Here is a 124,821-nt window from a genome sequence, read left to right as displayed (position 1 = left end):
TGCTTGTCGTCCTCCTGCCTCTGTCCCAGTTTGGCAGCTCGCCCTGTCGGCCGGCCGGCCGGGCCAGCAGTGCGAGAGCCTGGAGCGGGAGGCCGAGACTAAAGCCGCTCAGCCTCCGGCTCCTTTTTTGTGCCCGCCCCGGCTCACCTGTAGCCTGTAGTTGCTGGAAAGTGAACTCAGGAGGATGTCCCCGCCCCCAGTGCCGTACAGCTACGCAGTGACGCTCACATCACGCTCCCAGAATTCAAGGGCCGGCGTTACTACATCCTGACGCCGGCTCTAGAGCGTGACATGCGCGGTGCGCATAGCAACAGTGCAAGCAAGGTTCTGCCCTGATTCAGCCCCAGAATTCCTCCCGGCAACTGCAGCAGCAGAGCAGACACCAGCCGGGGCCCCCGGGGGGTTTAATGATAACCTAGGGGTGCTACTACCTTCCTACTGGAGGGGGGGGGGGATAATCTGGGGCCCCCAGATTAACCCCCCCCAGTAAGAAGGTGGTACCCCCAGATTAACCCCCCCAGTAGGAAGGTGGTACCCCCAGATTAACCCCCTCCTGGGGTACTAACTGCCTACTGGGGGGGTTGATCTGGGGGTACTACCTGCCTACTGGGGGGAGGGGGTTAATCTGGGGGTACTACCTGCACACTGAGGGAGGGGGTTAATCTGGGGGTACTACCTGCATACTGGGGGGGGGGTTAATTGGGGGTACTACATGCCTACTGGGGGAGGGGGTTAATCTGGGGGTAATACTTGCCTACTGGGGGGAGGGGGTTAATCCGGGGGTACTACCTTCCTACTGGGGGGGGATAACCTGGGGCCCCCAGTTTAACCCCCCCAGTTGGAAGGTTGTACCCCCAGATTAACCCCCTCCCCCCCCCGTAGGTAGATGGTACCCCCAGATTAACCCCCTCCTGGGGTACTGGAGGTACTACCTGCCTACTGGGGAGGGTTGATTTGGGGGTACTACCTGCCTACTAGGGGGAGGGGTTAATCTGGGGGTACTACCTGCACACTGAGGGAGGGGGTTAATCTGGGAGTACTACCTGCATACTGGGGGGGAGTTGGTTAATTGGGGGTACTACATGCCTACTGGGGGGAGGGGGTTAATCTGGGGGTAATACTTGCCTACTGGGGGGAGGGGTTAATCTGGGGGTACTACCTGCCTACTGGGGGAAGAGGGTTAATCTGGGGGTGCTTCATGCCTACTGGGGGGAGGGGGTTAATCTGGGGGTACTACCTGCCTAATGGGGGGAGGGGGTTTATCTGGGGGTATTACCTGCCTACTGGGGGAAGGGGATTAATCTGGGGGTGCTTCATGCCTACTGAGGGGGAGGGGGTTAATCTCGGGGTACTACCTGCCTACCAAGGGGGTGGGGTCTAATATGGAGCTACTACCTGTCTACTGGGGGGGGGGGGAGGGGATAATCTGGGGGTACTACCTGCCTACTGTGGGTTAATCTGGCGGTACTACCTGCATACTGGGGATCTAATTTGGGGGTACTACTTGTCTACTGGAACGGGGGGGGGGGGGGTGTTAACATGGGGGGAGAATGTCACATGGGGGGAGAATGTCACATGGGGGAACATGAGACAGGGGGTAGGGATGGGAAGGGGAGAATGTGACATGGGGGGGATAGAAATGAAATGGGGAGAATGTGATTAGGGGGATAGAAATGAAACAGGGAAGATGTGAAATGGGTGGTGGATATAAAATGAGGGAATAGATGTAAAATGGGGGACATTGGACATGAAATGGGAGGATTTCACTATTTGTTTATGATATTGAAATTGCAATATTTAGGTCCATAATCGCAATCGCACAGTTTGCCCATATCGTGCAGCCCTACTAGCTATGTACCTGGCTACCTAACTACCTACATCAGTGTTTCCCAACCAGGGTGCAAAACTATGACTCCCAGCATGCCCGGAAAGCCAGAGGTCGTCTGGGCGCTGTAGTTTTGCAACAGCTGAAGGCACCATGGTTGGGGTCTGTTGGGCACCATGCTCTGTTACTGAGTGGGAAACCAAGGGCAGCATTATTACAGGCCTATAGATGAGGAGATTGTGTAGTGTTAAGGAGAGCACTGGAAAAATGCAGAGTCTAAGATGTTTGTTCTGCAGATGAAGAGAGATGAAGTTTTGGCTGGAAGAAGACATCATGGCGGTCTGCGCCGGACGGGGAAGAAAAGGAAAGAGGACGACGCTGATCAGAAAAGACATGAGCTGTGAGTTCCTTCATGTAGCTGCAATCACTTATATGGGGTATATATCCTGTGTACAGCTGGTATATATCTCTATATGGTCCTGTATATAATCTTTTATGCGTGCGTAACGTGTGGAGGGGGTAGGGGGGGGGCCTCCATGTCTATTTTGCTTGGGGCCCCCAAATTCCTTCAAATGGCCCTGCCAGTGATCAGCTCATAGGCCGCAGTATACCAGTGATCAGCTCGTAGGCTGCAGTATACCAGTGATCAGCTTGTAGGCTGCAGTATATCAGTGATCAGCTCGTAGGCTACAGTATACCAGTGGTCAGCTGGTAGATACAGTATACCAGTGATCAGCTCGTAGGCTGCAGTATACCAGTAATCAGCTCATAGGCTGCAGTATACCAGTGGTCAACTCGTAGGTGCAGTATACCAGTGATCAGCTCGCAGGCTGCAGTATACCAGTGGTCAGCTCATAGGCTGCAGTATACCAGTGGTCAGCTGGTAGATACAGTATACCAGTGATCAGCTCGTAGGCTGCAGTATACCAGTAATAAGCTCATAGGCTGCAGTATACCAGTGATCAGCTCGTAGGCTGCAGTATACCAGTGATCAGCTCGTAGGTCGCAGTATACCAGTGATCAGCTCATAGGCTGCAGTATACCAGTGATCAGCTCGTAGGCTGCAGTATACCAGTAATCAGCTCATAGGCCGCAGTATACCAGTGGTCAGCTCGTAGGCTGCAGTATACCAGTAATAAGCTCATAGGCTGCAGTATACCAGTGATCAGCTCGTAGGCCGCAGTATACCAGTGATCAGCTCGTAGGCTGCAGTATACCAGTAATAAGCTCATAGGCTGCAGTATACCAGTGATCAGCTCGTAGGCTGCAGTATACCAGTGATCAGCTCGTAGGCCGCAGTATACCAGTGATCAGCTTGTAGGCCGCAGTATACCAGTGATCAGCTCATAGGCTGCAGTATACCAGTGATCAGCTCGTAGGCTGCAGTATACCAGTAATCAGCTCATAGGCTGCAGTATACCAGTGGTCAGCTCGTAGGTGCAGTATACCAGTGATCAGCTCGTAGGCTGTGCTGATGGTTATTGACTTATTTTTATGCGACAGTTGCACTTTAAACCCTAAAGCACTCAGGTATTGTGGCCATGTAAGAGCAGCTCTCACCTGATCAGAAGCAGTTACATAGTTACATAGTTAGTACGGTCGAAAAAAGACATATGTCCATCAAGTTCAACCAGGGAATTAAGGGGTACAGCATACAGGACTATTAAATCCAGTGACCACAGGGGGCGTCTTCTCTGATTGTATATGTTCTCCTCTCCATGCAGCCCGGGCAAATATGATGATGTTTCCTGATGACTGAAGACTATACCAAGACATCTGTGGCCCCTTCTGAAATCTACTCAAACCTCTATAGTAACACAACTCCCAGCCTTTACACTGCCACCCTACTTCGCTAATGCTTTGCTTGCTGCTGCTCCATTACCATGTCTACAGCATACCTAGGAGACAGTGTAAAAATCTCTCACAGGATCCGACACTGTCACAGGATCCGACCACTGGAACCCCTGGGTGATTGGAGCAACAGCACATGATCCCATGTCACTCCATTCATTTTCTTTGGGGTCTCCATACATGTGAGTGCAACGATCAGCAACGTTTATAAGTCCCATAGAGAACAAATGGAGCTGCAGGTGATCATGTGCTGCTGCTCCATTCATTTGGGGGACAAGAGACCTCTCTTCTCATGATCGGTGGTGGTCCCAGGGGTCAGGTCTCACCGATCAGATATTCTGTGTATTGGTGATGACCTTTGGTGTACAGACCCCAGACTGTATGACCCCATATCTCACATATACTGCTCCGTATGTCCCCTATCTCACATATACTGTTCTGTATAACCCTGTATTTCACATATATACTGCTCCCTATGACCTTCTATCACATATATACTGCTCCCTATGACATATATACCGCTCTCTCTGACCTCCTATCACATATATACTGCTCCCCACAACCTCCTATCACATATATACTGCTCTCTATGACCCCCTATCACATATACTGCGCCCTATGGCCCCCTTCTCCCATTATACACTGCTTCCTATGCTCCCCATATACTGCCACCTGTACCCCCATATATTGCTAACTTTACACCCTATATACAGTTTATATGCCCCTCATCACATATACTGGTCTCCCCACCTTCCTCACAGCCCCCTCCCCCCCATGCTTTTCCCTATAACCTCCTCCTCCTCTTTTTTGTAAAGGACCTGCGATGACATCATCAGGAAGGTCCTTTACCATAAAGTGTGAGTGTCTATTCTGCTCTGTGGGCTCTTTGAAGCCCGAGCTCCCACAGGGCCACTCTCACATTACTGCAAATTACGCAAGTCGTGGCAAAAGGCAGTAATGTTCCTCTAGAGTTCAGGGGGCCCTTTTGGACATGGGGGCCCTGGGCAATTGCCCAGGTTGCCCCCCCCCCCCCCCCCCCCCCCAAAACCGGCTCTGGCCATATATATACCTATTATTCAGATTTCCCGCAGAGAGCTATGATTGGCTGAAACCATCTAACCAATCACAGCTCTCTGCGGGAAATATGAATATGTGATGTGAATTCTATTCACATCACTGGCCGGCCGGAGTATAATGCAGAGATACGAGCTCAGGAGAAAGCCGCTCCATCTCTGCAGTCGAAAAGACAATCGCATCAGGTGTCAGGAGTGATACCTGCTGTGATCTGTCTATTAGTGCAGGCACTACAGTTCCCATCATGGAACAGTTTGTTCCATGCTGGGAGTATTAGTACTACCTAAAAAAAAAAAAAAATAGTGGGAAAAAAATAAAAGTAAAACACACATACACACACACTTTATTAAACACAATAATAAAATAGACACAGTTCGTAGATAGCCGGCACGGCACTGCTTCCCTATTTGAGTGTAGAACAACGATGAAATGTCAGACTTGGACTAGGAATGCTGGAGGTGGTGCTCTGATTGACAATAGTACATGAAAACGTTTCAAAGAAGCAGGAAAATAATCGGCAACTCACCGCAACCAGCTGAATAAATCTTTTATTTCATACTCACAAATATTTTACATGGGAAGAGGGTAGTGGGGGGACACAGGATGGCGACCAAGCTCCGTTTCGCACGGTGATCGTGCTGTCTCCGGCCATCCTGTGTCCCCCCACTACCCTCTTCCCATTTAACATATTTGTGAGTATGAAATAAAAGAAGATTTATTCAGCTGGTTGCGGTGAGTTGCCGATTATTTCCCTGCTTCTTTGAAACAATATTAAAATACATTACCAATAATAAATTAAAAAAAATGTATTATAAAAAATACATTATTTTTTCATTTAACCCCTTAAGGACGCAGGACGTAAATGTACGTCCTGGTGCGGTGGTACTTAACGCACCAGGACGTACATTTACGTCCTGTGCATAACCGCGGGCATCGGAGCGATGCCCGTGTCATGCACGGCTGATCCCGGCTGCTAATCGCAGCCAGGGACCCGCCGGCAATGGCCGACGCCCGCGATCTCGCAGGAGTCTGCCATTAACCCCTCAGGTGCCGGGATCAATACAGATCCCGGCATCTGCGGCAGTGCACGATTTAAATGAACGATCGGATCGCCCGCAGCACTGCTGCGGGGATCCGATCATTCAGAACGCCGCACGGAGGTCCCCTCACCTTCCTGCTTCCGGCTCCCGGCGTCTTCTGCTCTGGTCTGAGATCGAGCAGAACAGAAGATAGCCGATAACACTGATCTGTTCTATGTCCTATACATAGAACAGATCAGTATTAGCAATCATGGTATTGCTATGAATAGTCCCCTATGTAAAAAAAAATTAAAAAAAAATGTAAAAGTAAAAAAAAAGTGAAAAATCCCCTCCCCAATAAAAAAAGTAAAACGTCCGTTTTTTTCCTATTTTCCCCCCAAAAAGAGTAAAAAATAAATTTTATAGACCTATTTCATATCGCCGCGTGCGTAAATGTCCGAACTATTAAAATAAAATGTTAATGATCCCATACGGTGAACGGCGTGAACGTAAAAAAAAAAAAAAAGTCCAAAATTGCTACTTTAAGACATTTTATAAAAAAAAAATTCTAAAAAATGTATTAAAAGTTTTTTATATGCAAATGTGGTATCAAAAAAAAGTACAAATCATGGCGCAAAAAATGAGCCCTCACACCGCCGCTTATACGGAAAAATAAAAAAGTTATAGGTCATCAAAATAAAGGGATTATAAACGTACTAATTTGGTTAAAAAGTTTGTGATTTTTTTTAAGCACAACAATAATATAAAAGTATGTAATAATGGGTATCATTTTAATCGTATTGACCCTCAGAATAAAGAACACACATCATTTTTACCGTAAATTGTACGACGTGAAAACCAAACCTTCCAAAATTAGCAAAATTGCGTTTTTCTTTTTCATTTCCCCACAAAAAGTGTTTTTTGGTTGCACCATACATTTTATGATATAATGAGTTATGTCATTACAAAGGACAACTGGTCATGCAAAAAACAAGCCCTCATACTAGTCTGTGGATGAAGATATAAATGAGTTATGATTTTTAGAAGGCGAGGAGGAAAAAATTAAAACGTAAAAAGTCCTTAAGGGGTTAAATGGCCCCTTTCTACATTTTTATTATTGTCGGCTACATTTTTATTATTGCCCGCCTACATAAATTGATCTCTGTTTAAAAATTAACATTGAAATTTTTTTTAATTTTTTTTTGTCTTTCAATTTTAGGGAGCGGGCAGGGACCAGAAAATTCAGCGCTCAATATTAAAAATGGGGCTAAAAAAAGTAAAGTGAAAGTAAAAAAAATTATGATTTAGAACAAAACTAGAAAAAAAAATGAAATACACTCCTTATTCATTTTTAATATTGAGCGCTGAATTTTCTGGTCCCTGTCCGCTCCCGAAAATTGAAAGACAAAAAAATTGTTAATGTTAATTTTGAAACAGGAATCAATTAATGTGTGTCGGCAGGGACCTAAAAAAGTAGCCGACAATAATATAAATGTAGTGTGTGTGTGTGTGTGTGTTTTTAACTTTTTTTTTAAAATATTTTTTAGGTAGTACTACTACTCACATGATGGGAGTAGTAGTTCCTGTACTAATTGACAGATCGCCAGTGTCACTCCTGACACCCGATGCAATCGTCCATAATATAGCAGAGATGCAGATCGGCTCTATACAACGCTCGCATCTCTGCACTATACTCCGGGCCGGCCAGTGATGTGAATAGAAATTCACATCACTCATTCATATTTTCCACCCAGAGTGGGGACTATGAATGGTGAGTGGCCGGCTGGAGTACAGAGCAGAGATGCGAGCGCAGGAGAAAGCCACTCCTTATCTCAGGGATGAAGGATGATCGCAGCGGGTGTCAGGAGTGACACCCGCTGTGATCTGTCCTTAACTGCAGGCCCTACTGCTCCCAACATGGAGCACACTCTGCTCCATGCTGGGAGCTATAGTACCTGCATTAATAGACAGATTGCAGCTAGTGTCACTCCTGACACAAATTGCGATCCTCCTGTATAATGTATAGATGAGGCCGGCTGTTCTTCTATGGTCCCCTGCGCTGACATACATATACACCTATTCATATTTCCCGCAGAGAGTTGTGATTGACTGGAACCATCTGGCTAATCACAGCTCTGTGCGGGAAATATGAATAATAGGTATATATATACAGCAAATAGTCATACTACAGTGGACCAGAGAAGAGCGGTCGGCCGCCAGCATCTATACATTATACAGGACGAACGCATCGGGTGTCAGAAGTCGCTGCGATCTGTCTATTAATGCAGGTACTACAGCTCTCAGCATGGAGCAGAGTGTGCTCCATGTTGGGAGTAGTAGTACCTGCAGTTGAGGACAGATCACATTCCTGACACCCGCTGCAATTGTCCTAACTATTGCAGAGATGCGAGCGCAGGAGAAAGCCGCTCACATCTATACATTATACACGATGGTCGCAGGGGTGTCGCTAATGAAGAAATTTGTTATTTAGAATCGAGTTGAAGTTCGTTGTTTCTATTTTCTGATTGTAATTTTTATATTTTACTTTATGCACATGATTATGAGGAAAGCCATCTTGTCTGAGATTTTTTAACAGCATTTAGAGACATGTATTGTGTCCCGGTACAGTATTGCATACCGTACCTAGTGTGGAGGTCTCCAAAGTCAGAGTAACTACGTTCAGGTAGGGTTCCTCAGGTGGGACAACCCCTAGTCGCCTCTCCTTAAGTATATCTTTAATAATAATATATGTATATATTTAATAATTATATATATTCTATAGTAATGTATAGTGCTTACCTTGTCCAGCGTCGCAGGACCTTCGGTCATGTGACCATGCTAAAAACCTCTATGGTATGTTGGAGGACCTTTGGAGGTCCTTGGGTCACGTGTTACCCACAAATCTTTGTAATGGTGATTGACATCAGTATGGACCAATTAGCATTAGTCCAGCCCCTGCCCATATAAGGGAGCTGCGTCCAATTATCGCTCTCTTGGGTTGCTGCTCTCGTGGATGCCGGACTAACAGGACGGTGCTACGCAACTTTGAAAGCCACGCTAGGCCTCAAAAACCTGCCGGCCTCAGCGGAATCAAAACCGTAAGTTCAAATCTGAATCCCCACTAATGCTAGCTTGACTACTGGACCGCAACTTATCCCCTAAATCCCATGGAACAACGCACAGTACTAAAAGACTCTAAATGCTAAAGTCCCAACCTTTGTCAATCTCCAAGGAAAGCCGTTGTTATGCTGAGAGACTGTTATGTTATTGAAGCTTGCAGAAAACCTTCAGTAAAAGTTAATACTGTTTCAGAAACTGTCCGGTTGTGGACAATCTATTCTTATTATCTACCTCCCTATCGCTCTTGGGAAGGGTGGCGGTAGGAAAAGCATTATTGAGGAGCCCTCACCCTGGCGTCACGAATAGCAAGGGTTAACAAGCACCCTATGATTACCGCACAGCTACACTCCCCATACTCTACATCCCCCAGGCTATCGCACATGCTTTATTGGAAGCCTCATGGGCATATGCAACAATAGACTGAAGCTGTCCCATTCAGATGAATTGAAGACATTATTGAGCATTATCTGTGAACTTTTCAGAGGTCATTCAACTGTGAGGTGGGATACTGAGCAGCGCTGTGAATGGTGGTGGTTCCAGTGTTCTCTTTCTACTGGTGTCACCATTCACTATACTCCTGTTTGTACTTAGAAGGAAGGCGTTGCTGGGAAATGATCTGCAATGAGCAGGGAGTTTCAGTTTAGTTTTAGTTCTAGTGGCCAGATTGGAAAGATTTCGGGATTATCATAAAATAGAGATAGTAGAATGTAAAATTTGAAAAAATAAAAATAAAATTACAAAAAAATCTTTAAAAAAAAATATGGTTAACATAAAAACCTGATTTAAACTTAAGTTATTTTCTGATGACACATCCCCTTTATCACAATCTCTCCCAAAATTATTGCACAGGTTGGATTGACACCTGCTGGGCATTATTGGAGCACAGGCAGATATGTTTCCGACAGTACCCCCTGCTAAGAGGGGCAACCAGTCTTTCTATGAAAACTAACTAAACTGTATGATAATCCACACATTTTTGTTCTATAAACTCTAGGAGCTATCGGCAGCTGACACCAGCCAGCAATGACCGACTTCGGAGATCACTATGATGGCGGTAATTTAAAGCATACCTCTAATGACCATCCTGGTGCAAGGATTTCTGTTTTAATTTTCCAGCAACTTCAGATCCCATCACTAGCTCGTTCTGGAGACACATTTGCTGGTAGTGCCATTCAAGTCTATCTCCACTTATACTGCCAAAGCTGCATCAGAAGAAATATAAAAAGTCATGGGAATGTAGAAAAACTATTTAAATTTGTTAACGCCCCAGAAAATAAAGCTATAATGTTATGATATTAAAGAAAATGAACAGAACACTCACCACTTGATGACTTCTGCTTTACTTTATTTCACCTGAAACATAAAGATACAAGGAATGTAGGGCAGGGAAGTGAACAGGAGATCGGGGCCAGATGAATCACTGAAAAGTGCGAAAAAGCCATCATCCGATGCATTCTGCTGTTCACATCCCTGCCCTACCTTCCTTGTGTCTATATGTTTCAGCTGAAATACAGTAAAGCAGAACTCATAAAGTGGGAGTGTTTTGTTCATTTTCCTTACTATCAGAACATTTTAGCTTTATACTCTGATGACTGAAGGTGCTCTGTTCATTTTCTCTTTGAAAATTGTATGTACACTATTGAATCTCTCTACATGTAGCACCACCGAAGACTGGCCATTATGGTTCATTATGGCTGTGTATTTTTGGGCTGTGCCAGGTGGGCTCTCTCTCTTGCCAAGTGAAAGCCAAGTGATATTGCAAAAGGTCTCGATGGTAAGGTATGTCTTTTTGCTGATGACACAAAGATATGTAACAGGGTTGATGTTTCTGGAGGTATCCACCAAATGGAAAAGGATTTAGGCAAACTAGAAGAATGGTCAAAACTCTGGCAACTGAAATCTAATGTGGATAAGTGCAAGATAATGCACCTGGGGCGTAAAAACCCTCGGGAAGAATATAGAATATGTGAAACAGTCCTGACCTCAGTATCTGAGGAGAGGGATTTAGGAGTAATTATTTCAGAAGACTTAAAGCTAGGAAGACAATGTAATAGAGCAGCAGGAAATGCTAGCAGAATGCTTGGATGTATAGGGAGAGGTATAAGCAGTAGAAAGAGAGAAGTGCTCATGGCGCTGTACAGAACACTGGTGAGACCTCACTTGGAGTATTGTGCGCAGTACTGGAGGCCGTATCTCAAGAAGGATATAGATACGATAGAGAGAGTTCAGAGAAGAGCTACTAAACTAGTACATGGATTGCAGGATAAAACTTACCAGGAAAGGTTAAAGGACCTTAACATGTATAGCTTGGAAGAAAGAAGAGACAGAGGAGATATGATAGAGACTTTTAAATACATAAAGGGAATTAACACAGTAAAGGAGGAGAGCATATTTAAAAGAAGAAAAACTACCACAAGAGGACATCGTTTTAAACTGGAAGGGCAAAGGTTTAAAAATAATATGAGGAAGTATTACTTTACTGAGAGAATAGTGGATGCATGGAAAAGCCTTCCTGCAGAAGTGGTCACTGCAAATACAGTGAAGGAGTTTAAACATGCATGGGATAGGCATAAGGCTATCCTTCATATAAGATAGGGCCAGGGACTATTAATAGGATACAGATTATTAGGCAAACTGGATGGGCCAAATGGTTCTTATCTGCCGACACATTCTATGTTTCTATGAAAGCTATAAAGTTATTTTTTACTGTACACTGAACAGAATAATTTTAAAATGAAAAAGATAAATGACAAAATCACATTTTCCCATTTCCCACCAAAAAGTGTTAATAAAGTTAATCAAATTATATAACCATTAAATGGTGACACTTACCCATTCTCTCCTCATAGCGATCACAGGACCTTAAGCCAGTACTTTCCTACAGCTGATCGAGACCAACTCAGGGCAACAGCAGGGTCCAGATAAGCTGGCATGACGGCCAGAGGGTTCCTACTTGTATCAGTGCCTGCTTTGGAAGGTTGGAGAATCAGAGCTTTGATAACAATGATCAATGCTGTGCTACAACATAGCATGGAAATAGTGTTACCAATCTAACGATTGCAGGTTATAGACCCCTATGGGGAACCTTCCCCTAATAGAGGTTTGAATCACCCCTCATATTTTTTTATCCCCCTAAAGCGCACAATAATATGGTAGATAAAGGCTCACTCCATTATCACCAACCTTGATCTAAGCACAACAATGAGCGAACAACAAGTGAGACATCTTTATCCAGCTTGCCTGTCTAGCCGGTCTGCGATCATATCAGGCAGTGGCAGTGAACAGCGCTGGTGTGGAGGTTGGCATATCTCAAACCGAGGCCTTCAAGAGCGCTCCAGAGAGGTGGGTGGTACTGTGTACCATCCATTTTCTAGGCAGGACAGCATCAATTTAGTTGGTGAACTATATTAATGTGGCATACTGCAAACTTTTATTTATAGGATCTGATATACACTTTTTGTGCTTGCATTATTTCCACAGGAGCAGAATAGTGGAGATTTCTATACCTTGCTGACTGTTTTACTTTACTCTGTGTATGATTGCTACAAGATACCGAGTATCAGCATGCTAGTTACCAAGAGGAACGGAACTAAGTGTTTGATTAATAGTATTTATCCTATTTACTGAGACATTGGGGGTTGGATACATTGTAGTACTGTATTATATTGAATATTTCACCATAGGATTGAGATGTGCATATATATATATATATATATATATATATATATATATATATATTGTGGCATTGAGGCAAGTTTGAGGGCAATGAAAGGGTGTTTTTAGAAGACCTTGATCCTAGGTGAGCTAGCAAAGATGCTCATCAGGTGCTTAATTAATGAGGCCAGCAGAAGTGCGGGAAGTCTGCATAGGAAAGGCCACATAATAGTCTAGGCTCTCCCCAGAAGACAGCAAGGTGGCTGTGAGGGAGGTAGGGTCCTTTGTGAGGAGCACACAGCCAGGTGCTGTGAGTGACTCCAACAGTGAAGTGCACAGACAAAGAGTCTTAGTACATGCAGCAAGAGGCTGCAAACGCTGTGTGTGAACAGGGCGTAAAAGGTTGCAGGAAACTTGTGTTTTAGTTGGCAGGGAAAAGCCCTCCAGTTGATAGTCAGGGCATGCTGACACATGTAGTTAGTGACTGGACGGTCTAGGATTTTGTTTGTTCCTGTGTTATGTTTTTATCCTGCAACCTGTGTAATAAAGCTGGCGAAGAGCCAGACTTGCATAAAGAACTGTTGTTTGCCTGCTGAATTAAGTAGAAAGGTGTCCTGTGGCTGTGTCAAGGCTGGTCCCAGAGATAACCCAGGGTGAAATCCCTACAATTGGTGAAGGATGCGGGCAGCACGTTGCTAGGAGCAACCAGCGGTCGAGTACAGTGAAGTTGTTGCCAGGAACAACCAACCATGCGCGTTGTCCAGCTGTGGAGTACAAGAGCAGGACTGAGCCTGTGGTGAAGGTGTTGCTAGGGGCAACGGATCACATCAAGCGAGTGAGCGCTCTCTCAGGTGAGGAGACAGGTGGACAGGCCACCTGCGCAGCACAACAGCAGTAAGCCGTGTGGGATTTTTTTTGGGCAAAGATGGGTCGACATCGAAACGCCATTGCTAGGAGCAACCAAGGTGGACAGCAACCGGTTGTCGCATAGATGGATGCTATGGTGAGCACCTTGATGAAATTGGCTGCAGCTCATAGTTAGTTAGTAAGGTCGAAAAAAGACATATGTCCATCAAGCTCAGCCAGAGGACATCTTCACACCTGATTATCCTCTGGTCAGGAGGCCAGAAAAGATGGACGTGAGGACCCGTGAGTTGGTGGTGGGGGGTATCCCGCTGTTCGTGGAACTGGACTGTAACCAGGCTTTATTCAGAGTCATGCTGGGCAGTGTATCGCTAGTTGACTGTGTGAACTCTGTCCAAGGTGGCTCCAATCTATGTCCAAGTGCGAAATCATGTGAGGGTGAGGGTCACACACTGCAGATTGAACTGAAAAAAGTCTGGTGAACAGAAAATTTTGAATGCAGGACTGGGAGAAAAGTTTACAAAAGGCACTTTGCACGAGTTAGGTCATAGTGCTATGAACTGTCCTGTCCTTTTGAACCTATGCAATGTGATAATGTTTTTGTGAAAAATGCATGCCTATGTTTTCTGAAGTAATGTGTACTGCTGCCAACTCTGACAGGACAAAAGAAAACCTGTGTGAGCTGGAAGTAGATGGTAAAAGATGATTGCTTTGCTAGAGCCTAGGGGTATAATAAATCTGGTAAAGACCAGTTGCAGAAAGCCGGACCCTGTCATAGTGTCTATACAGGCAGATATTTGAGTTTATAAAAATGTTAATGTCTGTTTTTCTACTATCTATGGTACCGTGAGTCACAAAGTTGCAATAGAGCCCTCCTTGGAGTATGAAGTAGTTCTGGGGACAGGTTTTCCATTTTTTCAGCTGTTATGGGAAAACTGTCAGGTGACTAGAGCAGGTACACCTGATAGGCCCACAAGACCTGACTTGCACCACACACTAGTTGAGAGTTACTCAGCACAGGCTGAGGACGGGGAGTGTCAGCAGTCACTAGATATATGTCAGATAGGGGTCTGCCAGACTGCTGGGGGAGCTGAAGAACAGACCACGAGTCAAGTCCAAGAGGATCTAGAAACTCAAGTGACAAGTGTGCCTCTGACAAACTGAGTCTTCAGTAAAACCAGAAAAGGAGCAGGTGCCAGAACATGGGTTTCATCCGCCAGTTAAAGATGAGCCCAAGGGGGGGAGGGGGGGCTGAAATTGCAGTCATCTAGAAGAGGTGATGTTGACCGAAAAAGAATGGCTGTGGATAATGCAGAAGTACTGAATAGAGTACATGTGGACCTGGGTGCTGCGCTTACTGTCACAGACAAAGTCCTGAGTGAAGGAGATGTGACATCTGGACCAGAGATGGATCATGACCAGGAAGGTCAAACCACTGAACCAGATGTTGTTGCAGACCCTGGAACCCTAGAAGTCTCTGCTGGGCAGCGGAGAGACGGTGGTGAAGTGAAAGAGAAGTCTGCGAGTGAGCAGAGAGACAGCGAGAAACTGTCCGGGAACAACCCTGAGGCCCAAGGGGCCAATATCCTTGCAAAGGGGACGACAATCCTTAAAGGAGGAGAAGAGACAGAACTTGTCGGCTTGAAGGAAGAAACAGGCCAAGGACAAAAGAATGTCTCAAGGTCCAGCAGCGAGAGTGAGGAGACCGTGGTAAGTAAGAGATCTCGGAAAAACGAGCTGGTCTTGGTAAGAAAAGGGAGCAACTCCAGAATCTTGAAGAAACCTTACTAATTGTTTCTGCTAAATTGGTGCAAAAGGAAGAAGAGGTTCATCACCTGACAGAGGAGAAAGAAAAAAAACGTGGCAGACTTGAAGAAAGAACAAGAAGCAAAGCTTCAGCTGCAGAAAGATATGGAGCTCCACAAACGTGAGTGTGTGGCTCTGCAGGATAAACTGTCCCGCTCCCAGGATCTTGTGACCAGCAAGGAGGGCGAATTGGAGAGTCTGGCCAAGCAGATCTAATTTAAGGAGGAAGAAGTGAATATTCTGTGTGAGGCATATAAGGCTCTACAAAGTGATCACAAGGCTAGGTTAATAGCCATGGAAGAGATCGAGAAGGAGAAAGTGGTAATGGCTCATAAGGTGCAGAGCCTGGAGGCGCAGAAAAAAATGCACATTAAGTCTCACGCAATTACCTTGGATTCACTGGGACTGCGGCTCTTCGAACAAGAGACTTAGCTAAAAGTCTATGGGGGGTATTCATCAAGAGTGGTGGAGCTGAACGTCTTTTTACTCCATTAATTTATGTGGTGGTAATGGTGTACCTGCACCAGATTTATTACATGGTACAGGGCATGTGAGAAATCTGGTGCTGATCACATTTCTTACTTCAGTACACCACTTTGTGTGGTGATTCCCCTGCGACTTTTTATGCAACTTTTTATCCTGTGCGAGAAAACATGTGACTTTTTAATCATGCTGTCAACAGTTTTGTAAGCCAAGTTAAGGCTGGTGTAGATTTGCGCCTAATTGAGCGCAGTTGCGACAAAAGATGCAACAAACTGAAAAGTCTCATTTCATGAATTCCTGACCACTGCATGATACCAACTGAAATCATGACTTGGTATATTTTTTTTAGAGGAACCTTCTAAAGCAAAAGTCACAATGAAAAGTCTCAAAACAGTATCTGAGACAAACTGTGAGACAAATGTACACCACAAAACTAGGGTAAAACCAATGATAAATTCTCCTCTATGAGCAGAAAGTGTCCAAGATGGCGCAGCTGAGTAAAGACAATGAGCAGATGAGAGAACAACTTCTGTCCCTGTCCAAAACTTTACAGAACTGCTGGAAAGAGAAAATGAGAACTCTGCTAAGCTCAAGAGTGAGCAGAAAAATGTTAACCTTGAAGGGGACATGAATGTCCTAAAAGAAAGCAGAGACCAAGGTGTAGTAGAACTGGCTAAAGGGTGGTTAAAAGTGTCTCAGATGGAAACTGAGGCCAAAGCCACAGCTGTCCGTGTTGAAGAAGAAAAACTGCTTGTGGGGAAAAAGCTGCTGGAGATGGCTATGATTACTCTGAAAGTGGCAGAATCTGAGCAATGGACTCAAGAAACAGAAGAGTCTGAAGACCATGAGGTAAAACCGTATGAGAAGTCCTCTGAAGTGGAGACTGAGGTAAAACCCTATGAGAAGTCCTCTGAAGCTGAAACTGAGGTGAAACCCTATGAGAGGTCCTCTGAAGCTACAGAAATATTGACATTTGATGGTGAAAATGCTGAGGCAGAGAAGTTCTCTGAGGCAGAAGCTAAATCAGAGATACAGTAACTGCAGAAGCTGCAAGTAAAGTCAGTGAGACACCCGAAGGTGCGGGTGAGGAAAGGCCTGAAGGAGCCAAGAATTCTCAGCCGGCAGATGAGCCTGTGACGGTTGGAGTCCCAAGAGAAAAGGCTAATGAGAAAGCAGAGTCCTTAAAAAGAGGACACAGTGATAGAAGACAGGGTCGTGGTAGAAACCCTGAGAGGTTCTTGTTCCAGAAAACACCAGAAGAAAGTCTGCAGAAGTAGAAGAGTCCGTCTCAAGGAGAAGATGGACAGGTGCATTAACGGAAAGCCTCCTGAAATTGTGGAGAATGTCTTAGAAGTCCTGCAAATGGGTGATACAGGCTTGATTGGCCACCAGCAAAGTTCAGGCGCTGGTCATACCATTGACGGAAGAAGACAAAGGCCTGGTGAATCTGCCTTGTCCACACCTAGTGTCCAGAGCACTGCACAGACCATGATGAAGAACCTGGCTTTGGAAAGGCGTGACATGAATGGAGCCTTCTACAAGGGATTCGCCAAGGTGACCAAAAGTCTTGTGCTCGGTGGCTCGTGAAAGTGCGAATGAAAGAAGGGTGCGCCATTGAAGCGGTGCATATAGAATCTGCTGAAGAAGTAAGCAAAGTGGCTCAAAACCTGTTGGACGAAGTTGGTCAAGTAAAAGGAAAGGCTCTTGTAAACTGTCTCTTGAAGTCAAGTGCTCCTTCCCGGTGGTCTGAGCTGGGGGGGGGGGGGGGGGGCGGATATGTGGCATTGAGCCAGGTTTGAGGGCAATGAAAGTGTTTTTCCAAGACCTTTATCCTAGGTGAGCTAGCAGAGATGCTTATCAGGTCCCTAATTCATGAGGCCAGCAGAAGTGCGGGAAGTCGGCATATAAGGGAAGGAAATATAATAGTCTGGGCTCTCCCCAGAAGACAGCAAGGTGGCTATGGGGGGAGGCAGGGTCCTTTGTGAGGAGCACACAGCTAGGCGCTGTGAGTGACTCCAACATTGAAGTGCAAAGACAAGGAGTCTTAGTACACACAGCAAGAGGCTGCAAATGCTGTGTGTGAACAGTGAGTAAAAGGTTGCAGGAAACTTGTTTTAATTGGCAGGGAAAAGCCCTCCAGTTGATAGTCAGGGCATGCTGACACGTGAAGTTAGTGACTGGATGGTCTAGGATTTTGTTTGTTCCTGTGTTATGTTTTTATTTATCCTGCAACCTGTGTAATAAAGCTGGCGAGGAGCCAGACTTGCATAAAGAACTGTTGTTTGCCTGCTGAATGAAGTAGTGCTGAATGAACATGTCCTGTGGCTGTGTTAAGGACGATCCCAGAGCTATCCCCAGGGTGGAATCCTTACAATATACACTGCTCAAAAAAATAAATAAAAGGGATAACACATCCTAGATCTGAATGAATGAACTAATCATATGAAATACTTTCGTCTTTACATAGTTGAATGTGCTGACAACAAAATCACACAAAAATTATCAATGGAAATCAACCCATGGAGGTCTGGATATGGAGTCACACTCAAAATCAAAGTGGAAAACCACACTATAGGCTTGTCCAACTTTGATGTAATGTCCTTAAAACAAGTCAAAATGAGGCTCAATAATGCCTCTTGCAGGAACTGCTGACACACTCAGGCCACATGAGATCTAGCATTGTCTTGCATTAGGAGGAACCCAGGGCCAACCGCACCAGCATATGGTCTCACAAGGGGTCTGAGAATCTCATCTCTGCACCTAATGGCAGTCAGGCTACCTCTAGCAAGCACATGGAGGCCTGTGCAGCCCCCCAAAGAAATGCCATCCAACACCATTACTGACCAACTGCCAAACCGGTCATGCTGGAGGATTTTGCAGGCAGCAGAATGTTCTCCACTGTGTCTCCAGACTCTGTCTAGTCTGTCACATGTGCTCAGTGTGAACCTGCTTTTATATGTGAAGAGCAAAGGGCGCCAGTGGCAAATTTGCCAATCTTGGTGTTCTCTGGCAAATGCCAAACGCCCTGCACGGTGTTGGGCTGTAGGCACAACCCCCACCTGTGGACGTCAGGCCCTCATACCACCCTCAAGAAGTCTGTTTCTGACGGTTTGAGTGGACACATGCACATTTGTGGCCTATTGGAGGTCATTTTGCAGGGCTTCTCCATGCATAAAGGCGGAGGTAGCGGTCCTGCTGCTGGGTTGTTGCCCTCCTACGGCCTCCTGGTAGTGCCTCCATGCTCTGGACACTACGCTGACAGACACAGCAAACCTTCTTGCGACAGCTCGCATTGATGTGCCATCCTGGATGAGCTCTACTACCTGAGCCACTTGTGTGGGTTGTAGATTCCATCTCATGCTACCACTAGAGTGAAAGCACCGCCAACATTCAAAAGTGACCAAAACATCAGCCAGGAAGCATAGGAACTGAGAAGTGGTCTGTTGTCACCATCTGCAGAACCACTCCTTTATTGGGGGTGCTAACTGCCTATCATTTCCACCTGTTGTCTGTTCCATTTGCACAACAGCATGTGAAATTGATTGTCAATCAGTGTTGCTTCCTGAGTGGAAAGTGTGATTTCACAGAAGTGTGATTGACTTAAGAGTTACATTGTGTTGTTTAAGGCTAAGTTTCCACTTGTTTTTTTCTCTGGCAGTTTTTGGAATACTACCACTGCAGTGTTTGAGCCAAAGCCAGAAGTGTATTCAAAAGGAATAGGACATATAAAGGAAGGACTTACACTTCTCCTCCCTTATGGATCCACTTCGGACTTTGGCTCAAAAACTGCAGTGGCAGTATTCCAAAAACTGCCAGAAAAAAAAAGTGGAAACTTAGCCTAAGTGTTCCCTTTATTTTTTTGAGCAGTGTGTGTGTGTGTGTGTGTGTGTGTGTATATTTGTGTTAATTGTGATAGTTTCTTAATCAGTGCATTATATTGATATAATAAACTGCATGTGATTGCGAATAGGAATTGTGCTTAAATATTTTGTTTTATCATTGGGCTTATAGGACAAGCCATAAGTGGGGGATATTTATGTTTTATTATCGTATGTATATTTTATAATGTTTATGTATTAGTTGGGGCCTGTGTTGTGTTACACCTCTACATTACATAGTATATAGACTAATAAATTTACAGGAATTGCTAATTCTTTTGTAATTTTGGGCACTAATTTGGGATTTTAGTTATGTCTATTTGAATATTTGAGCCACAATTTCAGTGTTTGTCCTTAAGGACGCAGCCTGTTTTTACCTAAAATGACCAAGCCCAATTTTTCAAATCTGACCTTTGTATCTTTATTTGGTAATACAGTAACTTTGGAATGCTTTTACTGGGCAAAGAGATTCTGAAATTGTCTTTTTGTGACACATTGTACTTTATATGAGTGGAAGATTTTTGTTGATTTATAGAAAAAAATAATCTAAAATATTGCAAAAAAATTCAAATTTTTCTAGGTTTGAAATTATCTACTTGTAAGAGAAAAATATATGCCAGATAAATCTAGTAATTCATTCACATCTACAATATGTCTACTTTATGTTGGCATCATTTGTTAAACATTCTTTTACTTTTTTAGGGCATTAGAAAGCTTATACTATTATGAGCAATTTTTCACATTTCTTTTAAGGACCACATTAGTTCTTGAGTGGATTTGAGAGTTTTGTATGCTAGAAACCCCAATAAATCACCCCATTTTAAAACTGCCCCCCTCAAAGTATTAAGAATGATATTAACAAGTGCACAGCCAGTTTTTTTGTATCACGTCCTTGTTTTATGCATGGCGCTGTATGACCTAAGCACCTGGTCGGACAAGCCCACCCCTCCCATCAATTTATTCTAGTCCAGGATCAGAGGCGTAGCTTGTAGCTTCTGGGCCCTGATGCAAAATCTGCAACAGGGCCCCATATGCCAATTAAAATACCTGTCTCTTATGGGGCAGATGTGTTTTGGGGCCCCCTTAGGTACCAGGGCCCTGGGGTAACTGCTACCTTTATAGCTATGCTCCTGTTCAGGATGTACTCTGGCTTTAGGACTACAGTAACTGGGGTGGTGGCATGGCCATGTATTGTGCTCAGTACAAGGACGTCTTTCTTGTTCTTGACCGGTTACACAATCTGTAATTGCTGCATAGTGCCCTGCTGTCATGTTTTCGCATGGGGTGCCCAAGCTTTGAACTCTATGGTTTTTACATACAGCCACTCTACTGCTGGCAGCGAGGCATTAAAACAGGGGGACACTGGTGTAAAAATTGTCCAGTTACAAATGGTATCCCTGGTCCAGCAAGGGGTGCACTAACTCCCACACGATTTTCCTAGGAATTCCCAGGACAGGGGGCATTCTGGGGGTTCAGTTGATGAGTCCTTCCCCTTATACACACGAAAATGGATGAATCCTGTATCCTGACACACTCATGTATAGCTTGTACATTTTCACGCCATACTTTGCTCTTTTGCTTGAGCACCAGGGACTCCTCAATTTAAATTTCTTTCGGGATATATGTCTATTCAAATGTGGCATTGAAGTGCTGGGGTAGTCACTGGGTAGAAATGCGGCATTATGATTATAGTGAAGAAACTGCAATTTGCACTGAAAGTGGGTTTGGCTTATAGGCATGCAATACATAGGCGTATGGTACAGTACGTGTGTGCTCCAATAAGCACGAATGCTCGGCTTTTTCATGAGGCCCATGCACAACATAATGCCCCAAAATGTGACCATTTCTTATGGGGTTACAGGAGTCTACCTGTTCAGATGAGCATAACTAGAGATGGGGTACAATTGGGGGGCATAGTGTGGTCTGCCCCACTATGTACTCTAACAGCTCATCCGGAAGAAAAAAAAAAAAACTTGTGAGCCCTGCATATGGGAATTGTATCCCTGCATTCCAAGTGAATCCAAGGATTTGGGGTGTATAATCCACTGGGTCTGTCCATATGGGTCAGAGGGTGCAGAGGGCTCAGACAGGCGAGAAGGGCCAGGTGTGGCACATCAAAGTCTGAGTCGCTAGATGTCAAGCATGATGACAGGAGGAATGTGGGGTCCTCCTCATCTTCATTGGAAATCTTTTTTTTACCTGATGTCATATGCCTCCTCTAGGGAATACACATGTTGGGACATTTTATTGTTATATAATGCTTTAGCATGTCTAATGTTTTTTCTTTGTAACAACAGGGTGACAAGGAAAGAGCGACTATCTCAGGGCCGACTGACCTACACAACACTAACAGGGAAGGTGAGAATAGGGACGATGAACACAAGGAAGGAAGGCAACAACAAGGGAGACAATCTCAGGATGGCTGACCTACAGTTCTAATTGCCAGTCAGCAAGTCTACAGAAAAGGTGGCAAAGGGCAGCGGTCTCAGGTGACATCTGAATTACAGTGAGAACTGCTAATCAGCACACTACAGCTATTACAGGTGACAGATGGGGCAATGGGGCTCTAAAGAGGGGATGGGAAGGGTGATCAAAGGATGGGTGATGGATTTTAGGGAGATGGCAGGGGAAGTAGCAACAGGGGGATGATTTTAACACTGTGGGGGACTTGCATACATCCAGTTGCTCTAACATGTTCACAGCTGGGACATATACATGCGGCCAATGGTGGGAAGGGGTTAAATAAAATAATGTAAATATATAAACAAACATATTTGGCATCCCACGTGCATGAATGTAAGAACAATTAAAATCTAACATTAATAAATCTGAATGGTAATCCCTGCTGCCTCGCTATGCCCAGAAGTCAGCCCGATCCATTTGCATATTTATTACAGAGATGGGCCAAGCAGGAAATATTGAGGAGGCAGGGGAGCTTGGCAAGCCAGCTCCCAGCCTCCATTGCGCAATAGAAAAGAAGATATAAATGGCAATAACTCTGCAAATACTTCACCAATAAAAGTAACCCGTCTTTTTAAAGAGTACCCGTCACCTAACAATATTTTCTAAACTAACTCAGGCTATGTCCCCTAACTACTCCTAACACTCCTCCCACCCTAGAAAAAAAAAATCAGAGCTTTAAAAAGCCCTGTATCATACCTTTCTTCTTGCTCACATAGTGAAATTTCCCAGCAGGAGAAAGTGGGTGTTTCTCAGCAAGCATGACATCACTGAAGCCTGCTGGGGGACAACTTCCACCCTCACATTGTTGCAGCGCTGTGATGAATAAAAGACCTCAGGCTCTGTGTAACAGCTTTCAGTCTGTGTATCTTTCAGTGAGGCTCTGTGCAGCTGTCAATCAAGCTCTTAAACAGATTTTGACTAGATTGAATGTGTTCTGGCCAAGAAGGGATACCCCTGTTGACCAGAAGAATACAGCAGGAAAAACTAACATAAAAAGTTTTGTTTAATGGAAGCCAATTACAAAAGTTAATTATTTAGCATAAGGAATCAAAATTAAAAATCAGGTTTAATGGCAGTGCCCAAAGCTGGTTGTCTGCACTACAATATACTACAACATATTGGGTTTAGTATGGGTAAACAACCTGTCCGTTTCTCTTTAAGAGGTTACCACTTTCAATTCCAGAAAGAAAAGAAACCATTAAATCCTTACATGACATAAAATCAAAGAACTGGGTAAAGTAAGTTTTCCCCCTCATTTAAACTTTTTTTTTCATATCCCCAAACGTCAGAACACACTGAACCACTGCCAAGGAAAAGGGAAAGTTTTCACTGAAGATATTTTTGTTTACACTCAAATTTCTACTGTCTGTTTCTACACTCTGTATGCCGTGGATTGCCATAAATTAGATGCCAAAACACAGAAACTCTGTTAATAAGGAACATGTCCTTTTTTCTGCAACCCAGATTTTAAATTCGCTTAAAAAAACTTAACACATTTTTGGCAAAAATAAATCTGCACTGTATGAACTATAAGGTAGATATTTATGGAAATAACAGAATTCCACAGCAGGCTGAATTTACAGATTTTGTCATGGAATATGCATCTAATGCACCAAAATCTGCCATATAAAAACATACTGTTAAAGGGGTACTCCACTGGAAAAAAAAAAATTTAAATCAACTTGTGCCAGAAAGTTAAACAGATTTGTAAATTACTTCTATAAAAAAATTCATAATTCTTCTAGCTGCTTTACAATCCACAGGAAGTTCTTTTATTTTTGAATTTCCTTTCTGTCTGACCACAGTGCTCTCTGCTGACACCTCTGTCTATATCAGGAACTGTCCCGAGCAGGATAGGTTTTCTATGGGGATTTGCTCCTATATGGGCAGAGGTGTCAGCAGAGAGCACTGTGGTCAGAGAAAGGAAATTCAAAAAGAAAAGAACTTCCTCCATATTACACAGCAGCTGATAAGTACTGGAAGGATTAAGATTTTTTGATAGAAGTAATTTACAAATCTGTTTAACTTTCTGGCAGATTGGTTGATTTAAAAAAAAAATGTTTTCCAGTGGAGTATCCCTTTAAGTGCTCCAGAACCACAAGATGTTCAAATTCCTGGGCAAAACATATGTAAAATTAGCTGATTACCAATAAATGCTTAATTTTTTTTACCCAAGCCAACATATACCTTCAAACCTTGTATTTGCTGCAAACATTTAAGCCAGTACTAAACTTGTTTTTCTGGGTCATAAATTACAACAAAACTAAAAGGATTTCAGATGTCAGGCATACGCGATCTGAGGAGGATGTCAGTCATCCAAAGACACTGGTATAGGAATATGCCTTAGGTGGTATTTTAGACAGTGGAGGTAAAGTGTATTGTGTTTGCAGACACAGTAAGAGCATTTCACTGTCAGCTTTGTCATGTGAAGAATTTTAAAACTAAATTTCTGAATGCCATAGAAAGCCTCAGGAATTTTTTTTTACATCTGTTTAGAATATCGTGCCTCAGCATAAATGGGTACAATGCAAGTTGATCAGTACCCTGTCCAGTACAGTCATATTTTGAAGGCAGCATCAACATATGACGCTGCTGTGTGTCGGGGCCATCACTAAAATGGCTATCCGGCAGCGCTGACTGCTTTAGCCGCCACTGGATAGCCAGGGCCGGTAGGCCGCATGTCCTGTGGGCTGGCACAACAGTACTGTATTAAGAAGACTGGGCCCGCTTACCTTGTTTCCTGGGGCCGTTCATGCAGGAGCCAGGCAGATGACCTGTAAACTATGCGGACGCTGTACAGATACGTTGGCCGAGTAATGATGTTCCCAGAATCACAGGGCCAGAGTCACTGCATCTGCATCAGTTTGTGGAATGGCCTTTTCCAACCGGTAAATGAAGTTATCCCAGGGAAGTGAGCTGTGCAGAAGCCGCCGGACCTGTGCAGCACCATCATCATCATCTGAGGGTGGTGGGGGTGATCTAATCTAAGGGGACTACAAACCTACTGAAGGGGGGGGGGTCCAAGCCTATCCCAACCAGTGTGCCTCCAGCAGTGGAAAAACTACAACTCCCAGCATGCTCAGTCAACGGCTGCACAGGCATGCTGGGAATTGTAGTTATGCAACAGCTGGAGGCACACTGGTTTGTTAAATAATCCCCTACACTCAACATACAATGGTCGTCCAGGAACCAATTACCAGTTTTCCATAGAGATATGTACTCGACATACGATGGTTTCAACATACAATGGTCCTCCTGGAACCAATTAATATTGTAACTTGAGGGACCACTGTACAGGGAAATATGCTGACCAACAAAAAAAAAAATGTAATAAAAATAACACATTCAGACAGAAAACTTTGTTTTCTGCAACATTCTGCATGCAGCTATGCCTCTGGCAGATATGTAAATGATTACAGCTGTGGTCTGATTACACACTGTGTCTTGCCACAAGAGGGCATAAATATGCTCGTTCTGCTACCTTTTTTTTTTTTAAGTTTCAGAAGCTACTTTTGGGTAGTGTAGCTGTTGGTGAGATTGTTGACTGCTAGACATGCCTCTGTGGTAGCCTAGGGGGTATGTAGGGTAATTGGGGTGTTGCGGTTCTGTATAATAAAGGGCCACTGTTAATCCTCGTCACTCGTGATGCCAGGGTGAGGGTTAAAACTCTGTAATGATGCTGGGCCTATCACCACCCTTCCCAAGAGCGATAGGTGAGTGTAAAATAAATGGATTGTCCACAGCAGTGCTGAACTTAAAACTTGCAGGAACTTTACTGAAGATTTTCTGTACATGCAGTATCGGTAACAGTCCAGATAACAGAGTCCATATAGACAGCACAGTAGTGACTGACAGTTTCTTAGGACCGGAAAGTTCTCTTAAGATTAGGAGGATTGTACTTGCATAGATCCGCTGGATTTAGGGGTTAGATTTGGTCCAGAGGTCTTGTGGAGATAGCGGGGAATTGTAAGAACTATCCGTCTCTAGCGCAGGCCTAGGCCGCAAGGCTTTGGCCTAGTAATTGTCTTGAAAGCTGCGGAGGTCCTACCTTGTTCAGAGTCAGCAACCCAAGAGAGAGATAAAATGGCGCAGCTCCCTTATATGGGCAGGGGCTGGCCGTTTTGGATTGGTCCATATCAGCTGTAACTCACCGTTACAATGGATTGTGGGAGATCACCTGACTAGAACCACCAAAGGTCCTTTAGCAAAACCCTAGAGTTCTGTGAACCGTGTCACATGACCCGCAGGTCCTGTGACGCTAAAACCAGTGAGTAACACCATATACATATATTTACATAGATAATACTTACAAATATGAAGTTACTAAGGGGTGACTAGGGGTTAATTAGGGAAGCAAACCCAGAAAGTCCTAGGGACTCTAACTTTGGGGACGATAACTAAGGCACAGTATGAAATACGGTGCCGGGACACCACACCTCTATGACACACTTACAGATATTTTGCCCAGTTGACAGACTTTGAGACTGTTTGACCATTTAGACTGTTTTGACTAAGCTGTTAGGATTAGAGAGAACAGGCTCTGGATGGCCCAGAGAGACCACAAGAGGATCGAATGATCCGTCAACAAGCATGGGCAGCTCTCAGTTTTTAAAGTGATCTACTGAACGGGCTCTGGCTCTCAGAGGAGCGTATGCTCCAGACGGCACATGCTCCATTAATTTCTAAGGGAGTGCCAGAGATGCCCGAGTTCAGCACTTGGGTCTCTTCAGTGCTCCCATAGAGAATGAATGAAGGACATGCAGTATGTAGCTAAAGCTCCTTGCAGAGAGCCAGGGCCCCTTCAGGAGATTGCGGAGGGTCCCAGCGGTCAGACCCCCGCAATCAGACATCTTCTATCCTGCCCACCCCTTTAATATTTTAATGGTGCTGGCATTGTATGCAAAATAGCCTTTTGTAGTCACAAAAGGTGCAGGCTCTCTCAGTTGTAGTCGCACTGGCGATACCCAAGATTGGCCCATCACAGCTTGAGTGAAATCCCTAAGTGCTGGAGATAGAAAGCAATGGTGCAGCACACAGGGATTTATGGGAGGCAAATTCGGGTGTGTGACAACTGAGTAAGCCTTCATCTCAGGGACTGGAAAATACTAATTTACATATGATGTAGGAACAAGATTCATTTCTACAAAATGTGCCATCACTTTCTATATATATATATATATATATATATATATATATATATATATATATATATATATATATATATATATATAAACGTATTATGAGGAAGCCATTTACCTGCACTATGTGGTACAGGAGGCTCTGTAAGTGACAGCTATGTGCTGACAGGTTTTCTTTAAAACCTAATATCGTGTAGCCCCCCCCCCCCCTTTCAGCCAAAACAGCTCTGACCCACTGAAACGTGGGCCCCACAAGGTGTCTAAAAGTGTCCTGTGGTATCTAGCAACAAGACATTTGCTGGTTGGTAACCACTGCATACTGGGACCACCACACAAGACCTACTGTTTTAGATATCCAGTTGTTTAACCATCACAGTTTGGCCATTGCTAAAATCTTTACACTTTTCCTGCTTCCAACATAACTTCAAGCAGCATGTGCCTAGTATTTCCCACCCCTTTGATAAACATTGTCACAATATAATCAATGTTACTTTCAGCGGTTACATTTCCAGAGGAAATAATCTTCTGGTAAATGTGTGTGGTTTATGATGCTAGCTAAACTTAATATATAGCATACCGTGACATGTATTTGCAGGCGACCTGTTAAAGGGGTAGTCCATTGGAAAACTTTTTCTTTTTAAATCAACTGGTGCCAGAAACAAACAGATTTGTACATTACTTCTATTAAAAAAATATTAATCCTTCTAGTACTTATCAGCTGCTGTTATGATCCACAGGAAGTTCTCTTCGTTTTTAATTCCTATCTCCCTGTCCACATTGCTCTCTGCTGACACCTCTATCCATGTCAGGAACTGTTCAGAGCAGGAGAGGTTTTCTATGGGAACTTGCTCCTACTATGGACAGTTCCTAAAATGGACAAAGCAGACCCTATTAAAGATGGCCATGATGTCAATATATACTTATTATTTTAATAATTCACTTACATGATCTCCATGGATATATTCCATATCTAAAACAGCATTCGGACCAATGTGTGCGAACAACCAGTCTACCAAGTAATACCATGGTTTGCCCCATTTTACCTTGTTCTCTAAGCTTGTAGCCTGGGGTCCCTTAATTTTTTTTTGTAGCTCTCAACAGTGGAAAGAATGAGTATCAATGACGAACATTAAAATGGTGAAAAACAAGAGAGACAAGAGATGTTGCGATAAAATTATTTTATATACATAAATGCATATTTACATTATAATACTGATCTGAAAAGAATGATATACAATAAACATTGCAAGATATGCTTAGTATGCTAAAACAAACAATTAAGAATGATGAACCACAACAACAGATTAGACACCAATATTCTTCCATAGGTAAACCCTCCCATACCCCGGTTCTGAGAACTCAGAAACAGGTGCTTAATAGCCTACCTATAAGTCTGATGATAAATAACTTTGAGAATATCAACAAAAAAAGTGGATTTGCTGCCAATGTGATATCATTTAGTAAGTGCATTTGTACATAGTCATGCCAGGAATGGGACTTAAGCACCTACGTTCACAATGAATATGAACCCTACACATCACACAGATTGTTTCCACATGTATAGTGTGCCTTCAAAGTGCAGGTATGAGTAGATAATGTGAAACCCTTGTGGGCCAGGTTAAGTAAAACTATTCTCATTATGAGATGCCAAGTCACGTCAACAATTAGAAGTGGTAAACTACTCCATACTTTGAGTTAGCATCTAAAATGCGAGGTATAGCCCTCCAAATACATGGCTGGCTGATACACAGGAAACAATTAGAGAATGCCTTAAAGGGGTACTCTAGGTGGAAAGCAAATTTTTTATTAAATCAACTGGTGGCAGAAAGTTATACAGATTTGTAAATTATTTATATTTAAAAATCTTAATCCTTCCAGTACTTATCAGCTGCTGTATGATCCACAGGAAGTTCTTTTCTTTTTTTCTTTCTTTTCTGTTTGACCACAGTGCTCTCTGCTGACACCTCTGTCCATGTCAGGTACAGTCCAGAGCAGGATAGGTTTGCTATGGGGATTTGTTCCTTCTCTGGACAGTTCCTGACATGGACAGAGGTGTCAGCAGAGAGCACTGTGGTCAGACTGAAAGGAAATTCAAAAAGAAAATAATTTCCTGTGGATTATACAGCAGCTGATAAGTACTGGAAGGATTAAGATTTTTAAAATAGAAGTAATTTACAAACCTGTTTAACTTACTGGCACCAGTTGATTTAAAACATTTGTTTTCCACCGGAGTACCCCTTTAAATGTACATTAGTGCTCTATAGGGTAGTGTACAAGGCAGGAATTTCATTACCTCTTACCAATAAAATTACAGTGACAAATTTCAAGTGAAAATTAAACTGTGGTACAAGAAGAGTGTATTAGTAGAAGTAAACTTTCAAGTTCTGTGGCAGTGACACTTAAGATGGTTTATCTACAATATCTTAAATTCCAACTGGTTTTAACCACTTAAGGACACGGCCCATTTTGGCCTTACACGGGCACTGTCAGATACAACTTTTGATATATTGTAAAGCATGCAAAATAGGTTTTGCAATTGCTTTCATTAGAAATTTTTCAGTATTTCATACTGAAAAAGCCAGTCAAACAACTGCCCCCCCCCGCCTGCTTGGACACATACTAGTCCTGCTGTGTCCATGCATCATCATCTATGTCATGGACACACTTCCTTGATTGACAGCTGTGAGTGCAGGGCTCATAGCTGGAGGAAAAATCCTCCCACTGTCAGCTTGTGTCCCGCTACTGTGAGTGAGGACAAGCTGGGAGTTGTAGTTTTGCTAATGCTAGGGAAGATGTGAGCAGACAGCATACTGAGGGAGGGGGCGGAGACCTGCACAGTGAGGCCACACCCCCTCCCTTTGAGAGGAATTCAGACTAGTGAGCTAAATTAAAAGTGTAATAATAAAATAAATAAAGGTGCTAGACACAAAAATTAGATGTACATGGTCAGGATCACATATTGAGTGATATATTTAAAAAAAAAAAACATTTTTGGCATCTGACGGGTATGCTTTTAGGACACAGACAATTTTATTTTCGCTTTTTACTGTCATTGATGACATGATACTGTGGAGTTTTATCCTTTATGGAAAAAAAAAATAAAAAAATTATATATATATATATATATATATGGTATATTTCATTTTCGCTGACTGTGTTAAGCAGTTTAACCAGCATGCTGTATATTTTTATTGTCTATGAGTGGACCATACCTACAAAAAAACATTTTTTTTTTGTAGAAATGTGGTTGTGACAAGGTTTCACTGTAATATGGAATTCATACCTCCGAGTGTGGGAACTTTCCAAAAATATCTGTCTGGTGAATTAATATTTCCAATAATTCCTCTTTTTCTGTCTATAGGTTTAGACAATGCTGCCATACTGGAAATATAGACAACAGATTTGTGTAAGTTAGGCTATTGTTTAGTCAGATGAAGGATTTTTTTTCTGTCACAACCAATATGATGTTAAGGCGGTTCCACAGCCTAAATAAATGACTCCTCCTGCAACGATATATGCAAAATATTATATACACAATTAACTAAATGAGCAAAAAATCAATCACTCAAGAGTAACTGTGAAAGTGGGAGCTCTACTCTGTAATGTTGTGAATACAATGAGCACCTAATGGATAGGGGAACACAAAGTATTCACACATGCTAAAATGTGTAAAGGACAGTCGTGTGGACATATTTTCTTTAAAGCACCACCATACATGTCTAATGGGATAGAGAAAAGAAGAACAGACCCACATAGCTCCAGTAGTAAATGCAACCAAGCAACATTTTTTCATCTGAAGAGGGTAAACAATTCTTTGGCTGTACTCCGGTATGAACAAGAGCAACCAACTTGGATTTGCTGTAATCAATATATCTTTTAAAGAAAAATAACTAACCGCCAAGACCAAACAAAAGCAACGTACACAAATTGTCAACTTCACAAGTAAAAAAACTCTTCTAGACTAAACTTTGTATGTGAAAAATCCAGCCTTTCTCAGAGCTTTATGTCTGCTGTATAGAATGGAAAGACAAACGATGGATGGGGTCAGTAAGGGTAATGCAGAAATTACATAGTTTGAGGCGAGGAATTTTCTTTCGCGGTGATGCTCCAAATGTTGCTGAATTGTACATAGATTTCAAATGTAGACTGAATTCTGGATTCAGCACCATGAAACCAAAGCCATGTAATAATACAAAAATGAAACCTCATGAATGAGTGACAAACTACATCCTTCATGACTGGGGTCAAAGATTGGAATCAGTTCACTCAATGCTTAGGTGAAGCTCACAATTACATTGTGGCTGTATTTTGGGCCAGAAAACAAAGCTTAAAAGGGCTATTCCAGGAACAGTTTTTACTTGACTATGCTAAAGGGGCTTTAAAGTTAGTGTAGTACATAATATAGTGTCTGTACCTGTGCGTGATGGTTTTCTCACAATTCTTCTGTGATTTTCACCCCAATATTTATTTTTATCAGCATACAAAATGACTGTTGTCTCAGATTTTTCCCAGGTTGCAATGCGGTAAAGACCTGACTCACTAGTCAGCTGATGACAGGGCGCCTGCCTGCTTCAATGGGTGGAGGGATTGCTTAGTGGGAGAGAGATCAATCTGCAACTAATACAACAGCTGTAGGCACCCTGACTGAAAACCACAGGTCTTTTGAATGGATGCAGCTCATTTATGTTTCAATGGGTGGGGTGGCTGATGTGTGGGAGGGAGGAAAATGGAATTATGGGATTTGTAGTCAAAAAAAGAAAAGTCAAACAGGAAATCAAATCAGTTCACAAAAAGCTAGCCACGGTAATATGGTAATCTTACAACAAAGCGATTTAGCCCAAGACAAGTGCAGATCCTTCCTAAGCATGTCCATTACTGTCTGCCTATAGCAACCATTTAGTGCTGGGGTATAGCAGGCCTACTTTGGACAACATAATTTATAAATTATCCCGTTTTATCTGGTTTTTCTGATACCTGCACAAACTACATCATAAATTATGCTAAGCATAAAAGTATACCCAAAAAATTCAGGGAAGGAAGTTTCTAAAAGTGGTTGCTTTGGGTAAAAAGTCCAACAAACTTGGAATCAACCAATGACAGACTGAAAAACAGACAGAGGGGGAGATTTATGCAAACCTTTGCAGAGGAAAAGTTGACCAGTTGCCTAGAACAATCAGATCTTTAAAGGGGAACTCCGCTGCCCTGCTTCCCGAGCTCCGCTCCAGCGTCCGGAAGTTTATTGTTCCAAACGCTGTGAGCAGGTTTCTGTGTTCAGTGCCACCCCTCGTGACATCACGCCCGCCCCTCAATGAAAGTCTATGGGAAAGGGGCGTGACGGCCGACACTGGGGAGAGGAGCTCCGGAAGCAAGGCAGCAGAGTACCCCTTTAATTTTTGAAAAAGGCTTCTAAAAAAATAAAAGAAGAAATCCGATTGGTTTGCTATGAGCAGCTTAGGAAAGAAGAAGAGAAAGGCTGACAATTATGTACACCTGCGCACCATGACATTTTACAAAATCAAATACATTGTATTAATTGCACAGATTCCACAGACATTTAAAACCACTTAAAAACTTTAACATAGAGTAAAGGATACAATAAAGAAAAAAAAAAAAAAAAAAAAAAAAAAAAAAGATATACTCACCCCTAAAGGAATGCATAATAGTCAAAGATGGTCCCCAATCACATATTAATAGTCCTGAAAAAGCAGTCTTGGTGGGCGGTGGAATGCGTGGGGCCATTCCCCTATGGGTGGTTGGTGATGTCCCTGCATATAAGAGTTAATTTTCATTCATAGCTCACATATTTCTCTGTTGTATTGCACTGTGCCTGTTGTCACAGTATTTGCAAGAGAGACATTTGCACTTTATTACATTTATAGGAGGTCATATTTTTCTGCTATAAATGTAAGGTAGATATATATTTGTGTGTATTCTTTTTTTGTATTGGCTTTTATGCATTCCCATAGGGGTGAGTGTAGTAAGTTTTTTTTATTGTATCCTCCACTTTGATATGTTATTGTTTTTAAGTTGTTTTAATGTCAGTGCATTCTAGGTTATTAAAATGGACCACTGGGACCCATCTCCAGTGTTTCCATAGACAATACATAGAGGGCAGGGCAATACACGCTCAATACAGTGGGGAGAACCGGGGCTCCATTATAGAGATTGTGAGGTACCAGCGGTCAGACCCCTGTTATCAGACACCTATCCACTATCATTTGAATGGGAGCATACTCCTTTAAGGCAGTGGTTCTCAAGCTTTTTTCCCTGAGTACGCCTTGACAGCCCATTCCCAAAAAATTGTACCCCCATAGAGACATTTTGTAGTGATTATAGTATAATTCATATGCTTTACTTTCTCTATAATAGGCCCCCTTTTCCTCTCCCTATGTCCCCAGTCCAGATTTACAGGTGACATCTTCTCTAACCGGAGTTGTTTACTTTTCTTCCCTATCTGGCCTAGACCACCATTAAGATTTCTCCCATACAAGACATCTCCACAGAACCCGCCAAGCAAACATTTAAGGCTCCTTTCTGTAGTACAATACTAACCTCTTTACAAACTCCCCATGTTTATTGTCACACAGTAATAGTACCTGCTTTGAATCCCCATAAAGTTGTTAGGCCCCCTTTGTGCCCCCAAATATAGCTGTAGGCCCCCAAACTGCCCCCATAAATAGTTGTAGGCCACCATACTGTCCTGCTTTGGTGCTCCACTGCTCCATGGAACTTTTGCTATGGCTCATAGCAGTAGGTCTCCGGTCTGCAGGGGTAGTGGAGCAACAAAGCTGATAGTAGTTACTGCCCACAGCAGCCCAGTGCCCGCGCTTCCCCTTTGCTGTTCTCCTGCTCCACTCCTCGGTGCAGTGACATCAGCCAACAATTTCTTTCAACGTGGTCCAGACCAGTAACCAGTGGCTGCCATTACTGATTTTCAAGTACCCCCTGGAGAACTGCTAAGTACCCCTGGGGGTACTTGTACCCCAGGTTGAGAAACACTGCTTTAAGGGGTTCATCAGCATTTTACATCTAATGCTTTATCCACAGGGTAGGGGATAAGTGTCTGATTGCGGTGGATACAACAGTTGTGCTCCCCCAAGAGCACCTGCACAACGCCTGGCTCTCCATGTGCAAGGAGCGGGGTCCACATGAGTCTGTGGGTCTCTTTCTATGTCAGATACTCACGGTTTCTTAGCACACTTTCTAGAATGTAATGGTTTCCCTCAGCTCTTCCTTACAGCTACCCCAGCTTGCTCACTCCCCTCCCACATCACTCCTGCCAACTGCCCACCAAGAGCTGCTGCAGAACATTTCAGTACACAGCAGACTATTACTCTGCAGTGAGAAAATCCGCACCATCCATTGCATACTTTCCCTGTCTCCTCCTCTGCCTGTGGCATTGCTAAGCACAAGGCAGCACGGCATGAACTCACCTTCATTTCTTCAATGTCCCAATAAGGGTATATTCACACTGAGGAATTGTGTGTCATAATTCGGTGGTGTGAACCGCTAACAGTGTGAAAGGGTCTTCCGCAGACCTGTTCACACTGCAGAATTTCAGTGGTGGAATAGTCCACCGCTGATCAATGCAAAGAAAGAACATGCTCATTCTTTGCGCAGACATCCGCAAGCCCTGCATTGCTGTCAATAGTGATGGCCCGCGGCTGCACGGTGCTACCGCCAAAGTATTTAGTCGGTGGCAGCCAGATGAATACTATGCTCATGGAATTCTGTGAGCGGATATTCCGTTCACATTACTCAATGTGAACACACCTTTAAGATATATGTGTATATATATGACAGGGAGATGGTGATGAAATCACTCAGGGGGCGGGGCTAGAGTTCAGAGACAAAATTTCGCAAAGCTTCCATAAACAGCGGAGAATAAGGAGTTGTCTTGTGAGAGAAGAGCTGGGACGCTTGAGACTGAAAATAAAATAGTTACACAACTTTCTGTCAGGGGTAAATCAAGCAAAAACATGCTGAAGTCAGCACAATTTTTGATAGACTATATTAGTATGTTATATATATCTTGGGGTGCTAGTTTTGTTTAAAATAGATTTTCTCATATTGGAATACTCCTTAAATATCTACTATTGTACCTTTTGTTCCTAGTGGTTTATCTCTGTGGCACACTGGAACTATTACTAAGTGGGATTTTCCCCTTGGCCTGCTAAGAAGCTGTATCCAGAAAAGAGCAACTTAGTGCACTATTGACAGCAACTAGCGATATACTCAATACAGACATGCCTAAATTAACCCCACAAGGTAATAATATGCAATGGAAACTATTTGTTTTCACATTCGATAAGTGCAAAATTATATATGAAGGTCACCCTGAATTTAAGAAACCCAACAATGATTCATATCAGCATTATATATCGGATTATCATGTGTAAAAGTAGAACTGTCATTTAATAATGTAGGCAATTTGAAGTCTTAAGTTTTACTTAATTACAGTGTCCATCATTTCAAAAACTTTTAGGGCTGCAACTAAATATGATAAATTAAATAGTAACAAAAAAAGCGGAGAACAGGAAAAAAGAGAATATATATGTAAACAATGCTCATTATACAGTGTTAAAAAAAAAAAAATCTACTCACTACCAGCACTGTGATGATTGGGCCTGGTATGTTATACTGCTGCTCACAGCCAATCACTAGCTGAGCCGAACAGCACTGTGGCCAGTGACTGTAAAAAAGAAAACAAAAAAACACAACAACTCACTCCCAACAGATAACCCCTATAATGGGAGACAGTGGGAACAGCATTGTGAAGAATTAACAGGTGGAAAAGGAATAGCACCTGTAGGGTTAACCGGGAGGAAAGAGAGGGGACAGCACCTAAAGAGTTAAAAGAAGGGAAAGAGAGGGGACAGCACCTGAAGCTTTAACAGGAGTGAGAGAGAGGAGACAGCACCTGAAGGATGAACTGAGGGAAAGAGAGAGGTGACAGGACCTGAAGCGTTAACAGGGAATAAATAGAGGGAAGACCACGGAAGGGTGAACCAATAAGCTGGATCTTCGCTGCAGGGGAGAAGGAGCAGTTCACAGACCTTGGCCGTCCTCCCTGCATCAGGACACTGCAGGAAAGATGGAGAAAGGAGCTTCTGGCAGGTGTCGGGAGAGAAGGCTTCTCCTGACAGGAGGCGGTGTTCACTGATGATGCTTCCAGACTGCACTCCAGGCCACGGTCTCCGTGCTACAGATAGGCCGCACATGCCATATCTATTGGTTGCTAGGCCATGCCCCTAACATCCCAGGAAACAACCCTAATGGCTACGACAAATTGATAATGGAAATTGTTGACAGCACTGAGACCCTGACCAACCAAAACTTTTGATGTATCTGTGATATATCTAGTTTTTTTTTACATGAAGTTACAAGCTTTTCACAACCCTTCTATACCAACTTCATCTAACTCATCCTAAAGAGCCAATGCTATGTTGTGTATCTCTAAATAGCGACACTCAGGTGCTGTAACCAATGTCAGGGGGCATTGGGTAAAGCAGTAGAATGGGATGACTGAGCTGCGTCTGTACCTCGTGCTCTGCTGTTCCTGGCACTGTGTATTTACTGGATGGAGTGACCAAGGCTTTCTTTCTCTGGTATTGGGAACAGCATCTTCTATTGGCATTTAGAGATACACAGCACAGGGAGCAGCAGAGTGCGCAGTGCAGCCATGCTGCTGACCTTACACAGCACAGTAATGGCTCTTTAGATGTAGTTTTAACATAAAAGGGTTGTGAAAAGCTTAAGTCTTCAAATCTCCTACATTTTTAAATAAAAAAATAAGGACGACAGTTACACAACAGAAAACAACAGGTTCTGTAGTTCTAAAAAGCTACTCCAGTGAATAGGATTAAAACCTTGGTCTACATGATGCTGAGAATTAGTTGTTCTCTTCCTCCACCCACATGGCAGTCTTTATCACATAGTTGGCAGCAATTTCTTAAATTAAGTCTTTAATATTCCACAAGCCCAACTTCACGTAATTTTCATACACATTTTTTAATGGTATCATTAAAGGTAACTTTTGAAAAGCCAAACATTAGGCAGCATAGCAAGAAATCCAAACAATGCCATGTACCATTGTGGTATATTTAAGATATAAAAAGCCTGTAGAAAAAGTGTAGAAAACTGATTTCCTGCTGTGAGAGCTGTGCCACACAGGGTCCTTGAAGGCTATGGCTATTTCAGAGAAAAGCTGCAATATTTTATATATTTGTTAGGCAGCAAAGAGTTTTAGCAACATCAGGGATGTGGAAATCCTATCGCCTGACGCCTGGGACATGAAGTTTCAGGCGCCGGGTAGGGGAATTTTTCCTGCATTTACCCTGTATCGGGCAAGCAGGGCCGGACCGACTTCCCCCTTTATTTTTATAATGCCGTGGTGATGTGCAGACTGACAGGAGGAGGAGTGAATGCAGACTTGCATGGGATGCAAGTCTGCACCTCACACCGACACTCAGGGTATATGGTGCGGGCTCCCAAGTCGGGAGCCTGCTCCATACCCCGTGGCCCCCAGCTGATTTCAGTAGCTGGGGGCCGCCGCTAATTGCCTGGCCCACGACCGCTACTAGCCCTATAGATCGCCGATGTCAATTTTTAATTAGTAAAGCATGGCGGAAACTAAACAAATTTGTTATTGGTGTAATCAGGCTGACCTAAAGTATTAAAATAACATTTGACCATAGGGTGAACGGCGAAAACTAAATTTCACCTCACAAATAATTTTTTTTTGTTTTAGTGCATAAGTTATGGAAAAATGAAAGGTGTCATCATAACGTATAATTGGTCCCGCAACAAACAAGCGTCATATGGGTCTGTAGATGGAAAAATAAGAGTTATGGCTATTATAGGGTCGGGGAGGAAAAAACAAAAGTGCAGAAACTAATAAAGACCTTATTTATGAACTATTTTGGTTGAAATTATATTGTTTACCAGGACAAGTAGATTTTCATGAGGGACGTAGATTGTGTTCTGTTTTAGTCCCTTGGACAAGTAGTTTAAAAAAAAAAAAAAAATGTATTTCCACACCCCTGAACAGGATATATGATCTGCTATATGCTCAACATTGGCATCTCTTACATGGAGAACAAATGTAATCAAATAAAATTATTCATAGAAATACCCCTTAAGGGTCAGTTCACACATCCTTAAATTTGCTGCAGCAGATTTTGCTGCCCAATGACTTTATTGGGTGGTAAAATCTGCTGCAGCAAAAAATAAGGATGTGTAAACTGACCAAAAGGGTGTATTCATATATCCAGCACATGTTTCATGCTGCAGATTGCAATGTAATATAATTGACTAAACACAGCATGAAATATGCACAGGAAACTGGACGTATGAATATAACCTCAAAGTGTTTTTTTCATTTGTCACAGGAGATTCCATGTATACATGACAAGTGGGGGTCCTTGAAAGTTAGAAGATTTGGACACAATATCAATGCAGTATGCTGCCAGGGGGTTCATCTATCTTGATGGTGGCACATGCAGCTGTAGAAAGCGGTAGCCTTTAAAGCCTCTGTCTGACAGCGCCCTAAACGGACCAAAGAAGATGCAACAACTAACTTTTGTAGCAGTTATTCTACATGTTTTACAATTCACATTCTGATATATACAATAACATTTAAATAGTTACAGACTATGAACTCTTGCTATACATGTCCTTAATTCCAGCATGGCAGAAAAAAAAGAATGAAGATATTCATTAGGTGGATGGGTTTAATACAACATTGGTTGTCTATTTAAACTCTTATAGGACACGGTTGTTGATCAGGTAAAATTCCACCAGTTGGTCAATACACTGAAGCAGCTTACAGACACCAAATTGAAACAATATGTAGACTTTGATATAATAAACTAATACAGACACAAATAAAAAACACATGTTCTGGAAGAGTGCTCCAAATATATACCAATGCACATTCAGCTGAGAAGATGAAGCAAGGGAGATGCCCCTGGCAAAGAAAGAGGCAGGTGACTTGAACTGTGCCACAAGACACCAACACTGTTGCTTAGTAGTATGTTTTTAGAGAACCCTAGAATTGGCACTTAATTCTGCAGTTCATCACTGCATGTTCAGGCACACTGAGTTTATGCCACATATGCATATTTGATATTAAGAAAAATGTTAAAATAGAATATCAAGTTATCTACAACACAATGTATTAAAGCTTAGAACTGCGCAGTTAAAAAGTGGAAAATAATATTTAAAAAATAAATAAAATAACCACGCAAAACTAAAAGTGATAAAAAAATAAGCTAAAAGATTTAAACAGATCTTAAAACATGGAGACGTCTGTATTACCATATTCTAGTGCAGCAGCGCCACCTACTGGAAATTAACTGTAAAAAAACAAACACAAAAAAAAACTGACAATTCCAGGGCTGAGAATTTCTTGAACATTCTGTCCATTTACAAGGACAGTCTTTACAGATTTCTAAAGAATTAGTAGTATTTGAAAGTCATATTTCATTCTGAATGATACTGGCACGTATGCAGAGCAGCTGGTGAACAATTCAAAGGCATGTGCTCTATCCCATTATTCCTGAGGAAACTGCTAGCCAGTGTAACCTAGTCAGTTACATTCCACAAAGCTATCTTCAAGTATGTTAATGTATTGACTACCATCCAAGCCTGCAACGTTTTGCTCAGCAGCAGGTTATGGTCTTATCTGGTAGTAAAAGGAGTGAGCAGCTTGTGTATACAGCAGTCTTCTATCTAGGGGCAAAGAAATGGAGAGGGCTCATACCTTTATAGAGTACTACAACGCCATTATTGGCTATGTATTCCCTGCTAGGATTGTACCTATTAACAGTACAGTAGTGTGAAAAATAACATTGAAATAATTATTCTAAATAAATTACAGTACCAATGATTTTTCTTAAATGTCTATCTACATTTATGTTGTATGTTCAAGCACTGTGGAAATTCAGTGATATAATTTACATAAAACTATTTTACAGTTATTTAAGATGCAAGATTTTTCTTCTAAAAAAAATAAAAATAAAAAAAGGGGGGGGGGAACCAAGTTAGCTACTGCGAGTCTTCTTGAGAGTTTGTTTGCTCCTCGATAATTTGTTTGACTATTTCTGCCAGTTTGAGGCGATCGACTTTATCTGTAAATCCTTGACCTAAGAAAAAAGACAGATAAAAAGTTACTGTGAAAGGGTCCTGCATTCAAATAGAAAAATTAAAAGGTTGAGCCCTTTCCATTCCTTTGACTGGCCAAGAGGAGAAGCATATCAGCTTACAAGAGGTGCAAACACAAGCTGCTTAAACAAGTAATGCACCCCCCATAGACTCTTTTTCTATGCATTTTTATAGATGCCTTAACCTGTTAAGGACCAAGGACGTACCGGTACTGAGTCCTTTATAGCGCGCGACAATGATCGCGGTGCCGTGCGCTATTAACCCTTTAGACGCAGCGTTCAAAGTTGAACGCTGCGACTAAAGTGAAAGTAAAACAATGCCGTTAGCTTAAGGGGCTGTTCGGGATAGCTGTGGCGAAATCGCGGCATCCCGAACAGCTGTAGGACACGAAGAGGGTCTCCTACCTTGCCTCCTGGTGTCCGATCGCCGAATGACTGCTCAGTGCCTGACATCCAGGCATGAGCAGTCAAGCGGCAGAATCATTGATCAATGTTTTCCTATCAGAAACCATTGATCAATGTAAAAGATCAGTGAGTGCAGTGTTATAGCCCCCTATGGGAGCTATAACACTTCAAATTAAAAGTGAAAAAAAAAGTGAAGATCATTTAACCCCTTCTCTAATAAAAGTCTGAATCACCCCATTAAAAAAAAAACCTGTGTAAATAAAAACAAATATATGTGGTATCACCGCGTGCGGAAATGTCCGACTTAAAAAAATATATCATTAAATAAACCGTGCGCGAAAAAGAATTCCAAAGTCCAAAATAATGTATTTTTGGTCACTTTTTATAAAATGAAAAAATGAATAAAAAGCGATCAACAAGTCCGATCAATACAAAAATGGTACCGCGGAAAACTTCAGATCACGGCGCAAAACATGAGCCCTCATACTGCCACATATGCGGAAAAATAAAAAAGTTATAGGGGTCAGAAGATGAAATTTTAAACGTTTAAATTTCCCTGCATGTAGTTATGATTTTTTCCAGAAGTACGACAAAATCAAACCTACATAAGTAGGGTATCATTTCATTCGTATGGACCTACAGGATAAAGAGAAGGTGTAATTTTTCCGAAAAATTGGCTGCGTAGAAAAAGTTAAAAAATTGCGTTTTTTAAAATTTTGTCTCACAATGATTTTTTTTTCCGTTTTGACGTAGATTTTTGGGTAAAATGACTGACGTCATTACAAAGTAGAATTGGTGGCGCAACAAATAAGCCATCATATGGATATTTAGGTGCAAAATTTAAAGGGTTATGATTTTTTAAAGGTAAGGAGGAAAAAACGAAAGTGCAAAAACAGAAAACCCCCTGGTCCTTAAGGGGTTAACCCCTTAAGGACCCGGGGTTTTTCCATTTTCGTTTTTTCCTCATTACCTTTAAAAAATCATAACTCTCAATTTTTCACCTAAAATCCATATGATGGCTTATGTTTTGCACCACCAATTCTACTTTGTAATAACGTCAGTCATTTTACTCAAAAATCTACGGCAAAATGGAAAAAAATCATTGAGACAAAATTGAAAAAAAAAAACCCATTTTGTAACTTTTGGGGGCTTCCGTTTCTACGCAGTGCATTTTTCAGTAAAAATGACACCTTATCTTTATTCTGTAGGTCCATACAATTAAAATGATACCCTACTTATATAGGTTTGATTTTGTCGTATTTGTGGAAAAATCATAACTACATGCAGGAAAATCTATACGTTTCAAATTGTCATCTTCTGACCCCTATAACTTTTTCATTTTTTCATTTTACCATATATGGGGCGGTATGGGGGCTTATTTCTTGCGCCATGATATGAAGTTTTTAGCGGTACCATTTTTGTATTGATCAGACTTTTTGATCGCTTTTTATTCATTTTTTCATTACATAAAAAGTGACCAAAAATACGTTATTTTGGACTTTTTTTGCGCGTATGCCATTGACCGTGCGGTTTAATTAATGATATATTTTTATAGTTCGGGCATTTACGCACGTGGCGATACCACACGTTTATATTTTTTTATTTACATGTGTTTTTTTTTTTATGGGAAAAGGGGGGTGGACTTTTGGACTTTTATTAGGGAAAGGGTTAAATCACTTTTTTTGACACTTTTTTTTTGCAGTGTTATACCTCCCATAGGGGGCTATAACACCTCACACACTGATCTTTTACACTGATCACTGCAAAGCCATAGCGCCGAACGGACACACCGGAGGAAAGTAAGAGGACCCCCGCTCACATCCTAGCTGATCGGGACACCGCATTTTCACTGCGGTAGTCCTGATCAGCCCCACTGAGCAGCCGGGAAGCTTTTACGTTCGTTTTAGATGCAGCGTTCAAAGTTCGACCCGATATGATATGGGGTCACCGCGTGTTATATTGCGGGAGCCGCCCAAGGACGTAAATATATGTCCTTGGTCATTAAGGTGTTAAAAACAGGGGTGTTCTTGTAACTTTACATCAGGATATATTTCACTAACCCTTAAAAATATGATGTACGTGTGCCATACATTAACAGCTACTTTATATTAACCACCCAAAACATACGGCCAAGCAGATCAGTGCACATATCAATGCCCTGTGCACAAAGACTGTACAGCTCATTAATGTGCAGCCACAAAGCACTACTGTACAGGTTCTTTATCTATGCATGCATGCAGTGCTTCTAGAATATCTCTGGTCTAAAGGTTTCCCTATTTTTTTCTGTTGGCTTCACACACACACTTCACACAAAAAAATCTCATGTTAAACTAGAAGCATAAGAGAAGTGCAGTAGAGGGCTCATTCCCCTCTATGGCAGCCTCTCTGCAATAGGGTGATAGGTGTTGTCTGATTTCCCTTTGGTCAGCAGTCATCCAATGTCTCAAAGATTTTCCTATATGATTTTTAGGATCTTACCATTCCAACTGAAACTTTGTAATGTGTCTCGCAGCAATTTACAGTCTCTATTGAATTCCCAGGCTTCCAGCACAACTTCATTCAATTTTTCATCTTCATTTTCTCCTGATAAAAATTCAAAATAATAAAGGTTAACAAAATGTTCAAAACATTGTGTGTATCTTGTTTGCTTTAATGGGCCTTAATGTGGAATAACTGACACTACAATTTATTGTCATAAGGTTTGAGAGACAGGGACAGGAATGGTCATCAGGGATCAATACAGTGGTCCCTCAAGTTACAATATTAACTGGTTCTGGGACGACTATTGTATGTTGAAACCATTGTATGTTGAGACCATAACTCTATGAAAACCTTGTAATTGGTTCTGAACCCCCCAAAATGTCATCCAAAAAATAGGTAAAAGGTAGGATTAAAGAAAAATAAGTAGATAACTAATACAGATAAAGCAAATCCTTACATATAAAAGTAAGAAAGATCTGCTGGGAGCTGTAATCACTGTAATCACAGGAGCTTCTTCAGGGTCCTATACAGTGTCCCAAATGGAGCCACCCTTACTTGGTGTCCAAAAGGAGCAGCTAACCCTGGCACAGGTAAGGAGTAGTACAGAACTTGTTGTTCCTCCCTGTACTGTAGGGGGCGCTACCAGTAATAGAGGCGATTTACCAGTAAAATGCCCATTCTGATTGGTCAGTTCCTCCAGTTGTGACACGTTTCACAGATCTAGACTGTCTGTAGTATTGTATGTTGAGTCTGGTTTCAAGTTACAATGGTCCAGAAAAAAACATTGTATGTTGAAACTATTGTATGTTGAGGCCATTGTAAGTTGAGGGATCACTGTATATTGTCCCAAGGTTTCAGGAAGTGAATATCCCATCCAGATAAAGCTGGATGAGATATGGGGAATCTAGAAAACAGTTAAAGTCCCTAGCAAGCTTAATGGGATGCATACAAGGCCACGATCAGGGGTGCCTTTATAGCAGGTTTAGCGGGTCAAAGAAAAAATCAGGTCAGCTATGGAGAATGGGTTGCTGCAGGAGGCGAGTGCTTTGAAGGTGGCATATATTAGGGATCCTTCTCCTGATACTGAAAGGGCGTGGGCCAAGACTCAGAGGTCTCTTTTGGTTGTTCAGAAGGATAGGGTCCAGTTGCAGTTGGCGGACAGGGAGGCTGCTCTTTTTGAGTTTGGGGACAAGAACGGGAAGCTGTTGGCCTACTTTAGCGAGGGCTTGTCGTCCTGCTGCCTCTATCGCTTGTATTAGGGGTAGGGATCGTTCTGTGGTGTCTGACCCCCAGTTGATTAATTCTGCTCTTTTTTGCTATGCTAATTTTTTTAATGAAAAAAATCCAAACACACTACATGAGCCAAAAAAATAAAAGCAAAGCTCTGAATGAAACTTACCGGCCTGCGGTAGTATACACTGCGCAATAACATCCCGCAGTTTTTCTATAGCAACATTACAATCTTCAGTTTCGTTTTCTGGGTCTTGAATGTAAACACTATCCTTTGGCTTTGTCCTAAAACAAGTAGAAAAAATAAAAATAAAAAAATAAACAATATTGTATAGACAGCCAATAAATAAATAAAGAAAAAATGAATTCAATAACAATACATGCAAACATTATGTAGGACAAACACAGCAGCAGCTCACTTATTTCTCCTTTCCTAGGCTTAGACTGCCTACAATGATCCACTGTAACAAGGCCAAAAGTTGTGCAGCAGGAGAGCAAGCACAGCTTTTTGGTCTCTGAATATAAATCATCAAGTTACAAATGATTTGTATGTATATTAAAATCCCTGTCACTTGTAACATGTTCACAGACATGTCAAACGTTGAGAACCCAGATGGGTAAAGTGACCAGCAGTGTGCACATCATTTAATTTGCAAAACTATTCATGACAGTTTTATTTACCGTATATACTCGAGTATAAGCAGAGTTTTTGAGCACGATTTTTTTGTGATGAAAACGCCCCCCTCGGCTTATACTCGAGTGAACTCTCCGCCTGTCAATCCCTTCTCAGTGGTCTTCAACCTGCGAACCTCCAGATGTTGCAAAACTACAACTCGGCTGTCCGGGCATGCTGGGAGTTGTAGTTTTGAAACCTCTGGAGGTCCGCAGGTTGAAGACCACTGTGGCCTTCGTCATCATCCAGACCCCCACCCCCCTTTAGTTTTCTACTCACCTCCCCTCGGCACGGAGAAGAGGGGCCCCCCTGGTGAAAATGGACAGCCCGGAACGACTAACCCTCCCCACCGGACGGTCCCTGCAGCACAGATGGCCCGGACCAGCTCACCATTCCTTCCCACCGAGGGGAGGTGAGTAGAAAACTAAAAGGAGGGGGGGGGGGGGGTCTGGATGATGACAAAGGCCACAGTGGTCTTCAAACTGCAGACCTCCAGAGGTTTCAAAACTACAACTCCCAGCATGCCCGGACAGCCGAAGGCTGTCCGGGCATGCTGGGAGTTATAGTTTTGCAACAACTGGAGGTCCTCAGGTTGAAGACCACTGATGAGGTGATGAAAAAGGGGGGGGGATGATGATGGGGGTCTGGATGAGGACATGGGGGGGGGGATGATGTATTTTCCACCCTAGGCTTATAGTCGAGTCAATAACTTTTCCTGGGTTTTTGGGGTAAAATTAGGGGCCTCGGCTTATATTCGGGTCGGCTTATACTCAAGTATATACACGGTACCTAAAACTGTGCAAACCCTTTTAAAAACCACAAGGGCAAGAAGCAGAATGCAGAGTGCTGCTTATGTAGGCTATAAGGATTTCAACATGAACATATACAATGTATTTGGAAAGTTGTCAGACCATTTAACTTTTTTCACATTTTGTTATGTTGAAGCCTTATGCTAAAAATATTTATATATATCCCCCCAATCACTCTGCGCTCAATACCCCAAAATGAGGAAATTATATTAGAATTTTAGAGATTTTTGAGAGTTTATAAAAATGAAACAAAAATTTCACATGGACATAAGTATTCAGACCATTTGCTATGACACTTTTAGCTCTGGGGACCTCTGATTTGTCTTGATCATCTTTAAGGTGTTGCTGTCACCTGTGGTAAATTCAGGTGATTGGACATGATTTGGAAAGATACAGCTCTGTTTATATAAGGTCTCACAGCTGACAATGCATATCAGAGAAAAAGCCATGAGGCGGAAATAACTGCTTGTAGAGCTCAGATACTGGATTGTGAAGTTCTCAAGTGGCCTTAATTCTTAAATGTAAGAAGTTTGGAACAATCGTGACTCTTTCTAGAGCAGGTCGCCCCACCAAACTAAGTTCTCATTGGAGAAGGGCCTTGGTAAGAAAGGTGACCAAGAACACAATGGTCACTCTGGTTGAGATTCTGTGTGCAGATGGGAGAAACTTCCAGAAGGTCAACAACCACTGCAGCACTCTACCAATCTGGGCTTTATGGTAGAGTGGTCAGAAAAAAGCTTTTTCTCACTAAGAGACAAATGAAAGCCTGTCCCGAGTTTGCAAAAAAAAAGCTCCTAAAAGGACTGTGAGAAACAAGATTCTCTGGTCTGATGAAAAAAATATTGAGCCTTTTGGCCTCAATTTTAAGCTTCATATTTGAAGGAAACCAGACACTGCTGATCACCTGCCCAAAACAATCCCTACACGCCACTGAGAGGCCCAGTCAAAGCCCTGACTTGAACCCAATTGAATGCCCGTATCCAACTTTACAGGGCTTTAGAGGATCTGTAGAGAAGAATGGCAGGAAATATCCAAATGTAGGTGTTACAGCCTTGTGACATCATACCAAAGAAGACTGGAGGCAGTAATTGTCAATGGTGCTTCAACTAAGTACTGAGTAAATTGTCGGAAAACTTTCTGAATGTATTTATCAAAGATGAACTCAAATAAGCTGGAAATGGGAGCAAAAACTGATATGAACCAACAATGATTGAATAGTTTCTTTTACAAGGCAATGCAATAGAGGCCATTTTAGTGTATTCATATTGCGTTTTTATTTTGTGAAAAACAATGTGCAATATATATGTGCAATATACATCTAAGGTGTAGACTTTAAAACAAATCACCTGGATGCCTAATAAAAAAGAGGTTACCCTAGAATAATAATCCACTGAAACATGACCTGTGGTCAGGTTTTATAGCTTTTAATATGTAGCCACGGGGTGTTTCCCTGATTTCACAGCTGTATTTATTTTCTTTAAATCTTTTAGAGGTGTCAAAAAAGTTGGGGCACTTAAAGGAGTAGTCCAGTGGTGAGCAACTTATCCCCTATCCTAAGGATAGGGGATAAGTTGCAGATCGCGGGGGTCCGACCGCTGGGGCCCCCTGCGATCTCCTGTACGTGGCCCCGACAGCCCACGGGAAGGGGGCGTGTCGACCTCCGCACGAGGCGGCGGCCGACACGCCCCTCAATACAACTCTATGGCAGAGCCGAAGCGCTGCCTTCGGCAATCTCCGGCTCTGCCATTGAGATGTATTGAGGGGGCGTGTCGGCCGCCGCTTCGTGCGGGGGTCGACACCCGCTATCTGGGCGGAGAGTCGGGGCCCCGTACAGAGAGATCGCAGGGGGCCCCAGCGGTCGGACCCCCTGCGATCTCAAACTTATCCCCTATCCTTAGGATAGGGGATAAGTTTTTCACCACTGGACTACCCCTTTAAGAGTGTTGCTGTGAAGGTTGTGACAGTGGGCATTAAAAGGAACTAGACAGGCCCCATGCACTTTAAACTGAGTCTGTCGGGGTTCCATTAGATGCCCGTTATTTTAGGATTTTAGCTGAGAAGAAAACCAGATATGCAGTTTTTTTTCCCCCCTGCTAAAGCTCAGTCAAACTAACGGAACAAGCAAACCGAGCTTCAGAACACTGATATGAACCAAACCTGGGCTGGATTTAAATGGGCACTGTCAGATACAAAAAACTTTTATATGTTGTACATCTTTGCAAAACATTTTTCTAATATACTTCATAAGAAAATGTTATTTCCTTTTTATAGAAATCATGGCTTGTAAAATCATGGCTTTGTCCAAGCTGAAGCACAGGCATGGACATAGTCTATGGGCTAGTACTCCTCTGTGCTCTCTCCTGTCTGACAGAACTCCTCTGTGCTCTCTCCTGTCTGATAGCAACCCTCTGTGCTCTCTCCTGTCTGATAGGACTCCTCTGTGCTCTCTCCTGTCTGAAAGTACTCCTCTGTGCTCTCTCCTGTCTGAAAGTACTCTGTGCTCTCTCCTGTCTGATAGGACTCCTCTGTGCTCTCTCCTGTCTGATAGGACTCCTCTGTGCTCTCTCCTGTCTGAAAGTACTGCTCTGTACTCTCTCCTGTCTGAAAGTACTGCTCTGTACTCTCTCCTGTCCCATCAGACACAGAGAAGTGCTAGCCCACCCTCACATAGTGGACTTTGTCCATGCCTGTGCTTCAGCTTGGACAAAGCCATGATTTTATAAGCCATGATGTCACGGCCATGGACAAAGCCATGATTTTATAAGCCGTGACGTCACGGCCATGTCCCCTTAATGCAAGTCTATGGGAGGGAACGTGATGGCCGTCACGCCCTCTCCCATAGGCTTGCATTGAGGGGGCGTGGCTGTGACATCACAAGCAGGGGCGCGGCCGTGACATCACGAGCCTCCAGTGCTACACCCGACATTCTAAACCTTTGGATATGATGTCTAGGGGCGGAGTTCCCCTTTAAACTTTAATTTAACAAAATAAGGTAGGACAATATTTACCCCAACAGTTTTCTTTTCCGCAAAATAGGATTATTGACAATATTTAATGGTTTCAAGTTAACATTAAGATCTTGAATTCTCATGTTGGCAAGCTGCTCAGCATGGGCTTGTTGTATCCCGGCAACCACGGCCTGCAATGGAAAACAGTACACATTTTAATGAGTTCCTTTGAAGCTCCCCAAAGACACAGCCGCCTCACAAGTGAGGACAGAGGATGAGTGTTTAATGGGATACTGTGCTGACAAGTGAAGAACACTTGTCCTTTACTATACACCCACAACAAGGAGATACCATCCCTTAGAACTGAGTAACAAGCTGCAAGTCATGTCTAAGTGAGACTAAAAGTCAAGGAAAGTATATGTATAGATATACAACCCCTGGCAAAAATTATGACATCACAACACTTAGAGGATGGTCAGCTTCATAAAAAAAAAAAAATCACAAATATGATACAAACCACTGTCTAATAGCTGGACATTCTCACTGCATGCAACATACCTACCACAGGGTTAAAAAGAGTATCTGTCACCAAACTTTTTAATATATTGTTACTTTGTAATTATAAAGACACTTTGCTATTTACTTGCTGTTAACCCCTTCAGGACCAGGCCAATTTTGGCATTAAAGGGTAGCTCCCACCATCTTTCTTTTTTTTCTTCTGTCCCTGCCTATTGCCCATCTCTCCCTAACCCCCTCCCTGCTTTAAAATTTATTTTTTACTATATAAAAAATGTCTTTTCGTCTGCCTGGTAGTGTGCTCACAACTTCACCGATGCCTGCTGTGGGGCCGACTTCCGCCCTTCGTTTATCTGCACAGGGTGCCTCCAGCTGTTTCACCACTACAACTCCCAGCTTGCCCTGACCTCTATCGGCTGTCAGGGCATGCTGGGAGTTGTAGCGGTGAAACAGCTGGGTGCAGCTGCCCCCATCGTATCGTTATCGGGACAGCCCTAGTAAAAACAATAACAATATAGGAAGTATTATAATCTTGTTGTGCAAAATATGCAATGGTCCTACAGATATATGTCCGTGTTGTAATAAATATTTCTGTAAGGGGGAAAAAAAATTGGTTAACATAAAATTATAAATAAATAAATATATAAAATATATAGTGATAATGGTGAGCATTAAGAAAAAGGAAAGGAAAAGGGGTAATAAAGAGATAAAGGACATGGGGAGAGACAAGAGGGGCAGGGTAAGGAAGGAGAAGGGTAAAGAGTAAAACAGTAAATAGAGTAGGGAAAAATGATCTGACCACTACTAAATAAATAGCTGATAAAATATGCAATATATTAATAGTGATTAGGGATGTTGCAGGGCCCTTGCGATTCCCTTCTACACATAGTGATAAAAAAATGGTATATAAGCAGTAAAAACAATAACAATATAGGAAGTATTACAATCCCCTGTTGTGCAAAATATGCAATGGTCCTACAGATATATGTCCGTGTTGTAATATTCCTGTAAGGGAAAAAAAAATGGCAAAAGCAATATGTTCAATCCTATGAAAAGGTGTATACCACTATCTTGTAATAGTTGGCAAATGCACTGTTCCTTTATGCTGGGTGGAGAAAGATGTGATCACAGTATTATTGTTATAACAAAAGTTCACAGTGCACGTTCACAGTGTTGGCTGCTATGCAGCTTGCGTTCCTGTTAAGAAAGATGTTGGGACTGTGTCCCACTCACCCGTCCGGCTGGGCACTGGTGTTGCATGTTGTCCCCTCTGCTCATACTGCTTGCGGCACCTCCAGCTTCTGTATAGGTAAGCAGCCCCAGGCAGAGAGCGCTTGAGAGCAGGAGCGGTGTCCTCGTAAGCAGAAGCAGTGTCCTCGTATTGGGGCTCAGGAGCAGTGTCCTCGTGTGTGCTGTCAGTTGCTCCAGATGATGCTGAGCGCGCTCAGGTGGTGGAAAAGGCGCTGGGTTTGAATAATGGCCAAGAAACAAGTGATGATGTACTTGTAAATGATGATCTCTGTAGGGGAGAAGTCACTTGGTATAGGATAGGTGTTGTAATACACGGCTAGACGCGTTTCAGGAGGCTCCGCCTTTCCTCAGTAGCTGTACTATACTGGTAGTTGTGGTTCTCATATACCGTTAAATCAGTAAGTGGTCTGATCAAAGAAAGGTAGTAATTCAAGGAATGGGGTAAGAAAGTAGAAGAGTAAGGGTAAAAGGAAAACCGTGAAAAAGAATCCAAAAACAGTAGAGTGTTTGTTACAATGTGTATAGAAGGTGAAAATATATGGAAATATTCTGAGGAAAAAAAATTTGAACTATACAAGTAGATTTGGATAGAGGGTGATGGTGGCATGTGATAAACAGCATAGGAGTCAGAAAATAAAGAGAAAAATATAAAAGTTAAAATAAGATAAAATGAAAATAAAAATAGATATGAAGATGGAATGGATGGGATAAATTGTGATCCATTAAGACTTGGGCAATTACGCCGCATCATTTTTTTTTTTTTTTTTTATAGTCTCTACATACTGACACTGACTTTCACCCTCCACCTCAGGAAGATTATGACAAAATATCATCTATTTTGCACTACAGTGGGGATCAAAAATTGGGGCACCCCAGGTAAAAATTTGTATTAATGTGCATAAAGAAGCCAAGGAAAGATGGAAAAATCTCCCAAAGGCATCAAATTACAGATTAGACATTCTTATAATATGTCAACAAAAGTTAGATTTTATTTCCATCATTTACACTTTCAAAATAACAGAAAACAAAAAAATGGCATCTGCAAAAGTTTGGGCACCCTGCAGAGTTAATATCTTGTACTGCCCCCTTTGGCAAGTATCACAGCTTGTAAACGCTTTTTGTAGCCAGCCAAGAGTCTTTCAATTCTTGTTTGAGGTATCTTTGCCCATTCTTCCTTACAAAAGTCTTCCAGTTCTTTGAGATTTCGGGGCTGTCTGTCACGCACTGCTCTTTTAAGGTCTATCCATAGATTTTCAATTATGTTGAGGTCAGGAGATTGTGAAAGCCATGGCAAAACCTTCAGTTTACGCCTCTTGATGTAAACCTCTGTGGATTTTGAGGTGTGTTTAGGATCATTATCCATTTGTAGAAGCAATCCGCTCTGTAACTTCAACTTTTTCACAGATGGCATCAAGTTAGCATCCAAAATTTGCTGTAATTTTATTGAATCCATTTTTCCTTCTACTCGTGAGATGTTCCCTGTGCCACTGGCTGCAATACAACCCAAAAGCATGATTGATCCACCCCCATGCTTAACAGTTGGACAGAGGTTCTTTTCATTAAATTCTGTCCCCCTTCTTCTTCAAACGTACCTTTGCTCATCCGGCCAAAAAGTTCAATTATAACCTCATCAGTCCACAGAACTTGTTTCCAAAATGCATCAGGCTTGTCCATATGTTCATTTGCAAAGTTCAAATGCTGATTTTTGTGGTCAGGACGTAGAAGAGGTTTTCTTCTGATGACTCTTCCATGAAGACCATATTTGTACAAGTATCTCTATATAGTGGAATAGTGTACCACAACTCCAGTGTCTGCCAGATCTTTCTGGAGGGATTGTGCACTCAAACGTGGGTTTTGAATTGTTTTTCTCACAATCCTGCGAGCTGTTCTGTCTGATATTTTTCTTGGTCTTCAAGATCTTGCTTTAACTTCCACTGTTCCTGATGACTGCCATTTCTTAATTGCATTCCGAACAGAGGATATTGACATCTGAAAACGTTTTGCCATCTTCTTATAGCCTTCTCCAGTTTTGTGAGCGTCAACTATTTTCAGTTTCAGATTTCTAGACAACTGCTTAGAAGAACCCATGGTGCTGATTGTTGGGGCAAGGTCAGATGAGTCTGGGCATTTAAAACCTTTGAGATTGACATCACCTGGTCTTCCCAGAAGATGATTGAGAACAATCCATGACACTGGCAGGTCTCAGCTTTGCAAAGGGGGAAGTGCATGCTATAAATTCTGCAGGGTGCCCAAACTTTTGCAGACGCCATTTTTCTGTTTTCTGTTATTTTGAAAGTGTAAATGATGGAAATAAAATCAAACTTTTGTTGACATGTTATAAGAATGTCTAATTTGTAATTTGATGCCTTTTGGAGATTTTTCCATCTTTCCTTGGCTTCTTTATGCACATTAATACAAATTTTTACCTGGGGTGCCCAAACTTTTGATCCCCACTGTATATATATTGCATTTGAACCACGCACTATTGCACAATTTTTCGGTTATAATGCCTTAGTGGAGTAAAATATTACCCCCACTTTTCCACTGCGGCGTAATTGCCCAAGTCTTAGTGAGATCACAATTTATCCCATCTTCATATCTATTTTTATTCTCCTTTTATCTTAATTTTTACTATTATATTTCTCTCTAATTCTCTTTATTTTCTGACTCATATGCTGTTTTTACATGCCACCCTCACCCTCTATCCACATCTACTTTTGTATAGTTCATATATTTTCTTTTTTCTCTGAATATGTCCATATATTTTCACCTTCTAGACACATTGTAACAAACCCTCTACTGTTTTTGGATTCTTTTTCCGGGTTTCCCTTTTACCCTTACTCTTCTACTTTCTTACCCTACCTTTCTTTGATCAGACCACTTACTGATTTAATGGCATATAAAGGACCACAACTACCAGTAAAGTACAGCTACTGAGTTAAGGAGGAGCCTCCTGAAACGCGTCTAACCATGTATTACAACATCTATCCTATACCAAGTGACTTCTCCCCGTCGCGAGCAGTACGAGCAGAGGGGACAGTGGCGTAATTGCCCAAGTCTTCGCGAGATCACAATTCATCCCATCTTCATATCTATTTTTATTCTCCTTTTATCTTATTTTTACTTTTATATTTCTCTCTTATTCTCTTTATTTTCTGACTCATATGCTGTTTTTACATGCCACCATCACCCTCTATCCACATCTACTTTTGTATAGTTCATATATTTTCTTTTTTCTCTGAATATGTCCATATGCTTTCATCTTCTATACACATTGTAACAAACCTTCTACTGTTTTTGGATTCTTTTTCCGGGTTTCCCTTTTACCCTTACTCTTCTACTTTCTTACCCTACCTTTCATTGATCAGACCACTTACTGATTTAATGGCATATAAAGGACCACAACTACCAGTATTGTACAGCTACTGAGGAAAGGAGGAGCCTCCTGAAATGCATCTAGCCATGTATTACAATATCTATCCTATACCAAGTGACTTCTCCCAGACAGAGATCATCATTTACAAGTACATCTTCACTTGTTTTTTGGCCATTATTCAAACCAAGTGCCTTTTCCACCACCTGAGCGCGCTCAGCATCATCTGGTGCAACTGACAGCGCACACGGGGATGCCGCACCCGAGCCCCGATACAAGGACACCGCTTCTGCTCACAAGGACACCGCTCCTGCTCTCTCGCTGAGCGGGGCTGCTTGCCTATACAGCAACTGCCCCGCACAGCTGGAGTTGCCGCGAGCAGTACGAGCAGAGAGGACAGCGTGCCACGCCAGTGCCCAGCCGGATGGGTGAGTGGGACACAGTCTTAACAGGAATGCAAGCTGCATAGCAGCCAATACTGTGAACGTACACTGTGAACTTTTGTTATGACAATAATACTGTGATCACATCTTTCTCCACCCAGCATAAAGGAACAGTGCATTTGCCAACCATTACAAGATAGTGGTATACACCTTTTCATAGGATTGCCCGATTTACAGGATTGGACATATTGCTTTCCTTTTTTTTTTTCCCTTACAGGAATATTACAACACGGACATATATCTGTAGGACCATTGCATATTTTGCACAACAGGGGATTGTAATACTTCCTATATTGTTATTACTGCTTATATACCATTTTTTTATCACTATGTGTAGAAGGGAATCGCAAGGGCCCTGCGACATCCTTAATAACTATTAATATATTGAATATTTTATCAGCTATTTATTTAGTAGTGGTCAGATCATTTCTCCCTACTCTATTTACTGTTTTACTCTCTACCCTTCTCCTTCCTTACCCTGCCCCTCTTGTCTCTCCCCCTTGTCCTTTATCTCTTTATTACCCCTTTTCCTTTCCTTTTTCTTAATTCTCACCATTATCACTATATATTTGATATATTTTTTATTTATTTATATATTTATTTATAATTTTATGTTAACCAATTTTTACTACCATACCATTATTACTACCATCATAACACTACCACCAGTCCCAGCTTTTCCCTGTAGAGACCATTGAGGGCTGTTTCCTTTTTACAATGAATTCACATTTACAATATGGCTACTTTATGTTGGCATCATTTGTTAAATGTCCTTTTACTTTATAAGGACGTTATGGGGCTTAGAAGTTTGGCATCAATTTTCAACATTTATGATAACATTTCAAAATCAGATATTTTCATGGACCAGTTCAGTTCTGAAGTAGATTTGATACACCCATAAATCACCCCATTATAAAAAATGCCCTCTTAAAATAATCAAAATGACATATGGGAAGTTTAATTACCCTTTAGGTGTTTCATGTAAATGAAAGCAAAGTGGAAATTTAAAAAATTCTATTTTTCTTGCCAATATATTATTTTGCAATTTTTTTTTCTTTAAAACAGCAGGTGCTGATTGAGAAATGCAACTTTTTATTCCCCTAATTCTGATGTATTTAGGAACATCCCTATGTGGCCCAAGAGTGCTCCATGACTCCCACACAGGCCTCAGATATGAAGGAGCACCATGTGAATTTTGGGTCTTCCTACTTTTTAATTAGTTAGTTAGTGTCACCCTATTCTAAAATCTGTAAGGGTGGGTTCACACCATGTTTGTGCAATACAGTTTTTTTTTCAGGTTTTTGATAAAAAAACGAACGGATTCCTCAAAACCTGACTAAACTGTATCAAAACGTGTGTACAAAGTTTTTTCTGTATATGGTTGAAAACCGTATACGGTTTGAAAAGTGATGTCCGGTTGTATCCGTTTTTTAAGAAAAAAAACGTATACGTTTTGAACTTTTCACTCCATTATTGATAAAGTTTAACTTGTTTGATTGAAATTCCAAGAAAAAAAACTGTTCAAAGTCGAAAACCGTATGGTAAATACTGGTTGGAACCATACACACATACAGTTCTGTACAGTTCCCATTGACTCCCATGTTAAAAAAAAAAAAAAAAAAAAAAAAAAAAAACACGTATGTGGGTCAATACCTGGACCAAAAACCACGTGGTAGGCCACGGTTTTCTGTCCATAAAAACGGTTGCATACGTTTTTTTTTTTTTTTTTTTTTTTTTTTTTTTTTTTAAACGTATCTAAAAACTGTATAGAAAATCGTGGTGTGAACCCACCCTAACGTTTTTATATTTTCACCAATGGAGCTTTGGGAGTGCTTGTTTTTTGCGTGACAACTTGCAGTTTTCAATTGTACTATTTTGGAATACATCTGAGATTTTGATCACTTTTTATAAAATTTTTAGTTAGACAGGATTTACAAAAAAAAAAAAAGTAATTTTGGCAAGATTACCCCTACTTTTAATTTTTTTTGGTGTTCAGTGTGCGGTATAAATGACATGATAATTTGATTCTGCAGATCGGTAAGATTATGGCGATACCTCATTTATGTACTTGATTTTTTCTTATCAAGAAGAGTTTTTATAGTATAAATATGATGAACCAAAAAATAATGTTTATATGTTGCCACGTAATTTTGTTCTTTTATACTGAAAACGTTTTGTGAGGGCACATTATTTTCGGGATGAGTTGGCATTTTTAGTAGTACGTACAAAATATGGGGGGGGGGGAATAAAAAAAAATGTACTTTTTAATTTTTTATTTTATTTATATCTGTACTGCAGTGTATCATGCCTGACAGTGAACGCTGACAGTGTTTCACTGAGGCGCATAGCAGATCTCTGGCATAGCCTGATCGGCTTCCGTAGCAAGGTAACCAGGGGCCGTTCGAAAGTCCCTGGTTGCCATGGCTACCAATGAGACCCTGTGATCGCATCATGGGGTCTCATTGGAGAACAGAGGGAGCTCACTCCCTCTGTCACCGTCAACCGCTGCTGCGGACACATTGAGCGAAGCACTGAATGGGTTAACTGTCAGAATCGGAGAGCAGCTCAGCTCCTGACAGTTGCAGCGGGTGCCCGGTGATATGTCATCGCCGGCCCCGCCTGCAAATGTATGTTTTTAATGTGATTTAAAAAAACGGCCACTAGGTGGTTCTGTTCTGTTCCCTACCGCAAGTCAAACAGTTAGTATGTTCTTCTCCCGGGCTAGCAGGAGACTAAACTCCCCTGCTAGGGAACGCCGACTTTATCCTGGCAGGAGCTCACTCAATGTGAGCAAGGGGAAAGATATGATACAAAGCTTTTTTTTAAGGGCAGGAGGGTTGTTAGAAGTAATTAGGGAATATAATCTGAGTTAGTTTAGAAAATATAGTTTGATGACAGGTACTCTAGTTATCTCCTATCCACAACATAGGGAATAACTAGCTGATCAGTGAGGGGCAAAAAACAACTGGTACCTCCACCGATCAGGAGACCAAAGGTCTATTGTTCCCCAAGAGAATGTAGTGGTAGCACATGTAGAGAATGTAGTGGCAGCACATGTAGAGAATGTAGTGGCAGTGGTTTACTGCGTGGCAAGTTTGGAAGTCCCATAGAGAATTAAAGGGGTACTCCAGTGGAAAACTATTTTTTTTTAAATCAACTGGTGCTAGAAAGTTAAAACAGGTTTGTAAATTACTTCTAAATAAAAATCTTAATCCTTCCAGTACTTGCCAGCTGCTGAATGCTCTACAGGAAGTCATTTTCTTTTCGAATTTGTTTTCAGTCTGACCACAGAGCTCTCTGCTGACACGTCTGTCCATGTCAGGCACTGTCCATAGCAGAATAGGTTTGCTATGAAGATTTTCTCCTACTCTGGACAGTTCCTGACACGCATAGAGGTGTCAGCACAGAGCACTGTGGTCAGACAGAAAATAACAACTAAACTTCCTCTGTAGCATACAGCAGCTGATAAGTACTGGAAGGATTAAAACATTTTAACAGAATTTACAAATCTGTAACTTTCTAGCACCAGTTGATTTAAAAAAAAAAAATAATAATAATGTTTTTCCACTGGAGTACCCCTTTAATGGAGCAGTGGCTTAACATGTGCACTGCTCTTCCCTTCAATCACAGAACAAGGGATGCATGATCTTTTTATTGATTGAGGTCATGATAGTCAGACTCCCACTTATCCCATATCACAATTTTTTATTCCGCTCCTGGGGTTGGTCATATTTGAGTCATGTCCTTTCTGTATTGTCTGTATAGAAAGTGCAACTGGGTGGATGTGCTTTATGTGAACTGTCAGAAGAGTTCATTGACAATGATATAGCCTAGTCTGGGTGTACAATGATCCTGGCTTATCTAGACCTTCACCGATAAAATAGTGTAGTGCAGTGTGCCATTTTCTGATTTTGCATTCCCTTTAGGAGTAGATTTAAACTGTCCAGCTAGTGCTGTCTTATGGATGCACAGAAGCTCTGTAAAAAGTGGTCTGGGATTTACTGTTTAACTCTGGTGACTATACGAAAGCAATGCATCATATTAAGGCTAAGTTCACATGAACGTAAGGAGATTTGTTCGCCGATTCTGTGAAAATGAGAATTTATCGAAGAAAAATAATCCTGCACACCAGTTTTTTTCCCCGTAAAAATCCTGCAAAATAACGGACACCTAACAGAAAAATGAAGAACCCAATTCAATGTGAAGGGGAGCTGTCTGAATCTGAAGGGTGTCCGGTTTCACACCCTCCACCCAGCCCCGTTATTAGTGTGTGAAACCAAGTTAGCAAACAAAGTTTCATGACGATGATGAGAAAGAGGCCTAAGAACTTACAGACAATGTATCACTTAAATTTTTTTCTTTACTGATTAAAGCCAAATAGTGAAACATGTTTTTTCCAATTATTTCCCTTTTTTTCCTGACTGTAATTTTTATATTTAATCTTTAGCCCATTATTACGGGGGCAGCCATTTTGCCGGAGCTGTCCTTTTAGAGATATGCTATACAGCTAGTCCTATGGACACAGAAGAAATGTTCTGGGGATGACCCCCTGACATAATTGGAGCGTGTCTGTGAATAAGTTATTCTACAGGGAGGGGGAGGCTGAGCTCTGAGCTTCAGCTATTGTGAATGATGTCACAGTACTCCTGTCTTTGTTAACCCCTTAAGGACCAAGGGCGTACAGGTACGCCTTTGCTCCCTGGTACTTAAGGATCAAGGGCGTACCTGTACACCCGTGGGAATTTCGGTCCCCGTCGCGCAGGGACTGGACCGGGGTGACTGCTGATATCAGCAAACACCCCGCGCAAATGCCCAGGGGGGGTCATCAGACCCCCCCATGTCGGCGATCGGCGCAAATCGCAAGTGAATTCACACTTGCGATTTGTGCAATTCCGGGTCATTACGGGTCTATGGTGACCCGGAATATAAGGGGGATCGCGGGTGTCTAAGACACCCACAATCCCCCCTGAAGGCACAGGAGTGAGGTGGCAGGGGTGCCACCCTTCCTATCCCTGCTATTGGTGGTCTAGACGCGACCACCAATAGCAGATCGGGGGCGGGGGGGGTTAACTTTCGTTTTCCCTGTCCTGCCCACCCACAATAGGCGGGGCAGAACGGGGAACCAACAGAGGACCGGCACCGGAGTCCACTTACCGATCTGCGGAGGCTGCGGGTGACGATCGGCGTTAAAGATCGGCGATGTCGTGCAGCAAGCTCCCTGGATCCGATGGAAGCCGGTAAGTTGCCTAGCAACATCTGGAGGGCTGCAGTCAGAGACCACTATATAGTGGTCTCTATACTGTAGCACTCCAGATGTTGCAAAACTACAACTCCCAGCATGCCCAGAAAGCTGTTTGGGCATGCTGGGAGTTGTAGTTTTGAAACAGCTGGAGGGCTACAGTTTGAGACCACTATATGGTAGTCTCTGAACTATAGCCCTCCAGATCTTGCAAAACTACAACTCCTAGCATGCTCACACAACTGTTTGCTGTCTGGGCATGCTGGGATTTGTAGTTTTGCAGATTCTGGAGGGCCACAGTTTGCAGTGGTCTCTATACTGTAGCTCTCCAGATGTTGCAAAACTGCAAATCCCAGCATGCTGGGAGTTGTAGTTGTGATCCCTCCAGCTGTTGCATAACTACATCTCCCAGCATGCCCTTCGATGATCAGTACATGCTGGGAGTTGTAGTTTTGCAACAGCTGGAGGCACACTGGTTGGAAAATATTAAGTTAGGTTCTAACTGAAGGTTTTCCAACCAGTGTGCCTCCAGCTGTTGCAAAAGTACAACTCCCAGCCTGCATAGTCTGTCAGTACATGCTGGGAGTTGTAGTTTTGAAACAGCTGGAGGTTTGCCCCCCCCCCCCCCCCATGTGAACGTATATGGTACATTCACACGGGCAGGCTTACAGTAAGTCTTCTGCTTCAAGTATGAGCTGCAGCAAATTTTTCGCCGCAGCGCAAACTCCTAGCGGTAAGCTTCCTGTAAACCGCCGCCAGTGTGAATGTACCCTAAAAACACTACACTAACACATAATAAAGGGTAAAACACAACATATACACCCCCTTACACTGTCCCCCCCCCCCCCCCAATAAAAATTGAAAACGTATTGTGCAGCAGTGTTTCCAAAACGGAGCCTTCAGCTGTTGCAAAACAATAACTCCCAGCATTTCCACTGACTGACTGTCACTGACTGTCCAGGCATGCTGGGAGTTTAGCAACAGCTGGAGGCACCCTGTTTGGGAATCACTGGCGTAGAATACCCATATGTCCACCCCTATGCAATCCCTAATTTAGTCCTCAAATGCGCATGGCGCTCTCTCACTTCGGAGCCCTGTCGTATTTCAAGGCAACAGTTTAGGGCCACATATGGGGTATCTCCGTACTCAGGAGAAATTACACTACAAATTTTGGGGGGCTTTTTCTCCTTTTACCCCTTATGAAAAGGAAAAGTTGGGGTCTACACCAGCCTGTTAGTGTAAAAAAAAAAAATTTTTTTTACACTAACATGCTGGTGTTGCCCTTTACTTTTTATTTTTACAAGAGGTAAAAGGAAAAAAATACCCCCAAAATTTGCAACGCAATTTCTCCTGAGTACGGAAATACCCCATATGTGGGCGTAAAATGCTCAACAAGGCTCAGGAATGAGAGCGCACTATGTACATTTGAAGCCTAAATTGGTGATTTGCACAGGGGTGGCTAATTTTACGGCGGTTCTGACAAACGCAAAAAAATACAGACATGTGACCCCATTTTGGAAACTACACCCCTCACGGAATGTAACAAGGGGTATAGTGAGCCTTAACACCCCACAGGTGTTTGACAAATTTTCGTTAAAGTTGGATGGGAAAATTAAAAAAATTATTTTTTTTCACTAAAATGCTGGTGTTACCCTAAATTTTTCATTTTCACAAGGGAAAATAAGAAAAAAGCCCCCCAAAATTTGGAACCCCATTTCTTCTGAGTAAGAAAATACCCCAAATGTGGATGTAAAGTGCTCGGCGGAGGAAGAGCCATTGGGATTTTGAAGAGAAAAGGTGTCCGAAATTGAAGGCCACGTGTGTTTACAAAGCCCCCATAGTGCCAGAACAATGGACCCCCCAACATGTGACCCCATTTTGGAAACTACACCCCTCACGTAATGTAATAAGGGGTACAGTGAGCATTTACGCCCCACAGGTGTCTGACAGATTTTTGGAACAGTGGTCCGTGAAAATGAAAAATTAAAATTTTCCCATTTGCTCAGCCCACTGTTCCAAAGATCTGTCAAATGCCAGTGGGGTGTAAATACTCACTGCACCCCTTATTAAATTCTGTGAGGGGTGTAGTTTCCAAAATGGGGTCACATGTGGGGGGGTCCACTGTTCTGGCACCACGGGGGGCTTTGTAAACGAACATGGCCCCTGACTACCATTCCAAACAAATTCCCTCTTCAAAAGCTCAATGGCGCTCCTCCTCTTCTGAGCATTGTAGTTCGACCGCAGGGCACTTGACGTCCACACATGGGGTATTTCCATAATGGGTTACAAATTTTGGGGGGTATTTTCTGCTATTAACCCTTGCAAAAATGTGAAATTTGGGGGGAAACAATTATTTTTTTTTTTTACACATATGCAAAAGTCGTGAAACCCCCCTAAGGCTCACTTTATTCCTTGTTACGTTCCTCAAGGGGTCTAGTTTCCAAAATGGTATGCCATGTGTTTTTTTTGCTGTTCTGGCACCATAGGGGCTTCCTAAATGCGACATGCCCCCCGACCAAAATTTGCTCTCAAAAAGCCAAATATGACTCCTCCTCTTCTGAGCATTGTAGTTCGCCCGTAGTGCACTTCACGTCCACTTATGGGGTACCTCCATACTCAGAAGAGATGGGGTTACAAATTCTGGGGGGTATTTTCTGCTATTAACCCTTGCAAAAATGTGAAATTTGGGGGGGGAAACACACATTTTAGTGATTTATTCCTTGTATTCCTTGTTACGTTCCTCAATGGGTCTAGTTTCCAAAATGGTATGCCATGTGTTTTTTTTTTTGCTGTTCTGGCACCAAAAACCATTTCAGAAAAACGTACTCTCCAAAATCCCCTTGTTGCTCCTTCGCTTCTGAGCCCTCTACTGCGCCCGCCGAACACATAGACATATGAGGTATGTGCTTACTAGAGATAAATTGGGCTACAAATACAAGTATAAATTTTACCCCTTGTAAAAATTCAAAAATTGGGTCTACAAGAACATGCGAGTGTAAAAAATGAAGATTGTGAATTTTCTCCTTCACTTTGCTGCTATTTCTGTGAAACACCTAAAGGGTTAAAACGCTGACTGAATGTCATTTTGAATACTTTGGGGGGTGTAGTTTTTATAATGGGGACATTTATGGGGTATTTCTAATATGAAGACCGTTCAAATCCACTTCAAACCTGAACTGGTCCCTGAAAAAGTGTGAGTTTGAAAATTTTGTGGAAAATTGGAAAATTGCTGCTGAACTTTGAAGCCCTCTGATGTCTTCCAAAAGTAAAAATTTGTCAATTTTATGATGCAAACATAAAGTAGACATATTGTATATGTGAATCAAAATTCACAAATATGGACAAATAATTTAGGTCTTGTAAAATGAAAATATCTGATCCTCAATGTGATCATGAGAAACATTTAACAATGATGGAAAATCATTGCTTGGATGAGCAGCGAATGCCTTGCTGTACAAATACAAACCATAAAAAAATCCAAGCCCCGCTTGCATACCTAATTCTACAATCTGTACACTTATTAAACAAGTAATTCCAACCTTATCCATCATCATTTGTGCAGATGGCAAAATGTTATCAAGAGCTTCAGTAGAGTTCAGCCAAGGGTGGTCCAGAACTCCTTCAATAGTGAGACGCTCCTCAGGTTTAACCTTCAGCAGCCTGGATGGGAGACATGTTCAGACAGTAATATAAGTCATGTGAAAAGTGAGCTTTACTTACAAGTCATCTGATAAAAAGAAAGGAGCAAATGTTTGTCCCAAGTGAACACATAGCAGCTGCTATATACAAATACAACACAAGGTTTGCAAAATCTAAACTCTCGAAAATATATACATATATTAAGTGTATAACACCCAGGCCATCGTCAGGGGGGGTACAGTCAGTACCCCAGTAAGGAGCTCGGGCTCCCGCTACACTACACTGAGGCAGCCGCAGTACAGAAGCAGAAGATCGCTGTTTAACCCCTTAAGGACCCAGGGTTTTTCTCATTTTGCATTTTTGTTTTTTCCCTCCTTACCTTTAAAAAATCATAACTCTTTCAATTTTGTACCTTAAAATCCATACAAGGGCTTATTTTTTGCACCACCAATTCTACTTTGTAATGACATCAGTAATTTTACCCAAAAATGTTGGCGAAACGGAAAACAATTATAATTGTGAGACAAAATCGGAAAAAAAAAAGGCATTTTGTAAATTTTGGGGGCTTCTGTTTCTACAAAGTACATTTTTCAGTAAAAATAGCACCTTCTCTTTATTCTGTAGGTCCATACGGTTAAAATGATACCCTACTTATATAGGTTGGATATTGTCGTACTTCGGAAAAAAATCATAACTACATGCAGGAAAAATTTAAACGTTTAAAATTGTCATCTTCTGACCCCTATAACTTTTTTATTTTTCCGCGTATGGGGTGGTATGAGGGCTCATTTTTTTGCGCCATGATCTGATGTTTTTAGCGGTAACATTTTTGCAATGATAGGACTTATTGATAAAAAGTGACCAAAAATACACTATTTTGGACTTTGGAATTATTTTGACCATGCGATTTATTTAACGATATATTTTTATAGCGAGGACATTTCCGCATGCGGCAAATACCACATATGTTTATTTTTATTGACACAGTTTTATTAGGGAAGGGGTTAAATGACCTTTGTTAACTTTTTTTTTTTGCAATGCTATAGCTCCCATAGAGACCTATAAAACTGCACACACTGATCTCCTATGCTGATCCCTGCAAAGCCATAGCTTTGCAGGGATCAGTGAGATAGGGGCTTGATTGCTCAAGCCTGTAGCTCAGGCTTGGAGCAATCAATCGCCGATAGGACTCCCGCGGAGACAGGTAAGGAGACCTCCGCTTGCGTCCTAGCTGATCAGGACATCGCGATTTTATCGCGATGTCCCGATCAGCCCGACTGTGCTGCCGGGAAGCGTTTACTTTCACTTTCAGACGTGGCGGTCAACTTTGATCGCCGCGTCTGAAGGGTTAACAGCGTGCAGCACAACGATCGATGCCGCGCGCTGTTAGCCCAGGGTCCCGGCTATGATTAGCAGCCGGGACAGAGCCAGTGTGATGCAGGGTCACTGCGTGACCCCTTTTTAAACACCGGGACCGGGCGTAGGGCGTACAGGTACGCCCTACATCCTTATGAGGTTAAGGCTGGGTTCACATCACGTTTTTCCAACTACGGTTCCCGCATGCGTTTTCATTAGTGAAAATGTATGGAACGGTATTGAAAATAGGCAAAGCATTGCAAACCGTATGCACCCTGATGCATATGGTTGCGTACGGTTTGCTTGCAATACGGTTTTTAACAGTACTCCAAACCGTGTTCAACCATGGTTTTGACTCTAGTTTAAAAACCGTATTGCAACCTCATACGTTTTTTTTTTTAACATTCAATGGGACGTCAATGGGAAACGCACATGTATACAGTTCCATACGGCAAAACCGTATGCGTTTTTTGCAATGTTATAGTTCCCATAGGGAGATATAACACTGCACACACTGATCTTTTACATTGATCAGTGGTTTCTCATAAACCACTGACTGCCGCTTGACTGCTCATGCCTGGATCTCAGGCACTGAGCAGTCATTCGGCGATCGGACAGCATGGAGGCAGGTAAGGACCCTCCGGCTGTCTTGTAAGCTGTTCGGGATGCCGCGATTTTGCCGGGTTAATAGCGCGGGGCACCGTGATCAGTGCTGCGCGCTATTAGCCACACGCCATGGCCCCGCGTTATAGATCGGGAGCGGACTCATGACGCACCGGTACGTCATGGGTCCTTTAGAGGTTAAACAGCGGTCTCCTGCATACCTCTGCTGGGAAGTTTGACAGGGTGAAGAGCCACTGGCCTGCTGCCTAGCTAATGTGGGGGACTTCTGCTGCCTAGCTAATGTGGGGGACTATCTACTACGTTTCTGCCTAGCTAATATAGGGACTAACTGCCAAGATAATAGGAGGTCGACATACTACCTATATAGCTTACATGGGTGTTTTAATACAGGGAACAGCTATCTGGGGAATTTACTTACAGAGGGCAAGACCTACCTGGGGCCACTACCTACATGGGGAACTACCTACTGGGAGCACTGACTACTGGGGCATTACCTACTATCTACCTACTGGAGGCATTACCTAGTACCTACAGGGGATATTACCTACTACCTACCAATTGGGGCATTACCTACCTACTTGGGTATTCCCAACAAACTACTTGGGGGCATTATCTACTGGGGACATCACCCACTGCCTACCTACTACCAACCTAATGAGAGCATTACCAACCTACTACCTTATGGGGGAATTCCCTTCCTTTCTAATTGGAGCATTACCTAATTGGGAAGGGGAAATTACCTACCCACCACCACCCAATCCCCCTACCCTTTCCCCCCAACATGCCTACCGCCTCATACTATGCAGGGCAAGGAGTGTGTTATTTTGGGCACTGAGGGTAGGGGAGGGTGGGGAATGTGCTGAAAAAGTGTTGAGCCTAATATGTTTGTCTGTGGAGACGAGTCATGGTTGGAAGAAGACTTCATGATGGTCTTCGCAAGACAGAGAAGAAAAGGAAAGAGAATGACTCCAGGATTCGGTCAGTAACACTATGAATATTTTTTACATAGACGATGAGGAAAATGGCGGGCAGGCTCTGGGAATTGACTCAGGTACGGGCTACGTGGGGTGTGGGCCCAGGCTTTGAGATGTGTAAGTGGCCCCAAAATTTCTGATGGTAGTCCTGATAATACCATACACAGAATATTGTAAATATTGAAATAACAATATTGTACAAAGATCGGGTTTTAGTATTGTACAAATAGTTTTCTGGCTAGAAGATTGGGGCTCAATGGTAGATATTGCACGATCATCATCATTAACCTCTTAAGGACCCATGACGTATGCATACGTCATGAGTCCCGGTCCTGCGATATAACGCGGGGTCACACGGTGACCCCGCATCATATCGCGGCGGGCCCGGCGTCATAGTGAAGCCGGGACCCGCCTCTAATAGCGCGCGGCACTGATCGCTGTGCCGTGCGCTATTAACCCTTTAGCCGCGCGCTCAAAGCTGAGCCGCGCGGCTAAAAACGAAAGTAAAAGTGCCCGGCTAGCTCAGGGAGCTGTTCGGGATCGCCGCGGTATAATCGCGGCATCCCGAACAGCTGTAGCACAGGAGGAGGTCTTCTTACCTTCTCCTGTGCTGTCCGATCGCCGAATGAATGCATCAAGCCTGAGATCCAGGCTTGAGCATTCAATCGCCGAAAACCCTGATTGATCCATTCCTATGGAGATGGATCAGAGTAAAAGATCAGTTAATGCAATATTATAGCCCCCTATAGGAGCTATAATATTGCATAAGAAAGGTGTAAAAAAATCATTAACCCTTTCAGTTATCCCTTCCCCTAATAAAAGTTTGAATCACCCGGCATTTCCAAAAATAAAAAAAACATTATGTAAATAATAATAAAAATAAACATATGTGGTATCGTCGGGTGCGGAAATGTCCGAATTATAAAAATATAAAGCTTTTTAAACCGCTCGTTCAATGGCGTACGCGCAAAAAAATTCCAAAGTCCAAAATAGCGCATTTTTGATCACTTTTTATACCACAAAAAAGTGAATAAAAAGTGATCAAAAAGTCTGATCAGAACAAAAATCGTACCGCTAAAAACTTCAGATGACGGCGCAAAAAATGAGTCCTCAAAGTGCCCTGAACACAGAAAAATAAAAAAGTTATAGGGGTCAAAATATTACCATTTTAAACGTATAAATTTTCCTGTATGTATTCATGATTTTTTTCGGAAGTGATACAAATTCAAACCTATACAAGTAGGGTATCATTTTAACTGTATGGACCTACAGAATAAAGATAAGGTATCACTTTTGACAAAAAATGTACTGCGTAAAAACAGAAGCCCCCAAAACTTACAAAATAGTGTTTTTTCATCAATTTTGTCGCACATTGATTTTTTTTCCCGTTTCACCGTAGATTTTTGGCTAAAATGACTAATGTCATTACAAAGTAGAATTAGTGACGCAAAAATTAAGCCATTATATATAATTTTAGGTGAAAATTTTTAAGAGTTATGATTTTTTAAAGTTAAGGAGGAAAAATTGAAAATGAAAAAACTGAAAAAGCCCGGGTCCTTAAGGGGTTAAGAATGTATTGTGCTGCGAACCTACGCATGATCAAACCGCAAATTCGTAAGTGATATGTTAAATACATTTGTCTGCACTTGATTGGGAGACTTCAATTAGATTTCTGGAATAATTACAAAAAGTCATGGAACATGTGTCCAGCCAGTTGATATCTCAATAGAATTTAGCAAGCATGTGCAAGACTCTTAAACATTGAAATTACATTAAAAAGAACTGTCACTAGAAAATGGAGAAAGGCTGTGGGCCGTTTGGGTTAAAGGGGTACTCCGGTGGAAAACTTTTTTTTAAATCAACTGGTGCCAGAAAGTTAAACAGATTTGTAAATTACTTTTTAGGAACTGTCCAGAGCAGCATGTTTGCTACAGGGATTTTCTCCTACTCAGACAGTTTTTAAAATGGACAGGGATGTCAGCAGAGAGCACTGTGGTCGTGATTCAGCAGAGAGCTCTGTGTTTCAAAAGAAAAGAATTTCCTTTGTAGTATTCAGCAGCTAAAAGTACTGGAAGTATTAATATTTTTTAATAAAAGTAATTTACAAATTTGTTTAACTTTCTGGCACCAGTTGATTTAAAAAAAAAAAAAAAAAAAAAAGTTTTCCACTGGAGTACCCCTTTAATAAACCAAACGGCTCAGAAAAAAAAAATATGGTGCTCATCCTGCCCCTTAAAGGAGAATTCCAGACGAATCTTACTTATCCCCTGTCCACAGGATAGTGGATAAGCAGGTGATCACAGGGGGGTCCAACCACTGGGACCCCCCGCGATCTTTGGAACGGGACCCCGGCTGTCAGTGAGGAGCACATATTGTTTACCAGCAGACAGCGTGTGCTTCATTTATTTCAATGAGAGCGCCCAGGAGACTCGAATACAGCAACAGGGCATCTCCAGGGCTCCCACCGAAATGAATGCAACGTGTGCCGTCCAGCAGTAGACGACACACGCACCTCCCTGACAAATGGGGTCCTGTTCTGGACATTGGGGGGTTACAGCAGTCTGACCTCCCTATTGATAGGGGTTAAGTTAGTTCTGTCTGGAGTTCTCCTTTGACTAAAGGTATGACATGCGGCAGATGTCTAGTAGAAAATTCTGTTTCATTACTTATTCTCTATGCTTTTACCTTTGCGCAGCTTTTACATTTTATTAAGTGGAGAGGGTATATCATTTCTACACTCACTGGAAAAGCCTTTTGTATAACAAGCATATTTGTCCAGTTATTGAAACAGAATTTGTGACAGACGCCACAAATGGAGCCTCTAATGCAAGATAAACATGACGAAACATTAAGCACTAGAACTCACTTTCTGACAATGTCTTTTGCCATTTCAGAGATCTGGCTCCACTCTTCCTCTGGGAACTCAAAGCTTCCTGTCATTATTTTCTTCCTCATGTCTTTAGGGATAGTCCGACTGTGATGCTTGGAGTAAAAGGGAGGATAGCCACAGAGCATCACATAGATAATAACACCTAAAGACCACAAGTCACAGCTCTGGGAAAAACACAGAATATGCATATCAGTTTTGCAGCAAATGTTTCACTAGTAAGTTCAATAGATTTAAAAAATAAACAAATAAAAAAAATATATATATATATAAAACCGCTATTTTTAAAGGCTGTGAAGACAGTTTCAGCTATTATATTACTCCAATGCATCTAGAATACAAAATTAAACCGGTTTGGAAATAGTTTTTCTCATCTATCTTATTAGCAATAAATAGGGGGATATACAGTACATTTAGATATCCAGTCTATATCCAGTAATCTAGTACATAGAACGTGTAAACTGTCATGAAGGGCACCAAGGCCTCATTTAAAGGGGTTGTCCAATGCCACAAATGTGTATGGGCTCAGGCTGGAATAAAAATGAATACAAATGATATTCACCAGCCACAATTCTTTGTTTTGTCTCTTCTGATGATGAACAAGTAGCATTTGTTTTCATTTTTATACCAGTTCACACAGCACAATTGTGTAGCACAGGAGAACACCTTTAAATTTGTATAATGAATTCACCTTCACAACATTATCAACCCAAGTACAGAACTTTACATTTCTCTCTCCGAAAGCATGACTCCAGGAGGACACTATACTGGGATGGATTTTAAAGGGGTACTCCACTGGAAAAGATTCCTTTTTAAATAAATTGTTGCCAGAAAGTTAAACAGATTTGTAAATGACTTCTATTTAAAAATCTTAACCCTTCCAGTTCTTATCAGCTACTGTATGTTCCAGAGGAAGTTATTTTCTTTTCGAATTTCCTTTCTGTCTGACCACAGTGCTCTCTGCTGACACCTCTGTCCATTTTAGGAACTGTCCATAGCAGAATAGGTTTCCTATGGGGATTTTCTTCTACTCTGAACAGTTCCTAAAATAAACAGAGGTGTCAGCAGAGAGCAATGTGGTGAGACAGAAAAGAAATTTAAAAATAAAAGAACTTCCTCTGAACATACAGCAGCTGATAAGTACTGGAAGGATTAAGATTTTTAAATAGAAGTAATTTACAAATCTGTTTAACTTTCTGGCAACAATTTATTTAAAAAGGAATCTTTTCCAGTGGAGTACCCCTTTAACCTGCAATCCCGGACACATATTTAAATGGGGATTAAAAATATGTGCTTTTTAAATAGTTTGTAGCAATAGAACATGTTTGAAAGATGTAAGATCCATTTAAATAAGACAAAATCAGGCTAACAATTCTGAGAACTACCCTGTACCTGAGTGATATAGAATATAGCACAGTGTATGTAACCCCTTAAAAGTCGAATCAAGGGGTTACAGATCAAGACAGTTTCTCTACAGTGCAATTTATGGTAAAAATTAGGGATCGGCCGATACCGATAATCTGTGGATGTTAGGGCTTATACCGATATTCCGGTATAAGTTATAGGCTCTTTAACCCCCCCCCCCCCCCCACCCGCTGCAGATCATTGATTTAAAGCGGGCGCTTTAAATCAATGAACTGCAGCGGCTTTTGCGGTGCCATAGACCGCCACCGCCGCTGCCACCCGCTTCTCTCCCCCTGCCTGTCCAGGGGTCCTGAGTCCTATTACCGCCACCGCGACCGTAATTGTCATACATTAACAGTGGTCAATAGTAGCATATGTACACACATTGCTAACCACATGTAAGAAAACAGAGAAAAGAACAATTCACACAAGCCTTCCACAAGAACCACAAGAAAAGAAAACACACTAAATAGTTATCTTGCCCATGAGAAGCGGGCAAAAAGGAGTTACGTAAAGTAAGAAATCTATTAGTGGAATAATTTACACTAAAAGAATGGCCCCATACCGACAATCTTTTATGAAATTTAGCTGGGCTTTTCATATGAGGGAGAAAGAGACCTATTAAACTGCTATACAAGCCCTAGAAGGTTTATAAAAAAAATAGAAATCCAACAGATAAAATGCTGCTGAAATCTGAACAGTCTCAAGACTTTCAGCAGGAAAGGGCATTAGGTCGAATTGAAGGCTTTTGGCAAGTCAAGTGCCCGCTCTCTTACATGATACTCCCACCTGTGTGCACCTGTCTGAACATTTTGAATGTTATTGGATGTACAACGTTCAGGCATAAGCCTGCTGATCCAAATGAATCACTTCCAGAATTACCTGTAAAGCCTGGTCACTAAGATTTTGGTAAGTATTTTGTAATCTAGGTAAAGGAGAGACATACACCCGGAAGAACTCTACTCCAGTAGGTCCTTACCAGGCTTCAGTAATACCACTATTGTGGCATCATAAAATAAATCTGTCAGGACCCCTACTTCAAGCGTTGCCAAGAGACAAGGTGCTAGGTGATCAACATATGATGATGCACCTCCATAGACCGAAGCTGGATGTAAAGGGAAGGAGAGAGGGGGCAGAATTCATTTTCTTTTCAGTGTACCCCCAACACACGTTCTTTCCCCACTTCCCTTTTATTCTGACATAGTGGAAGGAAGAAGGTAATAAGTGGATTATAAGATAAAAGAATAAAGGGGTGGTTTTAATTGGATGTGGATTGTATGTTGAGACCCTAGTCAAAGGTAAAGTTGTAAAAAAGGGAGCTACAGGGTGGGATAGGGAAGAATGCTTGTTCAACAGAATAATATTCGTGATTGTACTATTTTAAATAAACCTTTAATAAATATATATTATAAAAAAATAAAAAAACAACAAAAAGGCACAAGATATAAAGAGTTAGGCACTGTCAAATCAGAAAAAGCATAATATAACTAGCAATCCCAGCATCAAAAACACAAAGGAACAGTGTCCAGGATTGGAGCACCAAAAGAAGGCTGTGGCACTCTGGGATATCTCAGGGCAGGATCTAGAAAATCATCTAGTTACTCTCGTTTAAGAGCTAAGTATCACTGCCATAGGTGAATCATAGCAGTTGACAGTCTAGGAGAACGGCATCATGCTGGAGTTGCCCAAAAAATAAATAAATAAATAAAAACACTGTCACTTTAAGAATTAATAACTCTGGGATACTTTTCCTTATGAATCTGATTCAGAGATGTTTTTTCGTGACATATTCTAATTTAACAAAGTGGTAAAATTTTCATCGATACTTGCATCATTTCTTGGGTGAAAAATTTCGAAATGTCATGAAGAATTTAGCATTTTTTTATCTTTGAAACTCTCTGCTTGTAAGGAAAATAGACATAGCAAATAAATTATATATTGATTCACATATACAATATGTCTACTTTGTGTTTGCATCATAAAGTTGACATGTTTTTACTTTTGGAAGACATCAGAGGGCTTCAAAGTCCTGCAGCAATTTTCCAATGTTTCACAAAGCATAATCATTTTCAAAATCAGAATTTTTCAGTGACCAGTACAGTTTTGAAGTGGATTTGAAAGGCCTTCATATTAGAAATACCCTATAAATAACAAGATTATAAAAACTGTACCCCTCAAAGTATACAAAATGACATGTATAGTTTGTAAACCCTTTAGGTGTTTCACAGGAATAGCAGCAAAGTGAAGGAGAAAATTCAAAATCTTCATTTTTTACACTAACATGTTCTTGTAGACCCAGTTTTTTTCATTTTTACAAGGGGTTAAAGGAGAAAAAGCCCCCAAAACGTGTACCTCACATGTGAACGTAAAGTGCTCTGTGGGTGCACTAGAGGGCTCAAAAGGGAAGGAGTGACAATGGGATTTTGGAGAGTGAATTTTGCTGAAATGGTTTTTGGGGGCATGTCACATTTAGGAAGCCTCTATGGTGTCAGAACAGCAAAAAACACACATGGCATTCTATTTTGGAAACTACACCCCTCAAGGCACATGACAAGGGTATAGTGAGCCTTAACACCCCACAGGTCCGCTTAAGTTGGACGTGAAAATGATAAAAAAAAAAAATTCTCACAAAAATGCTGGTGTTACCCCAAATTTTTCATTTTCACAAGGGGTAATAGGAGAAAAAGCCTCCCAAAATTTTAACAAAAATTCTCCGAAGCCTCCCAACTTTAAAGAAAATTCTTCGAACACCTGCGGGGTGTTAAGGCTCACTATACCCCTTCCGTGAAGGGTGTAGTTTCCAAAATGGGGTCACATTTTATTTTTTTGGGGGGTGTTTTTTATGTCAGAACGGCTGTAACTATCAGCCACCCCTGTGCAAATCACCTCCAATGTACATGGCGCTCTCACTCCTGAGCCATTTTGTGCACCTGTAGAGCATTTTAAGTTCACATATGGGGTATTTCCGTACTCAGGAGAAATTGCGTTACAAATTTTGGGGCTCTTTTTTTTTGTTCAAAACTTTATTTATTCAAGTTTATAATACAAAAGAACATACAAAGGGATACTCTAGTACCCCATGTAAAGTACAAAACATATAACCAAACCAAACAGTACACCACAGGTAAAGATAACAAGCAATAGAGATAGATTGATATGCATATGTTGTATTGGCACACTGTCGTTAAGGCAGATGGACATAAGAATAGCCCAATAAGGTTTGAAATTCAGAGCATTACACAGAGCAGAATCATAATACTTCACATTCTCAGGATGAAATATTAGCAGTCACGGAAAGACCTGAGTTAAGCCAGGGTCCCCACTTACGTAGAAATAGAAGGTCCTTGTTACGGCGTTGCGCCATGAGTTTCTCCATAGTGCACGAGTAGTTAACTTTGGCAATCAATGTTGGGATAGTTGAAATGTCCCGAGATTTCCATAAGGAGGCGATAAGAATATGTGCTGCAGTGAGGACATGAAAAGCAACAGTCCGATAGTCAATAGCCATATCCTGTAATTGAAGTGACAATAAAGCCATACTGGGGCCCCAAGGCACAGAAGGTCCAAGTACCTCGATTAAAAGATGAAGAACAGCCGTCCAGAAAGGGGTGATAGCCGGGCAAGACCACCACACATGTAGGTAGGACCCCACTCCATCTCCACATCTCCAACATGTAGAAGCAGTGCCTGGAAATATTTTTGACAGGCGATCTGGAGTATAAAACCACCGATACATTATTTTTCTAGACTATTCCACATGGTTAATACATTTGAATAAAGCAAATGGTACAGAAAATATAAATGACCATTGGTCTTCCCTAATTGGGAAACCCAGATTCCACTCCCAAGATGCTTTAAAGGATAGTGATATAGAGGATGACAATTGTTGTAGGGCTCGATATGTGATCGCTATCCCTCCCTTAGACCCTACATGCGTAAGGAAGTAATGAGTGTATACTTTATCCACGGAGTTGCCAGGCCAGGAGGTATAAGAGAGGAGGTGTCCAAGTTGGAGAAACTTATAGAAATCATGTGGTGGAATGTGGAATCTAGATCTAAGGGTCTCAAAAGGTAGTAAAGCCCCTTGCTCACAAAAGGTCCCCCGGTCATTGTACTACAAGGGCAGTCCAGTTAAGGAAAGATACATGAGGAAGGAGGAGGTGCAAGACAGGCATAGGAGTAGAGGCGAAAGCAACAGGCGAGAGTACACCCGAGGAGAGGGCGAAAAGCCACATGTCCAAAGTAGCTGAAATAGTAGGACTAAAGACATAGTCGTGATTTCTGAACGGCTACCTTCCATAATAAATGTTGTAGAGACTGCACTCCAGTGATGGCAGTTTCCATGGGTATCCATCTAGCATCCGAATCGGCTCTCCACCACTGCTTATGGTTTACCAAATGGGTAGCTCTGTAATAAGTAAGCAAGTCAGGACATCCCAGTCCCCCCTGTCTAGCAGGTGGAGATAATTTTGGCTGAAACTCTAGCCCTCCCACTTCTCCATATAAAGTGCATCAATTGTGATTGCAGCCGTTTGATCATTATGAGAGGCAGTTTAACTGGCAAATTGCGAAACATATAAAGTAGGTAAGAGAAACATTTTAGTTACAGCAATACGGCCAGACCAGGATAAAGGTAGGCGAGAGTACCTATGCATTTCCACCGAAATGTGGTCCGAGAGCTTGGAGACATTAGTAGAAACTAATAGAGTAGGGGAAGCTGTTAAGAAGATACCGAGATAGGTGACCCCCGTCATGGCCCATTGAAAAGGATAGGCAGCTTGTAGAGTAGAAGAGCAGTTGTTTTTGAGAGGTTAAGTTTGTAAAAGCTGGCAGCGCTGAAACGATCAATAAGCTGGATAACTCGGGGAAGGGAAAGGAGAGGAGAAGTCAGTGCGATCAGGACATCGTCTGCAAACAAACCTATTTTATGTTCCTCACCTCCTTCTATAACACCAGGAATATTCGTGTCTGACCTAAGAAGCCCTTGACGAACCCCACCTGATCTTCATGAATCAAGGACGGCAGGAATTCAGCTATCCTAGTGACCCACAATTCGGAATATAACTTGAGGTCGGAGCTCAATAAGGAGAAGGGACGGAAGTTCAGTGGTTCGGTAGGTGACTTTCCAGGCTTGGGAAGAGTTACTATGACCGCCTCCAGCATCTCAGCCGGTATATGACCAGTGTTAGCTATTTCGTTAAATAGAGCAGTTAACTGCGGGGCAATGTCAGTGGCATGCAGCTTGTATAATTCATTAACAAGACCATCGGGACTAGGCGATTTACCACTTTTCAACGTCCTGATCGCACCAAGCACCTCAGAAATAGAGAATGGGGCTGACAGAGACTCAATGGCTACAGAAGAGAGAGCAGGTAAGGAGACAGAGGAAAGGAAGTCAGAGATAGACGATAGGGTAGGAGTCAGAGAAGGGTCAGTGTCAGAGAGGTTATATAAGGAATGGTAGTATATAGCGAAGGCATTAGCAATGGATTGGGGGTCAAAGGCCTTGGACCCATCAGGCAAAGATAAATGGGCAATGCGACTCTTAGCCTCCCTTATCTTGATTTGTCTAGAGAGTACCTTCCCTGGCTTGTTAGCGCACCATTATGAGTCAAGCTGGAGGCATCTAAGAGCCAGATCAAATTTATAGAGATCCAGTTTATGCAATTCAGCAGAAATGGAGGAAATTTGGGCAGCCACTGATGCTGAAAAGCATGATTTATTTTGTCTATGTAGGGCGGCGACGTCACATTGCAACGCAAGTCTCCTCTCCCTTACAGATTTCCCATGGTGTGCTGATTGGCTGATGAGCACTCCACGTAAGGTAGCTTTGAATGCACTCCATAGTATGGATTCTCTAGACACCGAGCTTCTTTTGACTGCAAAAAAGGAGATAATAGTGTCATGCAGTTTGGGTTTATATAATGGATGCTGAAGAATGTAAGAACTAGCTCTCCAGAGGGATTTCCTAGGTGGGGGCACCTGTTCATCTATACAAATGGAGATAGGTGCGTGATCCGACCAGGTTACAGTGTGGATTTGTGATTTAGAAATACAATGAAGTAGAGGTTTACTAACCAGAAAGAAATCTATCCTGGTATAGACATTATGAGGGTAGGAGAAAAAGGAAAAGTCCCTATCACTAGAGTGTTGGATTCTCCACACGTCAAACAAAGAGTGCTTGGAAACTGTGTTAAATAGGGGAGAAGGGTCGGTGCAATGTGTTTGGGATGTGGTATCCATCGAGGGCCATAAGGTAGAATTAAAATCACCTACCACAACGAGGCGCGCTGCTGGGTTAGACCTCGCCACCCTTGACAAGACATGTTGGAGAAATGCGTGCTGTTTTCTATTCGGGGCATATAATACCACAATAGTAAAGGGCAAAGCATTAAGCAAACATTTAGCAATAAGGTATCTTCTGTCATCGTCCGCCTCCACCACCATATCGGTCACCGCTACAGTATTCCTAATAGCCAGAGCCACTCCACGCTTCTTATGAGAAGCGTGAGCATAGTAAATGTGCGGAAAATTATGTCGCAACCGAACAGAGTCCCCTTCAGCAAGTGCGTCTCTTGTAAGCATAACAAATCAGTGTGAAGGCGTTGAGCCTCCGCCCAGACCAGAGAATGCTTGAAGGGAGAATTAAGCCCCCTAACATTTAAGGATGTTACATTAAGAACCATGGTGGTAGATGGGACGACCGCGGCTGTCAAACATTAGTAAAAGAAAATTTTAATGGGTAGTTATGGACAAATAAGGTATGTATATCATATAGGCTGTAATAGGTGTACTGAAAACAAAAGCACAAACAGTAGTAACAAACACACCGGTAAGGTGCAGAGAAGTGAATAGATTATGAAATATGAGCACCATAGTGGATCAGGCAGAGGTCCACTGACGGGGGAATACGGGTAAAGAGATATACCCATATCAGTTTGTGTGCCTATCCGGCTCACATTAAGTAAACCTACAATTTAACATTACTCAGAGCGGCGTTTACCATATTGCACCAGAGTCCAATCATCCAAGAGCTTCTGTGGAGGACGCATGGGGCCTTCAGGATCTGTGGTGGTAGGTAGAGACAGGTGGCAGGTCTGGCAGAGCTGAAGCAATGCTTCCAGTGTGGCAGCTATATGTTTAGAGCCACCATAGGTGATGATGAGCTTAGTGGGAAAGCCCCATTTGTATGGGACATTATTAGCGTGGTGTGCTGCTAGCACCAGCTTCTCCTTGATATGAAAGAAATGAACACGCATTATGACATCTCTGGGTGATGAGGCAGGTATAGATTTAGGCTTAGGAAGACTATGCACCCTGTCCAGTAGTAAATCATGCGTGGAAGCAGAGGGTAGTAGGGCTGCAAAATAGTCCATGACCAAATCCTGCAGATTTTGGGTTTTGACATCTTCAGGAACTCCCCTGATCCTGAGGTTGTTCCTCCTAAAATGATCTTCAACCTCCACAAGTTTAGCCTTCAGAGCGGCGACCTAGTCTTCCATACTATTAACACTGTCAACAAGAGTGTTGTGTGCTGACATCAGCTCACCCATTTTGTTTTCCAGGTGTGCAGTGCGGGAACCGAGGGATTGCAGCTCTTTTTGTATACTGGAGACTGCTGACCGGATTTCAGTCCGGATCGAGGCAGTAATGTCAGCGGCCACGTCAAGTAGAGCTGCCTCGGTGAGGGTCGACATGGAGCCAGGCCGCGGGCTTTTAGCTTCCTGAGATGAGCGCAGTGATGGCGATGCTTGCAAGCCCGCAGGCGAGTCCGGCCACTGGTGTGGTGGTGAACCAGATAACTGAGATCCCGCAGAGCCTAGAGGAGAAGCAGATCCCTGCGAAGTGGCTCTCTCAGGAGCAGGAGAGGTACTAGCATTATGGGCCGCTGCATTGCCGGGGGCCGGCAGGCCGCTGGCGCCATCTTGAGACTCAGCAGTGGGGAAGAACTGAGTTAATTTCAGCAGGCTTTTCTTCCCTTTCTTGGCTCTGGCCATGGTAGCGGGGTCAGGGGTTGGTTCCGGAACAGCTGGAGCAGTTTGGAGCAAGTAGGTGCTGGTTAGTGCCACTAATGAGCCGGGTACAGACAGAGCTCAGACTATGTGACCTCCGCCATGCGCGTCCAGGGCACGCCCCCTTGGGGGTCTTTTTTTCCTTTTACATCAGCATGTTAGTGTAAAAAAATTTTTACAATTACATGCTGGAGTAGACCCAAACTTTACCTTTTCATACGGGATAAAAGAGAAAAAGCAATTTGTTAGACAATTTAATCCCGAGTACGGAAATACCCCATATGTGGCCCTAAACTGTTGCCTTGAAATACGACAGGGCTCTGAAGTGAGAGAGCGCCATGCGCATTTGAGGGCCTAAATTAGGGATTTGCATAGGGACGGACCCGGATGCAAAAATTACTTGCCTCCGGTGGACGAGGGGATGCATGCAGTTTTAAAGAAAACGGCTCCTGAAAATCCCACCTTTAGGGGTCCCCTTACCTACTGGGACACTAACCAGTCCTGCAGCAGCATCAGGCTTGTCCATGAGTCATGGAGAAGACATGACTCATGGACAAGGCTGCATGAGTAGACACATCAATCACCTCCCAGCACCACAAGGGAGGGACACGCCCCCTTCCCCTGAGAACATTTCTAATACTGTGAACTAATGAAAAGAGGTAGTTATATAATAAATATGGGTGAGAGAGGCATAAAAATTAGATGTACATGGTCAGGATTAGGTACTGAGTAAATTTTTTTTTGTGGGATCTGACAGGTACGCTTTAATGTAGAACCTAGGGCTGGGCGGTATCACCAAATATGTGTATGACGGTATTTTGTAACTTATTGTTCCACGGTATATAAATGGTATTCTCCCAAATCTACACCCGCCCCCATCCCCCCACTCCCAAAATTAATTATCAGCCCGTTACTGCGCTGTCCCCACCGGGGTAAATACTCACATATCACCTGCAAGCGCTGTCCTCCTCGTCCTGTTTGTTGCGGCCGCCGGCGCTGACCTCTATACTGTGCAGTATCCCTATGCCCCGGTGCAAAAGGTGAACAAAGTAAACTAACGCATGTTCCAACGTCGGCCTTACGCTGGGGACGGTAACGTTGGAGAGACGTCAGCCTATCACCGGCCGCAGCGATGTTCCGCCTTGCTTCTTCTGCTGAACTTTGATTATGAAAGTTAATTTTTTGTACTAGATATTAAAGAGAACCTATAAGGTCCCAGGTACCCCACACATTGGCCCCAGGACTTGACAGTTGGGGATAACAGCTAAGACTTGCCTAGAAATCCACCAAAAAACTATTTTAATCTTTACAATGAAAACATGACTAATTTAAAGCATAAAACATGGACAACATTAATGGAGGTGAAGTTTTACCTTGTTGTAAGTGTATGGTGTTGGTGAGGTAGGAATAATTCCAGACTTCTCTTTCTGGTGTCTTCTCTGTGCCTCCAGAACCTGGTGGTTACAGCATCAACAAGCAAAAATATGTGACTTACAATATGGTAGTGTATACTTTCTGTACATTATTGTACAAATAACTGACTCACAGACTACATATTTTGTGGTTAAGGTGTAATAATAAGAACATGTAAAGATGTCTGAGAGGACATAGTCAAATATTAACATTAAATTACTATGTGGCTCTAAAGTTTATTATTTAACAGACTAAACATAGACAGTACATAAGAGTTAATAATTTGCATAAAGCATAAATTTGCAATTGTAGTAGCCAAAATAATTTGCATGGTTTAAGATTAGAATTTTAGTGAATATAAAGAAAGTATCATATGACCGGTTTATCTGCAAATTTGAGTCAGATGTTATTTCCACAGTTTTATTGATGGCAGTTCTTTCTGAATCAAATAAAATATACTTGTATAAAAATGTATTTGTATTGTAAGTGTACACCAAGTCTTCTGGAGCAGTAGTTTGTTGGCTGCATACAATCTTATACATTAGAGCTCATGTGCTTGTTCTACAGCCCACCTTACTTCCCTAACACACAATGATAACAGATAGTGGTCACGGTAAAAGTCACTACAAACTTTGTAGCTCATATGACGTGTTCTGCTCCTTTCCCCCCATCTGTTAGTACAGGCTTTGCTACTGTAACTACATACAATTTATGTTCAGTTAGTGGATATCTGCAGGAAGAAGATCTGCAATAATTCAATTCTTCTCCTACTGTGCCCCATATTGAAATAACCGGGGTTTTTTTTTTTTTTTTATCCTAGATCAGAAACTTGACTTTACACACAGATGTGCATATTTTCATAAGTTGTTAAAAAGACACCTGGATTCATGCCTTAAAGCATCTGCAATGTAATATCTGAACTATTAGGCACCATTCACAAAACTGAAAATTCTCACAGAACATTCTGTGAAAAAGCTTACGAGAAATAGGATTCTGTCGGAATCCACCGGAGAAGTCACGTTTGTTAATGGGATTCCACTGAATCCCCCCATCTAATATTGCGTTGGACCAACTTCGGCCTAGAGAATTGCAGCAACTCATTGTGATCTAGTTTTCACTAGGTGTTGAAATTGTTCTGCAGAAATATTGTCACAAGTGGACAGAATCGTTTTGTCAGGCCATAAGATATGAGGACCTTTTATTGAATGGTGCATTGTCCTGCCGAAAAGAACCTTCTGCCGTAGGGGAAACAGCTGCCAAGAAGGGTTAAACTTGATCAGCCACAATGCTTAGGCCTTACGGCGCAAATGTCCATCCACAGGTATTGGGGGACCCAGGGTGCGCCAAGAAAACATTCCCCACACCATTATCTGATAGAAAGTGTCTATAAATTTATGCTACTTAAACCAAATTCTGACACGTCAGGTAGGCAGTTTGTAAAGACACTGCCCACAACTATTCCAGTGAATTCACACCAAAACTGGACCATAGATAACTTCCATAGATGGAAGTGCCAATCACTAAAAGGACAGGAGTGTTTACTAAAGTGGTCATACAATGTAAGGGTAGGGTCACACAATGTATACGCAACATATTTCACACGTAATCCGCTGCACAGCAGGAAATTTGCTGCATATTCTCCTATGAACAGACACACGAGGCTTCCCTACCACATGCCTTTGTGGGAAGAAAGATTTAGAGGCTCCAAACCTCACTGTGCACACAGGACTGCCGCCGGGTAGCCCTGTGTGTCTGCTCATAAGAGAATACGCAGCATATTTCCTGCTGTGCACCATGAAAAAAGCTGCATATACGCTATGTGTGACCCTACCCTAAAAAAGCAAATAAAATAACTTATGACATTCCATTCAGAAGGATTGTAAAGACATTTTACGAAGAGCAGCCAATTGAGCAAAACAGTAGTTACCTGAGGTGCTACATAATATGGAGTAAACTGTGGCGTCATTAGGTCCCCCTGGTCTATTTTTGCAAAACCAAAATCACATAATTTCACAGGAGCATCCTGAAAATAAACAAATGTTAAAAATAGCATTATGGTGAGTTAAGAGGGAACCTATTTAGCAATTGTGGAATAAGTGGAGTGTGGGGATTGTACCAGGTTGGGCTGATCAGAAGTAATATGCTGGAATCATAGAGAAACATTGTTGTTACTATCCTAACATGATCAAAGCTTTATATAACGCTAATCAAAGTATATTGCTTTGTATGTTATTTCTTATATTAGCTATCTATACACACATAAATGTCACAGTGATCCCTCAACTTACAATGGCCTCAGGTTACAATATTTTCAACATACAATGGTCTCTTCTGGACCATTGTGACTTGAAAACCAGACTCAACATACAATGCAACGGAGAATCCAGATCTGCAAAATGTGTGAATGCCTGGAAGATCTGACCAATCAGAATGGGCATTTCACTGGTAAAATACCTGCATTACTTAAGTGTATGGACTGACTGACAGCGCCCCCTACAGTACATATTCTGTACTAGTCTTTACCTCTGCCAGGATGAGCTGTTCTTTTTGACATCCGGTAAAGGCAGCTTAAGGCTGGGTTCACACTACGTTTTCTCCCATACGGGAGCACATACGGCTGGGGGGAGCTGAAACCTTGCGCTCCCGTTTGTAATTCATTTCAATGAGCAGGCCGCAGTGAAACGTTCGTCCGGTCGGCTCATTTTTGCGCCGTATGCGCTTTTTCACCGGACCCAAAACTGTGGTCAACCATGGTTTTAGGTCCGGTTGTAAAAGCGCATAGGGCGCAAAAATGAGCCGACCGAACATTTCACTGCGGCCAGCTCATTGAAATGAATAACATACGGGAGCGCATAGAAAGGCATACGGGAGCGCAAGGTTTTAGCTCCCCCCCTGCCGTATGCGAGAAAACGTAGTGGGAACCCAGCCTTACACTACGATCAGCTTATCGCCGGCCGCAGCGATGTCCCGCCCTGGCCAGTGATACAGTGAGCACAGTATCATGTAACAAGCCTGGGTCCCCCCTGATCCCTGCTTCCCAGGCTTGTTAAAGGACACTGCGCTTAGTGTATCAAGGCAGAGGCGGGACATTGCTGCGGCTGGCAATAAGCTGGTTGCAGTGTGACATTCCAAGCACAGGAAGTAGGAAGAACACTGGGACCAGGGGAGAGAAGAGCTACATTAGCACAACGGGGGACTGAAAGAAGGTGCTTTAATGTGTTTTTTTCTTTTTGCAACCCAGGCACAATTGGATAATAAGAAAAAGCACCACAGTACTCCTTTAAGAGTAAAAACATTACCCTATTCATTACAGGGGCAGGCAGAGTGGGGCATATCGAGGAGGCAGGAAAAGCACGGCAAGCTGGCTCCCTGCCTCCATTGCGAGAAACACAATAGCCAATACAGGAACAATTAACGTAAGCAACCAATCATTTTTATGCTGTTAACCCAGTATATTGAGTTTAATGCGGGTGAACAGTGTCAGTTTTTCTTTACTACATGTAGAGGTTATTGACCTAACATGTTGGCTATCTAACATAACTAAATGCATGTTAAACATTACTGGTCTGCACTACATATTCCAGTGTCAGTACAGAACATGAATTATTAAACTGAACAGAAATAGACAAACGTATATTATTAAGTATACACACGATTTGGGCAAAAATTGTGCAGCTTAATGTTGCTTTTAAAAAGGGCAACAAATGGGCTCAATACATCGCCATATTGTTATTTCCACTGCAAACGTAGGCAAGAAAAAAAAAGTCTGATCAATAAAAATGGGCATATTGGATTTCTTCATGCGCAATCTTTTGTTCCCACAGGAGGTAATGGCCCTCTGGCTGCAGGAAAAGAGTTTTAATCTCAGAGATGGGTGCTTGGTTATTGAGCTTTCTGAAGGCTAGATCAATGGTGTGGGCCTTATAATTCAACATTATTGGCCATACACAACCTGTTTACACAGGTGTGATCAGCCAAGGAACAAACTTGTTTGATGGCTGCTCACTTGCCCATTTACATGAGCTTATTATTGGGAATGAGCATTCCTGGAAATGCTCATTCACCTGATAATTGCCCAATGATATAGTGTCTTAGGCTACTGCCTGGGCGGCATGCTTCCTTAATGGGTGCTAGGTGAATCGCCTCTGTCTACAATCCTGTTTGGAATGCTCGATTGCAGAATTTTGGAGGGCAGTCCTTCCTTTCCTTAGCGAACCTATACTCCAGCAACATGGCATATCTATTGGCCACGACTGATAACCCTCTAGATAAGTTCCCACTATATATTGTTTCATTAGGTCATGTACTGCCAACTGTGACTGTGCCACTGTGATGTTGAATCTTTTTGAATTTGGGTTGCCAGTCTATTCACTCTTTATTCTGTATCCTACTATCTATTAAGTTATTACAAAAGGTTGTGTTTTGAAATACGCCATATGGTTACCAACTATTATGGACACTTACTAACTAATAATTCTGACCACAATGATACTTAAACTGCGAATTATAATTTTTCTACATGACAAAGGGGTTATACCAAGAAGTCTCTGGCAGTTCCAAGCAATTTGAAATAAGAAACAGTGCGCATACTAAAGTGCCTCTTCATTAAGAGCAGCACTTGGGACCCCCTTTCTCGTCATCGGAGGGAAGCCAACAGTCAAACCTCCCCCAATCAGACAATTATATCCTATCCTGTGGATATAGTGGAAGCAGGCATGGCAGCACTCCTAGGTTGTGATAAGTAGTGGCTTTTATTATCACCAAAAAATGTATAGCTGTACATTTTTGGTGATAATAAAAGCCACTACTTATTACAACCTTGGAGTGCTGCCGTGCCTGCTTCCACTATATCAAGAAGGGACCTGCGACCACGGTCTAACCACAGCCTGTACCCACCTACAGCTTTAAGTGTGCTGCTCTGTCTGCTTGTTTGTCTATCCTGTGGATAGGCATTGTCCTCTTGGGACCCCTTTAAACATTCACATATGATTTTATACTGTAACTATTGGTGTTGTATGCCTTTTATTGCATTTTATATTAAATAAAAACACATTTCATATCACTCTTGCACTAAACAAATGCTTAACCAGACATTATATCTTACCAAAGAGTTATCTTTAAAGAGTAGATTCTCTGGTTTTAGATCTCGGTGTGCAATGTTTAGCGAGTGACAATGCTGTAGGGCCAAAGCAATCTGTAAAAAGAAAATGCAAGTCAGTATGTTTGTTTGTACTGTTTAGATAGTAACTGGTTTATTGTGAGATGAGCTGCAATACTGCATAACAGCACAGATCCATCTTGCAACAAAGCAGTCAAATTCATGAACCTCTCTGCTCTTATAACATACTAGATGCCCTAAGTATACTCAACCTTTCAGCTCCAAGTGATTGGCAACACTCGGGTAAGAGACGGCAGGGTGTAAGAATCACAAAGCTACAATGGACAAGGAACTAATAACATACTGTAAGGCTTCTTAGAGAAGCGGAAATTGAATCGTATGGAAGGTTATGTGCTATAATCTTGTACATCTGCACCGAGAGAAGTGGGAAATACTGAACTTTTCATTGAATAGAATTACAAATTTCAGAGAGTAACCTATAAATGTCAAATCACCAACCAAAAATCAAGAGTACGGCCATTTATTGTGTTGATCATATGATAGACTTGCAGTCCACTGAAGGCCTTTGAAGCAGAGTACAAGCTTATGGTAACCCCAGAAAAAAAAGGAATTACGAAGAGTGGCTGAAACAAACCAGTTATGCCAGTGGCAGCGTGCATCACATAATCTGATTATAACAAAGCAGGCAATAAGTGAGAACCTATGTCGCTTTAATATGCCTTTAGCCCTTAAGTTGTTCATTGCACGACTGCTGGTGGAAGCTTCCGGAACTTGCCTGCTTTGTTACTTGGCTGGCTTGCTTCTCAGTGAAGTGCCGGTGCTGGCTGATTCTGTGAAACAGCTCGCCCCCCTCCATCATCTCCATAACAATTAGGAGCCGTGCCCTGTTCAAAAGTGTTAATTTAAAGAGCGGGTCAAATATCAGTGAGTATGCAATTAATGCTGATGCTGGTCAACGGAAGGCGCACCCTTGCCTTTCTCCCCCCATTCGTTGTCTGGTAAGATTTTGGTTTGGTTTGGGTGAACGTCGCGCCCCAGATTGACAGCACTGGCACTTCTCTTCCAGCAGTGATAATCCCAACCTTCCTGTCATTCTGTGCAGACATTGTACACAATGTCTGACCTGTGCCTCTGCTGTCTTGGTAATCATTTATCTTACTGGTGGTTAATGTGCAATGAAAAGGAAGAACTACATCACTGTCATCCGTTCTCATGTGTAAATGTTTAATGTTATATTTATGCCTTTGTATCTAGCTGGCATTGCTTAATAGCTGGAGCTGGTTGGGCCAGCACCAAATGCTCATGACTACTAGCCCATTAGTAATAATAACAGATCAGCTACATCGTGAAATACTATTGCAACTTTAACTCTGACACTTGAAAAGTTCATCAGATGTGCGCCACATAGCCAGCTGCTTTCAGGCAGACTCTAAAACAGGGGGACACTAAATATAGCTAGCATCTAGTGACTGGCAAAGTGCTAAACTGGGCATTTTACTGCAATGTTCTATACAGAGATTAATACTCCTAATAATTGATTTATTTTTTATTTTTATACAGAATGCCTAGTGTACAAACAGACCAGAGAACAGGAATGTTCTCCAGCGCTATACACTGAAGGACCATTGAAAAGTACTCATATATACACTTTTCTGTGTCCTTGAGAAAAGAAAAACATTTGTATAAGTACCTAGGAAAAGCAGCACATAAGGAATTAAGAATCAACACAAAATCCAAAATAAACCCTTCAGAACTAGGTCATCCTATTATTAAAAGTCTTACATTTGTTACAGGGCAAACTATTGGAGGCCACATTTCTGCAAAAGAGTAAAGTACATGTAATCAAGCGGTAAAATACATGGATGTTATTGAGGCCATGGGGGACAAATCGTTCGCACAGAATTGCCTGGTCTTACCTGGGGGTCGATTCGTGGGGGAACTGCACACTGTTTGCATAAACGTCAATTATTTGTACAATGTTTGGATGAGATGCGCACAACATATGTAGTCGTACCTTAAAGAAAAGGGGACTGGTATTAGCTCATGTATAGTTAGCCTGACCAATGAACGTGAATGTACAGTTCTAATGAAAGGCAAGAAAACCCTTGGTCATCACCTCGGGAATACGTCAAGCAGCTTGTGATTTAGATGATTCATGCAGAAAAGCAAATAATGGCACCAGCCTATTAAACATGCTGCTTTACAGCACAGCAACCAGTCAGATGGAATCTGAGAAACAGACATGGAAGTAACAACAATAACAGTAATATTACAATATTAAGTCTTCCTAAGCCCTTTCATTATAAGTGACTAAGTGCAGACTAGCTTACTAGTCACAAGAATGGTCACTGACCGAGTAGTCAAATTAAAATCCTCTTTGGAACTGACTCAAGAGCATTAAAGGCATATCTAGGATTTAAAGGGAACCTGTCACGTTGAAAATGTAACAAAAATTTGCCCTCATGTTTAAGACGAAACAAGCTGAGCAGATTGATACAAATATTTGTGGGAAAAGGTTCATTAGACATGTGTTAGGCTGCATTCACACCACGTTTTTGCAATACAGTCCCCGTATACGTTTTCAATTTGAAAACCATATGGAACCGTATTGAAAATTGTATGCATTGACTCTCAATTGAAAACCATATGCCAAACGATGCATCCGGTTTCATCCGTTTTGCGTCTTGTCAGTTATTTCCCTGTACCCAAAACAGTGGCCTACCACGGTTTTTGGTCCCGGTGAATAAACGTTTTGATAATTTTTTGGGAGTCATGGGAGTCAATGGGAACCGTAGATAACCGTATGTGCGTACGGTTCCATTTGGTTTGTACCATACGGTTTTTGACAAGTGAAACTATTCATAATGGAGTGAAAAGTTAAAAACATATTTTTTTTTTTTAAATGGATACAACCGGACATCATTTTGAAACTCATTTTTAAACCGTATATGGGTTAAAATTAGTTTTGAAACAGTTTAGTACAGTGTTGAGGAATATGTTTTTCAACAAAAATCTGATATGGGAACTGTATTGCAAAAATGTGGTGTGATCGCAGCCTTAATCTGAACCAGAAGGTGTCCAGTGGGCTGGTGTACATGCACAGTGAGACACAGAATGTTGTCAGTCAGTGATCGACTGATATCGATTTTTTAGGGCCGATACCGATAATCTGTGGAGGTTAAGGCCGATAGCTAATAATTTATACTGACATTCTGGTATAAGTTATCAGCTATTTATACCCCCCCCCCCCCCATCCCCCCCCACCCCTGGTGACGCCGCTGCAGATCATTGATTTAAAACGGGCTCTTTAAATCAATGAACAGTAGCGGCTTTTGCAGTGCCTGAGACTGCCACCTGCTTCTCTCCCACTGCCTGTCCTGGGGTCCTCCTGAGTCCTACCACCGCCGCTGCCCCCCCTACCTATCCTCTGCCCAGAGACCACCACTGACCGCTTCTCTCCCCCTGCCAGTCCTTAGTCCAACCACCACCGTTGCCCCATTGCCTCCCCCTTCCCCGGTTTTATAATTACCTGTTCCCGGGGTCCGCGCTACTTCTGGCTCTGGCGGCGTCTTAAGCTGTCACTGTGCGCACTGACTGTGACGTCGCGTTGAGGACGTCACTCGTCATGGCACAGCATAACAGGACGCCGCAGCAGCCAGAAGTAGCGCGGACCCCGGGAACAGGTAATTATAAAACCGGGGATGGGGGAGGCAACGGGGCAGCGGCGGTCTCTGGCTGGGGCGATGCATTATCGGCAAGGTAATTGCTGATACCGATAATGTCCAGAATCGTGAATATCGGCCAATAATATCGGCCAAACTAATAATCGGTCGATCCCTAGATAAGACTGCCCACTGGGCTTCTAGTCCCAGAAAAAAAAAAGAAAAAAAAAAACTGGGGTTTAAATAATAAAAAAATGAAGAACACTAGTTCTACTGGATGGTTACCCACAAATATATCCATCAATCGGCTCAGCTCCTCCTGCCCTGTAACATGATACCTGCAGAGTTCCACTTGAGCGTTCAGAAGTATACTGATAGTTATCAACCCTGATACTCCATTACCATGTACACTAGGCCAATAGTAACCAGAAGTAGATATGTGGGACCTCGGGCACTGCTCAACTTCAAGAGTTAAAAAGCATTGCACAGATATGGAATCTGCTTGGGGGGGGGGGGGGGGGTTGCGGATCCTTGTGTGTACACTTTGACAAAAGCACCCTACACCAACCATCATATTATTCAGATTGTTGACTGGTGTTTTCTTATAATCTAATAAAGTGCAAAAGAAAAAGCCACCCACCCAGATTAGGAGAGACAGGAAAGATAAGTGAATGAATAAGTTGTGTTATAGGTCAATGGTGTCTATTGTGTATTCAGTGTCCAGACACCTCTCACTTCATGTAGCACAATTGATTAGTTTTCCAGTAAGGTGGACAGTGTCTACAGCAGTGTTTTCCAACCAGGGTGCCTCAAGCTGTTGCAAAACTCCAACTCCCAGCATGCCCGGACAGCCTTCGGCTGTCCGGGCATGCTGGGAATAGGAGTTTTGCAACATCTGGAGGCACCCTGGTTGGAAAAAACTGGTCTACAGATTAACCTGCACAGGTCACTCACATCAGCGATAAGCAGATTTTGACAGTAAAGGAAGGAACTATTCACCATATCAGTAAAAACTGTTAATGTGTACAAGTCAGCCATTTTCATTCTTTCCTGAAATCACCCACAGAGCCATGCTCATAGACAAACCTGTTGTCACACAAAAAATAAAAAATAAAAATAAAAAAGGATGTTATAGTGTATATCATCGGCTATGAAGGCTAACAGTCAAACAGATCCTGCACTGCGATGCTAGCTTTTTTTGGAGGATAAAAATATGAAACCTCTTGGAAACTGCAGTTTTCATGCAATGAAAAAAAAAAAAATATTCAAAAAGAAAGAAAACCAGACTACATTAAGCACCAACCTACAAAGTGTTAAAAAGAATAAAATTATATTGCTTCAAAAACACTGTAGTTTAACACTAAAAGATGAACGTATTGTAATACACATAACAACAAAAGCATGCAAACACGTATACACGCTCATGCTAGAAAGTAAGGAAACCCAATAGGCAGGAAAAAAAAAATACCAACCTAAAAGCTTCATTATATTTGTTAAGATAAAAGGTATTAGAGAAACAATTACACTACAAAGCATGATGTCTAAGCTTTTTCCCCCAACACACACATAACATTTTATATAAAATGATAGGAATTCTTGCTTACTACTATAAAATGCTGACCTCTGATATTGCTTTTTACTCACCTTGCCCAATTCTAGAGCTACATTATACTTAGTCACTGCGGACGGCCATGTCTAGTTGCTAGGCTCCAGCTTCCACTGTGTCCTATCCTACCCAGGCAAGAGTAGCATCAGGTTGGTAGGTAACCACAACCAAAACATGACATCAGGCTTATACCTTCATATTGCCTCTGCCTCAGCCCCCTTGGACTGATTGTCTGGTACCTGTTGTCTCTCTCTTGGATCTGACCCTCAGGTCTGTTTTTAGCAATTCTCCCATCCTCTAGTCTGTCACATTTCTGACAGCTCTCCTAATATCTCTTGGCTCCAATTCTTGACTACACTACCCCTTCATAGGTTCTACTGCAGCCAATCTGTAACTATTCCTAGGACCCTCTAAAGGGGGACTCCACTGGAAAACATTTTTGTTTTTTTAAATCAACTGGTGCCAGAAAGTTAAACAGATTTGTAAGTTACTTCCAGTACTTATCAGCTGCTGTATGTTATTGAATTTCCTATCTGTCTGACCACAGTGCTCTCTGCTGACACCTCTGTCCATGTTAGGAACTGTCTAATGCAGGAGCAAATTCCCATAGCAAACCTATCCAGCATTGGACAGTTCAGAGGTGTCAGCAGAGAGCACTGTGGTCAGACAGAAAGGAAATTCAAAAAGAAAAGAACTTCCTGTGGAGCATACAGCAGCTGATAAGTACTGGAAGGATTAAGATTTTTAAATAGAAGTAATTTACAAATCTGTTTAACTTTCTGGTACCAGGTGATTTAAATTTTTTTCCCCAGGGGAGTACCCCTTTAACCCCTTAACGACGAAGGACAAAAATGTACGTCCTGGTGATGCAGTACTTAACGCACCAGAACGTACATTTACGTCCTAAGCATAACTGCGGGCATCGGAGCGATGCCCGGATCATGCGCGGCAGGTCCCGGCTGTTGATCGCAGCCAGGGACCGGCCGGTAATGGCGGACACCCGTGATCCCGCGGATGTCGGCCATTAACCCCTCAGATGCCGTGATCAATACCGATCACGGCATCTGCAGCATTGCGGTCACTTAATTGGATGATCGGATCGCCGGCAGTGCTGCCGCGGTGATCCGATCATCCAGCACGGCAGCCGGAGGTCCCCTCACTTGGCTCCGCTGCCTTCTGGGAGTCTTCTGCTCTGATCTGCCTTCCCGCAGACCAGAGCAGAAGATCACCGATAACCTTGAGCAGTGCTATGTCCTATGCATAGCACTGAACAGTATTAGCAATCGAGTGATTGCTATAAATAGTCCCCTATGGGGACTATTAAAGTGTAAAAATAAAAGTAAAAGTGAAAATAAATAAAAATGTAAATTGCCCCATTTTCCCTATTTCACCCCCAAAAAGTGTTAAAATCTAAAAATAAAAATAAAATAAAATAAAAATAAAAATATCTGAACTATTAAAATAAAATGTTAATGATACCGTACGGTGAACGGTGTGAACATAAAAAAAAAAAAAAAAAGTCCAAAATAGCTGCTTTTTTATAACATTTTATTCCCAAAAAAATTAATAACAAATGTATTAAAAGTTTTATATAAGCAAATATGGTATCAATGAAAAGTACAGATCACGGCTCAAAAAATGAGCCCTCATACCGCCGTTTATACGGAAAAATGAAAAAGTTATAGGTCTTCAAAATAGGGTGATCTTAAAAGTACTAATTTGGTTAAGCGCAACAGTAATAGAAAAGTATGTTATCACTGGTATCATTTTAATCGTATTGACCCAAAGAATAAAGAACACGTCATTTTTACCATAAATTGTACGGCGTGAAAACAAAACCTTCCAAAATTAGCAAAATTGCGGTTTTCTTTTTAATTTCCCCACACAAATAGTATTTTTTTGGCTGTGCCATACATTTTATGGTGAAGTAATTGATATCATTACAAAGGAAAACTGGTCGTGCAAAAAACAAGCCCTCATACTAGTCTGTGGATGAAAATATAAAAGAGTTATGATTTTTTGAAGGCGAGGAGGAAAAAATGAAAACGTAAACATAAAATTTTCTGCGTCCTTAAGGCCAAAATGGGCTTCGTCCTTAAGGGGTTAAGGAGGCTTGACATAAAGACCTGGGAATCCTTTTGCCCCAGTAACAAATGGTTTACAGCTTTGAGACTCCCCACCTCCAGTACCTGATGTCATAACTTTGCTATGATTGATAGTAAATAGTGTTCTTCCTAGATCAGTCAAAAATAGTGCTGCCGTTTGTGGTTTTTAACCTCGCACCCATATCGAGTGTGAATGGTATTCCAGGGGGTCAGTAAATGTGCTAAGCTTACAAAATATGGAAGCAAGAGGAGAGTTTGGTCTGTGTAGCACTTTGTTAATTTGGGGTGAAGCACTGCATCTGCCTTCTGTATTTCTCCTTTATAGCAATGCTGAAGGGCATAGAGCTACGGAGGAAACTGCTGCCAGCTCCATTCACATAAAAGAAGCTACACTGCAGTTTCCTGCACAGCTAGGAGGACAGAAACTGCTGTCATGAAAAAATACTCAGAAGGCAAGATGCAGAACTCTGCCCTCTTCATACACTGTGTTGGTGGGGGTCACAGAGGTCATAGTGACCTGACAGCACTTGGAATACCACTTTAGGGTAGGTATGTTCTGCAGCTGATTTAGCTACCTATTGACTTCAGTGTGTAGGAAAATATGAAGTAGCAAATACACAGCAAAATACGGCACATGTGACCCTACCCTTAAAGGCATTCTAATTCTATTGCCTATGTTTAAACACAAAAAACAAACAATACCGTCTGACCCCTAACACTCCATTGAGACACAATGATTTGTCTCCCAATTTCAACAATAGGATTACAGATTTAACAATTTTGCTGCAGATTCTCTGCAGTGGATTTTGCCACCCATTAAAGTCAATGAGTAGCAGAATCAACGGCAGAAAACCTGCAGTAAACCCCACATGTGTGAATGAACCATTAAAAAATATAACACAGTGATCTTTCATCTGATTTAGGTTAAATCCACACACTGAGGATTTACCTATGGCAATTGTGACTAAAGGATCTGCAGTAGAAAGGCCGACACTTGGATGTGCCACTGATGTATCACGAGCATAAGGTCTAATTCAAAGCTTTTACATGCAGAATCTGCAAGAAGAATCCATGTGCTCATTGTTCCCAAAAATGTATATCCATATTTTTCCTCTGCTTGTGAATGGGATATTAAATAATCCATTCCCTTACATGAATTGTCAGCAGATTTGGTGAGAACCTAAGTGCAGAATGCTTGATTAAATCCTCACTGTGTGAACCTAGTCATACAGGTGCACATGGATCACACATGTGGCCCACATTACTAACTTCTGATAATGAAGCCACTTCAAGTATGTTTATGTGCATACATCTTTACATATAACCCATCACAGTAAATGTTTCTAATAACTTTATTAATACTCACACAGACAACTTAAAGGGGATATCCAGAAATACAGACAAACAGAGCAACTTTGTTTTTCAAAAACAGAACCGCAGCTGTCCTCAGGTTGTATGTGGTATTACAACTTGGCTTCATTCACTTCAACAGAAGCTGCAATACCACACACAAACTGAGGACAAGTGTAGCGCTGTTATTGGAAGAAATCAGCAGTTTTCTTTAATCCTGGACAACACCTTTAATGCTTTATAAATCATAAAATAGATATGACTGAATTAAACATGTGGCTTGCTATAGGCTGGTGAGAAAATAAATAGCATACTGCTGCAGCACAAAAATACAACACAATAGGATTGAATAGGAAACCAAAACTCAATTAAGTTGGACAGGAATAGCTCACCTCATTTCGGGCTTTGGGGCGATCAATGAGAATTTTCAGTGCAAAACGTTCTTGTGTTGACTTTTTCACACAAACTCTGAAAAATAAAATTGAAATCTTTAAAAGGGTACTCCGGTGGAAAACTTTTTTTTTTTTTTTTTTTTTAAATCAACTGGTGCCCGAAAGTTAAACAGATTTGTAAATTTTTTCTATAAAAAAAAAAAAAAATCTTACTCCTTCCAGTACTTATCAGCTGCTGAATACTACAGAGGAAATTCTTTTCTTTTTGGAACAGAGACCTCTCTGCTGACATCATGAACACAGTGCTCTCTGCTGACATCTGTCCAGAGCAGCATATGTTTGCTACGGGGATTTTCTTCTACTCTGGACAGTTTTTAAAATGGACAGAGATGTCAGCAGAGAGCACTATGGTCTGTGTTCCAAAAAGAAAATAATTTCCTCTGTAGTATTCAGCAGCTGATAAATACTGGAAGGATTAAGATTTTTTAATAGAAGTAATTTACAAATCTGTTTAATTTTCTGACACCAGTTGATAAAAAAAATAAATAAATAAAAGTTTTCCACTGGTGTACCCCTTTAAGAAAACAGATTTTATAGGGTAAATGAACATCAGGGCTTCATCAATAACTCATTATTATTATTTTTTTACTTATAGTGGGTACTCCGCTGCTCAGCTTTTGGAACATTTTGACGTCACGGCACGGCCCCCTCGTGATGTCATGCCCCACCCCTTCAATGCAAGTTTATGGGAGGGAGCGTGACGGCCGTCACGCCCACTTCCATAAACTTGCATTGAGGGGGTGGGGCGTGACGTCACTAGGGGGTGGGGCGTGATGTCACGAGGGGGCCGGGCCGTGACGTCACAAGCCCCGGAGCTGGCTCTAAGCTTTCGGGACATATTGTTCAGAACGCAGAGCAGCGGAATACCTCTTTAACCAATCACGGTTTAGCTTACAAACTGGCTTGAAGCTGTGTAGAGATGGAAAGAGCTATGATACTCGCACTCCTGAAACCCGCTGTGATCGCAAGTTATAAGACGGTACAGTGCACAGCATCACGCTCCACTGCCCGGCCTGCCAATATGACCTTTCCACTGCATTGAGAAAAATTTGGATTTGACTGACAGCCAGAGTGTAAGGCACATGCTCCTGCGCACTTCACCCCACTGTAGCTCACCATTGCAGCAGGTCAGGAGCGAGACCAGATGTGATCACAACTTTTGACACATCTGGACAACATGTAAAAAGCTGTTTTACATAACAGTAATGTTTTAAAGACAGTTAAATGTGGCAGTGTTTTACCACACTGAAATGACTGTTTCTTAGTCTATGAATGACATTATGATGATTTTATCGATCACCAATTTCAATGGGGAAAATCTACATATAACAACTACAAACGCAGTGAATAGGGACTAAGGTTAATCCTGACTGATGTGAGTGGTGACAAGGTACAACCTATAACCTTCATTTCTGAGACTCTTACAATATATTTTGTCTATGGTACATAATGTAATGTTAATATGACAGCAGAGCACTATATCAAGTGATGTGTTTTATAAGCAGTACAAAGATATCAAACAATGGGTGGAGTGGCATGGTCGCTATGTGTCAGGAAGGTTATTGTTGGTTAGACAGAATCCACACTTGTACCAGATGGCAGGACAAACCCCAAAAAGGAAGCGATTCTGTACCCTGGTATAAATAGATGAAGGCTACTGTGTCAGAGCTTATGTAACTGAATACTATGGTGACAGGACAGAGAAGTCTTCTACAATTCATATACAATATTGTGTAGGTTTTATTATTATTTTTCAAGAACAGCTGTTTGACGTTTACAGCAAAACTAATGATATCACAACACACATGTATGGACAATATCAGAAGTACCATAAATACAAGAACTGACCTGTAAGTAAACTAATAAGATGTCTATCGCCCCGTCATAAAGTCTTTTCTTTTTTTCTTTTTAGTAGTTAATAAATAGTCAGAATTGCTCTTAAGACTAGATATCCAACCCACTTTAGGATTAGCTTTAATAAGATAATAAAATGTAGTACCTTACAGGACCACTGATTCCAGCACCAAGCTTCTGGGTCCAATTGATATTAAATTCTTCAAGAATGGAAGTCTCCTGTACACATACAGCAATACATTTGGTTAAACACTGAACACAAATATACCTTTCTGGTCATGTCTAAAATAAAATAAGCATCACATCTATCCATTTACAGTTATGACACAGAAAGAGAATACAGCAGATTTCTGAATAAGAATTGTGTGATAGTCCTGCGAGACCTGGTAACAAAAAGAAGCATTTCAGACTAAAACGAGATTTGCTGGTACTTTTTTTTGTTATTCCCCTTTTATAATGTTACAGGATTATGTCATAACATTATGATCACCAGCACTCCTGAGCACTAACTGCACAGGGAAATGTAACAAAGCTCCATTCAAGTGACTGTGGCTATGCTGCCATTCCTGGCACAGCCCTTGGCTGGGAGTGTAGCCACCCATGGGAAAACTGAAGGGGTCACCAATGATTAGGGGGAAAAAAGAGGATTTGCATTTTTATCTCCACAAACCGCTACATGTCTGTGAATGGTTTAACCCCTTAAGGACCCTGGGTTTTTCCATTTTTGCACTTTCATTTTTTCCTCCTTATCTTTAAAAAAATCATAACTCCTAATTTTGCACCTAAAAATCCATATGATGGCATATTTTTTGCACCATCAATTCTACTTTGCAGTGACATCAGTCATTTTACCCCAAAGTCCAGGACAAAAACGGAAAAAAAATTGCGACAAAATTGAAGAAAAAACACAATGTTGTAATTTTGGGGACTTCCGTTTCTACGCAGTACATTTTTCGGTAAAAATTACACCTGATCTTTAGTCTGTAGGTCCATACGGGTAAAATGATACCCTACTTATATAGGTTTGATTTTGTCGTACTTCTAGAAAAAATCATAACTACATGCACGGGAACCGCCCAGTTTAGAAGCAAATCCCCATAGCAAAACGTTTCTAAACTGGGCGGTTCCCGAGATACGTGTCATCAGAGAGCACTTAGACAGAAAAGAACAACCTTAACTTCAGAAGCTCATAAGTATTGAAAGGATGAAGATTTTTAAATAGAAGTAATTTACAAATCTGTTTAACTTTCTGGAGCCAGTTGATGAAAAGTTTTTTCCTGGAATACCCCTTTAAGGACCAGACCAATTTTATTTTTGCATTTTGGTATTTTCTTCCTCGCCTTATAAAATAACACTTATATATTTCCATCCACAGACCCATATGGGGCTTGTTTTTTGCATCACCAATTGTACTTTGTAAATATATATCACTTATTTTACCATAAAATGTACAGCGTAACCAAACAAATATTATTTATGAGGGAAAATCTAAAACAAAACCACAATTTAGCAAATTTTGGAAGGTTTTGTTTTCACGCTATACACTTTATGGTAAAAATGACGTTTTCTTTATTCTGTGGGTCAATACGATTAAAATGATACCCATGTTATATGCTTTTCTATAATTGTACCGCTTAAAAAAAATCTCAAACCATTTTAACAAAATTAGTATGTCTGAAATTGCCCTATTTTGACCACTAATAACTTTCCAATTTTTCTGTATATGGGGCGATATGAGGGCTAATTTTTAGTGCCATGATCTGTAGTTTTTATAAGTAACACTTTTGCCTAAGTTTTACTTTTTATACATTTTTTATAATTTTTTTTTTTAAATGTGACAAAAAAAAAAAAAAAAGAGCAGCAATGTTGAACTTTTTTTTTTTTTTTTTTATGTTTACGCCGTTCACCGTACGGGATAATTAACAATATATTTAAATAGTTCAGACTTTTACGCACGCAGCGATAACAAATATGTGTATTAATTATTTTGTTTACGCTTTTTTAGGGGTAAAATGGGAAAAATGGCCGCTTTACCTTTTTATTGGGGGGGAGGGGATTCTTCTATTATTTTTTTATTTTTTACACTTTAATACTAGATTGCTAATACTGTTCAGTGCTATGCATAGGACATAGCACTGATCAGTGTTATCAGTCATCTTCTGCTCTGGTCTGCTCGATCTCAGACCAGAGCAGAAGACCCCGAGAGATGGCCGGAGCCAGGTGAGGGGACCTCCGGCTGCCATGCTGGATGATCGGCAGCGCCGCGGGTGATCTGATCATCCATTTAAAGTAACGCACCGCCGCAGATGCCGTCATCTGCATTGATCACGGCATCTGAGGGGTTAATGGCAGACATCCGCGCGATTGCGGATGTCCGCCATTACCAGCGGGTCCCTGGCTGCTGATAGCAGCCAGGACCTGCCGCGCATGACGCGAACACGGCTTCGGTGCTCACGGTCATGGTGGTGTGTAAATGTACGTCATGGTGCGTTAAGTACCACGGCACCATGACGTACATTTACGTCCATTGTCGTTAAGGGGTTAAAATGGTCATCTTCTGACCCCTATAACTTTATTTTTCGCGTATGAGGGGTCATTTTTTGCGCCGCAATCTGAAGTTTTTAGCGATACCATTTTTGTATTGATCAGACTTTGATAACTTTTTATTCCTTTTTTCCTGATATAAAAAGTGACCAAAAATACGCTATTTTGGACTTTGGAATTTTTATGCACTTACGCCATTGACCGCACAGTTTAATTAACAATATATTTTTATAATTCGGGCATTTCCACACGCACCGATACTACATATGTTTATTTACACAGTTTGTTTTTTTTTTTTAATGGGAAAAGGGGGGTGATTCAAACTTTCATTAGGGAAGGGGTTAAATTTTCTTTATTCAAATTTTTTTTCCCACTTTTGTTTTTTGCAGTGTTATAGCTCCCATGGGGGCTATAACACTGCACACACTGATCTTTTACATTGATCAATGGTTTCTCATAGGAAACAATTGATCGATGATTCTGCCGCTTGACTGCTCATGCCTGGATCTCAGGCACTGAGCAGTCACTTGACGATCGGAAACCAGGAGACAGGTAAGGCGACCCTCCTCATGTCCTACAGCTATTCAGGACACCGGGATTTCACCGCAGCGGTCCCTAACAGCCCACTGAGCTAGCCGGGTGTAGTTTAGTTTCACTTTAGACGCGGCTATCAACTTTGAATGCCGCATCTAAAGGGTTAATAGCGCACGGCACCGCAATCATTGCCACACATTACCCACGGCTCCCGGCGGTTGTAAGAGGCCGGGTCCGACCCGCAATGGCACCGCGTTATAGAAAAAGAAAGGACCCAGGACGTACAGGTACGCCCTTGGTCCTTAACAGGTTAAAGGGGCTACTCCGGTAAAAAAAAAAAAAAAACTATATTTTTTTTTTTATATCAACTGATGCCAGAAAATCTTACAGATTTGTAAATACTTCTATTTGAAAATCGTAATCCTTCCAGTACTTATCAGCTGCTGTATGCTCCACAGTAAGTTCTTTTCTTCTTTGGTGTCTGACCACAGTGCTCTCTGTCCATATCAGGAACTGTCCAGAGCAGGAGAGATTTGCTATGGGGATTTGCTCGTACTTTGGACAGTTCCTGATATGGACAGAGGTGTCAGCAGAGGTCCCTAACAGCCCACTGAGCTAGCCGGGTGTAGTTTAGTTTCACTTTAGACGCGGCTATCAACTTTGAATGCCGCGTCTAAAGGGTTAATAGCGCACGGCACCGCAATCATTGCCACACATTACCCACGGCTCCCGGCGGTTGTAAGAGGCCGGGTCCGACCCGCAATGGCACCGCGTTATAGAAAAAGAAAGGACCCAGGACGTACAGGTACGCCCTTGGTCCTTAACAGGTTAAAGGGGCTACTCCGGTAAAAAAAAAAAAAAAACTATATTTTTTTTTTTATATCAACTGATGCCAGAAAATCTTACAGATTTGTAAATACTTCTATTTGAAAATCGTAATCCTTCCAGTACTTATCAGCTGCTGTATGCTCCACAGTAAGTTCTTTTCTTCTTTGGTGTCTGACCACAGTGCTCTCTGTCCATATCAGGAACTGTCCAGAGCAGGAGAGATTTGCTATGGGGATTTGCTCGTACTTTGGACAGTTCCTGATATGGACAGAGGTGTCAGCAGAGAGCACTGTGGTCAGACAGAAAAGAAATTCAAAAACGAAAGAATTTCCTGCAGAGCATACAGCAGCTGATAAGTACGAGAAGGGTTAAGATTTTTCAATAGAAGTAATTTACAAATCTGTTTAACTTTCTGGCACCAGTTGATTTAAAAAAAAAAAAAAAAAATTGGCTTTAATGCTGTTCAGCCATGACAGAGTTTGTATAATGTTTTGCCCATGTTTGCATGAGTTTCCTTTCTGTACTCCGGTTTCCTCCCACTTCCAAAATACATACTGAGGTCAAAATGTTTGCCCCAGTGTGGACATGGGCCACTGTGATAATTTGTGTACAGAGCTACAGAACATGTCAGCACTATATAAATTAGATAAATCCTATGTAGATTTTATTACTCTGCATGTCATACTATTTGACCTATACTAATTTATGGGAATTCCAGTGTGGAATATCGGCAAGGTGGCACCACTGTGTAGGTAAAATATGTGGCCATATTGTGGGGACATTGCTAGATATTGTTTGGCTTTGAAAGAGCAATGGGGGAAGGATTTTCTGTTCTCTTAGCGTTAGAGATAGAAGCAGGGCTTAAAGGACATCTATAGTGCAAAATAACTTATCCCCTATCCGAAGGATAGGGGATAAGTTATAGATCGCGGGGGGTCAGAGCTCTGGGGCCCCCCGCGATCTTCGGTACGGGGCCGCGGCAATATACAGGAAAGGGAGTGTTCCGTCCCTGCATGACGTGGCGGCCGACACGCCCCCTCCATGAATCCCATAGAGATACATGGAGGGGGAGTGTCTGCCGCAGCTTTCTGCTGGGGACGAAACTTCACTTCCTGCAGACTGCCGCGGCCCCGTCCAGGAGATCCTGGGGGCCCCCCGCGATCTATAACTTATCCCCCATCCTTTGGATAGGGGATAAGTTATTTTGCGCTGGAGTACTCCTTTAACATTGGAGGACAGCTTACACAGGCTATAGAAAAGGCAGTCTGTAGGGGAGAACCATATATGCTGTATACAAGTGCAAAGAGAAAATAGAGCTCACAGAGCACACTTTAGAGCAGTGTTTGTCACCCAGGGTGCCTCCAGCTGTTGCAAAACTACAACTCCCATCAGCCTTTGGCTGTCCGGGCATGCTGGGGGTTGTAGTTTTGCAACAGCTGGAGGCTCCCTGGTTGACAAACACTGCTTTAGAGGCAAAAGTAAGCAACATTTTTAATAAAGGTTTTTTCCTGTACAATACAAAAAGTTTCTTTTGAAATGGCTAAAAAAAAAAGTCAAATACTTAAAAAGTGTACCTGTCATCAACAAAAACTTTTTATATAATGTAGATAATACCCTTATATGTATATTTGTAATATACATTGGTTAAATTTTTTTTTATATTTTTGTCCCTGCAGCTACTGTCTGTGTGTCTCTATGAGGAGTCCAAATACAGGAAGTGAGGGTGAACAAGCAGGGATCTGTGCACTATGAAAAAGCAGGACAGTGTGCACTGAGGCTCTATCACATGCTCCTGGCTCATACATCAGGATGATTGACAAGCCAGGAGCCTGCACAGAGCCCTGCTTCTCCTACCTTCACTTCCTGTTTTTGGACTCCTCATAGAGACAAACAGACAATAGCTGCAGGGACAGCATTTCTTCACCCAAAAATATACACAATTTGTAACCAATATATACTACAAATGTACAGATAATGGTATTTTATCTACATTATATAAAAAGTTTTTGTTGACCACAGGTACACTTTAAAAAGGTAGGCACCACAGGACGGACATAAAATATCTAGTGGATAATAACAGTGGTTGGCCATCATAACCCTGTGACAAAAGCACTTTATAATAGTGACATTGGTTTTCATTTCCCGAAATGTATAAACTTCCAGGGTTACAGCTGTATATGTCTGGGCTGTATAGTAAACAATGCCAATAAGGCTGGGTTCACATCTGCAGTGTCCGTTTCCAGTTTTCAGCTCAGACCAAAAATATGAGTTGAGTCAGGACAAAGACCAATAACTTCTAATTGGTTTCCATTAGTTTATACTGTGGTGTCCACCAATTTGATAGGAAGAATAGTGCTGTATGCTGTGCTGGGAATCTATGAGGGAGACTTCAGACGGAGTACCCAATGTACATGTGAACCTCACATCACATAGCAAGGCGGCTCCCCATACAATCATGAATACTGGACATTGATTCTCCACCGCCATTTTTAGATGTTTAGTGTTTGCTCCAGACAACCTCCTAAGTGTTCTTCAAAACCTCAAATGTTCAGCCACCCACCTGGCGGTCCTTCTGGGCCCGCACCACCCACCTGCCCGATGTCCACCCTGGGCCCTCCCCACCGCCTGCCTGATGTCCACCCTGGGCTATTCCCATCTCCTGACAGATGTTGATTATGTGTCATGGTCTCCTTAATATACATCACACATTGGCACTGACAGATCTCCATAATGGGGGGAGATTTACCAAACTTTGTGCAGACAAGCATCAGAGCAGTTGCCCATGGCAAACAGGTTACAGCTTTTTTTTGGCCTCTGAAATTAAATGTTATTTGATTGGTTGCTATGAGCGACTGCTCCAATGATCCTCCGCACAAGGTGTGATAAATCTCCCCCTTCTTGCATCATTTTGCCTTCAACTGAATTGATTCAGCACCAACCACTAGGTACTGCACTCCCACTGTCACATGTCCCCCTATCAGGTGCCCTCTGTGCACCCCCTTTCACCCTGTCAGGTGCCCCTCACCCTTTCACCCTGTCAGGTGCCCCTCACCCTTTCCCCCTGTCAGGTGCCACCCCCCCTTTTCCCCTGTCAGGTGCCCCCTGTGCGCCCCCCCTTCCCCTGTCAGATGTCCATTCCTCCCTCACACGGTTTTCGGGTCTCCTCTGACTACAATGCCCAGATATTGTCTCCCGCACACATCGTTGGCCGCCTCCATCCTGACCAGGCCGGCCGGCTCACTCCCCGGTGCCCCATACGGCTCCACTACAGCCATTCACCGCAGCACAACCTGTCTTTCCATTCACCCCGGCGGCCACACAGTGTGCGCCCCACAACAATAAGCCCTCATTGTCCAGCAGGCTCCCTACAGGAGATGGGTCCGCACAGGTGACACAGGCGCAGTCTCCTACCTTTATTGTTCTGTCCATGTCCGTGCTCTCTGACATCCCTCAGGGACGGCTCCGGGTGGCGCGGTCACAACTGGGGACAGAACATGAAGCCACCGTTTAGAGCCTCCATACAATGTCACCAAGGGGAGGGCAGAGGAGTAGAAGCGGAGGGACCGGAGGTTGTACCGGGGTGTGAGGAGGCCTCCCCCAGCTACGGTGCGCTACCTCCCCCGGGGTAACCACGGCAATGCCGGCTGAGCGTCCACACCACAGCCACGGAACCCGGCCCACACTACACACGGGAGAGTAACCGGTGATATGTATGGAAATTAATGCACCGGTACGGACGTGTGGTATGTCCTATGTTACGAGCCGGTGTGAGGAAGCTGGACAGGCATTAGCTAGAACACCACACTAGGCGCCGCAGTCTGGAAGGCCCCCTCAGTGTATTGTGGAGTGTAATCTCCTGGCGGGGGCCTTCTCATCCGGCGGCGCGGAGTGATGAGCGGGACGATAGGGGGCGCCGGCTGTACAATGCTCTGTGCTGTTGTGGGCTCCTCTGATTCATACGTGTAATGTACAGTAGGAGAACCAGCTGCTCAGTGTTTGGCTCGGTAATGGCTTTTTCTATAGTAGATATTGCTTTTCGTTATGTGTCATATAATGAGTGCACAAGGATTCTTATGTGAGATATGATGACTTGTTTTAAATCATTTTTAATGCACAAATGCAAGAAGAAAAAAGTCATATTATATCCCCTTTATCAGTGGTCTCCAAACTGTGGACCTCCAGGTCCAACAGCTCTCTGGGCATGCTAGGAGTTGTAGTTTTGCAACGTCTAGAGGATCACAGTTTGCAGACCACTGCCCTATATGATAGATTCCATTCACGACTGGTGCAAGGACTTTTGCCACCCTAGGCAAAAGCAAATTTTTCTGACCTCTTGACTCCGCCCATTGTCCCGCCCTTCGACCCGCCCCATGCTGGCTGAGCGAGTGGTTTGGATACAGGTTGCAACTTTCTTGCAGCAAGCAGAGTGGCGTGCCCCTCCCCCCCACTGTCAAGAGTGCGCTCTAGGTGGCCGCCTATTTTGCCTATAGGCAGAGCCGACCCTGATTCCCTTCTAAATCATAGTCTTTAAAGGAGTACTATTGCGCAGGAAAATTTATCCCATACCCAAAGGATAGAAGATAAGTGTCAGATCGTATGAGGTCAGCAGCGGGACCCCACTATCCTTTGGATAGGGGATAAGATGTCTAAGCGCCGGAGTACCCCTTTAAAGTAAATAAAAGACAAGATGTAATACCGCACACAGCCTGAGGTCAGGTGTGGGGCTTTTTTTGGAAGAAACAGGCTCTGGTTTCAAAACTCTTGAAGAACCATTTTAAGGGTACATTCACACATACAGGATCCTGTGCAGATTTGATTTGTAACTGCCGATTAGAAGCTGTGCTCAGTCATTTAGTTTACATTGAAATCTGCAGCAGAAAATCCTGTGCATCAAATCTGCATACATGTGAACGTACCCTTAGGGGTTGTCCAGGGAAAAATATTTTATCTCCTATCCACAGTTTTGGAGATAAGTATCTGACCTCTGGAACCCCCTGAGAGCTCCAGAACGAGGCCCTGGCTATTTACATCTCCATTCAATTGTCAGGGAGCGCCGAAGATTCCAAAGTACAGCAATCTGTCTTCTTTGGCGCTCCCATAGAAATTATAGGAGCGTGTGCCATATGCAGAACATGCTATCTGCCAGAGCCGGTGGCTTGGTAGTAAAACAGCTCTAAGCCTTGCCCTCATTATGGAACTTTAAAACTCTGCTCCAAGAGCGATCCTACCTTCATCGAATGAGACCCACAAATAACATGTATCAATAACCTTGAATGTTGACAGTATACATAAGTTTTATTTTACTGTACAGAATTTTTTCACAAAAGTGCTATACAACCATTCTTGTCACACCACTTGGGCCAGCCCCTGACCACTGGTTTTGACGCCTTTTCTGCTATTTAAATGCATTAGTACTGTTCGTTTTTAGACATGCCCCCGAAATGCGTCTAGCATGTCCACCTTATGTATACACTAATAAATGTGACTACTTTATTTTAAACTGGACTGGAATTGATTTGGTCTCTATAAGGCAGCGCCACAACAGATCTCCAGGCACATAATGCAGCGTAATCTGTAGTTTTCATCAGTACCAATTTGCCATAGGTCAGACTTTTTGATCACCTTTTATTCTAGCTTGTCAGGGTGATCTATGTGATGTGACAAAAAAGCCATTATTATGCGGAGGGTTTACTTATATTTTTAAAACATTTTTACACTCTTTAGTTCCCCCTATACTTTGATAGAGCCTTCCATATGTAGTCTCAATAGCAGAGTCCTGGCAGCTATATTGGCCTAGCAAACCCCTCAGACTGCACCACCGATGTCACTTGTAATGGCCATTTTGATGTCCCAGTCAATTTTGACAGCAGCATCTAAATGGTTAATAGCTGACAGCAGAGGTCGCTCTGAAAGCAGCCAAGTGCCGCTAGGCATGCAGTGGGCCTCTCCATACCCCCATAATGGCATCATGATGAAAATAAATGTCATGGGTTGTTAAGGGATCTGCCTGCCAGCAATTACAGTGCATGCGGGCAGGCTGAGTAATTGATAAAAAATCATGGACAATGATTTACGTTATTGATTATTGTTGATTTTATCAATTAGTTGCTTCAGCCTTACAAGATGACTCTCTGCCCAAGAAAAAAGCAATTGCTCTAGTAGAATGAGCCTTAGTTCATTTTGGAGGGTCATGTTTGCAGAGAGAATAACATGATTATGCATTGGTTAATCCATCTGGTAGTAGAGGGTTTTGAGGCTCTTTTTCCTTTGTTTTTTTCCTATATAGAGGATCAGTAAATACATTCTTCCACTTATGAAAGCGCTTAAAGTTCCCCTACTGGTTTGCAGACAGAACTGCAAATAGAAAGGTTGTCTTCAGTAATAGGTACTTGAGAGGCAATTCCTCCAAGGGCTCAAAAGGATAAGCACATAAGATTCTTAGAGTACCTGTCACCAAATAAACTTTTCTAAACTAACTCAGACTATGTTCCCTAACTACTCCACCTACAACACCCCTCTCACCTTTAAAATAATTTCAGCATCTTACCTTTTTTCTTGCTCACATAGTGCAATATTATTTATTTTTTTAACAGTGTTTACTAGGGATGTAAGAAAAAATCAATTTGTGCAATTATCGCGATTTTTCATTTGGAGATACTGAATGGATTCAAAATATTTTTGAATCGATCCTTTTAGGGATGTGGAATGTCCCAGGCATCAGGAGATACAAATCCACATTTGTGGAGCCGGGCAGGCCAGATCTGACGCGGCGGCTCCGTACTCTGCGGCCCTCGGCTGATTTCAGCAGCCGGGGGCCGCTGATGCATCACTGCCACTAATATCCAGCATGCGGCGCTCAGAGGCGTGTATGGAGCGGGCTCCAGACTCGTGCCCGCTCCATACTCTGCAGCCCCCGGCTGTTGTCAGTAGCCGGGGCCGCCGCTAATATCCAGCATGCGGCGCTCAGAGGGGTGTATGGAGCGGGCTCCATACTCTGCTGAGAACAGCCGGGGGCTGCAGTATGTATGGAGCGGGCTCCGGACTCCTGCCCACTCCATACTCTGCAGCCCCCGGCTGTTCTCAGCAGTATGTATGGAGCCGGCTCCGGACTCCTGCCCGCTCCATACTCTGCAGTCCCCGGCTGTTCTCAGTAGCCGGGGGCCGCCGCTAATAGCCAGCGTGCGCGGCTGGCTATTAACCCTTTAGATCGCCGCTGTCAAAGTTGACAGCGGCATCTAAAGGGATCTGTGAATGCTCCCTGGTGGGCTAGTGGGGTGGATCGCCCCCCCGCAGCGCGATCGCAGGGGGGCGATCCACTATAGAGGTAGCCGGAGGGCTTACCTCTGCTTCCTGCTGTCCCGTGGCTCTGTAATTGATAGAGCCTGGCTTGACCAGGCTCTATCAATGGATCGCAGATCAATGGAGTTCAATAGAACTCTATTCATCTGTCTGAGGAATCTAATGATTCCTCCTAAAAGTCTAATAAAGTGTATAAAAAATAAAAATAAAGTGTTAATAAAAGTGTAAAAGACATTGTTTTTGAGACAGAATCGGGATATATCGCGATGTACCGTCACCTAGACGGTATCGCGATATATCGCCACACTGATATCGCGATTTGAATCGTATTACCAAATTCTTGGCGATTCACACCCCTAGTGTTCACTGTTTGGTATAAATGATATGGTAATTTTATTCTGCTGGTCAGTACGATTATAACGATACCTCATTTATGTACTTTATTTTATGTTTTATTATATTTACACCATAAAAACTATTTTGAAAAAAAAAATCACGTTTGTGCATCCCTATTTTCTGAAAGCAACAGTTTTTTTTATTTGATTTATTTTATTTTATACCTCAAATCGAATACACAATTAACCCCCAAGACCAAGCTGGGCACCAACCACACGGTTTATAATCTGAATGCGTGCCACATTTGCTGACTATGCTGACTGAGATGGGAAAACTAGAAGATGATTTAATTACTTGGAATATATGATGGTGTTTAAGAATAGCTTTAACAAGGACAAGCCTGGAAAAGCAAGGGTACACTAGAATTTCAAAGGCAAGAAAATGTTAAACGCTGCAAGATATAGCTGAATAGTAATATATAAAATATTAGAATTGAGTGTAAAAATATTAAATGCTGGGACGTACTTGATATTAGTTGTGTCTAACAGGACTGAAGCTCTGAAATGTGGCCCATGCAACTTATGAACAAGCAGCAAAGCTAGCTCGAGATCTAATCCTGGATATCTTTTCTATTCAATATACATAGTGATAAGGTCCTCGTATCTGTAACGTGATCCTTGTGTTGTTCCCAATACTACTATCTGGCAGGGTAGCTTGCTCATTGGCAGCAATTACCCTAGCTCGACCCACAGCTCTTGTTTTGACTGTAAGAAAAAGTGCAGATGCTGTCAGTTTTTTTTTTTTTTATCTAACAGCCTGTCAGGTTTTTTTTCACCTAAAGTGCAAATGTGTTACACTAAAAAAAAAACATACACAAAGGATGCAGTCTATCGTAAGCCCTTCTCTGAAAGGAGAGAGGCCCCCCATCAAACCTTCCCCTTCCCCTCCGGACCAAAAGGCACCTGCGATGTTTCAGGTTCAATCTTCCTAGCCGAAGCTACTAGGGGATCAAAAATGCTTCCGGCATCCACCTAGGCGTTAGCCAAGGTACCTGCCTGCAGAGCCGATCAACGGTTGGTACCCTGCCCAGGCAGGAGTACCCAGGGTTTTTGCAGAGAGGTGCAGAACCTGATGGCCACACACACCTCCTCTAGACCGCCAGGAGGGACACCCAGAAGGACTACCACACCCTGACAATCCTGTGTACAAACAATCACGTAAAAAGTGACAAAAAAGAAATAAGTGTATGTGTGCAGATATACTGCCCGGATATCCACCCGGATCTATAAAAATCCTAGCCAGAAGAGGTGAGTGCCACAAGTCTAGAGATTGGTGCATCCACTCAGTGGGGGACATGTATCATTTCCAGTGTATAATAGAAGTTTTTTTACCCCTCTGCCTGTTGTCTAAATTTGGTGCAGCTGTGTTAAATTTATCATTCTTGTGCAGCTACTTTCTTGAATTGCGTTTAAATTTAGAATTCTCCTCAGAGCATAAATTTACACCGCAGCTCTATTTAGTAGGAGCTTTGTCTGCAGCGTATCTGCACCTGAACAGTAATTGTGTCCTCGTTATTAGTTTTAGAATTTTTTTTCTTCATTATGTAGAGTTTTAATCTCACAATAATACCACTTTTTGCACCCAATTATAACACATCAATTATACCAATGTCCTTATTCTTCATTTACCATCTGTGACCCCCCTGTGCAAATCACCTCAAATGTACATGGTGCACTCTACCTTATGGGCCTTATTGTGCGCCCGCAGAGCACTTTGCGCCCACATATGTGGTATCTCCGTACTCTGGCTAAATTGTGTCCCAAAAAATGGGGATCTTTTTTCCCATTTACCTCTTGTGAAAATGTAAAGTATGCGGCAACACCAGCATGTCAGTGTAAATAATTTTATTTTTATACGCTAACATACTGGTGTAGACTCCAACTGTTCCTTTTCATAATGGGTAAAAGGAGAAAAAGTCCCCCAAAATCTGTAAGGCAATTTCTCCCGAGTACGGCGATACCCCATATGTGACCCTAAAATGTTGCCTTGAAATACGACAGGGCTCCGAAGTGAGAGAGCGCCATGCGCATTTGAGGCCTAAATTAGGGTTTTGCATAGGGGTGGACATAGGGGTATTCTTTGCCAGTGTTTCCCAAACAGGGTGCCTCCAGCTGTGGCAAAACTCCCAACATGCCTGGACAGTCAATGTCTGTCCGGCAATACTGGGAGTTGTTGTTTTGCAACAGCTGGAGGCTCCATTTTGGAAACAGTGCCGTACCAGACGTTGTTCATATTTATTGGGGAGGGGAGGGGGTCTGTGTAGCAGTATGTGTATATATAGTGTTTTTTACTTATTTTATTTAAGTGTAGTGTAGTGTAGTGTTTTTAGGGTACAGTCACACGGGCGGGGGTTGACAGCGAGTTTGCTGCATCTCAATCTTGCAGCACTCCCTGTAAACCTCCCCCCATGTGAGTGTACCCTGTCCATTCACATGTTACAGAACTACAACTCCCAGCATGCCTCGACAGAGTGGGCATGCTGAGATTTGTAATTTTGGAACATCTGGAAGAGCACAGATTGGAGACCATTATACAGTGGTCTCCAAACTGTGGCCCTCCAGATGTTGCAAAACTACAACTCCCAGCATGCCCAGATGGTCAAATGGTAAGATGGCTGGCTATCAGTGATAGCCACCATCTTACCGGGCGCTGGGGAAAAGTATAACGGAAAGCAGTAAATTTTAAAATTAAAAGGAAAATGATCTACAGTGTTAAGTGGATTACAAAGCTATTTTAATGTGACGGAACTTGTTCAATGATAAGTAAGATATCAAACATTTCCTATGTAAATGTATTAAATAATTGTATCATAAAATAACAATATACAAGTGATCTAATGAATAACTGAACTGGAAACAAATATTCTATATGCAAATTATTTTAAAAGTGCTTTGGAATAACCAAGGAGTAAAAATATAAAGCAAACCAAATGAGGAATTGAGATAGGAAAGTAAAAACATTCTGGTGGTTCCTTAGTAGAACTTTCCTTCAGAAATAGAAAGGATCGCTACGTGCAGTTAAAGTTGGCTTATATTTATGGGGAAAAAGACGCACTTGCGTCAAAATTTTTGGTGCAAAGGAAAAGAACGCAGTTAATAAATCCATGTGTACTATAGATGTCACTACAAGGTACCCTGATTCAGCCACATCTGGAGGACATGCTCTACCAAAACGTGCGCAAAAAAATGGGAAAAAACAAGCGCTTGCGCAAAATTTTGCGCAAAAAAATACACACAAAACAGGGGTAAAATCTTTGATACATGTCCCCCAGTGAGCCTATCCTCTTAAGTGAGTATGCTGGAACAGGTTCCGGACCCCTGTGGCCTTAAGGATTGCTCCAGTATGAAGCCCTCCCTTTCTTGCGCCCTCGAGGTGGGGACGCACTCTTAGGTTGCGGTGAATGTGGCAGAGGATTTGAAGAACCGTTAAAATGCAGACCATGCACTGAAATCCGAACACAGGTGAGGGCTGACAAGACAGCCAGAGGACAATTCCAGTATGGATGGATATCTGTGGTAAAGTGTGTGTGTGTGTGTGTGTGTGTGTGTGTGTGGGGGGGGGGGGGGGGGGGGTTAAAACAGCTAGTTCTCTTCATCATTTATTTTAACCCCTTAAGGAACGGTCATTTTGCACTTTCATTTTTCTTCCTCACCTTCTAAAAATCATAACGCATTAAATTTTCCACCTACAGACCCATATGAGGGCTTTTTTTTTTTTGGAATAACATCAATCATTTTACCACAAAATCTACAGCGAAACAAGAAAAAAAAAATTGGGCAAAATTGAAAAAAAAAAGCCATTTTGTAAGTTTTGGGGGCTTCCGATTCTACGCAGTGCAATCTTTGGTAAAAATGACACCTTAACTTAATTCTGTAGGTCCATACGGTTACAAGGATACCTTTTTATATAGGTTTTATTTTATTTTTCTACTTAAAAAAATTATAACTACGTGCACCAAAATTAGTTTATTTAAAAAGGTCATCTTCTGACCCCTATAACTTTTTTATTTTTCTGCATACGGAGATGTGTAAGGGCAAATTTTTTGCGCCGTGATCTGAAGTTTTTATCTGTACCATTTTTGTTTTGATGGGACTTTTTGATCACTTTTTATTTTTATGCACATTTATGCACGCAGTGATACCACATATGTTTATTTTTGTTGACTTTTTTTTTTATGGGAAAAGGGGGGTGATTCAAACATTTATTAGGGAAGGGGTTTAATCACATTTATTAACCTTGTTTTAAAACTTTTTTAACAAAATGTTTTAGTCCCCATAGGAGACTATTACATGCAATTTTATGATTGCATACACTGTTCAATTGTCACGATGCCGGCTGGCAGGTAGTGGATCCTCTGTGCCAGAGAGGGATGACGTGGACCGTGCTAGTGGACCGGTTCTAAGCCACTACTGGTTTTCACCAGAGCCCGCCGCAAAGCGGGATGGTCTTGCTGCGGCGGTAGTGACCAGGTCGTATCCACTAGCAACGGCTCACCTCTCTGGCTGCTGAAGATAGGCGAGGTACAAGGGAGTAGGCAGAAGCAAAGTCGGACGTAGCAGAAGGTCGGGGGCAGGCGGCAAGGTTCGTAGTCAGGGGAGATAGCAAAGTTCTGGTACACAGGGTATAAACACACAAAAACGCTTTCACTAGGCTCTAGGGCAACAAGATCCGGCAAGGAAGTGCAAGGGAGGAGACTAGATATAGCCAGGAAACAGATGGGAACCAATTAAGCTAATTGGGCCAGGCACCAATCATTGGTGCACTGGCCCTTTAAGTCTCAGGGAGCTGGCGCGCGCGCGCCCTAGAGAGCGGAGCCGCGCGCGCCAGCACATGACCGCAGGAGACGGGAACGGGTAAGTGACCTGGGATGCGATTCGCGAGCGGGCGCGTCCCGCTGTGCGGATCGCATCCCCAACGGCCATGACAGGGCAGCGCTCCCGGTCAGCGCTGACCGGGGAGCTGCAGGGAGAAAGGCGCCGTGAGCGCTCCGGGGAGGAGCGGGGACCCGGAGCGCTAGGCGTAACAGTACCCCCCCCCTTAGGTCTCCCCTTCTCTTTATCGGGTAACTGCCTCCCCTGGGATGAGGACACCGGGAAAGGATGGAGGGATTCCTCAACGGCAGGCAGAACCGCAGGAGTAGGAATGGGGAGAGAGGGCAGAGGGCGAGACCTGGCACGGGGCAGTGTGACACCAGGACGAGGGCCATGAGGGGACACAGAAGCTTGCCTGGGAGGGGGGGAGGGGCATTTCCTGTGGCAGGCAGAGTCCTTAATGACCTTAGGGGGACCGGATACAGGAGGAACCACAGAGTTACGGCAAGGGATACTGGGAACCGGTTTTAGACAGTTCTTGGCACAAGAGGACCCCCAACTCTTGATCTCCCCAGTGGACCAATCCAGGGTTGGGGAATGAAGTTGAAGCCAGGGAAGTCCAAGGAGAATTTCCGAGGTGCAATTGGGGAGGACCAAAAGTTCAATCCTCTCGTGATGAGATCCGATGCTCATAAGAAGGGGCTCCGTGCGGAAACGTATGGTACAGTCCAACCTGGCTCCGTTGACCGCGGAGATGCGGAGTGGCTTGACAAGACGGGTCACCGGAATATGGAATTTATTCACAAAGGACTCCCGAATAAAATTTCCAGAAGCTCCAGAGTCCAGGCAGGCCACGGCTGAGAGGGGAGAGCTGGCTGAAGTGGAAATCCGAACAGGTACCGTTAGACGTGGAGAAGCCGACTTGGCATCAAGAGACGCCACACCCACGAGAGCTGAGTGTGAGCGTGCGTTTCCCAGACGTGGAGGACGGATTGGGCAATCCACCAGAAAATGTTCAGTACTGGCACAGTACAAACAAAGATTCTCTTCCTTACGGCGATTCCTCTCTTCCAGGGTCAGGCGAGACCGATCCACTTGCATGGCCTCCTCGGCGGGAGGCCTAGGCGCAGATTGCAGTGGAGACTGTGGGAGAGGTGGCCAGAGATCTAAGTCTTTTTCCTGGCGGAGCTCTTGATGCCTCTCAGAAAAACGCATGTCAATGCGAGTGGCTAGATGAATGAGTTCATGCAGGCTAGCAGGAGTCTCTCGTGCGGCCAGAACATCTTTAATGTTGCTGGATAGGCCTTTTTTAAAGGTCGCGCAGAGAGCCTCATTATTCCAGGAAAGTTCAGAAGCAAGAGTACGGAATTGTACGGCGTACTCGCCAACGGAAGAATTACCCTGGACCAGGTTCAGCAGGGCAGTCTCAGCAGAAGAGGCTCGGGCAGGTTCCTCAAAGACACTTCGAATTTCCGAGAAGAAGGAGTGTACAGAGGCAGTGACGGGGTCATTGCGGTCCCAGAGCGGTGTGGCCCATGACAGAGCTTTTCCAGACAGAAGGCTGACTACGAAAGCCACCTTAGACCTTTCAGTAGGAAACTGATCCGACATCATCTCCAGATGCAGGGAACATTGGGAAAGAAAGCCACGGCAAAACTTAGAGTCCCCATTAAATTTGTCCGGCAAAGACAGGCGGAGGCTAGGAGTGGCCACTCGCTGCGGAAGAGGTGCAGGAGCTGGCGGAGGAGATGGTTGCTGCTGCTGTAGCTGAGACTGAATCTGCTGTAGCTGCGACTGGAGTTGCTGAGTCATGGTGGTCAAGTACGACAGCTGGTGATCTTGTTGGGCAATCTGTCGGGCTTGCTGGGCGACCAGTGTGGGGAGGTCGGCGACAACAGGCAGAGGAACTTCAGCGGGATCCATGGCCGGATCTACTGTCACGATGCCGGCTGGCAGGTAGTGGATCCTCTGTGCCAGAGAGGGATGACGTGGACCGTGCTAGTGGACCGGTTCTAAGCCACTACTGGTTTTCACCAGAGCCCGCCGCAAAGCGGGATGGTCTTGCTGCGGCGGTAGTGACCAGGTCGTATCCACTAGCAACGGCTCACCTCTCTGGCTGCTGAAGATAGGCGAGGTACAAGGGAGTAGGCAGAAGCAAAGTCGGACGTAGCAGAAGGTCGGGGGCAGGCGGCAAGGTTCGTAGTCAGGGGAGATAGCAAAGTTCTGGTACACAGGGTATAAACACACAAAAACGCTTTCACTAGGCTCTAGGGCAACAAGATCCGGCAAGGAAGTGCAAGGGAGGAGACTAGATATAGCCAGGAAACAGATGGGAACCAATTAAGCTAATTGGGCCAGGCACCAATCATTGGTGCACTGGCCCTTTAAGTCTCAGGGAGCTGGCGCGCGCGCGCCCTAGAGAGCGGAGCCGCGCGCGCCAGCACATGACCGCAGGAGACGGGAACGGGTAAGTGACCTGGGATGCGATTCGCGAGCGGGCGCGTCCCGCTGTGCGGATCGCATCCCCAACGGCCATGACAGGGCAGCGCTCCCGGTCAGCGCTGACCGGGGAGCTGCAGGGAGAAAGGCGCCGTGAGCGCTCCGGGGAGGAGCGGGGACCCGGAGCGCTAGGCGTAACATCAATGCTATGCCATAGCATAGCATTGATCAGTGTTATGGGCGCTCTGGTGCTCCACCCTGCTGCGCAGATATGGAGCAGCAGATCGCCGATTGGATGGAGATGGAGGCAGGTAGGAACCCTCCCCCGTACTCTCAGCTGTTCGGGATGCTGCGATTTTAGCGCGACGGAGCTGCCGTGAACCGTTTATTTTAGTTTTTGATGCAGCGATCAACTTTGATCGCTATGTATAAGGTGTTAATGCAGGGTGTCACCGCGATTGGTTATGTCCGGCATTAGACACTGTTCCTGGCGGCTGGCGACTACCCAGCTATGATACAGGTACGCCCTTGGTCCTTAACCCCTTAAGGACCGGGGTTTTTTCCGTTTTTGCATTTTCGTTTTTTGCGCCTTGCCTTTAAAAAATCATAACTCTCAATTTTGCACCTAAAAATCCATATGATTGCTTATTTTTTGCCCCACCAATTCTACTTTGTAATGACGTCAGTCATTTTGCCCAAAAATCTACGGTGAAACGGAAAAAAAAATCATTGTGCAAAAAAAATGAAAAATACGCAGTTTTGTAACTTTTGGGGGCTTCCGTTCCTACGTAGTAAATTTTTCGGTAAAAATGACACCTTATCTTTATTCTGTAGGTGCATACGATTTAAATTATACCCTACTTATATACCGTATATACTCGAGTATAAGCCGACCCGAGTATAAGCCAAGACCCCTAATTTCAACCCAAAATCCCAGGAAAAGTTATTGACTCGAGTATAAGCCTAGGGTGGGAAATACATCATCCCCCCCTGTCATCATCCAGACCCCCGTCATCATCCAGACCCGTCATTAACATCCTCATCATCATCACCGCCGCCTGTCATCATCCCCTTGTCATCATCCCACACATCTCCCCTTCATCATCCCCTTATCATCCCACACATCCCCCCTTCATCATCCCCTTGTCATCATCCCACACATCCCCCCCTTCATCATCCCCTTGTCATCATCCCACACATCCTCCCCTTCATCATCCCCTTGTCATCATCCCCACCCCCCTTTATCATCCTCTTGTCATCATCCCACACCCCCCCTTCATCATCCCACACCCCCCCTTCATCATCCTCTTATCATCCGCCCTCAGTGGTCTTCAACCTGCGGACCTCCAGAGGTTTCAAAACTACAACTCCCAGCAAGCCCGGGCAGCCATCGGCTGTCCGGGCTTGCTGGGAGTTGTAGTTTTGAAACCTCCGGAGGTCCCCAGGTTGAAGACCACTGCGGCCTTCAACATCATCCAGCTGTCCGGAGAGGAGGTGGTCCGGTGGGATAGTGGTTCCGGGCTGCTATCTTCACCGGGGGCGCCTCTTCTCCGCGCTTCCGGCCGGGAATAGAGGCGTTGCCTTGACAATGACGCAGAAGTACGTTGGCAATGAACGCACCTCTGCGTCGTTGTCAAGGCAACGTGACTATTCTGAGGCCGGGCCCGAAGCGCTTAGAAGAGGCCTCCCCGGTGAAGATAGCAGCCCGGAACCACTATCCCACCGGACCACCTCCTCTCCGGACAGCCCTGCAGGACCGGACCAGCACCGAGCGGAGGTGAGTACTGTACAGAACTAAAGGGGGGTGAGAGGGGGCTGGATGATGTCGAAGGCCGCAGTGGTCTTCAACCTGCGGACCTCCGGAGGTTTCAAAACTACAACTCCCAGCAAGCCCGGACAGCCGATGGCTGCCCGGGCTTGCTGGGAGTTGTAGTTTTGAAACCTCTGGAGGTCCGCAGGTTGAAGACCACTGCGGGTGGAGAGTTCACTCGAGTATAAGCCGAGGGGGGTGTTTTCAGCACGAAAAATCGTGCTGAAAAACTCGGCTTATACTCGAGTATATACGGTAGGTTTGATTTTGTCGTACTTCTGGGAAAAATCATAACTACATGCAGGAAAATTAATACGTTTAAAATTGTCATATTCTGACCCCCTATAACTTTTTTATTTTTCCGTGTATGGGGCGGTATGAGGGCTCATTTTTTGCACCGTGATCTGAAGTTTTTAACGGTACCATTTTAGCATTGATAGGACTTATTGTAAGGACTTTTTATTCATTTTTAAATTATATAAAAAGTGACCAAAAATGCACTATTTTGGACTTTGGAATTTTTTTGCGCGGACGCCATTGACCGAGCGGTTTAATTAATGATACATTTTTATAATTCGGACATTTCCGCACGCGGTGATACCATATATTTTTATTTTTATTTACACTGGTTTCTTTTTTATGGGAAAAGGGGGGTGATTCAAACTTTTAATAGGGGAGGGGTTAAATGATATTCATTCACTTTTTTTTTTTCACTTTTTTTTTTGCAGTGTTATAGCTCCCATAGGGACCTATAACACTGCACACACTGATCTTCATCATTGATCACTGGTTTCTCATAGGAAACCAGTGATCGATGATTCTGCCGCATGACTGCCCATGCCTGGATCTCAGGCACTGAGCAGTCATTCGGCGATCGGACAGCGAGGAGGCAGGTAGGGCCCCTCCCGCTGTCCTGTAAGCTGTTCGGGATGCCGCGATTTCGCCGCGGCTATCCCGAACAGCCCACTGAGTTAACCGGCAGCTTTCGCTTTTAGCCACGCGGTTCAGCTCTGAGCGCGCGGCTAAAGGGTTAATAGCTATAGCTAGGGTTAATAGCTATTAGCGGCGGGTCCCGGCTTCACTATGACGCCGGGCCCGCCGTGATATGATGCGGGGTTACCGTGTAACCTCGCGTTATATCACCGGAGCAGGACCAAGGACGTACCGGTACGTCCTTGGTCCTTAAGGGGTTAAAGGGTAGCTCCCACCATCCTTTTTTTTTTTTTTTCTGTCCCTGCCTATTGCCCATCTATCCCTAACCCCCTCCCTGCCTTTACATTTTTTTTTTACATCTTCAAAATGCCTTTTGTCTGCCTGGTAGTGTGCTTACTACCAGGCAGACTTCCCCAGCAGGCACCACGTTACTGATGCCTGCTGGGGGGGGGGGGGTACACTTACGCCCTTAGTTCACCTATTCAGGGTACCTCCAGCTATTTCCCCACTGCAACTCCCAGCTTACCCTGACATCTATTGGCTGTCAGGGCATGCTGGGAGTTGTAGTGGGGAAACAACTGGAGGAATACTGTATAGGTGAACACCGTATCTGTAATGGCCGCACATCCCGCTCCCCGCGGCGCAGCCCGCAACCCGACCCCCCACCCCCCGGCCCCGTCGCGCCACTCAACTCGCTTCCCCCCCCCTTAGTGCACCCATTCAGTGTACCCCCGCCCTTCCGCGCAGCCCGCAACCCCCTCCCCCCCCGGCCCCTCCGCTCAACCCACTCCCTCCCCCCCTAAGTTCACATATTCAGTGTCCCTCCAGCTGTTTCCCCACTACAACTCCCAGCTTGCCCTGACGTCTATTGGCTGTCAGGGGGCATGCTGGGAGTTGTAGTGGGGAAACTGGAGGCATACTGTATAGGTGAACACGCAACCCCCCCCCCCCCCCGGCATAATATTTTACCTGTCCCTGGGAGCCAAGGCCGGCGTGCGAGGCCAGGGAGCCTGCGCGCATTGTCCTCCTTCAAAGCGCTCGCTCCCGCCTGTCTGATTGACAGGCAGGGAGCGAGCGCAGCCTGACTGAATTCGGACAGCATCGGTCCAAATTCAAGCGTGACGTCACGCCAGGCTGCAGCCGGCCACTAGGAGGGAGACCCCTAGTGGCCGGTTTTTAAATGTAAATGAAACCATTTTAATGGGGAAAAAAAAGTATATTAGAGATATGTTGTAGTACATAAGTACTCCAACATATCAAAAAAAAAAATTTGGTGACGGTGCCCATTTAAGGTGTTAACTGTGAGAGACCGATTAACAAGAAACAAATAATTAGCATTTTATTCAGTGAAGTAAATATTTGATTAGCAGGATTTATGGCTCAAAGATGGCATTTAAACAGGTAATGAGCTGAGATTAAAAGAACTGTGTTAAAGCGGTACTCCGGTGGAAAACTTTTTTTTTTTTCTTTTCTTTTTTTAAATCAACTGGTGCCAGAAAGTTAAACAAATTTGTAAATGACTTCTATTATAAAATCTCAATCCTTCCAGTACTTATTAGCTGCTGAATACTACAGAGGAAATGGTTTTCTTTTTGGAACACAGAGCTCCCTGCTGACATCATGACCACAGTGCTCTCTCCTGACATCTCTGTCCATTTTAAGAACTGTCCAGAATAGGAGAAAATCCCCATAGCAAACATATGCTGCTCTGGACAGTTCCTAAAATGGACCGAGATGTCAGCAGAGAGCATTGTGCTTGTGATGTCAGCAGAGAGCACTGTGTTCCAAAAAGAAAAGAATTTCCTCTGTAGTATTCAGCAGCTAATAAGTACTGGAAGGATTAAGATTTTTAAAGGGTAGCTCCCACATCACATTTTTTCTTTTTCCTGTCCCTGTCTATTACCCATCTATCCCTAACCCCCTCCCTGCCTTTGTTTTTTTTTTTTACATATAAAAAAATGCCTTTTTGTCTGCCTGGTAGTGTGCTCACTACCAGGCAGACTTCCCCAGCAGGCACCACGTCACTGATGCCTGCTGGGGCCCACACTTCCGCCCATTGTTCACCTATACAGGGTGCCTCCAGCTGTTTCCCCACTGCAACTCCCAGCTTGCTCTGACATCTATTGGCTGTCAGGGCATGCTGAGAGTTGTAGTGGGGAAACAACTGGAGGCATACTGTATAGCTGAAAACAGTATCTGTGATCGCTGTGCACATCCCGCTCCCTGCCGCGCACAGAAGTCTGTGATTTCTAGGATATTGCATCTTTCCAACATCACAAACTCATTCAAGTCCCCCAAGAAGGCTAATCCCCCTTTAAAGACAAATGCAAGAGAGGACAGGATAATGCAGAGAATCTCCATGGGTAATCGTTTCAACACTGCAACTGGAATTGCTTGCCAGTTCAGCACTGAACAGGGTAAGGATCTGTCTCGTCATACAGTGTCTTGACTGGAGATGAGCAAATTTTGGGAAAATTCGGTTTGGCGGATTTGCCGAATTTCCCCCCAAAATTTGGTTTGGTCCGAATTTATTTGTGGCAAATCGATATTAAAAACGGCTATTTCTGGGCTACAGAGAGCCTCAATAGGGGTGTAGACCACTTTGTCTTGTTGTAAAACTGTTATTCAGTATGACATGCAGATTACAGGCATTGCTATTAGAATCACTGCCGCAGAGCATCCGGATTTGGCAGCAGGGTAAGGAGACCATATGGCATCACAATTGAAGAGAGTAAAGAGATGTTTATATTTAATTTTTATTTTATTTAATTTTAATTTATTTAAAAAAATGTTAATCCTTTTTGAGAACCCATTCTGGTGAGCATCGAGCTGGTGGTCCGCTGCGAGGCGAGCTACCACCTGTCCCAGCCCCTGCTTCTCAGCGCACCCCCATGCTCTGTGTCCACTTGAAAAGGGAGGGACTGCAGTACCAGCAACTTGGACAGGAGCACATTCAGCTTCTGCGCCGTTGGATAAGTGGGCGCATACTGCTAGAAGCTCATACTTGTATCTTAAAATCGAGCTGGCAGTCCTACCCGAGGCAAGCTACCACCTGTCCCAGCCCCTGCCTCTCAGCAAGGGGACAGAGAGTACTATTAGGCACTAATAGCAGGTGACAATGGCTTTTAGTGCTCAGCCTAACTGGCCCCTATAAGCTTTAGTGTTGCTGTACACCACACTGCAGCAGTACAGAGTCGCTGTGTATTACACCCAAAAGTGTACTTTCTCTTTCCCTGTCAGTGCTTTGGGCTTTTGCTGAATCGCTGCTGTCAAGCTGTTTTTCTGTCCAACACACACACACACTGCTCTATCTGAAATAAAATGCTGGAATGGCTTGCTGCAAGATGGCTGCCAATTATATGGGGCTGTGACATCGCAGGGATGGCTGGCTGCTGATAGGCTGATGCCCTGGAGCCTGGACCACACTAAATGGAGTTTATCTTTCATCGAATCACGGCGATACTCGGATTCGTTGCAAAGCTAATTTTTCCTGAAATTTGTAACCAATTCGGATTTGTCAGATTCGATTCGCTCATCCCTAGTCTTGGCGTTTAAGAGCATTTGGACTGAAAGCCCACTCTGCCGTGACCACACCTCTCATTAGCAGAAAGAATCAAAAGGCTAGACTCACCTTTGCTGAGAAGCATATTGTGTGGACATAGGAGAAGGGGTCCAGAGTTCATTTTAGTGATGAAAGCAAGTTTAATTTATATGGGTCTAATGGGCAACACTATGTTCCTCAACAAATTGGGGAAAGACTGAACTCAAAGGGGGAGATTTATCAAAACCTGTCCAGATGAAAAGTTGCTAAGTTGCCCATAGCAACCAATCAGATCGCTTCTTTCATTTTTCAGAGGACTTTTCAAAAATAAAAGAAGCAGTCTGGTTGCTATGGGCAACTCAGCAACGTTTTCTCTGGACAGGTTTTGATAAATCTCCCCCAAAGTGTGTAAAGGATTCAATGAAAGGTAGAGGAGGAATTGGGGAATGTTTTCTGAAGCAGGAGTTGGACCTCTCATACAGCTACATGGCAGAGTGAATGCAAGTGTGTATCAGAACCTTCTTCAACAACACATGGTTCTTTCCTTGCCTTCATCACTCAATCAGCAGCAATTTTCATACAGGACTATGCCCCCTGTCACACAGCAAAATGGGTAAAGCAGTTCCTTGAAACTGAAACAATGAAATGGCCAGCCCAGAGTCCTGATCTAAACCCAATAGAAAACCTCTAGAAAATCCTTGGTGACAAAGTTATGGCCCAGAAACCCGCAACAGTCACAGAATGGTGAAAGAGACTGGAAGAAGAGTAGACCAAAATCACACCAGAGCAGTGAGAGACTAGTGATGTCCTGTGGGGGGCGCAGATGTGCTAAAGTCATTCAAAGTCAAGGCCTGTACACTTCCTACTGACTGGGGACTGATATAACCAAATATTTACTTAGAATCTTTCTCTGTGCTACAGTCATTGCTGTTCTCTAATTATGATCATCAAGGTTTTTTTTTTTTTTTTTAAATAAAGGTTTTATGTTGATTTACTTTGGTTATTTTGCAAAACGCTGTTCTAATGGAATGGTGAACCCCTTACAAAAAAATCCTTCAAATGATGATCAATGTAGATTACATTATTTCTGAAAAAAAAAATCTAATGTTCATAAATTGTTCTCTAATATTGATCTCCAGTGTATATATAAAATTTGTAAAAATCTAAAATAGTTAGAAACATCAATTAGGGCTGGGCGGTATACCGATTCATACCGAATACCAAAATTTTTGTGCTGCACGATATGAATTTTTCCCAATACCGCAATACCGGTTTGGCCCCTCCCCCTTTGGAATGAAAGAATTATCAGCCCAGCGCAGCGCTGTCCCCACATCAGGGAACTAATCATATGTGGCCCGCGAGCGCTGTTCTGCCCCCCTGCCCCAATTAATTATCAGCCCAGCGCTGCCGCTGTCCCCATCAGGTACTACTCACATGTCACCTGTCACCCGCAAGCGCTAACCTCCTCATCCTCCTGTTTGTTGTGGGCCGCCGGCGCTGACACTCTTTACTGTACGCCAGTGGTCTTCAACCTGCGGCCCTTCAGATGTTGCAAAACTACAACTCCCAGCATGCCCGGACAGCCGTTGGCTGTCCTGGCGTGCTGGGAGTTGTAGCTTTGCAACATCTGGAGGTCAGCAGGTTGGAGACCACTGCTGTACACTGTATATCCTTATGCCCGGGCTTCAAAAGTGAAACAAAATAAACTTTTACTCACCTTCCACGTCGGTCAGGACCAGCTACCTGGAGACGGGAACGTCTGACAGCCGTCAGCCTATCACCGGATGTTCTGCCTCGGCTGGTGATAGGCTGAGCCCACTGTCATGTAAGAAGTCGGCTCCTTACCTGACAGTGGGCTCAGCCTATGACCGGGAGAGGCGGAACATCGCTGCGGCCGGTGATAGGCTGACGTCTCTCCGACGTTCCCGTCCCCAGCGTAAGGCCGACGTCGGAACATGCGTTAGTCTATTTTGTTTACCTTTTGCAGCCCGGGCATTAGGATACCGCACAGTATAGAGGTCAGCACCGGCGGCCGCAACAAACAGGATGCGGAGGGCAGCGCTTGCAGGTGATATGTGAGTATTTACCCCGATGGGGACAGCGCAGTTCCGGGCTGATAATACATTTTGGGAGGGGAGTAGATTTGGGGAATACCGTTATATACCGTCGAACCAGAAGTTACAAAAATACCGTGATACACATATTTGGTCATACCGCCCAGCCCTAATTTCAATAGATATGTCTTCTCAGACAGGAAGAAGGATCTTCTGGCAATGTCATTTTCACATGACGAGTAGAGCTCTATAAACCTTCTATAAACCTAGTCTTTTTCAGACATGGGGATGACTGACTTTGTCTAGCTCTCTTCGGTTTGACAGCCAAGGATTCTTTAACCTCCATATATAGTGGATTAGCAGAGCTTTTGACCCATATGACAACATTGGGAGATTTGGGGCGGCAGGAAAGACAGGTGGTTAAATAACTGTTTTCAGAAAGTGGATTATCACTCTCCCTTCCGGTCAAATGCTTCCTCTAAGAGGTTGCCTTACGAATACGGAAGCCCGCCCAAAAATCTAGAGATGACATCTGAAAGAGAAATAAAAATTAGAAAAGTGAAATTCAGCACAGGAGGAGAAGGAAACCCAGTTTTTCTTGATGCTGAAAAGCTTAAAGAGTACCTGCCATCAAACCATATTTTGAAAACTAACTCAGATTATATTCCCTAACTACTCCTAACTCCCCTCCTGCTCCTTAAATGTTTTTTCCGACTTAAAAAGCTCTGTATCATGCCTTTTCCCTCGCAGGCAGGAAAAAGTGTAAACATGCCCTTATAAGTCACACGCCATGTGGAAATTGGCCTGAAGCATGCCCATTTTGGTGTTGGAAGCCTTGCTGATATATGGTGGATTTTCCCCAGGGACTTCAGTTTTGCAAAATCTGCAAGTGCACCAAACTGTCTGAAACCAAAACTGTCTGATTTGCCCTTAGCAACCAATCAGAACTCCGCTTTCATTTTACCACAGTTCCTTAAGATATGAAAGCTGAGCTTGGTTTCAAATTAGACTGTCTTGGATTCAGTCAGATCGATAAATTGGCCATCAGGGCAAAAAGACAAACTGGGCCTCATTTACTAAAGTTGTCGCTGTGTATTGTGGTTTGTGGGGTTTTATTCCCTCCTAGTTTTCCTTAGTTATTTACTAATGTGGCACAGATTTTGGCGCACATGTTTTTCTGACGCATGACGTCATCACTAAAGCCGACGGCAAAAAACCTTGCCCCAATGTTCATCTACAAGTTTCTCTGCCAGTTCTCAACATATTTATTTATATCAAAAAATTTTACATTAGCAGAATTCCACCTTGCTTGAGCGCGGCAAAGATAATCTCGACCATTTAGGACATTTTTCCGACTCGAAAATTGATTTTCTGACCAGCTTTTACCTGGTGAATTTTTTGATGCTCAAAATCGACTATTTTTATTTATTTTTTGTTTTGGTTAGTTTAGTAAATACGCTGGGATGTGT

The 124,821-nt window shown here is 42.9% G+C and overlaps 1 protein-coding gene across 1 annotated transcript; it reads right to left on the bottom strand.

The window, feature by feature from the left end:
- Nucleotides 1-29,339: 29,339 nt before the first annotated feature.
- MAPKAPK5 (MAPK activated protein kinase 5) lies at nucleotides 29,340-103,864 on the bottom strand. The gene is made up of 14 exons (XM_056536541.1): nucleotides 103,481-103,864; nucleotides 96,309-96,382; nucleotides 94,250-94,325; nucleotides 87,051-87,148; nucleotides 85,910-86,018; nucleotides 85,120-85,209; nucleotides 81,943-82,038; nucleotides 79,976-80,056; nucleotides 69,166-69,353; nucleotides 63,246-63,366; nucleotides 48,945-49,075; nucleotides 44,624-44,739; nucleotides 43,222-43,326; nucleotides 29,340-40,320 (listed from the first exon to the last, which is right to left on the bottom strand). Exons 1-14 carry the CDS (start codon nucleotides 103,514-103,516, stop codon nucleotides 40,223-40,225), a joined length of 1,419 nt encoding a protein of 472 aa, XP_056392516.1. The 5' UTR covers nucleotides 103,517-103,864; the 3' UTR covers nucleotides 29,340-40,222.
- Between the last annotated feature and the right edge of the window lie 20,957 nt (nucleotides 103,865-124,821).

This window comes from Hyla sarda, chromosome 1 (genome assembly GCF_029499605.1).
Source record: "Hyla sarda isolate aHylSar1 chromosome 1, aHylSar1.hap1, whole genome shotgun sequence".
Taxonomy (NCBI): domain Eukaryota; kingdom Metazoa; phylum Chordata; class Amphibia; order Anura; family Hylidae; genus Hyla; species Hyla sarda.
Note: the sequence above shows the minus strand (reverse complement) of the source record. Positions and strands in the feature narration are given on the sequence as shown.

Excerpts from the sequence above, each read along its gene's own strand:
- MAPKAPK5 (XM_056536541.1), bottom strand. The coding sequence starts at position 103,516 with ATGTCAGAGAGCACGGACATGGACAGAACAATAAAG. Across the intron at positions 94,326-96,308 it reads GGAATCAGTGGTCCTGTAAG|AGTTTGTGTGAAAAAGTCAA; the intron begins GTACTACATTTT and ends TTTATTTTTCAG. Across the intron at positions 87,149-94,249 it reads GCCCCAAAGCCCGAAATGAG|GTACGACTACATATGTTGTG; the intron begins GTGAGCTATTCC and ends CTTTTCTTTAAG.